This window comes from Taudactylus pleione, unplaced genomic scaffold, assembly GCF_031769625.1.
Source record: "Taudactylus pleione unplaced genomic scaffold, aTauple2 ptg000181l, whole genome shotgun sequence".
In the NCBI taxonomy this organism is placed as follows: domain Eukaryota; kingdom Metazoa; phylum Chordata; class Amphibia; order Anura; family Myobatrachidae; genus Taudactylus; species Taudactylus pleione.
In genome coordinates this window covers 2,612,853-2,757,031 of record NW_028284583.1, presented here as the reverse complement: position 1 = coordinate 2,757,031, position 144,179 = coordinate 2,612,853, and the positions used below count along the sequence as shown (strand labels likewise).

At 44.3% G+C, this 144,179-nt stretch overlaps 1 protein-coding gene across 2 annotated transcripts; it reads right to left on the bottom strand.

The window, feature by feature from the left end:
• Window positions 1-30,637: 30,637 nt before the first annotated feature.
• On the bottom strand, window positions 30,638-91,511 carry HERPUD2 (HERPUD family member 2). Of its 2 annotated transcripts, none has more exons than XM_088476036.1 (9): window positions 91,241-91,511; window positions 80,623-80,998; window positions 78,139-78,216; window positions 51,559-51,672; window positions 47,060-47,217; window positions 46,716-46,838; window positions 43,992-44,303; window positions 36,770-36,881; window positions 30,638-34,474 (listed from the first exon to the last, which is right to left on the bottom strand). In XM_088476036.1, the coding sequence occupies exons 2-9, from the start codon at window positions 80,767-80,769 to the stop codon at window positions 34,313-34,315; spliced, it is 1,206 nt and encodes a 401-aa protein (XP_088332162.1). In that variant the 5' UTR covers window positions 80,770-80,998; window positions 91,241-91,511; the 3' UTR covers window positions 30,638-34,312. The 2 variants fall into 2 exon arrangements, with proteins under 2 accessions (XP_088332162.1, XP_088332163.1); XM_088476037.1 differs by having other exon boundaries at window positions 91,279-91,511.
• Between the last annotated feature and the right edge of the window lie 52,668 nt (window positions 91,512-144,179).

Below are 144,179 nucleotides of genomic sequence, written 5' to 3'. Positions count from 1 at the left end.
GAGATACCCCACTGTCAACCATTACATTGCACAAATATTACAATAGCTAGTCATTATCTGCAGAGATATCCTCACTGCCAGTCTCATATCATAGAGATAATACCCATTTACAACCATACCACGCATACAGATATATATTGACACTCATTAATTGCACATATATAATCCCCATTGCCAGCAACATATAGCAAAGATAGCCCACTGTCAGACCCATATTGAACAGGTAGCTGTGGTGGGATAGATCAAATAGGCCTTGAGAGCAGAATATATATGTAAACATTATTTCTGCTTTTACTATTTTCATTGGCTTATTCCAGCTTCTCCATTAATGGGACAATCAATTAACCCCCAAGCTTAAAGTGCACTTGTCCGAACTGTACCCTTCCTGCTACTATTTCAAATAGGTGCTGTATGGCTAAGGAAAAACAGCACTAAACATACCATGTGACTAGGGACGTGCAGTCAGGGTAGGTAGTCATACTCCCTGTCAGACTGTAGAGTTTTGACTATAAAAGTGATTAAAATAATAAAAAGATATGTATAACTTATAAATATCTTTTTTGTATTATTCTGATCGTTTTTATTAGCAAAACTCACCAAAATTGCAGCACTCCCTTCAAATACAGGAAGAGATGAGGCAGTTTGAGCTCAGCCTCACCTCTAATAGCTCAGACACTGTCTGGAGCTAGGGGCTGGGCCACAAAGCAGCCAATAAGACACAGAGAAAAAGAGATAATTGAGGCATGCCTCACTGCAAGAGGACATGCCTTGAGCTCTGATGTATACCTCTGATGATCAGGTGACCAGTCCAGGAAGTACTCAGACATCGGAGCTCAGCAGCAGCACTGAGGAGGGAAGGAAATTGGCATATGCAGACAGAGGAAACACAAAGGAGAAAAAGGTGAGGAGGGTCCACTGCTAGGGTGAGATCTGTGTGAAGGGGATCTGTGCTACAGGGTATCTGTATGTGTGGGAGATCTGTGAGAGGGGGGAAATCTGTGTAAGTGGGGCAGGTTATTATACGAGGTATGTCTAACAAGTTCGGTGAATGGTCTGATATATCTGTATGCAACGCTTGCAACAAGGTCACTCATGCACGCTAACACGCATGGACATGTCTGTACCTGCCCCCAGTCGGGTTTGCCCGAGGCCGCCACCGCACTGCCATTGCATTCATTTCAACAGAGTATCCCGAGCAGTAATGTGCTATCTACAGATCGTAAGAAGCATATATCCCCCTTTAACAATTAAGTATAAAGCCTACTACATGAGTTGGGTGTCTAAATTATGCAAGATTCAGATGTTTGGCAACCAGACAGTGGGCGATTCCCTACCTGCTTGAATATTAGTGTGATAGAAAGATGACAGCATATGCAGGCCAACAACTATCATTTGCTGACTGCTTTTACTAACATTCTCAATAACCACTTAAATAATCATTATCTATTATTATAAAGCTTGTTTTGGGGTTTTGATATTGGTCAAATAGCAAAATATTACTGCAGATTATGCAGTGTGTTCAGTCAGTGTAACTTCCATCTGCTGTAAATTAGTCCATTCAACTTGTTAAATACTGGTGTTAAGAAATGCATGTGATACCATATATTAAAGAAATCTCTTGGGGAGCGATTCAATTTAATTTGTTGTTGAATAGCCCGGGAGGGAGCTCCCAAAGCTATTCAATTGTTGTTTGGGCGGGCTAAAGGATTTCTTCTTGCACCCTCCTGGGATGCGCTGAGAAATCCAACAAAGTGCCGGCTGTGTGGCTATTTTCCGGCTTAGCGCGGCGCTAACAGCCGCACGGCCAGCACTTTAGTTGGAGAATGCTGGTTCTTGCAACTAAGCACCCAGATTAAGTTGCGAGAACCAACAATCTCCGATGCGCTGAATTGAATAGCTCCGGGAGCTCCCTCCCGCGGCTATTCAACATCTCATTTCATTGAATTGCGCTCTTGGAGACAAAAAAAAACAACTGTCTGTCCATTTGTCTTTTATGCACGGCCAGAGTTTTGGACCTAGCTCCACCAAATTTGGCATGGTGTAGTTTGATGAGGATTAGGTTTTTGCCTAGGTTTGAACTTCTTCAGGGACACACACTGTCACACAATCGCTAAAAATTGGGACACTGAAATTACACAGGTACCAGGGCTGGAATCTGTGTAATTTGGCAGTCTGTCAATAAACTGTGTGAAAGCTACAAAAGTATCCTTTAACCTCACAGACTGAGCAAACTTTATGACTCATGCAAGTTCATTTTAAATCCAGAGTAAGTCCTTTTTAAAGTGACTATATAGCCCTCTGTGTTTGCATGCAGGGGCATAAATAGCACTTTGTGGGCCACATAGCAAGATCTTAAAAGGCCCACCCAGAGGTAAAAAAAACCCATGTACTTTTGCCCCCACACAGAGCACGTTCATGTTATGCCACATGGAGCCCATTCAACTTATGCCACACAGTAGTACCCTTTATACACATTATGCCACGCAGTAGTAGTGCCCCTTGTACATTATGCCACACATTAATGTCATTTACACATTATACCACACAGTAATTCCCTTTACAGATTATGCCACATAGTAGTAGTGCTCCATATAACACCTTATTCCACACAATAGTAGTGCCCCTTACAAATTATGCCACATAGTAATGCCTCTTATAACATTATGCCCCCCCAGCAACTCACTTCCTCGTGTACCTCCAGGAGCCTCTCGCCTTTGGGTGTGCTATCAGCAGCCAGCAGGTGTGGATTTGGTGCCAGGCCACCAGCTAATTATAGCTTGCGCACCAGCAGCATATATAAACAGACAGCACTGGTGCAACTGAATTGCAATCAGAGCTCGCGGGACCAGCAGCCAATGAGGAGCCGCCACTGCTGTTTGGCTGCCGGTCCGCAAGCTCTGATTGCCTCGCGACCAGTGGCACGTCTCTCTCCATGTCTGCCTTCCGGTGCATCAACTGTAATCATCTTGTGGGCCGGCACCAAACCAACACTGCTGACATCCGGGCCCCCCTCAGGGGCCCTAACTGGACCGGCCCACTTTGTGTGCATGACTGGGTGCAGGGGGGTGCAGTGGGTCACAGAGGGAGATTGGGCACCATAGCACCCCTTGCACCTGTGGTAGGTACTCCACTGTTTGCATGTTAGCAAACAGTGGGGTCCTTTTCAGGATCAATATAATGGGGTTATAGGTGAGGACAATGTAAACAAATAAAGGCTGAAGGTGTACTTCAGGGTCCAGTGTTCAACCCAGGCAATGCCAGGTATCCCAGCTAGTATTAAATAGGGATGTGCGCCGGACCATTTTTGCTGGATTTGGTTCTGATTCGTCGTCCGGCTTTGGATTTGCCAAACCTGCCGTGACTGGTTTTGGATTTGGATTTTTTTACAAAAATGTAAAAAAAAAAAGCTAAAATCACATAATTTGGGAATTTTTTTTGTTCCTAGAGTATTAGTGACCCCAATAACATTAATTTCCAGTAATTTACAGTCAATTTAGACCACCTCACAGCCCACAATATTGTTTTTACCATTATTGACCAAAGGCTGCAGTGAGCTGGCTGGTTACTAAGTGACAGACACTGCAGTTTAAAGCACATCTATGAAACTTTGCCACTCACTGCTGAGTCACAGTACTTGTGTGTTATGGACACACAGAGGGCTAAGGCCAAAGGAGTCACAGTGCTTGTATACATAGAGGGCTACGGCCCAAGGAGTCACAGTGCTTGTATACACAGAGGGCTATTGCCCAAGGAGTCATGGTGCTTATACACACAGAGGGCTATTGCCCAAGGAGTTACAGCCCTTGTATACACAGAGGGCTACTGCACTAGGAGTGACGGTGCTTTTATACACAGAGGGCTACTGCCCACGGAGCCTGTATACAGAGGGGTACAGCACCAAAAAAAATTTTTCTTTCTTCTTTTTAAACTTTTAACTTTCTTGAAAGTTTTGTTTACTTTTTAAAACATTTTTTTTGTACACACAGCCACTTGTGTCTCGACACTTTAATCAGCAGAGTATAGCGCAGCATACATTAGCGTGCAGTGTGCCCCCTATACAGTCACAGCGTGGGAGTGAAACGGCGCTGAGTCCCAGCGCCTTATGTAGAGGTGAACCCTCGCGAGAATCTGATGTCAGGAGGATGGCGTTCGGCCTTGCAGTGGGATCCGAGTCAGACTCGGATCCCCGTTGTTCGGATTCCACAGAATCCGAACTGCTCATCCCTAGTATTAAGTTTAAAAAAAGTTCCCACTTGGCTCCTTTAATCAAGGATCCTTCTACAAGTCTTTTTATTAAATGACAAAGTCATATGAACCAGTGTCCTAAAGTCCAATCCAAGATAATATAGCCACAAACTTACAGGACCTCTTAGGAAACATTGCTCCACTTTGAAAAGATGTGACAATCCCGCCGGAAGGTCCTGTTGCTTGCCGATGTTATATCTGCAATCTATTAGCACTGCTGACCTTCTGCTACCGTTCCCGTGAAATGCTGGAGGGACTGCTATGTCTGTGGAGCATTGGTTCCAAAGATGTCCTCGTAGGTCTGTGGCTATATTATCTTGGATTGAGACTTTAGTAACTGGTTATAATGAACCATAATGGCTGGTTTCAGACTTACCTTTTGTAGGAGAGGGCTGGTGCAAATGTGTGATGATAATGATGCCAGCTGCTTCCACAAGCAGATGTATAGTGACGGTGCAGCCACATGGAGGCAGCAGACTCTGACTATAGGCAGAAATCCACATCTGTTTTTCAAGCAGATACAGCTGCTTTATTATTATTATTATTATTATTATCCTTTATTTATATGGCGCCACAAGTGTTCCGCAGCGCCTTACATAGTACATAGAACATAGAACTAATAGGTGAACAAGAAACAAGTAACATACAGTACATTACAGGACAAGGACACAACTTATATACATTGCTGAAATAGTGATTCAAGCACTCACAATAAGCTGCCGGGAATTGGCGGTCCCGTGTTAGGTGCCCTAATGGGGAGTAGAGAGTAGAAGAAAATGTAAAGAGAAGCACATGAAGGAAGAGGTCCCTGCTCGTGAGAGCTTACATTCTAAGGGTTGTGTGCAACTCCGAGTCAGCCACAATATGTAAAGATTGCTTAGATACAAAGTGGTTTATTATTATTATTAATAATAATAATTAAAAATGTATACATCCAGACATTCATCACATTGGCACGCCTGTCCTGAAAACATATTTCCGAGGGTATGCAACCCCTGCTGCCTAGTTGAAATGTCATGAACGGCTTCCAGCATTGTAATTACAATGTCTAGATATTTCAAATATTTAGGAAAACTGAAATTCTTCATCATCACGCGCTGCTGGGCTATGTGAGGTCATCCATAAATAGGAAACAAAGGCCATTGTCCCATGCACTTTAGCTATTGATTCAGCAACATGAACTATTTATACTAAGTGCAAAGTGTTGTCTAGAACTTTTAGTAGAAACTCTCTCAACTTTAGGCTGATTTGTTCTTATAATATTCATATTTATCTAGAAATTATTATACAAAACCAATACAATAAAAAGCTTTTCCTCACCACAATGGTTCCTTTTCAACTTAACCCAATTTCCTTACTCACTTAGAGACCTTTAAACAAAATGAAATCCTAATGATGTGGATGCCATGCATAATTAATTGCACTTGTACAATATTCCACCTAAAATCCATACTCATTAGATTAGAGGGTTTTTCCCCATGAGGAGGACCAGTTCATTAAAATATTTTGCTTTCTTACTTGTTCAGTACTTTCCTGTTGTCATTTTTATTCTCATTTAATATCAGAGGTATGGGACAAGTATGCAGGAAATAAAATGAGATGAACTATATATGAAAACAAATTAATATAGCAATTAACATAGGGGGTCTGTTCACAATATCCATTACAATGGCACCCTTCGCATTGGAGTGCCAAATATGTTTCTGAGGACTTTCCTCAAGTTTTCTATCAACTGGTTATTTTGAGTATGTTCGTTTCATTAGCTTCAACCAAAATTCGACATTCAGGGGGATTTCAGTACAGCACATTGGCTGATATGTACCTCCAGAAACATTTGGGCAAGGGCACTTTGCAACATTGCTAGTTTTCCAATAGAGGTGCATAGATAAATTAGCCATATAGGCTACCACACTCTGGGCCTGATTCAGAGCCGGACGCTATTTGCGCTCGCTCGTTCAGAAAAAGGGGCCGGATATTTAAATTGAGCGCTCGCTCTTTGCGGTCTGTTGACGCCTCTATGTCTGAGCGAGCGAACGAAACATGCGCTCGCTATTTTGTAAAGACGCCCCTTGGCCGCTCGCATCATACATCATCTCCGCTATTTATTAGATTAATCGAGTACATCGAAAGGCATCTGAACTGCTCGCAGTGCTTGTGGTTGGATTTTCCTACCGCAATCATGCGAACAGTTCAGGCTAAGAAACAACCAAGTGACGTGGTCGATGACGCTGCTTTGTTAATTATGCACACCCTTAAAACGCCCGTTTTGACCGTTTGGCACGCCTGCGTTCGGATCTCCACTCCCCGTTTTTAAGCACCTTCCCCTGTTACCACCCACAAACGCCTCATCCTGTCACTCAAATTAGCAGGCACTCGCTATTTTGCGAGCGGTCGATTTCCGACCGCACTGACTGGTTGGTGCATGCGCATTACGACCCATACGCATGCGCAGTTGTGCGAACATCGCTCGGAGCGAACGAGCGGCCGCTTACGAGCGGCTCTGAATCAGACCCTCTGTTCTCAAAATGAAAGAATTAACATCTTTTTCATAAATCTTCAGAGCTTAGGAGAGTTTGATTTGGATGATAGTGTTCTATATTTTTTCTTATCTTTATAGTTAACCAACATCTGTAATCAATCAGTACAGTAGCATGTACGCAGGTCTAAACCAACAGAACAAAATATAAACATCATAATCCTGTGCAATACATACAGAAGCAAAATTTATGAATGTGTACAAAAAAAAACTTTTACAGTCTGAGAAATTCTTTTAACTGCCAACTTTACTCTTATTACATCAGGTTTAAACAGAACTATTCCAAATATGCATCCCATATATACTCTACTAAAGGCGGTAATTTTCTATTCTTCTCGTCTATTAATCTAACAGTTTAGTTGTCCTTAATGAGACTACAGAGCTGCCAATTTAACAGAGACTTAAAGGTCGATACACACTAGACGGCGGGGGCCATGCTGCATTGGCAGCATGGCCCTCGCTAACCATATCCCCCGTCGGACCTGCATGCAGGGCCGGTGGAGGATGTCGCTGACATCACGCATAGTCAGCGACATTCAGGGTACACACTAGACAATGTGCCTGATATGTTGCTCCGATCCGCCGGATCGGACGACATATCATCTAGTGACAGTGTGCACCCAGCTTTACGCTGGTGATCTGTGGGTCTTAAACTAAATCTGTGGGATTTAAAAATTAACACACGAACCATGCAGTAGCTTTCACGAGATCTCTCTCTCATTCGCATGAATGGGAAGCTCATGGTGAGGAGCATAAATCTGCTTAGTTTCAAACAGAAGTCACAGTAAAAAGAGGAGTGCAGCATGGCACCATTAAAACCCTTGCAGACTAAGGGGTAAATTTACTAAAGTGAGAGTTTTTAGAAGTGAGTTTTAAAAGTGATGTTGCCCATAGCAACCAATCAGATTCTACTTAACATTTAACTAGCACCTTCTAGAAGATAATAGCTAGAATCTGATTGGTTGCTATGGGTAACATCTCTTTTAAAACTCACTTCTTAAAAACTCTCACTTTAGTAAATTAACCCCTATGGGCTGTATTCAATTAGGCTGCGAAAACTCGTTATCGGCGATACTTTATCACCGATGATGTCATTTTCGCCGTTTTCACTTTTCCCCATATTCAATTTCAAAGACTTTTCGCAGGTGCGAAAAGTCTGTTAAGAACCAGGGATAACTTTTTATCATAGAATAGGCGGCGAAAAAAAGTGCAGCATTGAGGTTTTGGGGTACAAACTAAATAAAAAGTACCCTGCACCCCTTGGAATGCCCCCCAAAGGAATTCTGTGTCAAAACATTTTTTTAAAAGTTCCACAGGACACCCCAAAAAAAGTGTTCTCGTTTTGGGGGCAAAAAAAAAAAAAAAAAAGTTGAGGGACAAACTTATAAACTAGCAAAATAGACTCAGGGGGGGGGGGGGGAGGGGGGGTCCCCAAGTATGTGGCAGGGGTTTTTGTGGTTGTGGCAGGTGGATTTTTAAAAGTTCACTTTAGGAACTTTAAAATACGCTTGCACCAATATTCATGTACCCCAAATTTGATGGGACTACTTATTTTTCAAAATAAATTTTGCTAAATGCTATTCTTTACCACTTTGTTAAAGACACATTAAAGCGCCTGTTGAGACCGTTTAAAAACACTGAATACCTTTAGCAGGGCTTTTCTGGGGTACCCATAGTGATCCCCCATGTTTGTGCATCTTTTGGGGGGTGACAGGCTAATTTCTCCAGAAGTTACAGGACTTTTCTATATTAACCTTTCTGCCGGGTCCCGTTTTCGCCGATTCCAAATTGAATACGGGGATACACTGGCAACCGCCCGATACTTTATCCCCAAGAAAAGCTCAGATGGCGGCGAAAAGTCCGGCAACGGACTTTTCGCTTCTAATTGAATATGGCCCTAAGTCTTTAGCTTTTGGTGAAGTTAATTTTTGAATGGCATCTTAAGTAATATTCGTTTCACCGCTAAAAGCTCCCCAAAATAATAAGAGATATGGTAAGAACTTACCTATGTTATCTCTAGAAGTCCATAGGGTTCCACAGGAAACCTTGGGGTATAGGCGATGGCTCTGCCGTCGGGCACCACACAGTTAATCTTTTAGTCCCAGGATGCACTGGGGCCTCCTCTCCTATACCCCGCCCCCAGGCCAAGGCACCCTCAGTTATGTACCAAGCCATAGGCCAGAGGAGGAGAAAACAGAGAGACGGAAGACTGGAAAACACAAGAGTCACACTCTCACAGAGAAGGAGACGGAAAACCGGTGACCAGAACTAAACCCGCATGTGAAGCACAGGTGCGACAGGGTGGGAGTCCTGTGGATCCCTATGGACTTCTTAGGAATAGAGATGACAAAAGGTAAGTTCTTACTATATCTCTTATTTTCTACTGCAGGGTCAATAGGGTATCCACAGGATACCTTGGGGATGTCCCAAAGCAGTACCTTCAAGGGTGGGGACGCTCCTGTGCAGAAAGGAGAATCCGCTGCCCGAAGGAAACATCCTGAGAGGCAAAGGTATCAAATGTATAATACCTACAAAGGTATGGACAGAAGACCACGTGGCCGCCACACAAAGCTGAACAGCCAAGGCGCCACGGCGAACTGCCCACGAGTGATCCCCAGACTGAGAAAAATGAGCAGTAACAGAGGGCGGTACTGGAACGCCCTCATGAGTGCAAGCCTCAGATCGCCATGCGATCCACCTTGCCAAAGATTGTTTGTTGGCAGACCAACCCTTCTTATGGAAACCCTAGAGGACAAAAAGGGAGTCCGACTTCCGAAGGGAACTAGGACGGTCCACGTAAATACGGAGAACACGTACCACATCCAATGAGGCCTCACCTGCTGAAAGGTCTGGTGAGATAAAGGCCGGTAATATAACTTCCTCATTAATGTGGAAACAAGACACCAGCTTAGGAAGGAAACCAGGGTGAGTCCTAAGAACCGCCCTGTTCCTGTTGAAAATCAGAAAGAGAGGACGAAGAGAGAGCCCCCAAATCTGACGTCCTTCTCACTAAAACACTAGCTAGAAGAAATTAAATGGCTTGCAGCACAGATTTTAAGTCCACTGAACCCCAGAGTTCAAATGGAGGTCCTTAGAGAGCCCTAAGGACACAGCCAAATCCCAAGGAGCCACTAGGGTGACAAAGGGAAGCTGAGTGGGAAGAAAGGTGCAGATAACAGGAAGCGGAGCAATCCTACGCTGAAACCACACTCAGAGTGCGGGAAACATGCACCTTCAAGGAGGCAAGGCGGAGACTCTTTCTAAGCCCGCCTGTAGGAAAGCCAGAGCCCTGGTTATCCGAAATATCTGTAGATTGTACCCCCTGGGATAACACCATTCAAAGCAGGTATGCCACACCCTTTGGTAAATCCTGGCAGAAGCATGTTGCCTAGCCCCGAGCATGATGTTCACCACAAAGCTGGAGAACCCCCTTCCCTTAGGAGGGATGTCTCAAGTGCCACGCAGACAAAGACAGGCGACCCAGATCCAGGTAAAAAGGACCCTGAGACAACAGGTCCGGACCTTTGAGGCAACAGCAACAGAGTGTTGATAGAGAGACTCCACAGATCTGAGCACCAGTGACGTCTGGGCCATGCTGGAATCACCAGCAGGATCGTACCCCCTTCTAGCTTGAACTTTCGAAGCAGACGAGGAAGAAGGGAGAACGGAGGAAACAGGTACACAAACTGGAAGGTCCACCGTGCCGACAGAGCGCTACCAGGAGAGCCGCAGCATCTCTTGTTCTGGACCCGTACACAAGCAACTTGCGGTTGTGTCTGGAGGCCATGCGGTTTATATCTGGAAGGCCCTGTTTGCTTAAATACCTCCTGGTGAAGAGACCATTCCCCAGGATGAATATCGTGCCAGCAGAGGAAGTCCGCTTCCCAGTTGAGGACTCCTGGGATGAACACAGCCGAGATAGTTGGGAGATAACTCCCGGCCAGGTTGTGGGACACCTCCTTCAGGGCCACCTGACTTCGAGTTCCTCCTAGATGGTTTATGTAAGCCACCGTGGTGGCGTTGTCTGGCTGACTTTGCACAGGTCTTTAATGCAGAACGAGTCTTGCTTGTTGCAGCGCTCTGTGCAATGCCTAAAGTTCCAAAATACTGATCAGGAGGGCAGATTCTGCCAATGTCCACTGTCCCTGAAAGACATGTGGACCTGTCACAGTGCCCCAGCCCCGAAGCCAGGCATCCATCGTGAGAAGGACCCAGTCCAGGATCCAAAATGAGCGTCCCTTGTTGAGATGAGACGTCTATAACCACCAAGTTAGAGACAGGCGCACATTTAGAGAAAGCACCATCGTTTGTCTCTTTATCCAATGGGGTAATCCATCCCACCTGGAGAGAACTAAACCTCTGCAGAGGTCTGGAATTAAACTGGGCATACTCCACCATGCCGAACGTCGACACCATAGACCCCAGTAAGCGCATTGCTGAGTGAATGGACACTCGGCGACCCTGTAGACAAGTGCGTATCCTTGTCTACAACACAGATCTTTTCTTCTGTTAAGAAGATCCGCTGCTGATGAGAGTCCAACAGAGCACCTAGATGGATCATCCTCTGGGATGGAGTTAGGGAGGACTTCTTCCAATTTATCAGCCAGCCATGAGTCTGCAACACTGATATAGTCAGTTGCAGATGGCTGCAAAGTACTTCTGGAGATCCTGCTGACAGTAGAAGGTCGTCCAGATAGGATAGCAGGCGAACCCCCTGGAGCCGTAGGTGGGCCGCCATGACCGCCATTACCTTGGTAAATAGTAATACTCACCGTGTCGTGGAGAGACCAAAGGGTAGAGAGCTTGAAACTGGTAATGGTGATCCCATACAGCAAATCGGAGGAAACATTGATGAGCTGTGGTAATAGTGATATGCAGGTAGGCATCCTGGATATCCAGAGACACCCTAAAATCCCCAGGTTCCATATCTAAAATAATGGAACTCAGAGTTTCCATCCTGAACCACGGTACCTTGAGAAATTTGTTTAGGGACTAGATGTTGAGGATAGAATGGCTGAACCATTCGGTTTCTGTACCAGAAAGAGGTTGGGACAATAACACATTCCCCATTGGGGTAGCAGAACAGGCACTATGACACCTGCTTGGAGCATAGAGTGTACAACTTTCTGGATTTCCAGGGCCTATTTCAGAACTGAGTGAAGGCCAGTGTGAAGAATTGATAGGGAGGCCTTCTGCGGAAAGAGAGGGCATACCCGTGAGAAACCACTTCTCTCACCCAAGTGTTTGTGGTGGTGTGACGCCAGCACTGGGCGAATTGTAGAAGTCGGCTTCCCACCTTAGGGTCACCCAGGGAGAGGCCCGTCCCGTCACCCAGGGAGAGGCCCGTCCAGTCAGCAGCAGGGCGTCTGGTAAACCAGGGTTGCTTACCTGCTAGTTTAGAATCATACGCAGAGGATTAATAGGACCTAGAGAAGGCTTGGCGGCCTGGCATCTGGTGCTCCAAGTCTGTTTCCTGGTTTTAGCAACCTTTTTCGCTCCGAAGGGTCTCGGAAAAGACTGCACCTTAGGTGTACCCTGGGGACAATAGGAACAAAAGGATGAGGTCCCTAGATCCGGATGTAATCGGAGCTGAAGGCAGACATGCAGATTCAGCTGCTGCCAACGTATCCACAATTTTATCTAAATCAGACAGACCCTGACCATTATAAGGGAAACATTCCAAGCCCTTCTTGGATTTAGCATCTGCTCTCCAAAAATGTATCAGTCCATGGCCCATTAGACTGCCATAGTCGGTCTGAAGGACCCTCCAGGGAGGTAGTAAATGGACCTAAGACACACCTCCACCTTACGGTCTGTAGCACCAGTCAGAGATGACATGGACTGTGGTAAAGTTGCACATGTCCCATGAGAATCCACCTGAGGGGGAGACTCCCATTTAGTGAAATAACGGTCCACAAAAACGTATGCATAAGACAGGCACTTTTGTGGTTAAAATTGTTTCACTGGAAACCTCCACGCCTCCTCTAAATGATCAACCGACTGGTCAGATAGGGTAAAAAACAGTAGCTGCACCTTTAACATCCTTAAAGTAGGCATATGTGGGCGTAACCGTGGGGAGGCCATCATGAACATGGCCATACGGACGGCCCGAATGAGGCCTGGAATAAATATCTTAGACCTAGCCTCAACCTCTTTAGGAGTGGGCTTCCTCATGCAACGTCATGTCATCATCATCCTCATTATACTGAGTGATTGGGGGTGACCGCAACGGTCTACCGTAGTGGACAACGTGTTTGCCCAAACTGTTTCCTTAGGGGGAAGCGGCTGTGAAGGGGAACATTGTGCCACCATTTTGTCCCGGGACCCCTATTACCGGGGATAGGACTATTGCCTGCTACGGAAACCCCTTTGGGGAGACCACAGGAGGGGCAGACAACCTATTTACCAATGCATTCAAGGCTTGTGCAAGACAAGCCCCTGTGACATTATAGGCACAGCAGGGGTACAGGAAAGAGCATAACATGTTATACATAAGCCCTCCTGACATACATCCCCTTCTCCAATGCCTACTATACATCTGGAGCAGGCAGGCGAGGAGCATCCCAGACATGACAAGCAATGTGACCCACTGCACAGTGAGAACTTCTGACTGTGAGGCAAATTCCCACTCCCTTCAGCAAATTCCCACCCTGAATTTTCTGAAAGGAGGAAAGTTAGGGATAGTTAAAATGGCTGACAGTAGAAATCAGACACACAGCGCTAGCATAAGTCACAAACTATGCAGAGAAAACAACCTACACAATAGCACTTTAAATCAACTACAAGACTAATGTCCAGTAGGAAGCAGCGCTACATACACAGACCTTATACTGAAGGAGAGGTATGTAGGGGGGAACCAGGCACCACACTGTCTTGAGACCAGCATTGTAAGCCCAAAAAGATGGCCGACGGAAAACTCAGTGTGGGCGTGCCCGAAGAAGCGCTGGAACAGCCTGCTGAATCACTCAGGAAACGCGGCGCTGTGTGCAGCAGGGGAGACACCGCCTGTGCTGAACAGGGAACCGCGCTCCCCTGGCATGCATTTAACCCCCCGGATGCTGGAGAGCAACTCCGCGGCACTCCAGCCCCCTATTCTGGAGGTTCAGTGGTAGCGCAGGATAGTACCTGGCTCCACAAGCAGCCGTCCCCAGGGAGCCCCCAGCCCAGGGGACAAAAACGGACTGTGCATCAGCGGGCGCCTACCGCAGACACCCGTTGCTTACCTGAGCTGTCCCTCTGTGTTCCGGCCACAGTCCAGGGCACCCGGGGTTCCTGCTAGCTGGAACCCCCAAGCGCCCGCCGAGTTCCCCAGAAGAGTACCGGTGGTCGGTGCCGGCGAGGGTGTCGGAGCAGCAGCACGGAGTCCGCTGGCCTGTCTGTGCTGACCGCTTTTGAAGATCTTCGGGGGCTGTGTAAGACAGCCCCCCTGTGCAGTTACCTGACTCTGGCCGGGCACCTATGAAACTGAGGGTGGCTTGGCCTGGGGGTGGGGTATAGGAGAGGAGGCCCCAGTGCATCCTGGGACTAAAAGATTAACTGTGTGGTGCCCGACGGCAGAGCCATTGCCTATACCCCAAGGTATCCTGTGGATACCCTATGGACCCTGCAGTAGAAAATGTAGGCTGCTGAGACTTGACAAGGCAAGATGATCAAGGTCACCCCCATTGGGTTATATATTTTCTATACATGTAGATGGTGTCCTCTGTATACCATTTGGCAGGCAGAAGCAGACCAAATCTGGCCTCTTCAGACCGTGGAATCCAAGTTCACTCTAGCTGTAAAATATATTTTTTTTCACATTGTTAATCATAATAAAATAAACAGTAATTTATGAACCAGAGGTTCAACACAAAAGTCCTTCAAAAGCTTTTCTGACATAGTAAACTAAGTACATTTTTGTATAAATGAGGTCATGGCTTATCACAGCAAGATGGGTGCTGATTCTTAGGACTGATGTGCAAAACAGAAATTAATGATTTGGGACATTTTAAATGAAGAGAAAAAGTGAATATTTAACATGTGAATAATTTTTTTGTAACTAGCAATTGAACTTGAAACAGGGCCTGATTCAGAGCCGTTCGTTAACAGCAGTACGCTTGTTGCGTTCCGATGTTGAGAAAGCGCGCATGCGTCGGTGTAACACTGCGCATGTGCGTACGGCAGATTGCGAGCTTTTTTTGTCTCGTTCGTCAAATAGCGTACAGGAAGTGACATGTCAAATGTGATAGACAGAACAGGGCGTTTTTGGGCGTTGACGGGGGTGGAGATGGAAAAACGCAGGCGTGGCGAGGCATTTTTGGGGCGTACATACATTATCAGATGCGAACGTCAAATGTGTTTGTACCAACTCATACGTCACTGGATGATCCTCTTTCCGTTCAAAATGCTCGCACAGCTTAGGGTCTGGATTACTCGACCACATTGGCGATGGCCTTCTCCTCCGTCCCGGCACTCCACGATGTTGCATCGATTAATCACGGCTTGTCAGAAAATCAATTAGTGTTGTATTGAAAACCGGCTTGGAATGTGTTTTGAAATCAGTTTTTTGGGTTAGCACAAAACCGTACGCAGGTGGAAATCATAGCTGCTAATGTCAGGATTACACAATTAGCGTAAATTTGTGGGGGGGTTTTTTGGGTTGATATTTGGTTTTTGGCCTATTGTAACAATAATGTCATCATGTTTGTGTGTTTTTGGCCATTTTGCTTTTGGCTGGTGAATTTGCATCCTTATGTAAATTTAAAAACGTTCCTTAAAGAGCCCTTTTTTTTTCTCAGGTAAAATGTTGGTGGTGCGCGTTTTTGCCTTGTGGGCCAGGATTAAATGTAAACCATTTCTACAATAATGTCAGAATACAAAGTCGTACATTTTTTTCAAATTTATTGGAAAATTAAAAACAATTTCATGCACATTTTTTCCCCAAACATTTTTTGCAGTGTTCATTCCAAAAAATTTAATAATTGTGCAAACATAAAAGTAATGGAAATGTAAAGCTAAAAATTAAAAACAATTCACAAGAAAGGAGAGGGAAGTTTTGGCCAGAAAGGAATATGGGGCAAGCACAGAAGGAGTGTGGGAAAAGTAGCCAGTGCTGTCAACATTTTTTCCCCCGTTTGGCAGGGGGAGGGAGGGTGCCAGACCGGGTCCGGGATGTCATCGGGCTGGCCTGTCCAGAGGCAGATGTTGTGGCCTCTGGACTAGGCACAGGGCTAGGCACATTTGGAGGATTGGCTGATGTTGTGCCAGAGGTGGAGGATCCTGATGTTCCGGCAGGAAGGGAGGTCGGCTCCACCATGTGCTGGCGAACGAGCTGCTCCAGGGCATTGGCGATGCGGATGTTGGCCCTGGTATTTTCCGCCAGGGCCTGACCAATGGTCACGTTGGCCGCAGCATTTTGCTCCAGGGCCTCAGCCACCCGTACCAGACTGGCGTCCATCCTCTGCAGAATCTCCGTATGGAAATCCGATTTAAAATTGAGTTCTGTGAGGAGGGACATTGCCTGCGAGGGGGATTGCCCTGGACTGGCTTCTGCAGGGTCCTCAGCCGGATGTACTGGTTCCTCCCCTGCAGAGCCTGCAGAAATTCTGCGGCCAAGGCTCCCCTCTGGAGCAGACTCATCCGCCTGTGTCTCTGTTGGAAAAATGAGAAAAGAGTCACATTAGAATCTACATATTGGCACAATAACATTTCAGAGTTGGTGACATCACAATATTTACCTTGGTCAACATGAGGAGCCGCAAAGTCTGGCATGTCCGTATCCATGTTGGACATGCCAAACACCTCCACAGTCTGCACACACCCCTGTGCCAGCTCTTCTAAATCATTCAACTCCAATGACACAGGGGTGGTACCCCCAACCTGTCCCCCTTGCATGCCTAGCCCTGTCCGCCAGTTTTTGCACCCACAGATGGGCCGATGAAGTCGGCCCATCTGTGGGTGAAATTGGAACCATTATCCTTTTGTTTTAAATGGGTCTTGGTTTTATGGGGGTCAAGTTTTTACTTACCGCCGTTTGACATCCCGGGCTAGACGGACATAATCACCCACCCTATTGACAGCAACGGCTACCTCCTCCCACATTCTCCACTTCTGGCTTGCACTCATATTCCTGTCTGCCTGTGGCAGGATGTCCACACACTTCTGAACCAAAACCTCCATCTCCTTTCTTGTGAATTGTGGCTGCCTTTTCTTTTTGCCAGCTTTGCCCGGAATACTGGGCCCAGCAGCCTCTTCCATGTCATCCTCCTCACCTATTTGTTTAAATGTTGAGAATTGTAAGCTTCACAACTTGCACTATATTATGTTTCAAATTAATCATTGTTTACAAATGCCTGAAATACTTACCGCCAGACTGTTGCCCATTGTTTCCCTGGTCTGTAGCCATGTCTTATCTCCAAACAAGAAATACACCAGAACTTTTTTGTTGGCTCGTGACGTATTTATACATGCGTCCTTATTTTTCGGCCGCATCATTGATTGTGCGTTCCTATGATCCCTCCTTAATTTGTGCGGGAAACTAAACACTATGGCTTGGGGCGTCTCGAGTCGAGGTGGCGTTTGTTGATTATTGGAGGTTACGTTGGTCGGAGTTGATTGTTGGCGGGTTTTGGATTTGGCGTTGGTGGGAGTTGTTTTTGTTTGGTCTTTTTCTTTTTTCCGTTCGCTTTTTTTCTGGTGGTTTTTTTTTTGGCGTGTATTTATTTGGTAAGTTTTTGGCCGTCTAACTTTTGATCAATTTGTGTCTCCTTCTTTTCCTGAATTTTGGCTCGTTAATTTTTCCAAATTTCCCCTTTGTTAGGTTTTTTTTGGCTCTGCCCCAACGACCTTTTGATCCAGCGACTTATATATTATCTATTGGTAAGTTTATTTTTTCACTTGGTTATTAAATGTTCATGTTTGTATTTACGCAACTTTGTTTGACCTTACACTTTTAACCTTTGGTTTTACTAGTCAGAAATGTTTCAAATAATTTGTGTTTTTCTATCTGCGTATTTTTGTACTTGTATTTGCGAACTAATTAGCGCATTTTTAACTGTTTCTATTGTGACTGGTATTTGCAAACTAATTAGCGCATTTTTAAATGCTTATTTAGACCCGTTAAATTGGTTGTGTTTTCCCTTTAACATTTGTTGATTACATTTTGGCCCAATTTGAGGTAGTCTGCGCACTGTCGTTTTGCTATTTGGCCAAATGTGTGTTTCTCCCCTTTTATGTTTTGTCTTGCACCCAATTTAGATTCCTAAATGCCCACCCTAAATTGTTGCATTTTTATATTGTGATTATTTAGAGTTTGGCCCAATCATGACAATACCCCGGCATGTAAGCATCAATGGATTGTATCATCAAGCTAAGTAAAAATCTATTTTTTTGGGGGGGAAAAAAACCTTATATTCAAATCTTGCCATTTCAGGTTGATCTTGGTCGAATTGTTCTGGCCATGCTCCCGGAAGCCGACCAACCTCAATCTCGTCCCAGGCGTAGGCATCGTAGGCGGGCAAGGCCCCAGATATATCGAACACGTGTCACCCTTTTTGGAATGCCCGATGATGAGGTGTTAAGACGCTACAGTCTTCCTCCCAAAATCATCATAGACACTCTCTCATTAATAGAGAGTGATCTTGAGCGGCAAATTGACAGTCCTACAGCAATACCACCACTTACGCAATTTATGGCGGTGTTACATTTCTGTGCCTCAGGATCGTTTCAAACAATGGTGGGAATAGTGGCGGGCATCTCCCAATCCTCCTTTTCCCGGATCCTGAGGGCAGTGATGGAGGCACTTTTCAAGCACCTCCATCATTTTATTCAAATGCCTTTGGATATGGGTTCCCTTAGTGTGGCCAAGGCCAATTTTTACCAAATAGCTGGCTTCCCACACATCATAGGGGTTGTGGATGGTACTCACATACCACTTCAGCCTCCAGCACGTCTGGAGGCCATATTTCGCAACCGTAAACACTATCACTCCCTGAATGTAATGGTGGTATGTGATGCCTCCCTCCAGATCCTGTCCCTGAATGCAAAATTACCAGGAAGTGCACATGACTCATTCGTCATCCGGCAATCAGGGATATGGCAAAAATTAAACAACCTACAAGCTGGTGATGCGTGGCTTCTGGGTAAGTGGAGACCTTTAGTACATAACAATGTTAAGCTTGATACACAGTGAACCTGATGTTGTCACTTCTTTTTCACAGAAGACAGTGGCTACCCTTGCACGCCCTGGTTGCTCACTCCTTATTTGCTCCCACACCAGGGCCACAAAGTAATTTTAATGCCGCACTTACAGCCACCAGGCAAGTGGTGGAGCGCTGTATCGGCCTTTTAAAAGGCCGATTCAGATGCCTCCATCGCTCTGGTGGCGAGCTCATGTATTTGCCGGATATGGTTTCTAAAATTGTGGTCCTGTGTGGGATATTTCACAACATCGCCATAAGGAGTGGTGTCCCAATGCAGCCAGAGGATGCCTTACCTGAGGATGGCCCCCCCGAGGTTGGTCGGAGGTCAGTATGTGGGGGGGCCATACGCGATGATGTGGTGGCCAGATATTTTAGGTAATTATTGGCAACACAACAGTGTTTAGACACAATGTGGTATGGATTGTTTGAGAACATCTAATTATTTTGTGTTTTTTTCTCCATCTTCTGTTTGTTTTCATAATCTTTGGGACTCCAACGATGACTACTTCCTGCTACCCTAAAAAAAACCTTCATGGGGACACTTTGGGAATATATTATGGAACCCATATTGCAACGCCACATTTGTGGAATCATGTTGGCATGGTCCTTCGTCAACCAGTTCTTGATTTTTTATTTTATTTTAAAAGGTTGTTGTATGGGTTGTATTTATGATTATCACTGTGTGTATTGTTTGTGAGTGAACACTTTGTTATTTTAGTTATGTTGTGAATAAATGTTTTGAGAGTGTAATTTAGTACCTTTTTTTGCCCATTACAAGCAAGTGTAACCAGGTTCACCCACGTTAAATTTGCCTAAGGGGTAAGCCTGTAATGACGCAAGTTGAGCTAAATTGTAAGATGTTTTCTGGGTCCAAACCAACACCCAAAGGAATCCTGTACAATCAGTTGGCTTCGTAATATCGGCCTAAGCAGGTTGCCCCCCAAATAGGAACCTGTAAAATGTAGTAATATATAATTTGTACAACACCAAAAAAGGCCAATCAGATTGTTACTGTTAGGAGTTTCTTGTGCCTGTTTTCCTAAAAAATACAACACACAATCTTAGTGACAATAATTGCAAATCCTTGCTGGAAGAGTCTACTTATGTCAGTGTAAACAATCTCTGATTTGGAAACAAGGAATGAGACAGAACGTTAAGTTTCAATTTTTAATTTATAAAACTTTTTTACAAAAAAATCCTAAAACTAGTTCCGAAGGAGGACCGACATATGGTCAAGGACCAAAAGCAGCCCGATGACGTGGGCACGCATCCGTCCAACACATCCGGCTAATTCCGCCATACGCCTCTGTTCCTCTGTGGGTTAGAAAAGTGTGGGGATTAATACATCAATAATGAAACCACATTAAAAAACAAGCCAAACCAAGCTAACCAAAAGTGTCAATATTGTGACCCAAAGCAGATTTACACCGAAAATACCAAGCACCCAAAAATGGTCCTCCCAAAAATTAAAAGTCAAAAAATCAGATTCAGACAGGTGTGATATGTGTATGGTGAAATCAGCAGTAACAGGTAAAGACAAACCGAAAACGCCAACAAATTCTCCGAAACAACACAAAAAAAGGCACAGACACATGATTACATACAAACAGTTTTTGCAAAAAACTAAACTAAAAAAAACCCATACCGTTCAAACTAACGGCCGCTCCAGAAGCCACTCCCTCATCCTCCTCGGAGGTGCCTCCATTCCCCAACGAGGTTGGCGGGGTGATTTGGGATTCAGGGGAGGGAGTAGTTACAAGAGGGGTGGTTGGAGGAGAGGGGGAATTGGGATGGAGGTGAAGGAGCCCTGAAACATCCTCCACAGGGTCTGTGCAGGCTGGGGAGGAGGGGGAAATACGGGAATTTGGGGTTGTGGAGGTTTGGCTTGGGGTGAGTGGGCGAGAGCGCCGTCTTTGACGCCGATGACGCCATAGTCTTCGCTCTGCCCCTAAAAGATGTGAAACAAATTGTGATTAGTTTCAACCAAAACCTAGTTAAACACTAATTTATGACAACACAAATATGTAAACATGGCCATGCAGATATGAGTACAATGACTAAATAGGACATACATGAAAACATGGCCATGCAGATATGAGTACAATGACTAAATAGGACATACATGAAAACATAGCCATGCAGATATGAGTACAATGACTAAATAGGACATACATGAAAACATGGCCATGCAGATATGAGTACAATGAATAAATAGGACATACATGAAAACATGGCCATGCAGATATGAGTACAATGAATAAATAGGACATACATGAAAACATGCACACGCAGTTAGGGCCACAAAGATAAACATGAAAACCACAGTCCCAAAAACTTACTTTCCGCGATCTGCATGCGAAAGCATGCCAGCAAGCGGGGCGTCCGCCGTTGCAGGTCGGAACACCTGCGCTCCAGCTGGCCGATCTGGCGGCGTGAGCCGAAGGAATGCAGGCAGCCGCGTACCTCCGCATATGCGGAATGCTTTTCTCTATTTGTGATGGGTGGAGGCTGGCTGGTGATCCGCCTATCCATCACCTCGGTTAACACCAGCAGCTCGCGCCTGGTAAATGCCGAGGCTCTCATGATGGCAATGGTGTATTTGTTAAAAATCATTTTTAATAAAGACACGAAAATAAATTTGATTGGCTAATGTATTGGGTAATTAACAGGACCAATTCTATTGGTTAGTGTATGAGTCATGTGTTCGACAGGGCCACAAATCTCTTGAGAGTTATGATAGGCTTGATGCAGTGACATGCGTAAGCAAATTTAAATAAAGAAATGAACCCAGGAAAATATGCGTGGTTAAAAACAAATAAAACAAATGTTTAATTGGCTCTAACATGTATTTTGACAAAGAAAAGCGAATGTTTAAGCCGTACGTATTCTGCGGGTAAACACAAACACGGACAAGATTAAAGTTTATTGGATTGTCCAAAAAAAAAAAAAAACAATTAAGCTAATTGATATATTGATTGGCATGATACGATTGAGGGAGGTAGGCAGAATAAAGGAGCAGGTAATCGGAATCGGACAGTCCCACTTCCGGTTTGTACTTGTGCGTGCGTTCCCTTCAAGCCACTTTGGGGATGTACGCTCGCTATTTGGCACGCTCGTTAGTTAGAGGAGGGGTCGGTAGAGTTTGGGGAGGATGTTTAGCTGCGTTCGAAAATACGAGCGAGTGCTTGAATTTACATATGTTTGTACGTACGAACGGCCACTTGCGTCCAGGTCTGAATGAGGGCCTTAGATTTGGTGTAAGTCTCTTGCTCTGTGTAGGAGCAAATGAGTTGCAAATAAGACATGGGAGTATATTTACTATCAGTTTGTCATAGCCACCGATCATCGGCGGCTTTGACTAATAGTTTAGTTTGGCAGATGTGACAAACCGAAGGATAGTAAATGTATGCCATAGTTTGACATTTTGACATGTGCTTTTGAACCTGACCTTCAAAACGACCATGCCATCAGATGAATGTACAGCACAGCATCCCTCATAGTTGTACAAGCTGGACTCCAGCATGCACAGTGCAAAGACACGCAAAATACAACTGCCTTGTGTTCAAATCTACATCAGGTTCAATACTTTCTGTACAAACACTAATAAAACATAACATTTATGAATAAATTACAATTTAAAGCTGCACTGCTACCTAGTAAAAGGAGGTAGTGCAGGCTTTCCTAACCTCTGCCAGTTCTTTATTATAAATCATTTAATTTAACTACCTTTAATTGACTGTCTCTTGGTAGCAGCTTGCAATTGGCCCAATATATATGGGGTTTGCTGAATGCTTTTATAGAGTACCACACAACAGTCTAGGGGAAAAAGTATAAATAATGATGTTTAAAATATTGACATCCAAGGGTAGTTATAAAAGGAAAGTGGGATTATAAAAAAGAGCATTATCTGACTGGACTATAACTAAAGCTGGCCATACAAGCTACAATTATCGTGGCGATCCTGCCGATATCCGCGGATCGCCCCGATAATTGTAGCGTGTGTGTGGGCGACCTAGTGTTAAATATTGCTCGGTCGGGCATGCCGGATTGTCCAGCATGCCCGTCCGATGCAATATTTAACAGGTAAACTGTCGGCCGCATCAGGCTGTGCATGCCCAGCCACGGCCGACAGACATTTCCTGTGTTCCTTCCCATGGAAGAAACAGGGAAATGTCTCCTCCCCCAGGAGCGGAGCGCAGATGTCAGGCTAATACCCTGAGAAATCTCACAGTGTATGCCGCGGACATCTGCGGCTGGCATGCTGCCAGATAAAATGTCTGTCGGTCTGACAGGCATTTTATCTGCAGGTGTATGCCCAGCTTTACTGGTGTACCACAGGGATCATTACTGAACCCGGTTCTTTTTATTTATTTTAAATAATCGCCATGTAGATGACCTACAAAGTAATACATCCATATTTGCAGAGATCACTAATGCTGGGCATACACTCTACAGTTATCTATTAGACATCTGTCCAATCTGGCTGGTTGAAATGAAAATCCGGTAATGTATGGGAGCAAATGACAGTCGACGATTTGCTCACAAACACTGGAAAACAAACAAAAATGATCGTTCAAATTGGTTAAAAACATGAATTTAACAAATTTGAACAATTGTTTTTTTCACTGTTTTCCAGTGTTTAAAACCATATAATCAATTGTCATTTGCGCCCATACATTACCAGGTTTTCATTTCAACCAGCCAGACTGGACAGATATCTGACAGATAATTTTATAGTGTATGCCCAGCATAAGCTAGGTAGGGCTAACACCACAGAGCAGGAGAATAACCTGCTACTGAAAGTTTCAGATACAATAGCATTCTGGGTTGTTACAAGACAGGTGAAATTTAATGTAGCTAAATACAGGACTATACACCTACGTCATGGTAATAGCTATACTTACACATTAAATGGAATACACATTCGGGGGAAATCCATGATGGAAAATGATGTAGGACTAGAAGTTTACAAAAAGCTGAATAGCAGCACACAGGATACAAGCCGTATAACGTATATAAATGTACAGTATTCACATGTATATGTATGTATAGTATACAGGGCTGGATTAAGACCTTGAGAGGTCATAAGCACTTAAAAGATTTTGGTACCCGCATATATATCCCCCCCCCCCCCCAAAAAAAAAAAGTTATCTACAAAAGTCTCACCAAGGCCTTTAAAAACCTCAAAATTTGGGGAAACCCCCCCCCATCTGGCAACACTGTACTGAGCACCGCTGCACTCACTCTCATGGATGACTAAATAGGACAGCCGGCATGACCAAGACATGAACGATCACATGAGCCTCGGTGGACCGTGTGGCAATTTACCAGTTACCAGATTCTAATTTAGGTGTATTCCTATGATCAATGTATATCATTAACCTCTATTATCCCTATTGTATTATTATTATTGTATATAGCCCCTTTTTGTGGAACCTGGTTCAGCTGCACCATTTGCAGTTTTGCACCATATGGTCCATTGTAAATCCAGCAATGGAACATTTCTGTGATGGTGCTCTGATCCCTTGATGCCCTAAGCATGTGCTTATTTTGCTTAATGGTTAATTCTGCCCTCATAGTATAGTACATCATTGTACAAACTACTAGTTACACATTATGAATATGGCATAGCTTTGGACTCCACACTATAGGACACATGAGAATTAGAGAGGTTTTATAGGTAATCTCAATAATGGAAATGGAAGGGTTAACTTATAAAGCAGTTAGGAAAAGGTGACTGATTCAGGGAAATGATCTGCATGCAAGGCTAAATTACCAACTGCCTCACACTAGGGTTTTTGTTTGGTCTTCCTCTGGATCAACCTAATTAGTTTTTATGAAAGGTTGAACGTAGAATTTTTTTTTTTAATGGAAGCCTCATGCAATAACAGACATAAGCTAATTTGCAAGAGGAAAACGGAACTTGTGATCGTGTAAGACGTGTGTATGAGCATGTAAGGATTTCCTGCATTTGCAGAAGAAACTTCTATCTATAAATAAAAAAAGCATGTTTATGATGACTAGCCAGAAAGGGCAGTTTGTCTCACGCTTATGTGTGCTCTCCCAGGGAATCAAACTATCAATAGACTGATCAGTTAGGACTTAGGAGCCATTTACAAACATTTCTATAACACCCATATGTAACCTTATCTACCCTGCAATTATGAACTTAAGTGATACTTACTACTACTCAATAATACTACCTTCACTTCTAAAGCAGAAACATTTGACGCAGCACTGTATTATAGGGTTCACACCATACTTGCCAACTCTCCATCATTGTTAGACTCCCTTTCTCCCTGAAGAGTATAGCAATCTCCCAATTGCAGTTTACCCCCATTATGTAGCTGTTATATAAAAAAAACTGACATATACAGTATACATTCAAATGGTATTATTAGTATTTCCCTATATTGTATATAAGGCACAATGATCCCTATGGCTACATACATTTTCTGAGAAGTGTGAGTGCGTTTTCATCAACAAATAGATCTTACTAACGGCTTTGGGGCTCATTTACATTTGAATGTAGGTCAATATTATGACACACCTCTCAGAGGTAGCAGTACACGTCCACTTTAACAGGCACTCATGTATTGCTTTCACAATCTCCCTGAAATGCTTTTTCAAAAGTAGGCAAGTATGACTCACACTGTACACAAATTACTAACAAAACATCACAAGAAACAGAATGCAAGTTACCCGCTCAAAAGGGCTTACTGGGTACCTCTGCTGGCAACTTAAAACTATCCATGATTGGAACAGCAAACATTACCTATCAATCTTCACTACAGTTTCTACTCTGTACTGTCAATCAGAGCAGTGGTCAATCAATACAACTTTACATTAAATGTGATGAAAGGTACAAATATATCTATCCTGTGTATTATTTTTATTTGGGATTGGTCCTAATTTTGGTGAAGCACCCTACCAATCCATACATAGGTGGGTAGGAGAAAACCAATTTATATCTGAACCAAGCTGTTCTAATAATGGTAATCTCTATAATCACATAAGAATTAAACTGAAATGAGGTCATCATGGCAACAATCAAAATGTGTTCTTATTGATCTAAATTGTCATTTTCGGAATTAAAAAAAAAAATTACAACTAAAATATTCAAACATCGAGTGTGTAGACAGAAATAAAAGTGCCTTATTAGCACCACTCACTCATTTTCACAGAATATTTATGACTTTTTTAATTGCAAGAATGCCTTTACCACTGCAATACTGATCAGGCTCAGTGTGCAGTGAGTGACCCCTAGTGGTAGAAATAAAAGGGTGTTATTTTAGTCTTCACGTCTTTATGAAACAAATGAATAGACTGAGGAAGTAGCAAAGATCACCGGATAAAGTTCAATTAGATAGATCTATAGACAAATTGCACAACATAGGTAGATCTTCTATAAGCATGTACCACTTGATTTCTTCATCTTTTCATAGAAACATAGAATTTGAATTTAGAACCACTTGGCCCATTTAGTCTGCCCTTTTAAACTAGTTCTAACTCAGTATATTGGGCACACACATCAACAAAATAGATTCAGAATTCTAGTATTATGCTGGACAACGTATTCACTTCTAGAAAAGGCAACAATAGTCTTTGATAGCTTTATAAATGTTCAGGGACAAGCAATTTAAAAGGAGTCCCCAAACTTCAGTGTAGTGTAATGTGCACATTGTTCCTTATAAATAAACAATGAAAGTGTTTCTAATAAATGCTGAAGGGATGATATTAAATAATATGGTAACATTTTATTGATACCACGGCCCTATCTGTGTGCAGTTTGTATATTCTCCCTGTGCTTGCGTGGGTTTCCTCCAGGTCCAGTTTCCTCCCACACTCAAAATATACTGGTAGGTTAATTGGCTCCCAACACAAATTAACCCGTGTGTGTATGTGTGTGCACATGTGATAGGGAACATAGATTGTAAGCTCCACTGGGGCAGGGACTGATGTGAATGGGTAAATACTCTCTGTAAATCGCTGCGGAATATGTGTGCACTAAATAAATAACTGGTAATAAATAATTTGATAAGTTCAGGAAGTGCTGTCCACTTTTAAGCATATACAGAATAGAACAGTGCTGTCTAATTGCTTACAGGTGAATAGTAAAATAATAAATACAGTACATATCATGTTGCCTAGAATGAGATGCTAAGTTTGAGCTGTCACAATATAGTTTAAGTATACATATAGAGCTCAGTACATATACATAGACTTAAATAAATGGGGAAAAGCAAAGTAAAGCAATTTGGGATAAAAATTACTTTAATCTGCAATTTTATAGAGGCATAGGGAAACTCAGAAGCACAAATATATGGGGGCTGATGTAGAGCTGGACGCATTCTATGTATAAAACAGAGGTGTCAAATGTGTATGATATAAATACTCAGCTACCAGGTCTGGATTCTGCAAGGCAAGCATATCTGCCAGTATAATAGAGCAGTATATGAGGGAAAAGGGCCCTGCTCGTGAGAGATTACATTCTAAAGGGGTGGGGCAGACAAACAGGTGTGACGCAGATGGGGTAGACAGGGAGGAAGGCGCATGTAGTAGCGGGTTAGGATGAGAGCTGGAAGGCTATGATGAAGTAGTGGATCTTGAGAGCCTGTTTGAAGATTTGTAGAGAGATAGAGAGTATGATAAGGAGAGTGTTCAGGAGGTAGGGAGCAGCACAGGCAAAATCTTGGGAGGCGGGAGAGGGAGGAAGCAATCAGTTGGCAGCAGAGAAGGCATGTATTTGTTGAGTGAAGTGGATGGGCGGGAGTTGAAGGGAGAGGAGTGTGAGGGTAAGAACCTTGAATTGGGTTCTGAAGGGAAGCCCGTGTAGGGCTTGAAGGAGAGAGGAGGCAGATGTAGAATGTTTGGAGAGGAAGATGAGCCAAGCAGCAGCACAGAGGACAGATTGGAGTGGAGAGTTTTGAGTTAAGAGGAGGTTACAGTAGTCCAATCTGGACATGTCCAGTGAGCGGATTAGGGTTATAGGAGCATCCAGGGTGAGAAAGGGTCTGATCCTGGAAATATTTTTAAGATGGAAACGGCAGGACTGTGAGAGGTGCCGAATGTGTGGTTTGAAGGAGAGAGAGGAGTACAGGATAACTCCAAAACAGCACACTTTGGGGCTAGAGAAGATAGTTGTGCCATCAATTGATAATGAAATTGTGGGAAGTGAGGTTATGCGGGAGGGTGGGAAGATGATTAGCTCAGTCTTAGACATGTTAAGCTTAAGAAAGCACTGAGACATCCAGGAAGAGATAGCAGCGAGACAGCTGGAGGTACGAGTGAGGAGAAAGGGGTAGAGGTCAGGGGAGGAAAGGCAGATCTGAGTATCATCAGCACAGAGATGATATTGGAAGGCCAAAAGAGCGGATGAGTTCACCTAAAAATGATGTATAGAAGAATAGGAGAGTTCCAAGAACAGAACTTTGGGGAACACCTACTGTTAGTGGAAGTGGGGGGGGGGGTGTGAGGGAGTCATGAGAGGAGACAGAGAAGGAATGGTCAGATAGGAAGGAGGACAAACAGGAGGTAGAACAAGGGAGTGAAGGATTTGCAGGAGGAGAGTGGTCCACACTGTAAATAGCAGCAGGTCAAGGAGAATGAGCAGAGTAGTGGCCATTGGATTTGGCAGCAAGGAGGTCATTGCTGACTTTTGTGAGGACAGTTTCAGTGGAGTGGAGAGAACAAAAGCCAGACTGAAATGAGTCAAGGAGGGAGTGGGAGGAAAGAAAGGCGGTAAGGTGGTTGTAAACAATAAGCTCTAGTTTGAAGGCAAAAGATAGGAAAGAGATGGATCGGTAGTTGGCGAGTGTGTTAGGATTCAAGGGTAGATTTTTTTAAGAATTGGGGAGACAAAGGCATGTTTGAAAATAGAAGGGACCGTGCCAGATGAAAGGGAGAGATTGAGGTTGGCAAAATGGGAACAGGCAGAAGGAGAGAGGTAGCGGAGGAGACGGGAAGGGATAGTGTTAACGGTGGAGGTGGAAGGACCGGATGAGGCCCATGACCATCTCCAGATCCAGGGGAGAAGGATGTCAGAGTTAGTAAGATGAATGGGGAGGAGTGGTCTGAAAAAGGGGGATGGTGCTGAGGGTCTGGTGGGATAGGATGCCCTAATGTATGGAGTCAATTATAGATGTAAAGTCAGTGGCAAAGTCATTGGCAGAAAGCGAAGAGGGGAGGCAAGGAGGAGTAGGGCAGAGAAGGGAGTTGAAAGTGGTGAAGAGACGCCGGGGGTTTGAGGATCAGGAAGACATGAGGTTCATGAAATATGATTGTTTGGAGAGGGACAGGGCAGCACTGTAGGATAAGAGCTTAAATTTGAAATGGAGGAAGTCTGCCTTAGAGTGCGATTTCCTCTACTGTCTTTTGGCGGTTTGTACATAAGTAAATTACCCACTCAAGACCATCTTGATGTTCCTTGTAAGTCCACGGATGTATGGTGATTATCAGTATGTCTCTGATGCAAAACAGATTGTGACGTCCCACTGATCTGTACAAGGTCCATGCACTTATATGTTGCAGCTGTGGATACCGCTTACCCCTCAGGCATATTCTAGGATAAAACAGCAGTATATGCACTAGGCTTATGCTAGGATAAAACAGCATTATATGCGCCAGGCTAAATCTAGGATAAAGCAGCATTATATGCGCCAGGCTTATGCTAGGATAAAACAGCATTATATGTGCCAGGCTTATGCTAGGATAATACAGCAGTATATGTGTGGTCGCTTCTGTAGCATATACAGTATATGCTTAGTTTACGCCAACAGATTTGGCTTGACAGTGTTCATATACTGTAAATTATAAAGTTACAGTACAAAATATAATAGAAGGCATACATATATTATTAAATATTAAAGTTGCATTTACAGAATAAATATACACAGATGGCTATATAAAAAAAAATAAAAGTACTAATTAAATTCAAATAATATTATCATCATTGTCTTGACCTTTTAAAAATCAAGATGTAATGTAAGTATCAATTAAACAATGAAAATAGACTACAGCAGCCAATCTATTAATTTAAATAGTATCAGTGGTGGGATCTAGAAGTACTTAGCCAATCAGAAGCAGCTGCAGATCGCCTTCAGTGGCATTTTGCACTGGGGGTCAAGTACCCATAATATATATGCCTTCTGACAGCAGCAAATTAAGCCTGTGCTGTGGTCTGGCAAAGATGCTTGCACATGGACACACACTTACTGCACTCGGCCTAAACGTTCTAATTACAAAAAGACAATCAAATCTACATATACATGGAAGCGTAGGACGTTTGTGTGCGCAAGCCCAGTACAAAGAAGCATCTTTTACACAAAGATCTTATGAACAACTCTACTATAGCCCTATTATAGTTTGTCCTATCCTTGGTGTTCAATTACACAATCATTTGTTTTTTTTTACCACTGTAAAAGACGGCATACCCAACTCTCAGTTCTGCAGAATTAATAAAACATTCCAACATGAACAAGCGAGTAAAAGATTTTAGGGTTGTTTGCAATTGTATAGCTAATATATGGGAACTAGCCAAGGAACTCCTGATACGACAAAGGCAGTACAAATTCTATTCATCTACCAATAGCCTACCAATGCACAAACGTCTCAGATGTCACTTTGCAAGTTTTTGAGAACAGATTTATTTTCAATATAAAACAGAATAATTACAGATTTTCATTTCTTACATGTTTTCCATTTACATAAAACATACTGTGTGCATAACATACATATGTAATTGTATAAGTTTTACACATATTGAAGTTACAAAAAAATAATCAAAAACCACTTTTGAGAAGTTAATTTCTCCCTTTACATTTTAATATCTCACACTCTAGAAAAGTCACCTCAGCTGAATAAGTCCAGTGCTATACATATATTAATGTAGCATATTACAGAGATTCGCATGTGATATTCTCCAAAACTTTGGATTTTGAAGCAATGTGTTTTGTAGAAAATACACAGAATTGTAGTGTAATTTATGCCATGTTTTAGCCAGTTAGGTAACAAAAAAGTAAATTTCTTTTGAAATCTACTTTGTGTTTATATACAGTAGAAATGTTTTATTGTAAAGGTGTAATAATTTTGAATAATAAAATGAGAGAATCATATAATTGCAGATACTGATATTTAAGAGGCGTGGAATAAATGGATAAGAGAGGAAACCAGATCAAACAAATTAAAAATAATACTGGTTAAACTATACATACTGTTTATACTATTTTGGAGATTATTCATTTATTTCACAATGCAAACAAGGAATGTTTTTATACCTTTAGAAAAGACAGTGGGTTAATGTGAAAGTGTGTAATGAACTGCTGATTGTTATTGGAGGATTTATAGACACCACTGCATAAAGTCTCCAAAATGTACGTTGCTCCACTGTTTGCACCCTGTAATGATCTAAAAACAATAGAAGACTAATGTTACAATCCAAATTCCTGAAACAATTTTAATGCATGTAATATGAAAGCATGTATAAGAGCTAATGTGAAATAATATGCAATGGTAAAGTAAAAGTTTGTTATAAAGAGTATTGTCTCAGCCCTTTAAAATATTTAAACTTTGTTATGGCTGTGTAATCCGTAAATGTAACACAGCAAAATGACTTCATCTTCCTTTATGGTTATATTTACTTTTACAACTGTGTGCAATTTAAACAGATATGTATGTACTTTGTTTCTTATATAGGTGTGTTCCAGCTGGAGGAACTTGCTGGTCATATGCAGCCCTGAACAAATTAGCAGTACATCATTCACAACAGTGTAGAAGTATTACCTTCCACAAAATCAGCACACATTGATGACATACTCTGTTCTACTGTATTCTGATGATCCGATTAGCTACAGGTCATTCACTCTCTCCTCCCACTTAAAAAAAAAAAAAAAAAGTGCTCAGACCCTAATCAAATGCAACTTTGTGCTGTTGAACCGATCTGGTTTCTGGTTCTTCGATTGAATTTCTAGCATGTGGAGATATGCTAAATGCCACGGAAACACAAAAAAAAAAAATAGAATATTCCCAAAATAAAGTACATTTCAACTTATGCATATCCTTACAGCAGACTTTCTGGGAACAATTCAGTATAAATACTTAGTTGAAAAACAAAAACAATTGTTTGAGCAAAATGAAAGGATTGTACATTTGTACTGCATATATTTGCAAATAATGACAGATACAAAGCTGGCTAGTCTGATATCCTTTTAAAGGTTTCTAATATTACATGCACAAGTGCTCATCATACAGAGTTAGGTAGGTAATTTATTTATTTATTTTACTAATGGTAGACACCACCATATTTTTGATGGGTCATGCGGACACAGCCACACAACCTAGTTTTTCGGTTCTTAAGCTGAGTACACACTGGAGCAATATCGGGCTGATATGTACGGCCAATCTGCGCACTCCCGCGGTAGTTAACGATATCTTCTGGTCAGCTGTGCTGCACGGCTAACGATGATCTCACATGCGGCGGCGTTCATGGAAAGGAAGGACAGATTACAACGTTCTGATGTCTACCGCGGATACGATAGGTCAGCCTGTAGGCTGCCATATTGTCTGGGTAGACAGTCTACAGTGTACCCAGCATTAGGATTTAAAGTTCTCCAAGCTCTATGATGTGACATCACAGATATCAGAGAGGTGTACTACAGAATTTGGTAGGAACCCCAACATTCTGCTAGTTAGGGGGGACTGGATACATAAAAACAAAGTAATTTTCTTTTTAAGCACATGAGCTTGAGAAATTTAGTTTTAAACAAGGTATACCAAGAGATTAATTTATTTCCCACCATTACAGTTGCAATTTGATGAAGCTTGATTTAAGATCTTTAAGAACCACTGTTGAGTTAGCGTAAATTATCTGTCTTTCCAAGTGTACTCCATGAACAATCCTTTAAAAAGGTAACACACACACACAAACAAAAAACAAAGTGCTTTAAAATGTACTTATTGCCTATAGTGTCACCATAATTTCAGTAACTCCAAGGACATGGATAGGCCGCATAATGGATGCCTGTTAGTAAACAATAAGTAATCTTTAAAAAAATACATAAATTCAAGGCAAAATACACAAACAGTTGTAGTTTATGAAACTGGTTCTTGAAGAAAATAAAACACTGAGGTTTCAAAAACCGTTAAACACATTTCTGTTTTCATTTAGAATACCCACACATTGCATTATCCTTTGATACCAATATATGAATTCAGATACAGAATTTCTTTTGTGGTACTGTACTGTAGCTTTGCCATCTAACTAACAGCATGTTATATTATTAGGTTGGTGCATATACTATGAACTTGAAACGTTCTATATACTTCACTAAAACCCAAGACAAATACTTTCGAGCAGTGTTCTAGTGAAGACATTGTGGCCTACATGTTTAGAGGAACATTAAATTTAAGACCCTGTAGATTAATGTTGAGCAGACATATTCTAACTGGCGGCTGTTAGGAAAAGACTTTATGCAAATTGTTGTAGAATGGTACACAAAACAATATTGGTAAAGAAAAAGAAAGCCTTTACATTAAATTCAAATTACTGTAATGCTATAAGCCTATTGTGGGATACGGCAGACCATATCTGGGGATGGATGTAATAGACTGCGCATTGCAGACAGTCGCAAGATTTTGCCAACAGGGCTGCTAGATGTAATGCAGCGATAATGTGAAAACCAAAACCAACCTGGCAGGCTAGTACATTTACCCCATAGTTGGTGTTTATTAGCCTTTAAACTATGGTCTCTTTAATTACATAACAATGAACTAAATAACTATCCTTAACACTTTTAAGATAGCAAAGCATTGCTAATTCACCAGGCCTTGCTCCAAAGGTCGGTCCTCACAAAGTGACTGGTCTTACACTTTGTTGGAAATATAGCATAAGTAATAGAGGCAGAAAAAGCCAAGGAAAGTGGAGGGAAACAAAATAAAAAGTATTTGCAAGGCTTAGTAAAATCTTCAATGAGATAACTCTAACTACCTACACATTTCAATCGGTATAGTAGTTGTAGTAATAATTATACTAAAAATGTAATGCTTAGCAACTAAATTTGAAAAATAACAGTAGAAGTATAACTTTATAACAATTTTGATAAAGAAAATAATGATGGAAGACGTCTACCTTTTTATCTCTTTTAGAAAGAGAAAATAGATTATAAATAAAACAAAACAGAATAAAAGGTCTTGCTTGTGCTTAAATATTATTAATAATGTAGACATGTAAAGGAGTCAAACATTTTTTCAGCAAAAGAGAAACTAAAATTGATTGAGAATGCACAATATTGTTTTTATAACTCCTGATCCCTTTTCCTGCATTTACATTCAGATGGCAGTTACTGTAGTCTGAGATCTAGTTAACAGCTTGTGGAGGGCCCTCGGGTATCAGTGATGTGAACAGTGTGGTTATGAATGACCAAGCTGATGCCACAAGTCCAGGCCGTGGAACTGCTGGTGCCTCTTCCCCCCTCTCGCCAGCTCTATTTTCATTAATGCCTTCATCCATATGATGTTCCTTGAAAGAAATACAGCCTGTTACTACATTACATATCTTTAGTAAAAATAATATATATTATATTATATATACACATACTTACATACGGCGGGTAAAATAAGTGTTTACCACATCAACATTTTTCTCAGTAAATATATTTGTAATAGGGTTATTGTAATGAAATTGTCACCAAATGTCAGCAACAACCCAAGCAATCCACACATGCAAAAAATCAAACTATAGATATCCATAAATTAAGTTGTGTGTAATAATGTGAAATGACACAGGGAAAAAGTATTGAACACATGAAGAAAGGGAGGTGCCAAAAGGCATGGAAAGCCAAGACACCAGCTGAAATCTATCAGTAATTAGAAAGCAATCCTGCCCCTTGTCAGTGCAAATTAATATAAGCGGGTTCAGTCCCAACTGATAGCCTATAAAAAGGTGTCTCATTACCAAGGTGTCTCACAAGAAACAATCTCATGAATGGTAAAAGCAAAGAGCCCTCTCAAGACCTTCGCAACCTTAATGTTGCAAACCATACTGATGGCATTGGTTACAGAAGGATTTCTAAACTTCTGAATGTTCCAGTGAGCACTGTTGGAGCCATAATCCAGAAGTGGAAATAACATAATTTCACCATAAACCATTCACGACCAGATGCACCTCGCAAGATTTCTGACAAGAGGAGTGAAAAGAATCAGAAGAGTTGTCCAAGAGCCAAGGACCACTTGCAGAGAGCTTCAGAAAGACCTGGAATTAGCAGGTAAAATTGTTACAAAGAAAACAATAAAGTAATGCACTCAACCGGCATGGCCTGTATGCATGCTCACCAGTCAAAACTCCATTGTTGAAAAAAACCCATGTTGAAGGTTATTTAAAGTTTGCTGTACAACATTTGGACAAGCCTGTGAAATACTGGGAGAATAGAGTCTGGTCAGAGGAGACCAAAATGTAATTCTTTGGATGCCATAAAACACACCATTGTTGGAGGAGAAATGGCCCTGCACATCACCCCAAAAATACCATACCAACAGTGAAGTTTGGAGGTGGGAACATTATGGTGTGGGGCTGTTTTTCAGCATAAGGTACTGGCATACTTCATAAAGTTGAAGGAAGGATGAATGGAAAAATGTACCGAGACATTCTTGATAAAAATCTGCTGCCATGTACCAGGATGCTGAAGATGAAACGAGGGTGGACATTTCCACAAGACAATGATCCCAAACACACAGCCAAAGGACACTCTCAATTGGTTTCAGAGAAAGAAAATAAAGGTGCTAGAATGGCTCAGCCAATCACCTAACTTGAATCCAATTGAAAATATATGGAAAGAACTAAAGATCAGAGTCCATAGAAGAGGCCCACGGAACCTTCAAGATTTGAAGACTGTTTGTGTGAGAGAATGGGACAAAATCACACCTGAGCAATGCATGTGACTAGTTTCTCCATACAGCAGGAGTCTTGAAGCTGTCATTACCAACAAAGGCTTTTGTACGAAGTATTACATAAATTTCAGTAAGCGTGTTCAATATTTTTCCCTGTATCATTTCACATTATTACACAGAACTTAATCTATCTACATCTATGGTTTGATTTCTTTGCATGCGTGGATTGCATGGGTTGTTGCTGACATTTGGGGAAAATTTCATTAAAATAGTCCCATTACAAATATATTTACTGAGAAAAATGTCTGTGTGTTCAATACTTATTTTACCTGCTGTGTGTGTGTATATATGTATATACACACACATATATACATATATTGTACACACATATTATAATATATATATATATATATCATACATATACACACACACACACAGTTTATGTGCATGCAGGGTATGTGTCATCACTAAGTACCAAGTAATAATTTCAACAGATAAATTGATGGAACACCTAGTCCCCTAGCTGAGCGTATGTCACTGTCAAGCTTTCCGGTGACATTGTTATAAATCGGGTGCAATATCCATGCTATTCCTCTGGATAGAGGTTTTCTAGTGGGTGTTCGCTACCACTGACCGATGAGGAGGCGAACAGAATCCCCTTTGGATATGTAGAAGACGATGGCTTAATGGAGGGGCTTCTTTTAATCAAGTTAGCAGAGTTTCATCAGCAACTTGTGCTGCTCAACAGTAGCTTTCCTGTTTTGGTTTAAGAATGGTTTAGTTGCTTGATGGAAACCAATATATGCAACTCGTCCTGTAAACTATGACAAAGGTAAAAGGTGCTGGATGGCAAGGGTAAATGAATGCAAAGCTTCTAGGTTTAGCATGGAAATGTTATACAGGAGTAGAATGAAGCAGAATAATGTACCAGTTCAAGGAGATCATTGTTGTTTACTCTATCTCTGTTCACATCTGCTGCGTCCTCCTGTGCCCGTGCCTGGCCTTCCTCTTGTCTGAAAGGAAACCATCCAGCCTGGTGCCTGTGTATTAAAATCAACATGTAATTTTGAAACTTGAGATAGAAATTACTTTTCAAAACTTTTTTAATATTCAAAATATGTAAATTCATGACTTACTGAACATAACAATTTTTACATTTTCAATAAAGGGAATTAGTGGCAACAGGATTCGTAGGTAAAGATTTCAAATTGGCAGGTTGCCTCGCCTCCAGAGACGCAAAGAGGAAGCATGCACTCCTAGGGATCCCTATCATTAGTGTACGTGTAATGCTATAAACAGAGCCCTTATCTCAAAACCGCTGAAACAGCAAGAGATGTCATCTACTGACAAGGAAAGCAAAACATGAGATCTGAGGCATGAATGTTCAAAGCAATTCTGTTCACATTTGTATGAACAAACGTTTTAAGCCCGTTTTTCATACCACTAGCCACCTATCATAAATGGCTAAATTCGTCAATTACAGACCCTTTCTAAAATACTATTTGGGTGCTTTAATTCACCTTTGGCGCAATATTTGGGAAGATTTCTGAGAAGTTCAAAATTGCCGCCTAAATGGACTGTAAATGTGGAAGCCGTGTGCTGTTCACACTTATATGAAAAATGTGCAAAAATGTTCGATAGATGTTGGATAACATCTACTTTTTAGTGACCTGCTGTTTCTTCCAATAGGGATCTCTACAAACATGCAGTGCGCAATACGGACAGACAGGGAAGCTGGCAGTGAATGGGAGATACAGACTCCTGCTAAGTTTAGGTGTATGGGGTGGCACTTGGTACAAAGAACAGTAAAAAGGACTTCTCAGAATTTCCAATATTTCAGTTTATTACGAAACAGTCTTCAGGGATATATACAGTATGTAACAATGCAAGTGCTCACCTTATATCACCACCACCCTAAATACCACCAGGTGCTATCAATGAACACTGGCCATGTTTCCCATACTGTTCTCCACTGGCTCAGGTCGCGCAGGGCCCAGGGTTGGTGTGTACAACCACACATTGACACAACCAGTGGAGTATATAACACTATACATATACATGACATGAAAAGTGTACATATATTCTCAAAATATCACAAAAGCTAAGATGACAGGAGAGATCATACAAAGCAAACACTAGCAGGCAACTGGTGTATATAGGAAATATCAAGAGAGACAACTAAAGTTTAAAAGAACACTTTGGCTCATCACAGAATACTGACACCAGAGACTGCCCACCCTGTATGCGCTCTGCTTCCTCTTTTGACCCAGTCTCGAATAATGCCTCCATTAAATACTTTTCATTCATGCATAACACATACGTGGGGCATGACTGGAAAGCATCACTAAGGCATCACTCAAATTTATCCAAGGGTGAGTTTGTCACGCTCAAGAATTTGAGCAAGTATACCGACATCATTATTAGGCAGGAGGATAAGGAAGAGGGCATTGTGCTACAGGATCTTACAGACTACAAGATTGAAGCACATGCACAGTTATCGAATATGGCGGTATATAAATAACTCCTATCTGATCTTAACATATCATTCAAGAAAGAACATGACAGTGCTTAAAACGGTCCATTGAAGACCAATATATTACCCCGGGGACAGGTAAAGCGTTAAAAGAAGAATGGCCCATCACTCCCATTCTATATACAATACCAAAGATGAAAAAAAACCTGAATAAATCACTGGGCAGGCCAGTAATATCGACAAGATGGTCCCTTTACTACAAGGTATCTCAATCTCATATTATTTACTAATCCCATATAATGGAGAAAGACAAAATAGGACCCAATGCTCCAGAGAACACGCAAAAGAGAAAGGATTAATCCCAAAAGTTAAGTAGGCATGAGAGGTACACATCATACATTAAAAAGTGGTGTCATGCGCAAGAGCTTCCAAATTGTACCTGGAGGTCAAATGGAAACAAATAGTCAGGGAATCCTTAAGTTGAGGTAAAGGATACGGATATATGTAAGGTAGCCAAATGTTATCTGTTCTGTTAACCTACTTTTTTGCCGAGATCTTAGTCCAATCTATCATAAAGTGGAAAGAGGTCCTAGCAAATAGTAAGGTCATATCAGGGAATTGGGGGAAATCTATTATAATAGAATTGTTTTCTTGGCTACTGCCACCAATTTGGTGAGAAGTAGCGGTGTACCTAAGGAGAGAGGAGAGGAGGAAAAGAGAGGAGAGGAGGAAAAGCCCATTCTTTGGAGATTGTGAAGGATATATTCAAGGTGGTATTGATATAGTGTTGTAGCATAGTCCAAAAGGATTGTACTAGGGCATGGCCATAGACAATGGATTATATGTTGGCATCGAGGGTGGCGCATTTGTAACTGTTTGAAGCGGGAGATGCGCCCATGAGGTGTTTAAGTTTAGGGGTATAGGAGGCCCTGTCTAGATCTTAAGATTCATCTCAGTATAGGAAGTAAACACCAACTGTATATTAATTTTAAGCAAGAAGTAGACAACAGTCACTAGAGTGGTGTCAAGGGAGTCAGTGGTTCACTTGGCAATGACACTAATGAGAGAGTCTAAACATATTAGAGGGCGAGCAAAAGAATAAATATAAGCGGCAGAAAATGGGCCTGGCCGGTGGCAAAGCAGTGCACCATCCAGCCACAGGCCAAATCTTCAGTGTGGTAAAAGCTGGGTAAGGCGCGCTCTCTATATGGTGGGGCAGTGTGTAAAGTGCTTGGGTAAGAGTGATCTGTATGACAGAGAGACGTAGACGGTGGTGTTGGGTCAAGGTAATTTTATTGGTTTATGGTAGGTAGGCACAATGCTACTAGAGGGTAATTGACCCAGGAGCAGTGGGGGGAAGAGCAGGATGGGTGCACGGGGGGGAAGGTGGGTAGACCCTTTTAGGGGGCTCCTTTTCCATGCAGTTCTGGACCAGCACGTTGTCCCTGCTGGACCTTTGGTCGACAGTCTTAACGCCCGGCACAGTGTAGGTGGAAGTCTGGTAAGGATAGATGATGTGGCGGCGTCCCACAATTTGTACAACTTACCTACCGGTAGGTGCCTGTGTAGGCGTTGCGATTTGGGGGTGGTGGTCGGCAGTCTCTGATGGTATACAGTGGCAGGTTAGATGGCCGTTCTTGTTGTGCTGCAGCTACTGGTGCGGCTGTGCCCCGTGATGGTGGCACAGTTGGTCTTGTTTGCGCTGGCAGGGTGGGTCAGCGTGGTGGATGGAGCCTGGCTGGATGCGCAGGCTGCGGCAGGTCGGCGTCTCCGTGTTTAGGATGCGGGCCGGTACCTGCGTGTGTGCCACGTCGTGCAGCGGGACGGCCGGGTGAGGCTGTTCGGATGAGGGATGCCGTGTGTGTGCAGTGAACGCCGGCTCCTCGTGGTTCCTGCGGTGAGAGCTTTGGCAGAGCGGTTTGCACTAATCCTTCTCAGCCTCAATGTGCTTGGAGACTGAAAATGTCCTTGCTGCATGTAACATGAACCGTGGAGCATATAAGTTCGTAGGTAAGGTGTAACGCGTTTCTCCGCCTCTCTTGGAGTCTCAGCGGCTTCCCCAGACTTCCACCTACACTGTGCCGGGCGTTAAGACTGTCGACCAAAGGTCCAGCAGGGACAACGTGCTGGTCCAGAACTGCATGGAAAAGGAGCCCCCTAAAAGGGTCTACCCACCTTCCCCCCCGTGCACCCATCCTGCTCTTCCCCCCACTGCTCCTGGGTCAATTACCCTCTAGTAGCATTGTGCCTACCTACCTTAAACCAATAAAATTACCTTGACCCAACACCACCGTCTACGTCTCTCTGTCATACAGATCACTCTTACCCAAGCACTTTACACACTGCCCCACCATATAGAGAGCGCGCCTTACCCAGCTTTTACCAGTCTCTAAACTAGGTAGGAACAGGTACTCCTACCACAGGCGCAGCACTCTTACACCCCCTACCCCCATACCTCCAGATACACGCACATCCCCTCCCCCCACCTCTCTTCCCCCCCATTATTCTTTCCCTCTCCCTCCTGCCTCAAACCACCCCCACAGTCATATCAGTGAGCGCGGTTCACCACCCTTTATTCAAATCTTCAGTGTGTGCAACACCTGTTCTACATAACGCAGTGCCTGAAGAAATGGAAACAAAGGAATGGTTACTGTATATTGGGAAATTTCTCTTGACATTGGGAGCGTGTGAGGAGTTCAATGGTGCGGTCATGTAGAAACTGACAAATGGATCCAAACACCCCGGGAGTGCCAGGTATAAAATTTGGATGACGAATTACCTGGTGAAAAGGCAGGATTACCCATATATGGCAAAATATTGACCGAGTTATATTAAATTTAGAGGGCAAGCGAATCGCACACCATACTGAGCAGGTTGTGTATTAAAATATTGTCCTGGACTATAGAAGGTAGAGACATAGGATGTGTATGTAATAGGGAAATTAACCTAGCAAAGTGCCTGCTCCAGAGAAAGAGTTAAAATATATTAAATCCTCCTATCCAATCCACGGCAATTCTGTAATTAGCAGCCAGGACATACATTGTAATGCAAGGTAAGTTAATACCCCAAGCTGAGTAGGTTGCTGTAATTTGAACAAACTTCTGTAAGGCTTGGTTTAAGAGTCCCAATTATCTCCCGTTTATCAACAGTGACTGCATCTAAATAGTGCAAAGCAATCTAGGGAGGCAGTTCATCTTCAAAATAAATTACATTGACCAATATTTCGACAAGAGGAGACTTGGCGATTTGGAAAAATCAGTTAGTGTCTCCAAAATAATCAGGTTATAATTGAACTCATACAGTTTGGAGTGATCAAAATGCAGAGATATTTTATTCGGTGGGTCTCCCTCCAAAAGGAAAATGGAGCATCACAATCCTGTATCACCTCAGCGTAAAAGGCCAATGTTTGGGTTTTGGAAGAGTTTACCTTAAAACCCGCAATGGCTTCAAATTCATTAAGCTTGTTTAAGAAGAGAGGAATGGCTACTTTTGGATTGGCAAAGTACAGCAACAGGTCATCGGCAGATGCAGAGAATTTAACTTCAAAAATGACCTATAGAAATACTGTGCAATTCTCTCATCTTCACAAAGTGTCTCAACAAAGAATCTAAGGTTAAATTAAATAATAAGGGAGAGAAGGGGCAACCCTGCCTGGTACCTATAAATCTTAAAAGCGCACGTGTTCTGGGAATGAATGGTCAGAACATAATGCTTTAAACACTATAAAGTCTGGTCCAAACTTCTGGTGATGAAATATGGGGAAAAGATTAAACCAAAACACCCTGTCAAAGGCTTTATCCGCATCACAACTCACTATGAGATTTCCCTTCCTCCCAGTTTGAGGAGTTGCAATCTGCACAGCAAGGAGAGTATGCATGTTACGCATTGAGTGGCAACCACTAGCAAAGTCTGTATGGGCAGGGTAACCACTAACTAAGGCATTAAGAAACTAATGTTGGGTCTTTAACAGATTTGAGAAGGATCTCAAGGGATGTAGTTGGCATCCCGGTATTCAGAATCCTGACGAGTCAGAATGCCGACAACTTGTAAAGGTAAGTATGAAGGTTATGCTACGGGAGGGGGCGTTAAGGTTGGACTGCGGGGGGTAGGGTTGGGCTGCAGGAGGAAAGGGGGGTGTTAGGGTTGGGCTGCAGGAGGGGGGGGTTATAGTTAGGCTTTGGGATTGGTGGGTTAGGATTAGGGTAAGGGTTAGCCTAAAAATACTTACCGAATTTAGCCAGAATTCTCACCGTCGTGATCCCGCAGCCAACCCGATTACAATACAGGCAGGATTTAAGTCAGAGGGAGCAGAGTTGCCACTTAAAATGGAATTATATAGTAGAGGTGTGGGGGAAAAATATGGGGGGAAAGAAGGTTGTAGTATGCTGCAGTTAGCCCTTCTGGCACTGGCATTTTGTTGTTGATTTAATAATTGCATGGACACAGACACTGTGCTGGGAATGCCACTGGGGGCTGGGATTGGAAGTGTCAATGGAGGCTAGGGCTAGAAGTGTCACTGTGGGCTGGAATTAATGAAATTATGATTTACTAATAGAGACATAGGGAGGGGATTGGGGAGGTGATAATTTGTGGTATAATGTATAAAGGGCACACATGTGTAAGGGGCATTACTGTGTGGCATAATGTGTAAAATGCATTACTGTGTGGCATAATGTGTATACGGGCAGTACTAATGTATGGCATGATGTGCAAGGAAATAATGTGTAAGGACCATTACTGTGCGGCATAATGTGTAAAGGGCATTAATGTGTGGCATAATGTGTATAAGGGCACTACAAAGATGTGGACTAAATTGTAAGGACCATTACTGTGTGACATAATGTGTACAGGGCACTACTGTGTGACATAATGTAAATTGGATGTACTATAGTGTGGCCATGCTACCTACCTAAAAGACCACACCCCTTTTGGGGGCTCACGTCTGCAGCGCGCACTGTCCCGGTTTACAATAGGGGGGCGCCAATGCTCTTTCTGGCACAGGGCACCAAAATGTCTAGTTACGACTCTGTGTCAGGGGTTAGGTGAATAGAGGTGATGCGCTTCAGGAATGAGTGGGACCAAACTAGATTTGCTAAAAGTTTTCCGGAAATGTAAACCTCTGGTGGAAAGACTTCTTATGGTAAACATGAGCAATGATATGACCCTGTATAACAGGTTTAGAAGCGGACCAGAAAAGGTGGATATCTTGGGTGGCTATGCTCTATACATTATCATCCAAATAAATTCTGAAAACGCCATTCAAGTTGTTGTTTAAAGTACTCTGAAGAGGCTAAATAATCAGGGAAACACTAATTGAACAAAGAGTTGGGGATGTCAGATTGAGGGTGAGCCACACTGGAGCATGGTCGGAGGTCAAGATACTTTCAATACCAGAAACCTCTATCCTGTGGAGCAAGGCACCAGATACATACCAATGGCCTAACCGAGAAAATGTACAGTGTGGGTGAGAGTAGAAAAAATATTCTATGGAGACTGGGTGTAAATATCTCCAAAAATCTTTCAAATTTAAAGGAGTCAGTGGGGAGTGAACCCCTGATCTATCTAAGACAGCCGACACTGTCACAATAAAAATCACCCCTAACACAAGCTTAACTAGGGATCCTATTCTTAAGAAAATGTACACACACAGCTCTACAAAGATTGGGTCTATACTCACATGTACACAAGAATCATAGCTCCCATCACCATGACAAAGCGACTGAAGGACGAATAGAAGTACACTATGCTGAGGAGAATAGCTGCTCGGGACACTGTGTACATCCAGTCAAGCCAATCACGGTTAATGTCTTCTTCGTTCATTACAGGACCTCCTTGAGCATTCATTTGGACGTTCTGATTCACCTCTGGTACAATGTTTGGTGCTGCTCTTGGAGGATTTGGAGGGGGGTGGTCAGAGTTTATTATGGCAGTTGCAGCTGGCTGTGCTGCTGCATTACCAAGTGTTGCTTGGCTGGAGGTCACTGCTTGACTACATGATTAAAAAAAGGGGAATAAATGTTGTGTTTCCACAATAGGACAACATATATATTAATGCTTTTGATTTGTGATGCAAACCAAATACTGAAATACAAAGCAAACCCCCACTGATGCAAGAGACACACTGAATGGGAAAGTTACAATTTAATGTCAAATACTTTTTAAACAAATAATAAAATACAAATTTATATTATGTTATATATTCTATGTGGGCTTTGCAGTTTGACAATACATACAATGCATCTAGTGCTGTCATAAATTGCACTCCAGCAAGGATATGTGAATGAGCCCTCAAGCTTGTAACATCTATATTCTGATTTGCTCTAAAATGTACTTTCGAGCCACCATCAATAATAAAACAAGATGTTGTTCCATTTATTAACTATAACATGCTAGAGGGTAGTAAAGAGGTGACACACACAGAAATACTCTGTTGGAAAGGATGTAATGTCAAAAGTAACACTGACCAATTAAAAGTCACAGCAAATTCAGTGTATAATGAAAATTATATATATATTATATTATATTTTATATATATATATATATATATATATATATATATACATACACACACACTCTCCAGCTTTGCCAGCACTCCAATACTATATGTAATAATAACAACTTGCTCCTGTGCCCGAATCCAATCATGCATCCTCCAAGAAAAACGGCACTAGGAGACCACCAGCATGCAAAAAAATACTTGTATTGAAACTATCAACATTTCGGGGATGTAGACCCTCGTCAGGACCAAAGACATTTTTGTATTGCTTGTCTTTGGTCCTGACGATGGGGTGACAGCCCCGAAACGTTGATCGTCTCAATACAAGTGGTTTTTTGCATGTTGGTGAACTCCTAGTGCCGTTTTTCTTGGAGGATAGTATAATTATATATTGTATACATTTATACAGGAAAGTTTTACATAAAACCCAAATATCTTATACTAAAATACTGTGGTACTGTACAATTAATCTAATTAGAATACCTTGAGTACCCCCCACAGAAGACAGAATACATGCATACTACTAGTCAAAAGTTTTAGAATGCCACTTTCCCAGTTTTTATTGATATTTATGCAGTTTAACACCTCAATGACTTCTGAAATTACAGCATAAACAAAACAAAAACAATTGTAAATGAAAAATAAATCATAAAATCATTTTGTTTAACACATTGGTATCTATATTTTTGACTCAAAGTAGAAACCTTTTGCAGATAACACCACCGGACACATTCCTGGCATTCTTTCTACAATAAAAATCATACATTGTTCGGGAAGTTCTTCCTAACACTTTTGCAGATGTTCCCACAAATGTGTTGCGCTTGTTGGTTGCTTTGCTTTCACTCTTCTGTCCAGTTTATCCCAAACCATCACGATGAGGTTTAAGTCAGGAGACTATGCTAGTTATTCCATGGATTTGAGGCCTACAGCCTTGTTTTTTTCCCTTGAATGTTGTTTTGACTTAAAAGGTATATTTTGGGTCATTATCTTGCTGTAGGAAGAGTCCTTGACCAACCACTCGTAGACCAGAGGGTATTGCATGGCGCTGCACAATGCTCTGGTAGTCCTTTTGCTGCAGGGTGTCAATCACCAACCTCAGATCCAGCAAAAGAGCCACAATCATGCTTCCTCCTGCATGTTTGACATTTGGTGTCATAAGGGTTCATTTACTAAGCAGTGACTTGCTTCCCATTGTATTTAAGGTCAAAATGTAAAAGGACAATGCTTTTAATATCAAAACATGGGTCGTTCTGCTTTTAAAAGCATTGAATTGTGAATTGTGGGCCAGAAAGCAGTAGCTAAATAAATCCCACACTGAGGAACGATCATTTTGCCTATTCGACAGAGTGCAAAACTCTGCGCGATGAGCCAAACAATTAAAATTTTGATTCACTGGTCCATAAGACCTTCTTCCAGTCTTCAGTAGTCCACTGACGGGTCTTCATGGCCCAGGAAAGCCTCTTTGCTCAACGCTGCAGAACAGCTTTAAACTTCTTAACCCATTACTTGTTCCCTGAAATTATAACTTTGAAACTTACATTACTTTTATACCATTTCAGTGGATTTGAAATGCCACAGTTTCAATAAAAAGTAGAAAAATGTAAAGGGGGGGTTTCTACAACTTTTGACCAGTTGTGTAGGTATGTATGTATGTATGTATGATATACACACAGAAACACACACTCACACGTTACTTGGAATTACCAGCACAACTACCTGTAGAAATCAGATAAATGTAATACTGCAGCATGTGAAATAGCTATATAGGAGACTGTTTCCCAGCTTTCTATCAAACAATATTCATAAGTTAAAACAAATCAGAAATATGAAATGGTTGGTGATGGGTGCAATGAAATGACCTATAACCTAATATAATCATCCATGAGAGGAAAGGAAGCAGCTTACTATTGCATGTAGTACTGTCTCGCATACATCTGCTGCCACCACATCATTTGCAGAGGGCTGAAGGCCGAATAAGCTGGAAACACAGCCGGTGCTCCTTGCCCAGGAAGAGGATTTCCCACATGTCTACAAGTGAATCACAAGTTATGTTTCAGTAAATACACAACCAATTCTTACACAGAACAAATTAACTATTTGTTTGCCCATCAACAATAAAAGCACAATGTTAAAATAAAATGCCCCAAATTACATTTTCAACATGACAGTTCATGAAGTATTAGGAATTCTACAACAATAATCTTTACAAAAAAAAAAAAGCATTGAAAGTATTAGATTATCTGACTTACTGCTGTCTATTGTAGGACAAGGAGTGGCTGTACATGGCATCCATATATGTATGAGAGGTATGGCGAGGTCTCAGACTGTCTTCAGTTCTAGGGTTTGATGAAGTGGACGGCATATCCTGGCTGGTAGATGCAGGAGAAGATCCTGAGTGTTCTGAACTCTGGAATAAGTCACATCTAGTTATTATTTTGCAGAAGTAGCAGGTGTAAAATGTAAGTTATCGTAAGAAGAAACCAGCTTCCAATCACTTTGTAAAAATACTCACTTAAAAGGCGATTACTTCATATGTAGTTTTTTTTGTTAATTTTCTGGTCATGTTAAATCTTCCCGTGGTGGGAAAATGGTTTTCCACCTGTGCTTTGGGAGGATCACAGTACAATACTTTACTTGGCTTGCTGCTGTAGCATTATCTGATTAGTCATTATGGCTGTGTTACATCACTACAGTCTATGATGCCATCTGCCTATTCATGAAGGGCTGCAGTTGCATGTTTGAGAATGTCAGCAATATGCACACATATTGTTAGCTGACAAAGGAGCGCTAGTTTTTTATTTTTACCCAATAATTATTATGTCCTGTTTGACACCAGCAGCCTCCCATAAAGTCCTCACCTATGCTACAAGTCTCCTAAAGGGAAGAATTAAAAAGCACCCTAAAATAAAATGTATTCTATGATCGTCCAAATGTACGAGGCCCATCTTACATTTACACAATTCCACATATGATTGTTATTGACACTAAATAAGTGCACAAAAAAATATGGAAACACATCTGAGGTTTAAATAACATTATGTAAAAAGTAATTTTCACAATTTTCTAACACCCCTTTTCCAATGCCAGCAATGACCCGGGTGTTTGCACAGGAGCACGCAGCAACCCAGGTTAATTTACTGTGTGAAAGGGCAGGGTTGAAATAAGCCGGGTCGAGTCACCATGAATTTCAAACCTGGTCACGAGCAGGGATGAACGCGGGTTCAACTCGGCTCGTGAAGCAGTGTTAACAGGCAACCCGGGTCCCGTTCTCTGCATAGGAAGAGCCGGCACTTGAAGATGAGATCATCTCCAAGCGCCAACTCATCACGTGACGCTGATGGCGTCATCGACCTGGCATTAGTGCCGGGTCGGGCCGCCTGTCTGAGTGTGAACATCATCCCGGGTGCGACCCGGCAAACTAGTGGAAAAGGGGTATAAAGCAATTTTCGACTGAAGGAAACCTATTAGTCTGCAAAGACATTGTTTTTTATATTAAGAGAGATTTATTTTTTTATTCTGAAGTAAAGGTGTATTACAAAAGGGGAAAACAGGCAGAATAATACAAAACTTTTTCACGATTCCTACAATTCTTACTTATACATAAAATGTTTGAACAGTTCTGTATTGTCATCATTAATAATTTTTGACAGACCTCAAGCTGATCTTTAAAAGACAAGGCCAGGAGCAATAGGGGGCACACACTTCAATAAATTGCAACAAAATGAAAATTAAAGCTGCAGGTGCACATACTATTTCAGTGCATGCTTGCCTACTTTTGAAAAAGCATTTCAGGGCGATTGTGAAAGCAACACCTATGAGCATGCGGTAAAGTGGGCATATACTGCTACATCAAATGTAAATGAGCCTCAAAACTGAGTGCCTTATAACCATTTCAGGGAAATTATACTAAAGATCCAATTTGAATGTACTGTATGTATATATATATATATATATATATATATAATGTTTTTTGTATATATATAGAAAAAAAAATTATATATATATATATATATATATATATATATACATACATACATACATATATATATATATACATACACACATACATATATATATATACATACACACACACACACACACATATACACATACATGCACTCACACACACTACGGTTCTGTTTGCTAAGCGCGTTAGAAGACTAATGGATGATTAGAAAACCCTTGAAAACCCTTGTGCAATTATGTTAGCACAGCCGAGAATGGGTTTGCTCATTAGAGAAGCTATAAAACTGGCCTTCCTTTGAGCTAGTTGAGTATCTGGAGCATCACATTTGTGGGTTCGATTATACTCTCCAAATGGCCAGAAAAAGAGAACTTTCATGTGAAACTCGACAGTCTATTCTTGTTCTTAGAAATGAAGGCTATTCCATGCGAGAAATTGCCAAGATACCGAACATTTCCTATAACGGTGTGTACTATTCCCTTCAGAGAAGAGCACAAACAGGCTCTAACCAGAGTAGAAAGAGAAGTGGGAGGCCCCGGTGCACAACTGTGCAAGAAGACAAGCACATTAGAGTCTCTAGTTTGAGAAATAGACGCCTCACAAGTCCTCAACTGGTAGCTTCATTAAATGGTACCCGCAAAACGCCAGTGTCAACGTCTACAGTGAAGAGGCGACTCTGTGATGCTGGTCTTCTAGGCAGAGTGGCAAAGAAAAAGCCATATCTGAGACTGGCCAATAAAAGGAAAAGATTAATATGGGCAAAAGAACACAGACATTGGACAGGGGAAGATTGGAAAAAAGTGTTATGGACAGATGCCATCTGTCAAGCATGGTGGAGGTAATATGATGGTCTGGGGCTGCTTTGATACTGATAAAGTTGGGAAATTTGCACAAGGTTAATGGGATTTTGAATAAGGAAGGCTATAACTCCATTTTGCAACACCATGCCATACCCTGTGGACAGCGCTTGATTGGAGCCAATTTCCTCCTCCAACAGGACAATGACCCAAAGCACACCTCCAAATTATGTAAGAACTATTTTAGGGAAGAAGCAGGCAGCTGGTATTCTGTCTGTAACAGAGTAGCCAGTGCAGTCACCAAATCTCAACCCCATTGAGCTGTGGTGGGAGCAGCTTGACCGTATGGTACGCAAGAAGTGCCCATCAAGCCAATCCAACTTGTGGGAGGTACGTCAGGAATCGTGGGGTGAAATTTCTTCAGATTACCTCAACAAATTAACAGCTAGAATGCCAAAGGTCTGCCATACAGGAATTGCTGCAAAAGGAGCATTCTTTGACGAAAGCAAAGTTTCAAGGGCAAATCATTATTTCTAACCTTGCCAATGTCTTGACTATATGTTCTATTCATTTTGCAACTCATTTGATAGATAAAAGTCAGTTTTCATGTAAAACACAACATTTTCTGGGTGACCCCAAACTTTTGAAGGGTAGTGTATGTGTGTGTGTATAATATATATATATATATATACACACACTTCATAATGCTACTATTTCAGGGACAGTTGGCAAGCATGGTCCAGTGATAGGCAGTTCGGGGGCTGCACTGGGTAGTCCTTTAACCTTCAAAAGGTGCCTCATTACTCTTAAGCTGTGTAAACACCATACAATGGTGCAACTCAGCGATGCGGATACCAATGTAATGAAAAATCGCACGCGTCGTACACACACTGCACAATCCGCTGTATGACAGTGCAGTGTATCATTACACGCTGCATGTAAATACACTGCATCAGTCCGTGCATAGGCCCTCATTCAGAGCCGTACGCTCTGAGCAGAGCGCACGCTCTGAATGAGGGCCGCCCTCCATAATTATTGAGCGTCCTCCTGGACGCTCGTATAGCTGTGGGTCACCACCCACAGCATATACGAGCGTGCAGTTTGATGGCCGCGATGGTCTTGACCATCGCGACCATCGCCACTGCGAGCCGGAGCCTGCGGTTGAGTTTTTCAACCGCAAGGCCCGGAGTGATTTTGGCTCTATCAGAGCCAAATTCACTCCCACTGACATCACTAGTGATGTCAGTGGGCCGGCTTCTGACGGTAGGCGTTCCCTTGGGAACGCCCCCGTCAGGGAGGCACGCCCCCGGCACGCCCACCAAAGGGGGCGTGCTGTCAATCAACATCGACAGCACGCCCCCTTTGATCAGACACAATGAGCGAAGGAAAGTCCTTCGCTCGTCGCGTCTGGCGCATGCGCACGACGGAGCTCCCGCCGTCGTGCGCATGCACAGTGCACAACATCGACCCACTTGCGAGCGGACAGCCGCTTGCGAGTGGGTCTGAATCAGGCCCATAGTCCCATCTGCCATGCAGCATAGCAAATGGGACGATGTGATGAACAACGACGAATCAGGAGTACACACTATACGATGTGTACGATATACTACTCCAAACTGGAGGGCTGTCTGTTGCCCATCACTGTCCTAGTGACTTTGGTAATATTAGTAGCTAATGTGCCTAAAGTGACTTCCCCAAGAAGTGGCAACAATTCCACCTTTACAGTATCCCTGTTTCATGGACAGCAGGTTCAAATATCCCCATGCCCATTACATAACATTCCCCAGCTAGTCAACCTGTGTTATCTCCCATGATTTTGGTGTTTCCAACTAAATTGCATCCCAACAATCACAAATGTCTGCCTTACAAAAAATTGCATTTTTAAACGCCAATATAAAATATCAACAATAGGGATAGGAATGAGTAACAAATGTTTTTTTGTTTTTTCAGCTCCTGGTGATCAATCTCTCAACATCACAATACTTACTGCTCTACTGCTGGTGCTTGCAGTTCCAGTGCTCTCTCTTCTGCTGCTTGGTTTGGGAGAGTTTGGAGGTGTCCTGGAGGCACATACTAAATGAACCATGTGATATTCATCTTGCTGCAAAGAAAAATCAGAATAGTGTAGCTTGCATACAGAAAACATATCACTTTTGCCATGAGCTTTGAAAAAAGCATGATATTTACAGAAGCATGGCATAGATTATCACAATTCAAAATAACATTTTATTTACATTCTACTATAAATTATGTTTGTTCAAAAACAAATGCATAGACGTGTGGTTTTAATGCGAAACCAGTGACTTTATTACATTACAGCAGTTACATTTATGAAAACTTACACCGGTTTCACTGGACAGTAACCCCCACATACCATTAGATGAAATTACAGTCGTTACACTACATAGGGTCTCACCACTAGCAGTATGCTATCTGTGTTTTGGTGGGGAGACTCCTTACCACCATCACCACAAATAAAGGAAATAAGGTAGGAAGAAATGGAGCAACGGTGGACAAAAAGCATTTTTCTGGGTTTTATATGGCTGTCACAGAGCTATTGTACTGGCAGACCTGGCTGTATATGGTAGACATGGCACTGTGGCAGAAATAAAGCTGAAAGACGAGGTGGGCATGAAGCTCCTATGATGAATATGTATACAGTGAGTGTGGGTTGCCTAAAAAAAAAAAAATACATTTCCATGACCTTTACATTTCAGCATGCAGAACTCTGAGAACATGGGATTTGCCATGTAATGCATGTTCTATTTCCACCTTATGATCTCTTTATGGTATCGAACCACTACCTCATACCTAAATACATTCTTTTTCCTTCTAAATTCTGCATTTATCAGGTATGATTTGCATCTTCCAGCAATTTTGTTTATTGTTATTACCTCGGGAAATGAAAGAATAGCTCCTCTCTGGATACTTTTGTATCCAATAAAGAAAGCAGAGAACCAATTTAAACATTGTTCGCTATACTATATATCATGCTATGTAAGCAATGTGGTGTACAGTGCATGCAATTTACGATTCCTTACTCAAACCCATGTACCACATGCTATCCAACGCCCCTAACCATGTCAGTTTCAAATGTGGCCTTAAATGTCTTAGGACCGTATTGAATTTGAGGGGAAAAGCCGGAATCGGCTAAAAAGTTTCGCTGATGACATTTCGCCAGGCGGAAAAGTATCGCCGTATTCAATTTGAAAGACTTTCCGCCTAGGCTGAAAGTCAATGCAAAGTAATAGGCGGAAAAGTGTCACCTATGAATAGCAGGCGGAAAAAAGTGCAGAATTGGGGTTTTGGGGTGCAACATTGCGGGAACCCCGGTGCAGCCTTCAGACAGTCCCCCAAAGGTAAACTGCGTTAAAATAAAAAAAATAAAGAAACACAACACCTCAAAAAATCACTTACATTTTGGGGGTGAAAAAAAAATGTTAAAACTATCGAACTAGACTCCAGGGGGGTCCCCAAGTATGCACCAGGTGTTTTTTTTCATTGCAGGTGGATTTTTCACGTTTTTTTTTCAACTTTAATTTAGCAACTTTTAAATATGCTGTCCCCCATTTTCAAGTACCCCAAATTTGCTGGGATAAGTTATTTTCTGCAAAAAAACCTCCTAAATACAATTCTTCACCACTAATGCAAAACGCTATTTAGCAGCTACTGAGCCCGTTTAAAAACACCAAATACTTTCAGCAAGCCAAATCGGGGGTCACCATAGGGAACCCCCATGTCAGAGTATATTTTGGGGGGTGTCAGGCTGATTTCCCCAAATCTGACATGACTTTCCACTTGTTTCAGTTTCGCCGGGTCTCGTTTTCGCGTACTTTCAAATTGAATACGGGGATACGCGCACGATACTTTTCCGCCTGCAAAACATGCGATGTAGGCGAAAAGTCCAGGAGGCGGAAAAGTATCGCGGGTCTGCTCAAATTGAATATGGCTCTTAGTTGGAGATCATGACAAGCAAAGCTCAGACACGTCAGCATGACTGGTTTCTCTGCTTTATTTCCTCCTTCAAACTCGGATTTACAAGGCAAATTGCAACCATAGCAGCTCCTATAGAAGCTTGTCACAGATCGTTTGTTTATATTTACATAGTACTAGAATATTCCACAATGTTGTGCAAATCTGGATCATTCAGCATGAACTGCAGTCCCCCACAAAATACAAAGCAACAACATCATGTGGAATATGCAACATTCATCCAAATAGAAAAGTACACACAAGGTACATACTGAATGACAAGAATAAACAGCAATTATATGGTTAGCTCCAACATTATATATATATATATATATATATATATATATATATATATATATATAATGTGTATATCTCATAATGGCTTCAGCATAGATTTTACATCCTAACTCTTCGGATTGGGTTTTCTCTATTTTACTTTGTGTTCTATTCAAGCTCAGTTAGCACCTCTGATTGTATGCTGGTGATTAAATCAAGTGATCGCAAGATCTATTTATTTATCAGCAGACTGTTCATCACTGCAGTACATTGATCAAATACGGTCATAGCGTTTATTTTATGAACAGCACAGTATATGATTTTGAAATCTGTATAAAATTACAAGGTTCATCTCAATGTTTAATTGACTTGAATGCACTTACGAATCACACAAAATGAAATGTAGGCCTATATTTACTAAGAGGCGGGTTTTCAAAGACCGATTTTCAGCGGTTTAACCTGCGGGAGTTAAAGTGGCAATAATATTGAATATTAAACCACTGCATTCAATATTATTGGTGTTTTAAATTCTGCAGAATAAACTGCCAAAAATGTCTGGCTTTGAATATTTGCTGCTTAGTAAGTATAGGCCAAAGACTGAGCTGGCAAGCCTATATTTAGTTTTATGCTGGGTATACACTAGACGATATGTCGTCTGATCCGACAGATTGGAGCTACGTATCGGACACATTGTCTAGTGTGTACCCACTATGTCGTTGACTATGCGCGCTCCAGCGCATAGTCGGCGACATTCTCCGTCAGCCCTACATGCAGGACCGACGAGGGATGTCGTTTACGAGTGTCATGCTGCCGAATGCAGTATGGCCCAGACTGTCCCTGCACGCATCGGCAAGTGTGTATGCACTTGCCGATGCCAGCTCCCCCGCCAGGACCCATCGCTGCCAAGGTCAGGCTGGGTTACACAACGTCAAATGCAGTGGTTCTCAAACTCGGTCCTTAGGACCCCACACAGGTCACGTTTTCCATGTCAGCCAGCAGGTGCACAGGTGTATTCATTACTCACTGACACATTTTAAAAGATCCACAGGTGGAGCTAATTATTTCACTTGTGATTCTGTAAGGCGACCTGGAAAACATGCACTGTTTAGGTCCTGAGGACAGAGTTTGAGAACCTATGGTCTAGTGTGTACCCAGCCTTAAGCTGGCCACACACTAGACCAACTTACATCCATCCAACCAGCCAACTAGTTGATTGGTTGGAATGAAACTCTGGTAAGGGATGAAAGCAAATGACAATCAGCAATTTGCTCCCAAATGTCAGAAAATGGACTAAAAATTGTTGTTTGAACAAACTATTTTGATCAAACATTTAACAAACTTGTCTGACTACCATTTTCATCAGTTTTCTGGCATTTAGGAGCAAATTGCTGATCATTTACTCCCAGACATTACCAGATTTTCATTCCAACCAATCAACTAGTTGGCTGGTTGGATGAAAGTTGGTCTAGTGTGTGGCCAGCTTAAAAGTGCTACCTAATTAGCCCGGCAGCCTTAATCATGTGTATTATTCCCAACAACTAAACATACATATAAAAACAAAAAGGTACAATTAAATGATTCTTCGGTATATGTAAAATCACAGATTAATTTAGTGCATTATGCTGTAAACATTGAGGATAAAGTAATAACTCGTATAAACAGCATATCCATGTTTTTAAAATGCCAAGTTGAGCTACAATTCATGTGGGTATAATATAAGAGAGATCTGGAGAATCCTGTTTTTTGACTACACGGAAAATCAATATGGGCTTCCTAAATTAATCTGTGATTTTACATATACTTAAGGTTAACAATCACCCAGGATTCCTCCTGACAGTCCGAAAATTGCAAGAACTGTCCGGAAGTTTTGCAATCCCAGATATCTATGTGGTTCTCTCTGCTGCTCTGACCACAGTCCTCATCCACCATCCCAAAGTCCACCTCTGCCCCCCAATTCGCAAGCAGAGCATGAATAATAAGAAGGAGGGAGGGGTCCACAACCTCCTCTGATCCAGGGACTCATTTTCAGCGCATGCAGGCTGGGTCGGTGCTGGTTACTGCAGAAGTTCACGGCCCGGCCCTACCAAAATGTCCTCTGCTCCTAATCAAAGTAAACTATTACATTAAACAGAACAAAAAAAGTTGTAAAATAAAGTGCTTGCTATAGATTAAGTGTCCCAGTCATTAAATATGCCCTCAGCACACCAGTGTCACATTCCTTACAGTCCCTTTTCAGCACACAGCATCACAGTCATTAGCATCCCTTCAGCACACCAGTGTCAAGCATTAGCTTCCCCTCAACACAACAGTGGAGGAGTCATTAGCGTTCCCTCAGCACACCAGTGTCACGGTCATTAGTATCCCCTCAGCACACCAGTGTCACGGTCATTAGTATCCCCTCAGCACACCAGTGTCACGGTCATTAGTGTCCCATCAGCACAACAGTGTAGCAGTCATTAGCATTCTGTCAGCACACCAGTGTCATGGTCATTAGTATCCCCCCAGCACACCAGTGTCACGGTCATTAGTATCCCCTCAGCACACCAGTGTCACGGTCATTAGTGTCCCATCAGCACAACAGTGTAGCAGTCATTAGCATTCCGTCAGCACACCAGTTGCAGTCAGCATTTCCTCAGCACAACAGTGTAGCAGTCCTTAGCGTCCCCACAGCACAACAGTGTTGCATTCATTAGTGTCCCCAGCGCGGAAAAGTGTTGCAGGCATTAGCGTCTCCTCAACACACCAGTGTCACAGTAATTAGTGTCCCCTCAGTACACCAGTGTAACAGTCTGAGGCGTCCCTGCACCACACTAGTATCACAGTCATTAGCGTCCCCTCAAGAAAACAGAGTCACAATAATAAGCGTCCTCTCAGCACACCAGTGTCGCAGTCCTTAGTGTCCCCTCAGCATACTCAACACACCGGTGTCCCAGTCATTAGCGGACCCGCAGCACACTAGTATCAGTCATTAGCGTCCCCTCAACACAACATTGTCACAATAATTAGTGTCCACTCAGCACACCAGTGTCAGTGTCATTAGTATCCTTTATTATTATCATCATTTATTTATATTGTGCCACAAGTGTTTCGCAGCACCGTACAAAATATATAAACAAATACGTGACTAAAGACTACAATACAATAGAATGCAAAACAAGAACATTGATAATAGACATTGCTACATTAGCGACCACAAAAACCACATAAGCAGCAGAGATTAATCAACCAAGTGTTAGGTGCCCTAGTGGGGAGTAAGAAGTAGATGAAAGTAAAGTAAGGAGAAGCACAAGAGGGTAGAGGGTCCTGCTCATAGGAGCTTACATCCTTTCAGCACAACTGTCATTAGAGTCCCTTCAGTACACTAGTATCACAGTAATTAGCGTAACCTCAGCACACCAGTGTCACAGTCATTAACGTCCCTTCAGCACACCAGAGTCCCAGACATTAGCATCCCCACAGTACACTAGCATCAGTCATTAGCGTCCCCTCAGCACACCAGAGTCCCAGTCATTAGCGTCCCCAGAGTACACTAGCATCAGTCATTAGCGTCCCCTCAGCACACCAGAGTCCCAGTCATTAGCGTCCCCAGAGTACACTAGCATCAGTCATTAGCATCCCCTCAGCACACCAGAGTCCCAGTCATTAGCGTCCCCAGAGTACACTAGCATCAGTCATTAGCATCCCCTCAGCACACCAGAGTCCCAGTCATTAGCATCCCCACAGTACACTAGCATCAGTCATTAGCGTCCCCTCAGCACACCAGAGTCCCAGTCATTAGCGTCCCCACAGTACACTAGGATCAGTCATTAGCATCCCCTCAGCACACCAGAGTCCCAGTCATTAGCGTCCCCAGAGTACACTAGCATCAGTCATTAGCATCCCCTCAGCACACCAGAGTCCCAGTCATTAGCGTCCCCAGAGTACACTAGCATCAGTCATTAGCATCCCCTCAGCACACCAGAGTCCCAGTCATTAGCGTCCCCAGAGTACACTAGCATCAGTCATTAGCATCCCCTCAGCACACCAGAGTCCCAGTCATTAGCGTCCCCAGAGTACACTAGCATCAGTCATTAGCATCCCCTCAGCACACCAGAGTCCCAGTCATTAGCGTCCCCAGAGTACACTAGCATCACAGTCATTAGCGTCCCCTCAGTACACCAGAGTCCCAGTCATTAGTGTCCCCACAGTACAGTACACTAGTATCACAGTCATTAGTGTTCTCTCAGCACAACAGTGTCACAGTTATTAAGGTCTTCTCAGTTCCCCATTCATTAGTGTCCCCTTTGCTACATATGTGTAACAGTCATTATTGTTCACTCCATACCTGGGTCTGAAACAGATAAAACCTAAGCCCAATGTTTTACACGTGGTCGGTATAAAGGCTTACAACAGCTGTTAAGGAATCACCCCATCCCCGTTTGCCTGCTTTGCAGTGTCAGTGGGTAACCGACCTACTCTAGGGGGTAACTTTGTCATTTTGAGTGATTTGAGGTGCGATTTTCATTCGATTTAGCTTTTGGGTATTTACTATAGGCCAAATCGAATGAAAAATCGATTTTGTGACAAATCGACCTCAAATCGAACATCGGAAAAACATTGGTACTTTTACATAGCCCAACACACAAAACCCTTTTTTACTATGATTCGATTTGAAATCGACCTCAAAATCGGACTTCAAATCGGACTTCAAATCACCAAATGCATAGACCTGCTTCATGCTTTCGATTTCAGCATGGGCAGGTCGGATTGACACAGATACATGCAAACATCAGTGAGATGCCTGCATGTATCTGACTGTAAAAAGTAATTAAAGAGTTAAAAGTATCAAAAAAATGACGTGAGGCCCCCCCCCCTCCCCCTCCCTCCCCCAAAACAGAACCAGCCCCGGACTGTTCAAACCTAGGTCTGGTTGACGGAGTACAGGGAAAAAATTGCGTAGGGTCTCCCTGTACTTCGTACAACCAGCACTGGGATATGGGAATCAGTGCTGGTTATGGAATTACAGGGAAATATTTGCATAGGGTCTCCCTGTAATTCACAGAACCAGCCCTGGAGCCTTTCTAACAGGGGACTGATGCCAAAGCCAGGGGTTCCCTATCACCGGGCCCCCCAGCCGTAGCGTCAGCCTAGGCCAGGAATCCCTGGGGAGTTGGAGACCCTGCAATTCCAGAACCAGCACTGATTCCCATAGCCCAGTGCTGGTTGTACTAAGTACAGGGAGACCCTACGCAATTTTTTTCCCTGTACTTAGTCAACCAGACCTGGGTTTGAACAGTCCAGTGCAGGTTCTGTTTTGTGGGGGGACCTTACGTCATTTTTTTGAAACTTAACTCTTTATTTACTTTTTACAGTCAGATACATGCAGGCATCTCACTGATGTCTGCATGTATCTGTGTGAGAACGAACTGCTCATGCTGAAAGTGAAAGCATGAAGAAGATCTATGCGGTCGGGGATTTGCAGTTCGGTTTGAAGTGTGATTTGCCATTCGATTTGTACATGAACATGTCAAATCGAACAACAAATCACTTTCACAAATCGGCCTAAATCGAATTCGATTTGCAAATCGAACAATAGTAAATCTGGCGAAATCACTGGTTTTTCAACATTCGATTTGAGTCGGTTTGAGAAGAGCTAAATCACTTCAAATCGACCTTTGATAAATTTACCCCTAGGTCTCTTCATAACCTGTGTGTCACTTACTCTGTGTTACAATTACAGACAGCGGTTAAATCCCTAGTGTTGTCACCTGTCCATGATTCCTCAAGACAGTTCGGAAATCAAAAGTTCAGCCTTGATTCCAGAGGCTTGCAAGTTCCGAACTGGGTCTCTGAGGCATATAAAAAGGCATGTTGGTATTCTGAGGAATATAAAGAGGCATGAATTCGGTTTGAGACATAAAGGGGCTTTTTTTTTTTGTGGCTATTAAATAATATGTACATCCTATATTTTGCTTTCATGGCAATATAAATCCCATATTATGGAGTTTATGTAATAGGGTGCGGTGCAGGTTGACTGGGTCGGCAAGATCCATACGAATATAGCAACCCTACACTATGACATGCAACATCAGGGAATTATTGATCAGAAGCATCAGAATCCCAGAGCAGGAACTAAAATGATGAACAGAGTGGGAGGTTATAGACTTACGGTGTAAAAAAAAAAAAAAGTTATGGTAAAACTAACCTTTGTTAACTCTCTTTCTTCGAAGTCTATTGGGTCCACAGGGAGACATTTGGGTGTAGATGGGACCTGGAGGAACGGACACCAATAGCAAAGCTTTTCAATCCCAGGATGCTCCGGTACTTTCCCCTGACACCGCCCACAGCCTGAGGGCAACTCAGTCTTGTTAACAAGCCCAAGGCAGGAGAGGAGAGAAGGAAGACTGGTACACTGAAGAATCACACTCACACAGAGAAGGAAACAAGTGACCAAGGGAAGGAACCCACAGAAGCCAAGAGCGTCAGGGCGGGTGCCCTGTGGACCCTATGGACTTCGAAGAAAAAGTTAAAGGCAAGTTTTACCATAACACTCCTTTTCTTCTTCTTCAAGGTCCATACGGCTACACAGGGAGACATTGCAGTTGTTCAAGGGTGGGAACGCTCCTGAGCTGATAGGAGAACCCTACACCCGAAGTAAGCATCCTGAGAGGCAAATGTACCAAAGGCATAAAACCTAAAGAAAAGTGTGGATAGAAAACCAGGTGGCCGCCTTGCATAGCTGCTCAGCTGAGGCATCACGTCGGGCTGCCCACGAGGGACCCACAGAGCGAGTAGAATGAGCAGATACTGTAGCCGGTACAAGAAGGCCAGTCTGCATGTAATCCTGTGAGATAGACTCTGGCCAGATGAATTCGCATGACTGTTTGCTAGCTGGCCATCCCTTCTTGTGGAATCCAAAGAGGGAGTCCGATTTCTTAATGGAAGTAATACGGTCCACGCAGATATTCAGAGCACGGACCACATCCAAAGAGGCCTCAGATGCCGAGAGGTCTGGTGATTTAAGATGTAACCACAATTTCCTCATTCATGGGGAAGCGAGAAACCACCTTGGGAAGGAAGCCTGGGCGTGGTCGAAGAACAGCCCTATCCTGATAAAATATTATAAAGGGGGAGCGACATGAAAGCGCCCCTAAATCCTATACCCCACGGGCAAATGCTATAGCCAGAAAAGAGTGATCGCAGTGAGCCATTTGACATCCACTGATTCCAGGGGTTCGAATGGAGGTTCCTGAAGTGCTTGGAGCACCAGTGACAAATCCCATGGAGCCACAGAAGGGACAAAGGGAGGATGTATACGTAGAATACCTTGCATGAAGTTGTGAACATCTGGTATAGAAGCAATTCTGTGCTGAAACCAGATAGACAAAGCAAAGACCTGCACTTTCAGAGATGCTAGGCGGAGGCCTAGATCCAGTCCAGACTGAAGAAAGGCAAGAATTCTAGAAACTTTAAAGACTTGAGGGTCATAGTTTCTTGGAGCACACCATTGGAAATATGAATGCCATATTCTGTGATAAATTCTGGCTGAGGCCGGTTTACGTGCTATGAGTATGGCCTGGATCACAGAGCTGGAAAATCCCTTAGCCATTAGAAGGGATGTCTCAAAAGCCAAGCCGTTCTAGACAGACGGGTTAGATCCGGATATAGACATGGCCCCTTAGAGAACAGGTCTAATCGTAGAGGAAGTTGAAGAGGGACGTCTGTGGAGAGACTGTGAAGATCGGAGTACCAAAGGCGTCTGGACCAAGCCGGAGCTATTAACAGTATTGTGCCCCCCTCCGGTCTGAACTTTCGAAGCATTCGAGGAAGCAGGGATAGAGATATGCCAAATGGAAGTTCCATTTCACCAACAATGCATCTATGAAGGCAGTGTCGGGGTCCCTTGTTCTGGCTCCATAAACTGGAAGTTTGTTGTTGTGCCTTGAGGCCATGAGATCCACTTCCGGAAGACCCCATTTGTCCACTAGAAGCTGAAAGACTCTGGATGTAGAGACCATTCTCCTGCATGCACGTCGTGATGGCTGAGGAAGTCCGCTTCTCAATTGAGAATCCCCGGGATGAACACTGCGGAGATGGCTGGGAGATTGCGTTCGGCCCATGTGAGAATGGGGGACATTTCTGTCATTGGGAAGACATGTTCCAGTTGATCAGCCAACCGTACATTTTTTAGAAAGGCAATGGTTACCTGCAGATGGTGATGAAGAATCTCTGGGGAGCTGACCAACAGCAAGAGATCCTCCATGTATGGGAGCAGTCTGATCCCTTGACGACGAAGAGAAGCCGCCATAACTGCCATGATCTTGGTAAAGACCCGAGGGGCCGTTGAAAAGCCGAACGGCAGAGCCTGAAACTGGTAATGTTGCTGTAGTATAGCAAACCGGAGATATAGTTGATGAGAAGGCGACATAGGTACTGTACATGTAGGTAAGCAACCTTGAATGTCTAGAGATACCATAAAATCCCCAGGCTCCATAGCTAGGATAATAAAGCGGAGGCTTTCCATACGAAACCTGGGCACCCTGATAAACTTGTTCAGAGATTTGAGGTTGATTATAGGCCGATGAGACCCATTGAGTTTCGAACAAAGAAAAGGGTAGAATAATAGCCCTTGTCCCATTGAGAGGAGGGGACCCAAATTATTACTCTTGAATTCAGTAAGGACTGAATGGCTTTTTGGAGCAGCAGGGCCTTGGTTGGGCCATATGGATGTCCTGTGCAAAAGAACTGCTGGGGGGGGGGGGTCGCCTCAGGAATGAGAGGGCATATCCGTGGGAGAACACTTTCCTTACGCAGGCATCTGTTGTGGTTTGATGCCACACCTGGGCGAATTGAAGAAGTCGGCCTCCCACCCCTGGGAGCCCCCAGGGAGAGGTCCGTCCCGTCAGGCTTGTCCTCAGACTTGGCAGGTGGACAGCTAGTAGCCCAGGCTTGTTGGGCCCTAGGCTTGGAGGCCTTGGCTGATGCCTGCTGCCATGGAAAGAACTGACCCTTAGCTTTTAATTGAGGGTGAAAGGACAGAAAGGATGACGTCCGAGGCTTTGTATTATATGCAGAGGGCAGGAACGGTGTCTTGGAAGCTGCCAAAGTAGTCACAATTTTATCTAATTCTGGACCAAATAGGATATCTCCAGAATAAGGCAGAGACTCCAGAGCTATTTTTGAGTCTGATTCTGCTATCCAGGACTGGAGCCAAACAATACGGCGGGCCATTACCGAAGTGGCAGATATCCTGGAAGCCAGGAGAGCCGTATCTATAGCTGCTTCACCCAAGTAGGAGGCTGCATCTCTAATGTGAGATATGTAGGACACTTGTTCCCTTGAAGCATCAGGGGGAAATGTTTTTTCTTAGGAGCAGGTTCTTCCTCCTCTATTTATAAAATAGATTTTACAGCTCTCACAAGAGCAGGAATATTTCATATAGGGGGTGGCTCCTCGTCTCCTGAGACGAAGTCAGAGTGAGAGAGGTCTGCATCTTCTGCCTCCCCAGATGATATATCAGAATCAGATAACTGGGTGGACTGGGAAGATAACAGCACGTTTAGTAGGTTTAGAAGGCTTTTCCTTTTGCAGCATTTGCTGAAAAACTGCAAAGATATTAGCCAAACTCTGTACTAAGGAAGACAGTACATCTACCCATGGGAGAGGCAAAGGATTTGTAGGGAGTATCTGCTGTAGCTATTCCACAGGGGGAGCTACCACGGGGACTGCTAAGTGGTCCGCAATCTATGCCAGCACCTTTGAAAAGGCAGCCCAGGGTGGGTCCTGAGGGAGAGATACAGGGGCTGAGGGGCCTGGGGCTGTGTAACAATTAGTACAAAGAACATCCTGAATGAGGTCTTCTGGGGCTAAGCCCGCTGAGCAGGACTTACAAGATACCACAGTAGGAGCAGCAGCAACAGCCTTCTTGCTATTCTTTCCTCTGCCAGACATAGCCACAAGAATAATAAAATACACAGTATGATACAGTGCAGTGCGCACCTTGCAGTATGTGTAATATGGCACAGTGTAGTGTGCAAACGCACTATTTATTATGTGATAGCCCAATTATATAGCAGATGTGAGGTACAATAATCCCCCTATACATTAGTATGTCAGGGTATAGTAGAATAAAGTTAAAGGTATATGCTGAACAGTATAGAAAGTAGAGATCAGCACTAGCACAAGTCACATACAAACGCAGAAAAAACACACTATATATCTGCAATTGGCACAACAATGAACTACACAGACAGCAGTGGCTGGTAGGATATAGCGCTGTATAACCTGGCCCGTGGTATACAGGGAGATTGGACCAAGCGTTTCCCGGACACTTGTGAAGCAGAAAATGGCTGCCGTGCGTCTCTTAGGGGGCGGAGGGTGAGAGAGAAGCAGCTCAGGGAACGGATAGACCGCAGTGGAATGGCGCCCCGAGCTGGGGGAAGGGCAGCAGAGCGTCTTCTCCGCATGCCGACTGTAACCACCGCCGGGATCCCTGGCCTCTAAAAATGCCCTGCACCAGTATATTAACGCCCCGGTGGTCTAGTGGAGTCGTGGGCGCATCAGTGCCCACATCAGTGCCTCCGGTCCGTCTCCTGAGACCATAGGCTAGACTGCGTAAAGATGCGGGCCCCAGCGGGGGTCCACCTTACCTGTCCCCTGGATTCCGGGCTGCAGTCTGGGGTCCAGGGAGCCTGCTAGCTAGTCCTCCTCAGAACCCCGCCAGGAGTACCTAGCCCTACTGTTAAAAATGGTGATACAGCTCCTGCCGAACAGCAACGAAACAGAGTTGCCCTCAGGCTGTGGGCGGGGTATAGGGGGAAGGACCGGAGCATCCTGGGATTGAAAAGCTTTGCTGTTTGTGTCCGGTCCTCCCTGTGGAGCCCTATGGACCCTGAAGAAGAAACATAGTTTTGTCCCATGGATGTCCTTAATTTGGAATGCGTTTTATTCCCTCAATCTGGTATCCGGTGTACCCAAATTTATAGGATTAATGGGAAAACAAATATGATTTACTGCATTTTGCAGCCAGTAGATAAAAGGATAGCAGTGGTAAAATTACTGTGCCACGCTTGAGGTCACTGTTGTACTTTTTTTTTTTTTTTTAACATATAGGAGTGCTAACTGCAGAACAAAGGGACTGTTAGGAGGTATATATTACTATCACTATCACTACACTAAACTTCTTATACACATAACTAGCTGTTGCCAGCAGCTACACCCACAAAGAAATCGCTTCTGCCAACATTTTGTTTATTTGAGGTGTTCTAGTTGCATTGCTCTGCTTAAGGGCCCTGTCGCCGGGGTGGCCCACGTGACCAGCATCACTACACGGACTGGTGGTAGCAGTGCCTTCACCCACCACTCACACCAATGTCATACCCACACATGAATTGGGTTTGAGACATAAAGGGGTATGGGGAAGCTCTTTATTATAGTGGCAAGAAAATGGCCTGAGATTTTGTTCACAATTCCGGAATCATTCGTACTTGCATGCAATCAGAGTCAGGTCCTATTATCACACAAATTACCAAGCAGTAAATGTAGAAAACAGTGTGTCCCACTACTAGCACTGGGCTGTAAAGCACTGCAAAACATTTTTCATGACATTACAGATATTCTCACCAGAAAAAAATAAAGAAGAATGTAATTCTGAGTTAGCATTTCACGAATAGGCAAAACTTGTTTACACACTGAGGAATGTCAGAAATTCCTGTGGCTTAGAAATGATCAAATTATGTTAAAAAATGAGATTGCATCTGAAGCATCAGACACCTTTAACTGGGTCAACAATGAAAGCTTTAGAATCTCCATATTAAGTGGGCATAAGGGGGTGCATTTAAAATGCAGACTGAGGGATTCTGGCGCTCAGAATGCCGGTGCAGGAATCCCAACACTTGTGAGAATCCCGGCGCTGGCATCCCAAAAGTAGGTAGCGGGGTTAAGGGGAGGGTTAAGAGTTATGGTTAGGCACTAGGGGAAGGGTTAGGTTTAGGCTGCGGGGAGGGGGGAGGTTAGGTTTTGGCACTAGGGAGAGAGGTTAGGGCTAGGCACCGGGGTGGGACGGTTAAGGTACCGACAGACAATGTGTCGGTATTCTAACCTTGTGAGGATGTCGGCGTTGGGATTCTGACCGCCGGGATCACGAACGCCAGCATCCGGTACCCATACCGTTGTAAGCTCAGGCACAGTGGGTGGGAACAGAGGTAATTTAAAGCAAAACAGCTTGTGTAAACTTATAGACAAGTCTAGAACAGGGATCACCAATATTTTTGATTATGAGGCTTCATAAACATGCTGCACACAATTTAAGGCCCATATGTTGCACAACAACTTCTCTCTCACGTGCATAATACTAGAATATGCACACTAACACACACATATATATGAAACCACTAAACAGAATTGTTTTCAAATTCTATTTTCTTGCTAGATATTCTATTACAAGTTGATTTGAATAAGTATGGCTAGTATTTTCATATCTGCAATCTTGGAGAGAAGGTCATAGTAATAGGTGCAAGTATTACAGAACTGTAACTACTTACAAAAGAAAAGTGGGTAGGAGAAGGGAATGGGCGAGAAGGAAGAAGTTAGCTGGTCCAGGTCACCTGAGTTCCTGCATTTAGCAGCCACCAATTATGAGGATCTCATGGTTAGGAGGAGAATAATCGTTATTAGAGCATTTATACTTTAATTTAGATTTGAAGAAAATTATTTAAAGAGGCCTTATTTATAATTATTTATTTGGAGAGGTAGAAGTTGGAGACTGATGTAATGTAAGAGTACCAGGGTTTCCAAATTTGACTAAACTTGCGGAGATGGCTATTCTTTCCAGTTGTGACCTTTCTATAGACTCCACATACCACACTGTTGCGAGGATTTAATGAATGTGTGTTTGAGTCGGGGGCAAGATTGAGCCACAAGAGGGGCGAAAAGAGTTGCTGTTGACGATGCATCCATGCCATTATAACGGCAACTCGCCCCTGTTGTTATTGAATCGACCCCTAAGGCAGCCAGACAGACAATTTTCCTTTTATACCCCTACATCAGTCCTAAACAACAAACACTTGAACAGCCATGCAATGTATTTAAATGGGTGCGGTATATTTTGTCGACACTAATCATATCTAGTCTTCACTCTAGCACCCTGCATTTGTCACAGCCTGTGCAGTTCCTCTATCCTGACTGGGGTGCCAATCTCTGCTCTGGTGCTTCTAGCACACTCAGCTGATGCAGCAAACCACTGAGATACAGACCAGAGTTTTCTAGAAGCACCAGAGTAGAGAGCGGCACCCCAGGCAGGATAGAGGAACTGCACGGGTTTTAACAGGTGCAGGGTGCTAGACTGAACACTACATATAGACATTCATAATGTCGGCAATAACCACATCGATATTCATCATGTCAACATTGATGAAACGCTGACATGATTAGAAGGACAACAAAACATCCCTGGTGTTCTAGAGATGACTTGCCAGCTTTAGCTGTGTCTTACGTGGCTGGATGACTTCTGTCCGATCCTCCATCGCTTCCGGTGGTAAGTATGCCTAGTCCCTAATGCCTACCCCTAGTGCATAACCCTGACCCTCACCCCCCCCCTAGCCGAACTCTAACCCTCCACTTCCGGTCCATGCAGAATGTCTGCATTTCAAAAGGTCAACATTCTGGAGATGCCCACATGTTCAATGTTGACATTTCAACGTCGACATCACAACTGTGAATGTCAACATTAGGACTACATCCGCATTAAAATACTGTTAGGTCCATATACATTTGGACACCGAAACAATTTTGGTTCTGTACGCCAACACAACGGATTTGAAATTAAACAATTGAGGTTCAAATGAAGTGCAGATATTCAGCTTTAATTCAAGGGGTTGAACAAAAAATATTGTATGAAACAAATCATTTTTACACACAGTCCCCTATTTTCAGGGGCTCTAATGTATTTGCATAAATTAACATAAATCAATCATAAATAAAGTGTAATTTTTAATACTTTGTCGAGAATTCTTTGCAAGCAATGACTGTCTGAAGTCTGGAACCCATGGACATCACCAAATGCTAGGTTTCCTCCTTTGTTATGTGTGCCAGTCCTTTACTGCAGCTGTCTTCAGTTGTTGCTTGTTCGTGAGTCTTTCTGCCTTTAGTTTTGCCGTCAACAAGTGAAATGCAAACTCGATTTGGTTGAGATTAGTTGAGACTGACTCAGCCATTGTAGAATATTCCACCCTAAAAAACTCCTGGGTTGCTTGTGCAGTATGTTTTGGGTCACTGTATTGTGAAGAATGTCCATCTGTATTGTGAAGCACTGACTAATCAACTTTGCTTAATTTGGCTGAATAAGAGCAGTATATATCTATATATTTCGGAATTCATACGCTGCTTCTGTCACATCAATACACACTAGTGACCCAGTGCCTTTGGAAGCCATGCATGTCCATGCCATCACACTGCCTCCTCCATCTTTTACAGATGATGTGGTATGCTTTGGATCAGGAGCCATTCCAAGCCATCTCTATACTTTTATTTTTCCATCGTTCTGGTACAGGTTAATCTTAAACTGGGTACACTTTAGACAGTGTACCCAACGCGACATTGCTGGCGACGGGACCTGGCATGCGGCAAGTGCATACACACTTGCTGATGCCGAGTCAGACAGGGAGGAGGGACGTGTCATGCTGCATTACTCAGCATTGCATCGCTAGCGACATCACCTGTCGGCCCTGCAGTAGGGTCGACTGGCGATGTCGCTAGCAACCCATAGGAGCGCAAATATCATGGGTACACACTAGATGGTACGCAGTCTGTAAGCCGGCGGACCTAATCTCGACAGCCGGCTTCCCGACTGTCATATCCCGTCAAGAGTTTAAAGACAGGCGGGTTAGGTTTAGGGTTCCCGGGGGGGACTTAGGGTTAGGTACCCCCCCCCCGGGAGGTTAGGTTTAGGCTAAGCGAACGGTGTGTTAGCGTTAGGCACCCCCGGGGGGGACTTAGGGTTAGGCAGCCCCCCGGGGGACTTAGGTTTAGGCGGCCGGGAAGGGGTTAGGTTTAGGCACTGGGGGGAAGGTTAGGGTTAGGCACCTCTGAGCGAGGTTAGGGTTAGGGGGTAGAAATAGGTTAGTATATACTTATCTGGGGACAATCAGGATTTCCTCCTCTGCCGGGATGTCGCTGTCGGGATTCCAACCGCCTGGCATGGGTCCGACGGTAAATCATATCGATTCCCACTAGATGATGTACCAGATATGTTGCTCCGATCCGCGGGACTGGACGACATATCGTTTAGTCTGTGTACCCAGCATCAGTTTCATCTGTCCACAAAAAGCTATTTTGTTGAACTGGGCTGGTTTTTTTTAGAAGTTTTTTTGGCAAAATCTATTCTGCCTTTCTATTTTTGAGGTTTATGAATGGTATGCACCTTTTGCTGATTCCTCTGTATTTGCTCTTGTGACGTAATCTCTGTATGGTAGAATAATAATATGTATACCTCCTGGATTGTGTTCCTCACTTGGCTGGATGTGTAAATGTTTTTTATTTTTTACCATGAAAAGAATCCTGTATCCTCATCCATTATGGTCTTCCATGGAAGTTCAGGTCTTTGTGTATGGCGAGCTCACCAGCGTGTTCTTTATTTTCTCAGAATGTACCAAACGCTTGATTTGGCCACTCCTAAGGGGTTCTCACTCTCTCTCAAATGGATTTTTTATTTTGTTTTTGCAGCCTACGGATGGCCTGTGTCACTTGCATTGAGAGCTCCTTTGACCGCATGTTGTGGGCTCACGGCAACAGCTTCCAAATACAAATGCCACACTAGGAAACAACTTCAGACCTTTTGCCTGCTTAATTGATAGAGAAATAACAAAGGGGTAGCCCACACCAGTTTATGAAACCGCTTTTGAGACAACTGTCCAATTACTTGAAAGAGAGGGGGCTACATATTAAACAGTTGTAATTCTTAAACCTGTCTTCCAATTTAGATGTGAATACCCTCAAATTAAAGCTGCACTTTAAGATTATATTCATTATATAACTAACTTTTGGTAAACAACTAACAAATATTGTGTCAGTGTCCAAATATATAGGGACCTAACTGTATGTAGCTCATACTTTATTTGCACACATGGTCCAGTGTTTACTTACATCAATAGTGCCCAATTACTATGTAAGAAAATTAATGTTCTGGTAAGAAGTACACCACCAGAAAATCAGAGTTATGGTACATTTACCTAGATAACTCCTTTTCTATGAGGTCCATAGGGTCCACAGGGACACCATGGGGATATTATGGTTGGAGAGACCAGGCACCAAACAGTTAAAGCTTCAGCTCCGCCTCCATATATACCCCGCCCCTAGCTATAGGACTTCAGTTTAGTAAACAAGCCTCAAGGCAGGAAAAGGAAAGAGGAGACGGAAGAGCAATCGTACACCAGAAACACTCTTACACATGATGAGGGAATCTGTGATCGAAATAAAAAATTACCCATGCAGCCAGTTACGTCAGGGTGGGTGCCCTGTGGACCTTGAAGAAAAGGAGTTGTCTAGGTAAGCCTACCATTACTCTGATTTTCTTCTTCGGGGTCCATAGGGATCCACAGGGATACCATGGGGATGTCCTAAAGCAGTTCCCCTAGGGTAGGGGACACTCATGAGCAGAAAGGAGAACACGTCACCCAAAGGAAGCATCCTCAGGAGGCAAAAGAATCAGTGTGGACAGAAGACCACGTGGCTGCCTTGCACAACTGTTCAGCAGAGGCCCACGATGGCCCTACAGACCGAGTAGAATGTGCTGTCACTGTGCTTGAAACAGGGAGATCAGCCTGGATGTGTAGAGATAGAGAGATAGTCATGTGTAGCCATCTCACCAGAGTCTGCTTATTAGCTGGCCATCCTCATTTGTGAAAACCATATAATACAAAAAGAGCATATGATTTTCTAACAGAGTTTGTACGCTGCACATAAAAACGGGGAGCACCTACTACATCCAGGGAGGCTTCACCTACACACAGATCTGGAGCCCGAAAATCTGGAACAACAATTTCTTCATTCACATGAAAACGGGACACTACCTTAGGAAGGTAACCCTCCCTTGTACAAAGAACAACCATTTTCCTGGTGAAAAATCAAAAATGGGGAGCGCCGAGACAGCGCTGCAAAATCAGAAACTCTGCGAGCAGAAGAGATAGCGAGAAGAAAAAGTATCTTCGCTGTCAACCACTTCAAATCTACAGAGTCTAGAGGTTCAAATGGGGGAGCATGTAGCCCCTCAAGAACCAAAGACAAATCTCACGGTGCTACCGGTGGAACAAAAGGAGGCTAAACTCGCAAAACTTCTTGGAAAAAAATTCGAACATCTGATAATGAAGCAATTTTCTTCTGGAACCAGACTGACAGTGCAGAAACCTGCACTCTCAAAGTGGCCAGATGGAGACCAGTATCTAAGCCCACCTGAAGAAAAGCCAGTACACTGGAAATCCTGAACACCCTTAGGATCATACTTTCTGTAGGAACACCATTGACCAAAAGAATGCCAAATTATGAAATAGATGCGAGCAGAGGCAGCTACTGTGCCCTAAGCATCGTTAAATTACAGAACTGGAAACAACAGCCAAGCCGTCGGAGTCAGACGAGGTAGGTCCGGATGTCACCAGGGACCCTGCGTTAACAGATCCTGCCATAGAGGAAGCAGATACGGACTGTCTATGGACAGATTCTGTATATCTGTGAACCAATGACATCTGGGCCAAGCCGGAGCCAACAATATTACTGTTCCGTCTTACTGCTTGAATTTTCTGAGAACTCTTTGGAGGAGAAGAATTGGAGGAAAGAGATAAGCCAGGTTTAAGTTCTATCTTACTGCCAGTGCGTCTACAAAGGCTGCTGAAGAGTCTCTGGACTTGGACCCGTACCTGGGGACCTTGTGGTTGTGGTGTGACGCCATGAGATCTCTCTTTGGTAGAGATTTGTTTACCAGGAGCACTCCCGGATGAGGAGACCACTTTCTGGTGTGTATGCCCTGGCGACTTAGGAAGTCTGCTTCCCAATTGACTACTCCCGGTATGAATATTGCCGAGATGGCCGGAGATGATGTTCTGCCCAAATCAGAATCTTTGTCACTTCTTTCATGGCTGCATAACTTTTCGTGCCTCCCTGATGATTGAGGTAGGCCATTGTAGTCGCATTTTCGGACTGGATCTGGACCAGCCTGCCCTGGAGTAGGTCCTGTGCCATAACAAGTGCTTTGTATACTGCTCGCAGTTCCAGAATGTTTATTGGCAGATGACTTTACTGATTTGTCCATCTTCCTTGAAAGGTGTGATGACCTGTCACTGCCCCCAACCGCGAAGACTGGTGTCCATGTTGAGAAGCACCCAATTTGGAATCCAGAAGGGGCGCCCTTTGTTTAGATGATCCTTTCTCAGCCACCACAGGAGGGAGTGTCGAACCTCTGGAGTGAGAAGGATCCTTTGGCACCTTATTAGATGATGTCTGTTCTACCTGGAGAGAATCAATTTTTGCAGAGGCCTGGAATGGAACGGAGCATATCCCACCATGTCGAATGTGGATACCATTGATCCCAGGAACTGCATTGCTAACAGAATGGATACTCGTTTGTGTAGCTGCTTGCATATTCACAATGATAGGGCCGCAGTCTTGAACTCTGGCAGAAACACCCTTTGTGCCCGAGAATCCAGAAATGCTCCCAGATGTACAGTACCATCTGCTGTGTTGGAGAAAGTGATGATTTCTTCCAATTGATTATCCAGCAGTGTCTTTGTAGGAAGGTTATGTTCAGTTGAAGATGGTTTTGTAAAACAACCGGAATCTATGCCAATGTCAGAAGGTCGTCCAAATATGGCAGAATTCTGACTCCCTGACGCCTGAGATAGGCTGTCATGACTGCCATTATTTTGGTAAATACCCAGGGAGTCGTAGATAGGCCAAAGGGTAGAGCCTGAAATTGGTAATGTTGCTGAAGGACAGCAAACCGTTAATATTGCTGGTGGGATGGTATAATAGGAACATGCAGATATGCATCCTGAATGTCCAGGGAAACCATGTAATCCCCCGGCACCATTGCCAAAATAATTAACCGGAGAGTTTCCACACGAAACTTGGGTACATAAATAAACCTGTTGAGGGTTTTTAGATTTAGTATAGGGCGATGGGCCCCATTCAGTTTCTGAACCAGAAATAGATTGGAATAATAACCCCTTCCGTGTTGTGATACAGGAGCTTATTACCCCCGTCTGCAACAGGGAGTGAATGGCTTCCTGAAGGGCCAAGGCCTTGACTACATCTGATGGAGGATCTGAGCAAAAAAACTTCAGGCGAGGATGCCTCCTGACAGTGAGGACATACCCCTGAGAGACCACTTGTCGGACCCAGACATCTGTTGTTGTTTGATGCCAGTAATCCGCAAACTGAAGAAGCTGGCCTCCCAATCTGGGATCCCCCAGGAGGAGGCCCTGCTCCATCAGGCAGAGTGTTTGTCATCCGGTTTAGTAGCTGGATGTCTTTCCGGACCAGACCTCTTAGTTTGTTGCCTTGTTGTTTTGCAAAAAGTAGTCTGTTTAGAGGAAGACTGTTCCCTTTGCTCGTCCCTGAGGACGGAAGGACTGAAAAGAAACCTGCTTAGACTTTATAGCCGTGGATAGCAGACCTGCTGATTTTGAAGCCTCCATAATACCTATTATTTTATCCAAAAAGTACCTTTCCATAGAAAGGTAAGACTTCCAGTGCCCTATTTGATCCTGTATCAGCTTTCCAGGATCTTAACCAGAGGGTCCTGCGTGCCACTATTGAAGCTGCTGATGCTTTAGAAGCTAAAATTCCAGCATCTACTGCAGCTCCTCCAAGATAAGAAGCTGCTTCCCATATGTGGAAGCTATACATCATCTGTTCTCTGGTAGCATTTAGTAGCTCCCAATGCTCCCATCCATTCTTTAACAGCTTTGGTTACCCAGGCTCTAGCCATAGCTGGACGAGTAACCGCTCCAGATAATGAAAATATTGTTTTAAGACATGCTTCAAGTTTTCTATCCATGGAATCCTTCAGGGAAGATGCTGATGGAATAGGCAATGTAGCATCTCTGATTAAATGAGTTACATGAGCATCCACAGTAGGAGGTACCTCCGCCTTAGTACATAAAGAAGCTGGGAAAGGATACAACGATGTTATTCTCTTCACATAAAAATGTTTGTCAGGGTTACCCCATGACTCATCCATAAGCTCAGTGAGCTGTTCAGATACAGGAAACTAAGTTTTGGCCACCTTTCGGTGGTGATTAAACACTGGAAACTTCTACTATGAGCTGAATATTGAATATCTTGAATATCTAGGACTGATTTAACCGCCCTCAACAAAGAAGGAACATTCATTGTGGACGGATGATCCTCCTCCCCCGAGATAGACCCTGGAGAGGAACCCTGCGCTTCATCTGATTCCTGTGATGATGTGTTTGAGTCCATATGCTGGGAAGACTGATAAAAAGATAACTTGCGCTTAGGTGCCTTAGTCACTACAGGTCTGTTATCAACATTAGATGTTGCCATACTCTCACTAGAATGGCCATAAACATCCTTCCAGGAAGGATGCATAGGTGGTACAAACATAGCATACTGTGGACACCTCATCCAAGGAGTCATCGTAGGAGCAGCCATATGATCCACAACCTGCTTCACTACCTGTGACAAAGAGGAGACTCAAAATGGCTGGTCCATAGACAGGTAAACCGGACTGGTAAGGTGGCTCTTTAAAACAGACAACACACAAACCATCCTTTGCATCCTGAGGGGACACACAGGCCATACATGATTTACATGGAACCAGCACAGGCTGCTCCCCATACTGTTTCCCTTTATCTTTTGACATGTTCAATAAAGGCAATGATTGCAATGTTATGTGACAGCCTTCACAAACTCTTAATGAATGTGAAGTACTCAGAGAAAAAACCTCCACCCCAGAGGATGGAGAGAAAAAACAGCGATAGTTATAATTGATAAATAAACAGAATAACAGCGCTATATACACATTTAAATACTGATTAATCTGAGTATGATAGATTGTGTGTAAAAATAAAATTTTATAGTAATTAAAAATTGAGCAATCAAAACTGAGCTATAAAACACATCAATTGGCATATATAAAATATAGCATAGCAGCATATACATATATATGCAGTGTGCACTATAAAATACACATACAAATCACTTGATATTAAGCATCTGGGATATTATAATATGCAATGTACACCTGTTCCTATTCTAGCATCATATATTAAAGGAATGCATTGGCTGATGTCAGATGATTACTATAAAACAGTCTCATATGATTACCACTGTGAACCAAAGTTATAGGGCTCTTTAGCAGATGTATCCTGCAAGTTGGTAGTCCCTTTAGAGAAAATGGACCAATGTGGTTAGAGTGACTGTAATGGTAGTAAGTGACAGATAAGCCTCTATAAGTCCAGATGGCAAAGAAATAGTTCCAAGGCTTGGTCCAGGTGTTCAGTAGTAGTGATGCAAGTCCCAGTGCAAATATAAAAGTCCAGTACAGAATCTACTGACGCGTTTCCCTGTGTGCCCCACAGCTTTATCAAAGGATAATGATCTGTACTTCAAGAAGGTATAAACACCCTAGTTAATATGGCTTCCAATTAGCACACCTGTGTCACACAATCTATTTAATTTAACAACACACACACAATCCAGTTAATCCATCCGCCTTGGGTGCTAACCCAATGCCGGTAAGATTAGTATAGACAAAAAGTGTTCAACAGAGTGCACTCACCAGGGCTTCATAAAGCTGTTTAAGTTGCTTTTTTTACTCACAAAAAAGAAGTATCGCATATCAACGTTTCAGCTACGTTCAGCAGCCTTCATCAGGATGATACCCACAAACCACAGGAGACAGCAATATATATAATATATATATATATATATATATATATATATATATATATAAACAATACTGGTAAGGCGGCACTCGTGGGTTTTGGAAAGTAAGAGTCAAAGACACTGGGTCTGGTCCAACGTTTCAGTCCTTCCGGAAGGACTGAAACGTTGGACCAGACCCAGTGTCTTTGACTCTTACTTTCCAAAACCCACGAGTGCCACCTTACCAGTATTGTTTGCATTAAGGACACGTGAGTGGCCCCAGGAGGGCACCTATTGTTTGTTATCACGTTGTGGAGTGCCGGCATCAGATAGATAGATCGATAGATATATATATATATAAAATGTGTATATATATATATATATATATATATATATATATATATATATTATTTAGGTTTTTTTTATTTTATTTTTTTTTCCCGTTAAAAATAAACTAGCGTTCCCGCTAGGCTGTTTTAGCGGGGCGCGGCGCCCTGCCCTCCTTCTGGAGGGCAAAAAGCACCCTGCCCTCACAGCCTGCGGGTGCCATTCTCACCCGCAGGACGCAGTGTCCCGCGGGTGGAGAATCATGCGGTGAGCCGGTCACCGCCGGAGAATAGACGCCGGGCGCATGCGCCCGGCATCTATTCTCCCTTTCTGCAGCGCTTGGGGGCTGCCCGGCATGTCCGTAAGCGCCGGGCACGCCCCCAAGTATGACGAAAAGGGGACGTGTCTTATAGACACGCCCCCTTTTCATGACCACGCCCCCTTTTTGGGCGTGCGCGCGCACAAGGTTGCCCTCTCTAGCTCCGACGCCCTCCCTGCCGCCGGAGCTAGAGTGAACACTATAAACACTCTTTGTTAATAGAAGGCAAACATTAATTTCTATCTTATAAGTGTATAACGTCCCTAAATTTTCTGGAGGGTTGTTTCATCTCATGTTGTTTAATTAAACATTTCATTTCTTACTTGATTAGGTGTAAACAATCACGTGATCGGGAGGATGTAGCGTCAATCTCTGACAGATGTGGGGAGGAGTGTTCCTCTTAATTGCATTAGCAGTCCCATTTCTGGTATCATGGTGGGCTGTGTGTCCGGCGGCCTGCATCACCGGCCATGTGATCGCGCCCACTCCACCCAGCATATAATGTCCACCAGCCTACAATCCACGTCACAGACATGGGGAGATTGTGGCTCTCGCGTCCCGGCGTGAGTGCGTCATCAATCACATGACAGATGTGAATGGCCAAAATATTCTCTCTGTAAAGCGCTGCGGAATATGTGTGCGCTATATAAATAACTGGTAATAATAATAATAATAATGACCGCACCAGCCTGGACAGGCTAAAAGGGCATACCCTCATCCATAATTCCTAGCATTTTGCGTCATCAATCACATGATCGTGCCCGCTAGGAGAATCTAAGATATCTGTTGCATAGGAGATGTAATTGTAAATTCTCCAAGTAATAGAGGGATGATTAAGTGTTTACTCAGACACACAAATAGACCGCATATATACGGTCATAATTGATATATTCCACAGAACTATATACAATGCATATGTAATAAAATTACAATCGACTCTAGACCAACTACACAAACACAAATGTAATGGAAGAATATATAGCACTATAAACCTTAACCAAGGGAGAGGTATACAGGGAGACAGACCCAAACCCTCCTGAGACCAACAGCTACAGAGTGCACTAAGCGTGGACCGTGAGCGTCTCATATACACGTGGAGGATAGGCGGAGAAACTCAGACGCGCAAAATCATTGGTAGGTACTGCGTCAGGGTCAGGGGAAAAGCTACCGGGAGAGTGCCTATCTGCCCTAAGCTGCGTTAACCAGCCGGGTACACTGGCCTCGCGGCAGCAGAAGCATCTACTGCCGATCCACGGTGCCAGACGATAAGGCACCTGACTGCAGCAGCTTCTGGTGCATCTCTGACACCAGAAAATAGTACTGCAGTGAGGAGTCACCTTACCCGACATCTCCGTGCGTCCGGTTGCAGTCCGGGTTGCGGCATCGCTGCTAGCAAGCTCAGCCGCGACCCGCCAGAATCACCAGCCCAATTACTGGTGTTGCGGCCCAGCGGAGGTAGATGGAGTCGCAGTACATGCGTCTTCATTCAGACGCTTAGTACTGCCAACCTAAAAATAAAATAAAAAAACATTAAATAAAAGCTTAGCACTGCCTGAGCAGTCCCCTGTTAAAAAGGTGCGTTTTGATCCTGCAACACCAAACGAACAACTGAAATCCTATGGCTAGGGGCGGGGTATATATGGTGGAGGACCCAGGGCATCCTGGGAACTGAAGCTTTAACTGTTTGGTGCCTTGTCTCTCCAACCATAATATCCCCATGGTATCCCTGTGGATTCCTATGGTATCCCTGTGGATCCCTATGGAACCCAAAGAATAAATAGTATACTGGGACAACAAAAGTTGTGTTCAAATACTTACTTTCCTGAGAATATCTTTTAACCGCAAGTGATCAAGAAGGAGTTTGCCAGAATATACAAGCCTCTGATCCTTGGTTAACTAAAGAGAGAAAAAAAAAAAAAAAACAGAATTGTCATAGCAAGTGGTCATTAAATTATAACCAATGTTCTAAAAAGATATAATTACATAGAGAGCCAGATTCTGAGGTGGGCGCAGACATCTTTATACTAATGCCATGGCAGATTCTGAGTCCACTGAGACGCCCACTGGCAGCAGCGCTATTCTGTCTCGTTGTGAATTTAAATGCACCATCGGTCGCAACATCAAAGTTTACACCATTACACCAGCCCTATGGAAGGTGCAATTTCTCCATCTGAACGCCTTGTGTATGCACTACTGGCAGTGTGGGTCCGACATTGCCACTACGAGAACCTCTGAATCAGGCCCAGAATGCTTATTAAATTACACATTTAACATATCATATTTGACTGATGTATTTAAAAGAACACTAATAAGAAGTGTAAATGTATTGAGCCATGGAAGGCAAAAATAACCTAAAGCTGTACAGAAAGAGGTGCCAATAATACATTTACCCCAAAAACTTATTTGACACTAGTTGGGATACCAGTTGCTGCCTGGGTTGAAGAATTGACCGTGAAGTACATCTGCAGCCTCCATTTTTTTTATTTTTACATTGCAAACATACACTGGAGCATATGGCATATGAAAATATGCTTGGAGGAAATAAGTAACTATCAGTGCAGGTGCAGTGTGACAGTTGATCTTCCGACTCACTGCTTTTCTGTTGGAGCTCTGCCTGCACCCCACTGGTACATACAGCCTGTGCAGTTTTAGGCACTGGAAGAAATCCTGCGTAAACTTGCTTAAACCAAAATTTCAAATCAGAGACTCCATGACCTACTTGTTAGGCACCATGTAGACCTCCACGCCCCTGACAAACTTTAAGTATAGCCAACAACATAATCCTGATCAAACTACACCAGCATGCCAAATGTGTAGGAGCTAGGTACAAAACTCTGGCCGTGCATAAGGGACAGACAGACACACACACTTTCTCGCTTATTATATAGATGTAGTGGAAGAGGGTGACTAGTACAGTTTAGCCCTTGTAATTTAACAATTAAAAATGGTTTCCTATATACGACTATAACACTGTATAAATCAATCTCTCTAACTTTACTGTTGAACTCCAATAATGGTAAATGTTACAATCAAAACCTAATTACTAGTGCGTGGTTTTCTTCTTATTTCTTACTTAGGCTCTCACAAAATAGTTTTTACATAAGGTCTGTATGTCTTGTATAGTAGCACAGATGCAACTTTTTTTCTTTTTTTAAATCTGATGCTGGGTACACAATTAACGATGTGTCGTGCGGCAGGTCCTCGTGTCTCGGCAAGTGTGTACACACTTGCCAATGCCGGGAGCGACGATGGCGACAGCAGGGGCCTTGCTGCATTCGGCAACATGGCCCCCGCTGACTATATCGCCCTTCGAGCCTGCATGCAGATCCGACGGGCAATGCCCGGTGTAATGGTTAGCGTTATTGCCTCACAGCAATGAGGTCATGGGTTCAATTCCCACCTTGGCCGTAACTGTGTGGAGTTTGTATATTCTCCCTGTGCTTGCGTGGGTTTCCTCCGGGTACTCCGGTTTCCTCCCACACTTCAAAAATATACTGGTAGGTTAATTGGCTCCCAACAAAAAAAAAAAAATTATCCTGGTGTGTATGTGTGTGAGCATAGTCGGTAAGGAACATAGAGTGTAAGCTCCACTGGGGCAGGGACTGATGTGAATAGTAAGATATTCTCTGTAAAGGACTGTGGAATATGTGTGTGCTATATAAATAACTGGTAATAATAATAATAATAATAATAATGTCGCTGATGATGCGCAGGAGAGCGCACAGTCAGTAACAAAGTGGGTACACACTGACCGATGTGGACGATATGATCGGACGACATATTGTTTAGTGCAGTAATCTCCAACCTGTAGCTCGCGAGCTACTGGTAGCTTGCGGCCTTAATTTTGGTAGCTCACCTAGCTGCAGTACTGCTGAGTCTACTAGGAGGAAGTGACCTCTGACGTGTGCTCCCCTGTGGCATTAACGCCATGGGTGGAGCCACAGGGAAGCACAGCAGGTGATTGCTGTAGAGGCTGCAGCAATCACCAGACGTGCTTCCCCATGGCTCCACTCACATAGTCTACATTACGGCAGAGTGAGTGACTCCCGTCCAGCCCTGCCGGAAAATCACACAGCAGCCCTGCCTATATCTTTTGCTCCTCAACTGCACGTACCTGCTTGGAGCCGGTAATTGACAGTGAAATGTGCCTGTGCTTAAATTTTATTTACAAAACTACAACAGTATCACTGCAATAATTAAATGCATTGTTATTTACTATAAAAAAAATTCTTTTTTTTTTAACTTTTCATTAAATTGCCTTGAATTGCATGCATGCATGCAAGACCTGTGCACACTACTCACCGGTTTGCTGGGATAAACTTTTGAGAGATGACTCTTTAATTTCTCCACTGTCCAATCTAGAAAGCAGTTAATGGTTTGGTCATCATATTTCTGGTTGGGAGCTTTAATCACCAGCGTCACAGGGTTGTCCACCATGGCTTGATCCATGGCAAGCTGAAAAAGATTTCCTGGACAGGCCTTCGGGCAAAACCCCAGCACTTCAACAAAGTGGAAAGATCACATCACACCTGTGTTTTGGTCACATCACTCAGGGTTTCCATGAACTTGACAAGTTACAGAAATAAAAGTAGACTGTAGCACACACTGTGCAATAACGAGGCGCCAGCGCAATGTAATGCTGCCCATTCAGAGAGCTTCCAAGGACTTATCAATAGACCTATACGAAAAGAATAAAAACAATTTTACTTTCAGCACTGCAACTTTAGGGCATCAAATCTTCACAAACACACAACTAAACAATGTCATTTTGAGTAGATATCAATTAGATAATATAAAACACAAAGTAATCTATTATGTATGCTGTGCTGTAATGCTTACCCTGATGGCTGTTATGGGTCCAGCACCATACTCATTTCTGTACCGAGTGAATAAAAGTGGCCAATGCCCCACGCCCAGGTACATATCAATAATGAGAAATTAAGATTCAAGGGGAAGAGTTACAGATGTCCTTTTGGACTATATGAAACAAACTTGACAAGTGGCAAATGGAGAAAGAGCTGCTCTTGGGAACATTTAAACCATTGCAAACAAAGCATCCATTTACCTCCGCTGTAAGCATTTTACTTAATGCTTTATTAACATATAAATCATACATCAACACACAAGGATCATCAAGAGAATGTTACGTTCAAGGAAATCAGGGGAAAAGAGATTTTATAACCATTTAAAATCACAAAAAACATTCATTAAATAAATTCATATTGTTGAATATAGTGTGTATTTGTTTAATTCTACAGCAGAAGTTGGCAAATGGTTATTTAGATTTGTATTTCAACAGGAAACATCTGTTGCACAGCAACAAATAACATCGGAGGAACTTCCTATGACGTGGAATACTGGCAAGTATATAACACCATTCAGCCATACCAGAGACAGCAGGATAAGGGAGAGCTCCAGCAAGCCCTAACCTTTCACTGGATTCCCTGGCCAAAGTATTACCCCTGACCGCTAGTCAGACCAGGCCGGGGATCCATGGGGAGGTGGGGACCCCCCCAATAAAGGGGTCCCCCCAGGCCTAGACTGATAGCCCGGGGCTATCCCCGGCACTCGTGGGGGGTGGGTGCCGGGTTGATAGTGTCAAACAGAGGTGTAACTATTGTCTTTAGCTGTGGTACTACATGTCCCAGCAAGCCTCCCCCTAATGCTGGTACCTGGAGGACCACAAGTATCAGCATGCAGGGCATTATGGGCCCACTGGTACCTGTAATTCCACAGCCAAAACAATACTTAAAAAAAAAAAAAAAAACATACACACACACTATGTCAGTAAAAGTTTATTATAACATACATACACACTGACACTCACAATCACTATCACACATACTCACCTAGTATCCCTAATGACATCATGTCCCCTTGTCCAGTAGGATTCCATAGGTGTACCTATAATAAAAAATCCATACTCACCTCTCCTATGCATAGTTCAGGTCCTCTTCGTTCCATGTAGGCATCCAATGGGTAAAAAAAAAAAAATGCAAATTCCCGAAACCATGCCGGACACTACGTGTGCCCAGTCATTGCAGGATCCGCAAGCCAATCAGCGGGCGTCTCAGTCTGAGCTGCTCGATGATTGGCTGTGTGCGGTCAGCCTGTCTCCTCCATAGATTTCAATGGTGAGAAATCTCCATTGAAGTCTACGGTGGGAACCGCGACAGTGTATCCAATGATGTAACCACAAGGTTCACCTCAAGTAACCTACATACTGCTACCATACCTGGACGACCTCTTGCTCTTAGCACGCTCTCCAGAGGTTCGTCAATGCCATCTTTAGATAACCATTTCCATCCTACAGAGACACGGCTGGTTAAATCAACTGGAAAATGTCCTCCCTGAACCCTTCACAAAGAATCTTCCTGACAATGGACAGGATATCGACACTTCAACAACAAGTGCACAGATATCCGCAGTCGCCGAGTCTCGGTTCACTCAGTAATGCAGATTCTGGGATCCATGGTATCCACCTTCGACATGGAGAAGTACGCTCAGATCCATTCAAGGCCTCTGCAACACCTAATCCTCTCCAGATGGAATGGGTTGCCCCATCGGATCAGGTCCCAGACAATAATTCTCTCTCCAGAAGTTCGTCTGTCCCTCTCCCGGTGGTTACAGACGTCCAACCTAACCAAGGGTCGCCCCTTTTTGGATCCCGGAGTGGGTACTCCTTACAGTGCATCCGGAAAGTATTCACAGCGCTTGACTTTTTCCACATTTTGATATTTTACAGCCTTATTCCAAACTGGAATAAATTCATTTTTGTCCTCAAAATTCTACACACAGCATCCCAAATGACAATGTGCAAAAAAAAATTTTGAGATTTTTGCAAATTTAATTAAAAAAAAAAAAAACTACTAAGAAATCACATGTACAGAAGTATTCACCACATTTGCTCAATACTTTGTTGATGCACCTTTGGCAGCAATTACAGCATCAAATCTTTTTGAATATGATGCCACAAGCTTGCCACACCAATCTTTGAGCAGTTTCACCCATTCCTCTTTAGAGCACCTCTCAAGCTCCATCAGGTTGGATGGGAAGCGTCGGTGCACAGCCATTTTCAGATCTCTCCAGAGATGTTCAATCAGATTCAAGTCTGGGCTCTGGCTGGGCCACTCAAGGACATTCACAGAGTTGTCCTGAAACCACTCCTTTAATATCTTGGCTGTGTGCTTAGGGTCGTTGTCCTGCTGAAAGATGAACTGTTGCCCCAGTCTGAGGTCAAGAGTGCTCTGGAGCAGGTTTTCATCCAGGATGTCTCTGTACATTGCTGCATTCATCATTCCCTCTATCCTGACTAGTCTCCCAGTTCTTGTTCACCTCCCTGAGTAGGGCCCTTCTCCCATGATAGCTTAGTTTAGACGGCCGGCCAACTCTAGGAAGAATCCTGGTGGTTCCGAACTTCTTCCATTTACGGATGATGGAGGCCACTGTGCTCATTGGGACCTTCAAGCAGCAAATATTTTTCTGTACCCTTCCCCAGATTTGAGCCTCAAGACAATGCCATCTCGGAGGTCTACAGACAATTCCTTGGACTTCATGCTAGGTTTGCGCTGTGACATGCACTGTCAAGTGTGGGAACTTATATAGACAGGTGTATGCCTTTCAGAATCATATCCAAACAACTGAATTTACCACAGGCAGACTCCAATTAAGCTGTAGGAACATCTCAAGGATGATCAGTGGAAACAGGATGCACCTGAGCTCAAATTTGAGATTCATGGCAAAAGCTGTAAATACTTATGTACATGTGATTTTAGTTTTGTTTTTTTTGTTTTTTTATTAAATTTGCTAACTTTTTACATGTCGTCATTATGGGGTAGTGTGTAGAATTTTGAAGAAAAATATGAATTTATTCCATTTTGGACTAAGGCTGTTACATAACAAAATGTGGAAAAAAGTGAAGCGCTGTGAAAACTTTCCGGATGCACTGTACAATGGGCGCAAGCCTCCGAGGCTGGGGCGCAGTGACCGGTCAACACTCTTTCCAGGGCAGTTGGACATCGGCCGAGTTGACCCTGCCAATCAATGTATTGGTACTCCAAGCCATCTACACAGCCCTCACTCTGGCTTAGGACATTCTTCAGGGCAGGCCTGTACAAGGGCAGTCCGACAACGCCACAGCAGTGGCCTACATCAATCACCAAGGAGGCACTCGAAGTCGGTCAGCAATGGCAGAAGTGTCACGCATTCTCGCATGGGCCGAAGGTCACCTCCCGGTCATCTCCATGGTGTTCATTCCGGGAGTTCTCAACTGGGAAGCGGACTTCCTCAGCCGACACGATGTGCATGCCGGGGAATGGTCTCTCCACCCAGAGGTCTTTCAACTCCTAGTGGACAAGTGGGGCCTGCCAGAGGTGGACCTCATGGCCTCCCAACACAATCTTAAGGTGCCAGTGTATGGGTCCAGAACAAGGGATGCCAAAGCAGCCTTGTGGGTGAAGTGGACCTTCCAGTTTGCATACCTACTCCCACTAGTCTCCCTTCTTCCAAGAGTTCTTCGGAAGTTCAAACAAGACGGAGGCACTGTCCTGCTAGTGGCTCCGGCCTGGCCCAGACGACATTGGTACGCCAATCTTCATAGCCTCTCCATAGATGCTCCTCTCCTACTTCCTCAACGTCCAGACCTGTTGTCTCAAGGTCCATGTCTACATCCAGACCTGGCTCATCTGTCTTTCACAGCGTGGCTCTTGAGACATCCCTCCTAAAGGTCCAAAGGATTTTCTAGCTCTGTTGTCCAGACTATGCACAGAGCGCATAAGCCAACCTCTGCCCGGATCTATCACAGAGTGTGGCACACTACCATACCAGTGGTGTGCTACCAGAAGTTTTGATTCTAGAGTTTTTAGGATCTTGAGTGTCCCTGCTTTCCTTCAAGCAGGAATGGACTTTGGACTCCACCTGGCCTCGCTGAAAGTGCATGTCTCTGCTCTGTCCATCTGGTTCCAGCACAGAATTGCTCCATTGCCGGATGTTCACACCTTCCTTCAGGGTGTCCTCTGTATTCAACCTCCCTTGGTCCCTCCAGTGGCGCCGTGAGATTTGTCAGTACTTCTCCAGCCCCTTCGTTTGAACCCCTGGAACCTGTGGAACTCAAGTGGCTCACAGCAAAGACTCTCTTCTGGCTCTCGCGTCCGCCCATAGGGTGTCAGATTTAGGGGCGCTTTCCTGTCGCTCCCCATTTCTGATCTTTCATCAGGACAGGGCTGTTCTTCAAACTCATCCTGACTTCCTTCCTAAGGTTGTTTCTCATTTCCATATTAATGAGGAAATCGTAGTCCCAGCCTTCCAATCACCAGACCTCTCGGCAGGTGAGGCCTCCGTGGATGTGGTCCGTGCTATCAGGATCTACGTGGACCATACAAGTTCTCTTCGGAAAACAGATTCCCCATTTGTCCTTTATGGATTCCACAGGAAGGGCTGGCCAGCTAACAAACAGACTCTGGCCAGATGGCTTGGCAGGACTATCTTACAGGCTTACACACAGGCGGGCCTTCCTGTGCCGGCTACCATCTCTGCTATTTCCACTCACTCTGTGGGACCCTCGTGAGCAGCTCGCCGTGGTCTTTGTAAGGTGGCCACGTGGTCTTCTGTCCACACCATTCTTACGCTTTATGCCTTCGATACCTTTGCCTCTCAGATGCTTCATTTGGACGCAGGATACTGCTCTCATCTCAGGTGCATCACCACCCTTGAATACTGTTAAGGGATATCCCCATGGTATTCCTGTGGATCCCTATGGACCCTGAAGATAATGAGAGTTATGGTAAAACTTACCTTTGTTAACACTCTTTCTTCGAAGTCCATAGGGTCCACAGTGCGCCCCCACCCTGATGCCCCTGGCTTCTCTGGGTTGGGTTTCCTGTCTCTTTGATGTGAGAGTATGATTCTTCTGTGTACCAGTCTTCCTTCTCTCCTTCTCCTGCCTTGGGCTTGTGAAACTGATTTGTCTCAGGCTCAGGGGCGGGGTTTAGGGGGGAGGGACCGTTGCATCCTGCAGTTGAAAGCTTAGCTGTTTGGTGCCCGGTCCTTATCCACCACCTACACCCCATGGTATCCCTGTGGACCCCATGCACTTCAAAGAAAGAGTTAACAAAGGTAAGTTTTACCAAAACTCAAATTCTCCCAACACATTAATAAAGAAATGTAAAAGTCCCTGTCACTAACGCTTTGAGGAATGAAAGTCACTTTTTATCTTTTTTTTTTTTACACAAACACCTACCTAGAGAAAAATGTAACATGCAATGCGATTTCATATTTGAGTGACAGTACACTGTACAGTAAAACGTACCACCATGAAAACTTTTGAATTTATTGTAGAGAAGAGTTAATTGCACGGCCTTGCCTTATCATAGGATGCTGGTGTCATAGGTCTGCTGTCCTCTAGCCCTAATCACTGAACCCATGTTCTACAGCAGGTGTGAAATATATCCATTATGATAACATTCTTTTTTCCATCACACATACACAACTAAAACTACCTCAAAAGCCCAATACGGCAGTGAAAGGATGAGCAGCTTTCTGGTTAATACTGATTCAGTCGGAACAATGGCTACCTCTGGTAGTTATAAGTGATGGGAATACCTTAATGGGAGTTCCAGAAAGCAAAAGCTAAGGCTGTAGAATGGATGCAAGTCTCTATTAAATACTTACGAGTCACCTTTATTAAACATATGTTTACATACAGAAAAGATAGAAAAGGTGGCTATAAAGATAAAGACATTTAATGATAATTTTTAAATCTGTCAGCTGCCAATTCAAAAACAAAAAAATTGGAAAATGTTCTGGTCCCCTTTACTCACTTCTACAAACAATTTAACCACTTCCCTGGCGTGGTCACATTATTTGCAACCACGCCAGGCTGTGTGTTAACTGACAGTCGCAAATGATGCGACCAGTCAGGAATGCACAGTGGGCGGCTACTGGAAGATAATCTTCCAGTAGCCGCCACTAGCAGAGGGACCTCCCAGCCCATCTGCATCCCCCCACTCTCCCCCAGTGATTGCTGTGCTGCCAATCACTGCTGGTCAACATGGCAGGACCCCCCCCCCCCCACCCACCCAGCAGCTCCACAGAGAAACGGTTGCTGGGGAATGTAAATTAACCACCACTGTATACCTGGCGGCTGCTCAGAGGAGGGTAAAAATCAAAGTTGCAACAGTCATGATGCTCCAAACATCGATGGTCGATGTAATAAAAAAATCAATGGTATGCGTTTCAAACCAGGACGTTTTCGCCTACGTGAAAACTTTACATGGAAAAATAGGCGAAAAAGTTTCTCCACATATAGGCAGGTGAATTGGAAATGCAAAATCTCTATTTTGGGGTGCAAATGTGGGGATTTGATCCAGAACCCCTTTGGAAACCCCACCCTAATGACTAATCAATCCAAAATAATTATATTTTATTTTATTTTTTTAAATAAAAAACGTCGAAAATGTAAAAAGTGTAGGAAAATGGGTAAAAAAGTGGGGGGCCTGGTATTTTGGGGGCTATATGGATGAGACAGGTTTTTTTTGAGATTGCAGGAGGCTTCAGCAGGTGTATTTTTAAGTTGTTGTTTATTAATCTTCATTTTAGAGACATTAAAATATACTAGTACCCATTTTCATGTACTCCAAATTTAACATCGATGCTTATTTTTCTGAAAAAAACATTGCTTTCTATCATTTTTCCACACATATGCAAATATGCATATAACAGCCCTTTGCCTCAAAATAAGCTCACTAAATACTTTTATTACGGCTACTACTACTATTCTATATTGATTCCCAGGGTCACTGAAGCTTTTTATGGGGTACAGACTGATTTCCCCCGCAAAAGATGTCCTTTTCACTAATTCTGCTTTGCAAAACATTTGCCTATCCGTGTTTTTGCCTGTTTTACAATTGAATAGGGCAAAAAGCGGGGACGCGCATGGAGAATACATTGCGTCAAAACAGGCGAATGAGGCAAATTCATTCAGCTTTTCGCCAGACAGCACTTTTCGTGGCTAATTGAATTCTGAGCGCTTAATATGAATAGCGACTTCAGTTAGATTGAGTATCAGCTGTAATCTTTAGCTTGAAATGAATTGTCAAAGAATATGTATTAATGAACTGAACAAGTCCTTCAGCTAGGGGGTGGGGTATATTTGTAAAATCTTATGTAGGTGATACTACAGCTTTAAGAACGATCATACTGTTTGGAAAAATAAAAACATGACATTCAGAGCCCTAATTAAAGCACTGCAGCACAGAAATGAAAATAGAAACTAAAAATACATAATTTTTAAGTCTAGTCCAACAGCCAAGCAGCAACAAACCAATTTACTTTGTAGACAGTCATAGCGTCAACATTCACCACGTTGACAGTGGTAAAATGTCGACATATCGTCCCTGCTAACCCAGCGGTGACTAACCTGCTCTGAGCGGCTGCAGTGCAGCTTCTGGGTCTCGGAGGTCATGTGACTATTACTTCCAGGTCAGACCTCCGGCATTCGGATAAGTATTTTTCTGCTATCCACAACCCTGAACCCTAACCACACCCCCATTCCGCAGACTAAGCATACAGTAATCCTCCAGCAGTCTAAACCTCATGTTGACATTCTGACGATGTCGACATTTCACAGGTCAACATTGTGAGTATGTTCACACGTTGCCGGTCAAGATTTTGACATCATAACTGTCAACATTGGCAGTGTCTACCTTTTGACTACATTCCCTTTTAAAAAAAAATTAGATTTCTATGTTTGCTTGAGAGTGGAAAAAGGTCTTGAATTGGAAATGAAGGAATAATCTCACATTTACATTAAAACATTTGAAAAGTAAAGGTGCGTATCCACTAGCACAGGGGTGGCCAAACTCGGTCCTCGAGAGCTACCAACAGTTCACATTTTCCAGGTCTCCTCACAGAATCACAAGTGAAATAATTAGCTCCTCCTGTGGATCTTTCAAAATGTGTCAGTGAGTAACGACTACACCTGTGCACCTGCTGGGAGACCTGGAAAACATGAACTGTTGGTAGCTCTCGAGGACCGAGTTTGGCCACCCCTGCACTAGCAGATAGTGGAACGACAGTACAATTACAACATTGTAATCGTACAGTCATTCCTCTTCCCCTGCAGTGCCTACACTGAACGATATGTCATTCATTGCAGGCACCCTCCCTCATTCCTGAACATGGTCAAACTGTCGTTATCGGCAGATTATCCGGCATGTTCAGGTGATGATTGATGTCGAAAACGACCAGCGGGAGTGTGCATCGCTGGTCATTTTCAACATTTTCATGCCCGATTCATGCACGATTAATGAGCGATTGGATGATAACACTATCGTTATTGTTCAATCGCTCATTTTAATTGGCAAGTGGATACGCGGCTTAACACCCTTGCACGTGTTGCCTGGGTCCTGTTTATATCTTCCCATCACAACAGAGGGCAGATACATGAGTATACCACAAGCTAGGTCCTAAGTTAGCCCTGTCACCTACTGTTCTAATCACACCACTTCCCAGCTTTACAGTTATTGGAGCTGGGACATCACGATAGCTAGGGTAATGAGGAGCAAGAGGATGGGGCTCACTTTCATAATAAACATGGAATACATCTGTTCTTATTGGAAGGGCAGGTTGCAGTTATAAGGGTTCAGACAGGTTTGCGTTTACACCCATAGAGGCCTATTTATTAACAATATTTTCCAGATAATGTATGAAAAGGTGAGCACTAAGATATCGGAGATATCTGCTGCGATCCCTCCATTTTCGATCGGAAAAATTATAATATGTACCAAGCTCTGAAAAGCTTTTCTTTACATTAGCTATGAGCTACATTTCCACAGATTTTGGGAGAGGGATTTGATGACATTCATGTGCAGTAATGCTGGGTACATACTAGATGTTGTGTGTACCCAGCCGACGCTCGACGCGATGAACGACATAACACGCGGACATTTCACACTGCACGATCTGTCGTTCACCAGCTGCCTCCACAAGCATGGGGTCATTCATCACATTGACAGATTGAGCAGCATGTAGGCTCGATCTGTCGATGCGATGAACGACCCGGCAGGAGCACGCATGGTCGATCACAGTGGGTACACACTTGCTGACATGGACGATATGTCAGCCTGATCCTCCAGATCGGGCGACATATCGTCTAGTCTAGTGTGTACCGAGCTTTAGAATGCTGGGTCCGAACGCAGTAGTAAAGTGATATAAAAAGCTATAATATTGAAGGCATTGTTTCTGCAGGACATTTTATATACATACCACAGAAAAATTATTTCTTGCTGCCAAGATATGCTGCAATAATAAACTACACTTTTGGGGGTAAAATGCGGAACATAATAAATATGTCGCACAGATACATGTAATCTCAGTTTTTAATATTCAATAATATATATTATTGGAATTGCAGTGCAAATGTTTTTCAAATTGATTTCTGTACACACGTAGACATTATTTTAGTCATGTATTACAATTTGCCTTCAGTTATAGATATTACTGTAGTCATTACACCACTTTTATGCAGCCAATAGAGATTATAATAAATGTCCACACAATTTAGCTCATGCTGGCAGATTAAAGGTGGTGTGAGAAACATGTATTTAAATGTTCTGGTATCTTCATGTTACAGAGAAGGTAATTAGTGGTATAGCCTAAGCCTAAGGTATGTTCTTGCTATTGGAAGTACTGTGGTATGCAGAGTTATTTCTATTAATTCTGCAGTCTATTAGGGCTGTATTTTATTAATACTGATATCAACCTTGCTATGGTTAGTAATAGTCCTGCAATGTCTTCTATTGTACTCCGCTGTTGTAATCATTATTCATGTATTATGTGGTATAGTGTTTTGTTATTGTTAGTGGTGCTATTATAACATGCTGCCAGTGCTGATGTGTGGGTGTGTGTGTGCTGTTATTGTTACCTTGTGGTGGTGTCCTGACACACAGAGCGCCCCCTCACCTACTATCTCCTCCTCCGGCTGTCGCCGCTGTCAGCAGCTGAGGGACTCTGCCCCGGACACAGCTGCACAAACGGGGAGGACCTGTGGACGGGCTCCGGATAACGGAATGACGTCACACCTCCCCGCCCCCGGTACGGCTGTCAGTGCCGGACATGGAGCACACAGCGTACGCAAGACGCAGCCTCCTCCCGGCTCACTGTCGGTCACACACATACAGACAGGCGGCGCCCAGGCATGGTCTCGCAACGTGGATGTGCATGGCCTCAGCGGTCATTATACAGGAGAACACAAGGGGGCAGCGGAGCCTCGCTGTATGACTGTGGGGCGATTCGGGGCTAAATGGCGTCAACGGGGCAAATGCAGAAAAATATATGACTTATCACAGGGATTGCACATGCACGAGTTTCAAGAGTTAATACATTCATCTGAAAAGGTAAAGTTTTGTGTTGTTTTAAAGTTTCACATTATACATCATGCCTATTTACCGGTGTGTCCACTGATACAGGAATAAAATGTAGGAGTAAAGCTGGCTACTTACAGTTGTATGTATCCAGCGATGCAACACCAGATGGGCCAACATCGAGCGGCCAGTACACATTACACAATCTAGTCCCCTACCACTATGTTGGACACCGCCTTCATTCACCTGCCTGGTTTCGCCACCTTTTGGGGTCATTTTATGTAGAACATGAAGTGGCTCACAATAAATATCACCATATATCGCATCACATTGATGCGATATATAGTGTTTAGTAGCCTTGCCTATACACTTACCTCTCTGACGTCTTCCTGTGCTATCCGGGCCCTCCGCGATCCCTGGATGCAGTGAGAATACAGACATATGGCTGTATTCTCATTGCACCGGCGTCCGAGAGCAGCAGGTCTCAGATTATGCCATCATCAGATGGCAAATCTGTACTCAGGAGAGGAACGGAAAGCAGAAAACGCACTCACCATACACAAGTATGGTGATGTGATGCAGGCATGGAGGGAATGGGTATGAAATACCCCCCAGGAGCCCTAAACCTAACCCTCCCCCCCCCCCCCCCCCGCGGCTGTCCACTCGCGGCGCCGGGCATCACTACGATCGGGATGCCGGGCGCCGGTCTCCTGGCGTCGAGGAAATGCGGGCGTCTACATCTAGACGCCCGGCATTTCACCCTTGCCGGGATATGACAGTCGGGAAGCCGGCTGCCGGTATTTAGGCAGTCGGCTTCCCGATTGCTTCCCGCATGGAGTGGGTACAGAGCTGGAGAAGTAATACACTTCTCCACGATAACTTGCTCCATGAATTGCACAAATTCATGAATAGACCCCAGTGTGATACGATCTTAACAGAAAGTTTTTATTGGCTAATAGATTGTTGTGATGTTGCCTCAGGAAACCTCTCTCCATGTTCCAAAATGAATGACTGAACTAGATTTGGTTCATCAAAGCTGCAGATCATCAGCGGCATTGACTGATGGATTTAAAGCCTCAATAACAAAAATAATCAGGCTAGTTTGGCATTTATTTCTGTTGCCATTTAAATCCATTGTTCAAATCCACTGATCATTGTCAGCTTTGACAAACCGTGTGCTATTAAAAGGGAATCGGTATAAATCACCGCCGCACCTAAGCCCGGCAGATGAAATACTGACGCCGGACGGCCGGCAGCTGAAGATCCCGACTAAGGTAAGTAACACCTCTAACCCTCCCCTTCCCCCCACCTAATCCTCCCTTAAGGGTGCCTACCCTAACCTCCCCCCCTAGTGCCTAACCCTAACCTCCCCCAGGGGTGCCTAAACCTTAACCCCCCTCCCTGCACCCTAAACCTAACCCTCCCGGTGGGGTGCCTAAACCTAACCTCCCTCTGGTGGTGCCTGACCATAACTCCCCCTTCCTCTAGCCTAACCCTCCCGGGGGGTGCCTAACCCTAAATCCCCCCGGGAGTCCCTAATCTTAGCCCTCCCCCCTTCGCGGCTAAGCACTCCCGTTGCCCAGTTTACCTATGATCGGGGTGTCGGGATTTCGGCGTGGGGCTGATGATAGGCGTCAGTATTTAGACGCCTATCTTTAGTCCTATGCCGAGATTTCACAGTCGGGAAGCACGCGGTTGGCATTTCGAACACCGGCTTCCTGACTACATCCCAGTAAATCTACCACTAGCCTTCAGCTATTATTGGTTTTGCCATTGACAGCTGAGGTCAGTTGTTTCTCAGCCATCAATGACAGAGTTTCAACAGTGATGAAGTAATATTTCTTCTTTTTACCCAATGCATGGCACTTAACTCCGTCCCCGTCATAAGTCACTTAGCCCCACTCTCCTATGTTTGGACCACAGCATTCACATGTATCCAGCTAGTGATGCTTATTGATGGTTAAAACTGTGATACTTTCCATTAATGGTTTATTGCCATCAATACCGATGGCACAATCAATGGTGAACCATTCAAAGGCCATCCCTATAAAAGATTGCGGATTATATTTACTAAACAACGGGTTGTCAAAGCCTCTGATCATTGGCTTTGACTAATAGATTAAAAATGGCAATAGGAACAAATACTAAGCAAGCCTAATTTAGCATTAATTTCTGCTTTTGTGGGTCTTCCAAGATGGGCTTACAACTACAGCTCTTTTCCATTAGCTTGTCCTCCTCCTGCCAGATCTGCATGCATAGCACCTAAATGCTCTCAACCCAATCCACTTTTCATATATGTTAAAACTACTCCTTTCTCTTATAACTACTGTAGCCTTCCCTGCAAACTCAGAGAAACAAAATGTTGACTGTCATAATGTCAAAATGACGACAGACAAAATGTTGGCAGGGTCAATACGTTGACATTGACCAAATAAATGTCGAGAGTCAAAATTTAGTAAGGGTCAAAATGTTGACAGTAAAAATAATGAGTTATGGTAAAACTTATCTTTGTTAATTCTCTTTCTTCAAAGTCCATAGGGTCCACAGGGATACCTTGGGGTGTAGGTGGTAGTTAGGACCAGACATCATACAGTTAAAGCTTTCAGCTCCCAGGATGTTTTGGTCCTCTCCCTTATAACCCACCCCCGAGCCTGAGGCAAATCAGTTTATTAGCAAGCCCGAGTCTGAAGGAGGATAGGAGAGAAGGAAGACTGGCACACAGAAGAATCATGCTCACAGATAGGACATTGGAAACTGGTGATCAGAAGCACAACCCATAGCAGCCAGGTGCGTCAAGGCGGGCGCCCTGTGGACCCGATGGATTTCAAAGAAAGAGAGTTAACAAAGGTAAGTTTTACCATAACTCTCATTTTCTTCAGGGTCCATAGGGATCCACAGGGATACCTTGGGGATGTCCCAAAGCAGTATTCAAGGGCGGGGACGCTCCTGAGCTGAGAGAAGAATCCTTCACCCAAAGTAAGCATCCTGAGAGGCAAAGGTATCAAAGGGATAGAACCTTAGAAAGGTGTAGACAGAAGACCACGTGGCCGCCTTACAAAGCTATTCAGCTGGGGCGCAACGTCGTGCTGCCCACGATGGACCCCCAGGGTGAGTGGAATGAGCAGTGACAGAGGCCGGTACAGGAAAGCCTGCCTGGCTATAGGCTGTGAGATAGTCATGCGAATCCACCTGGCCAGAGTCTGTTTGTTGGCAAGCCAGCCCTTCTTGTGAGTCCGTTTTCCTGACAGAAGCAATACAGGCTACGTAGATCTTCAGAGCATGGACCATATCCAAGGAGGCCTCACCTGCCGAAAGGTCAGGAAATTATTAGGCCGGAACCACAATTTCCTCATTAAGATGGAAACTGGATACCACCTTGGGAAGAAATCCAGGGCGAGTCCAAAGAACAGATGTTTCCTGATGGAAAATCAAAAATGGGGAGCGACAGGAAAACGCCCCTAAATCTGACACCCTTCTGGCCGATGCTATAGCCAGAAGAAACAGAGTCTTAGCCATGAGCTACTTGAAGTCCACAGAATCCAATTGCTCAATCAGAGGACCCTGAAGGGCCTAGAGAACCACTGACAAATTCCATGGAGCCACTGGAGGAACAAAGGAGGGTTGTATGCGGAGGACACCCTGAAAGAAGGTGTGAACATCCCTCATGGCAGCAATTTTTTGCTGAAACCATATGGACAAGGCAAAGACCTTATTATGATTCCTGGAGAGAATCGTTGGTATTAATGTAGAGCCAACTGATGACAGCCTTGGGGGCTGGAATGTATTGTACTAGTCGTCGCCAAGGGTTAAGGATTTGGTTGCAGCCGTTGGGCTGTCGATGCTGCCTTGGGGCTGGTTTGTTTTGACTAGTTGTGCCGAGGGCAAGAGGTGTGATGCAGCCTGTGGGCTGTAGGAGCAGCTTTGAGGGCTGGTTATAGCCTTTATACTCGTGGCCAAGGGACTGATGGTGTGAAGCAGCCTTGGGGTCTGATTGTGGCCTTTATAGTCTTGGCCAAGGGACTGATGGTGTGAAGCAGCCTTTGGGCTGTTGGAGCAGCCATGGGGGCTGATTGGGGCCTTTATAGTTATGGCCAAGGGACTAATGGCGTGAAGCAGCCTTTGGGCTGTTGTAGCAGCCTTGAGGGCTGATAGTGACCTAGGGCCCCAGGACCATTGCAGCCTTTGGGCTGATGAGACTCAGGTGAGGTATGCAACATTAATGTGGGGCTGCTACCAGTACTGCTGAGATGACACTGGCGATGGTGTGCTTAATAGCACACCTGGAACACAGAGTTGCTACCAGTGCCGCCGGGATGACACTGGTGACGGTGTGCTAATTTACGCACCTGGAACGTGCAGTGGCTAACAGTGTCGCTGGGATGACACCGGTGACGGTGTGCTAATTTGCGCACCTGGAATGCAGAGTTGCTACCAATGGCGCCGGGATGACACTGGCGATGGTGTGCTAAGTTGCGCACCTGGAATGCAGAGCTGCTACCAGTGCTGCCGGGATGACACTGGCAGTAGTGTGCTAAGTTGTGCACCTGGAATGCAGAGTAGCTACCAGTGCCGCCGGGATGACACTGGCGACGTTGTGCTAGATTGCAACTGGTGCCACTGGGTTGACATAAGCCACTTGATGGTGACAGATGCTTCTGGGATAGGAAGCGCTCCGTGCTGCCCAGATGGTACAAGCAGCACGTGTGGACGAGATGCAGGTGGAGCCGCCTGGATGGAATAACCGGCACACACGAAACACAGCTAGACTGATCCAGGAACTCGACTGACAAGCAGAAGACTGGGATCGGAAGTACGACAAACTCTATCACCGGCATGGAGTGCAGGGCTGGCTGGAATTTAACAGGAACAAGGCCCAACCAGAGCAAATTTCCTTTAATGATAGACCAGTTTGCAGCTGTGCTGTGAACAGTCAGGAGAATCAATCAGCATGCACCTGACACTGCACACAGACAGGCAGTAATTAATGCAGTGCCTCAGGCTGGAATCTGCAGATCTTGACAGTATCCCCCCCCCCTTGACAAAGGGTTAAGGAACCCCTAGCTCCAGATTTTTCCAGAAAATCTTGAAAAAATTTGCTTACTAAGGCAGGATCATTCAATGATCTCATAGGCACCCAGGGGCGTTCTTCTGGCCCATATCCCTTCCAATGGACCAGGAACTGAAGGGCTCTTTGTGAGAGTCTGGAGTCCAGAATTTTCTCCACCACAAACTCTCGATGTCCTTGGACAAGGACGAGTGGAGGTCTTGCTGGCTGTCTAGAGCTGTACCTGAATGAAGAGGACACCGGCTTGAGTAAGGAGCAGTGAAACGTATTGTTAGTCCTCAGGTTAGCAGGCAGCTTCAGATGGAAGGCCACAGGATTGATACGAGAGATAATCCTAAATGGTCCAATGAATCTGGGACCTAACTTCTGTGATCTTGGACGGATATTAATATTCTTGGAAGACAGCCACATCAAATTGCCCACTTTGAAATTGCATTGTCGTCAATGTTTATCTGCCCAGATTTTGGCCAGACTGGATGCTTTCATCAGACATTGGTGAACTTTCTTCCAAACAGATCGTAGCCTCGCCACCGATGTGGAGGATGGAATACCAGCTGAAACTGCCTCAAAGGAGTTTGCTCTAGGGTGCAGCCCAGAGTTGCAGAAAAAAGGTGAAACTGATGAATAGGAGTGACAAGAATTATTAAATGCAAATTCCGCTGGGAAGAAGAGACACGCAGTTCTTGTACTTGGAAACAAAGAATCGTAGATACTGCTCCAATGACTGGTTCATCCATTCTGTCTGCCCGTTTGACTGTGGATGGTACCCGGAAGATAGGCTGATGTTGATACCCAGGGCCGAGCAGAAATTCTTCCAAACCGCACCAAAAACTGTGTCCCTTGGTTGGAAAACGATATCCATTGGTAAGCCATGAAGTCTGAATATGTGGAGTACAAATAGTGAAGACAACTCTTTAGCAGAAGGCAGTTTGGTGAGTGGAACAAAGTGAACCATTTTACTAAAACGGTCAACAACTGTCCATTTGACAGAGCAGTGGGAAGAAGATGGTAAGTCCACGATGAAGTCCATGGCAATGTGGGTCCATGGTCTAGAGGGCATAGGAAGAGGAAGCAGGAGTCCGGACAGAGCTGTGCGAGGAGACTTGTTACAGACATCACAAGCCAATACAAATTCCCGAGTATCTTGACCCATAGATTGCCACCAAACAGAACGTGACAGTAATTCGATGGTTTTAGCAATGCCTGGGTGCCCAGATGGCTTGGAAGAATGAAAGTCCAATAGCACCAATTTCCGAAATCTATCTGGCACGAACAAGACCCCTGGTGGTATTTTTGCAGGAGCTTCCGATTGGCAGGAACAAATAAGATCCACAAGATCTCTGTTCACAGAGAAATGGATATTAGAGGTAGGGATGATGGTCTCCTCCAGCATGGTGATTGGTTGAACTGGTTGAAAACTGCAGGACAACGCATCTGCCTTTAAGTTCTTGGAGCCAGACCAGAACGAGATGACATAATTAAAACGGGTAAAAAATAATGCCCACCGAGCCTGTCTGGCGTTCAACCTCTTGGCGGTCTCAATGTAAGAAAGATTTTTATGATCGGTGATCACCGTGATGACATGATTGGCTCCTTCCAGCCAGTGTCTCCAATCCTCAAATGCCCACTTGATGGCCAACAGCTCACGCTACCCTACGTTGTAATTCCTTTCTGCTGAGGTGAACTTCCAGGAGAAATAAGCGCAGGGATGGAGTTTTCCATTCAAAGTTTCCTTATGAGACAATACAGCCCCCACGCCAACCTCTGAGGCGTCTACTTCGACAATAAATGGAAGGTCATTAATGGGATGCCGAAGAACCAGAGCAGAGGTAAAGACAATCTTTAAGGAGTCAAAGGTTTGAAGAGCTTTGGTCAGCCAGTTGGTCACATCAGCTCCTTTCTTGGTAAGCTCCACAATAGGTGTGGCTATGGATGAGAAGGAATCGATAAATCGCCTGCAATAATTGTCCAAGGAAGCGCTGGATTGCTTTTAGATTGGTAGGCTGAACCCAATCTAAGATGGCCTTAACCTTGCTCGGATCCAATCGAGAATCCTTGAGAGGAGATGATGTACCCTAGGAATGACACCTGTTGAATTTCAAAATCGCATTTTTCTGGTTTGGCATATAAATAGTTCTCCAGGAGTTTTAGCAGTACCAGTCTCACGTACTTGCGGTGTTCCTCCAGGGACCTGAAATTAGAATATCATCGAGGTAGATAACCGCAAACACCCCGAGATATTCCCTCAACACATCATTAATGAAGGTCTGGAAGACATCTGGGGCATTAGACAGGCCGAATGGCATAAACAGGTATTCACAATGAAAATCAATGCACGGTCAAAGAGAGCCATCCTTTTTCTGCACATAAAAGAAGCCTGCTCCGACCGGCGATTTGGAAGGTCATATAAATCCTTTCTCCAAAGTGTCCTGAATATATTCTTCCATAGATTTGCATTCAGGAAGGGATAGAGTCTGCCTTTGGGAAGCTTAGCACCAGGAAGGAGATCAATCGCACAGTCATAGGAGCGGTTAGGTGGAAGAGTATCTGCCTTTTTTTTTTAGAAAAGACCTCAGACAGGTCCTGGTAAGGAGCCAGAATTCTGGAAGCCTATTCGGACTGGACGGCAGCAGCCAGGCGGACAGGAAGTGTGATGCAGGTAGAGTAACAGAAATCACTCCACTCAAGAATTTCTCCAGTTTGCCAATCAATGACGGGGTTATGTATTCTGAGCCAAGGAAGACCCAATGGAGCCAGCGGACAGTGAAGCAACAAGAAAGTGATCTCCTTGAAATGCAGAGCCCCGATGGATAACTGGACAGGAGATGTCTGAGAGACAACGACAACTCTGGAACGCTCCTTTCCATTAAGTCCAACTACAGAGAGGTTGTAATAGAGATTCAGACGCCAGTCCCAATGATTTGAAGAAGGAGATGGCCATAAAATTTCCTGCTGCTCCGCTATCCAAGAATGCTGGAACAGAAACTGGACCGCACCTTCCTTGAATAACGGTGGAGATTAGGACTGAATTTACAGGAGAGACAGATGCTAGGCCTAGGTGTAGCTCTCCTAAGACACCTAGACCTAGCCTTTTCCCAATATGACAGGACAATTCAAGACTGAATGCACTTTCCCTCCACAATATAAGCAGAGGCCCTGGGAGCATCTTCTTCATTTCTCCTCGGCCGAGAGCCGATAGGCGCCCAATTGCATAGGTTATCCAGGATCCAGAGGAGTTACCCAAACTGGAGACCGAGTAACAGATGTAGGAAGCTCCTTCTCCCTTCTACGTTCCTGGATGCTGCGATGAATGCGAATGACCAGATGCATGAGGTCATCCAATGTCTCCGGAACCGTATGTTGGACAAGGATATCCTTTACCTGATCAGAGAGACCAAGGTGGAATTGACTTCTTAGTGCAGGATCATTCCAACCAGAGTCATTGCCACACCTACGGAACTCCGTGCAGTAATCCTCAGCAGCTCCTTGATCTTGTGATAGAGATCGGAGTTTGGATTCGGCTAATGCTGCCTTGTCTGGGTCATCATAGAGAAGGCCTAGAGCAGCAAAGAAAGCATCCGCCATCTGGAGAGCACTATGAGCTGGAGGTAGACCAAAGGCCCAGGTCTGAGGGTCACCTTGAAGCAACGAGATAATAATATAGACTCATTGAGACTCTGATCCAAAAGAAGCAGGTTGAAGGCTGAAGTACAATTTGCAGCTTTCTCGGAAATCTTTACGATTGCCAGAAAAACGATCCGGCAATTGAGTTTAGGCTCAGGGAGCTGAGCTGAGGCTGAAACTGAGGGGGGAGCTGCCTGTGTCTCTTCTACCCGGAGAGAAAGTTCCTTGACCTTCTGTGTTAGGACCTGTATTTGGGCAGCAAGAATATGAGCTGGGTTCTGACCTGGCTCCATGATCACAATCCATGGCTCTACGAATTTTTATGGCCGGTGATAATGTTATGATTCCTGGAGAGAATCGTTGGTATTAATGTAGAGCCTACTGATGACAGCCTTGAGGGCTGGAATGTATTGTACTAGTCGTGGCCAAGGAATTAAGGAATTGGTTGCAGCCATTAGGCTGTCGATGCTGCCTTGGGGATGGTTTGTTTTGACTAGTTGTGCCGAGGACAAGAGGTGTGATGCAGCCTGTGGGCTGTAGGAGCAGCCTTGAGGGCTGGTTGTGGCCTTTATAGTTGTGGCCAAGGGATTGATGATGTGAAGCAGCCTTTGGGCTGTTGGGGCAGCCTTGGGGTCTGATTGTGGCCTTTATAGTCGTGGCCAAGAGACTAATGGTGTGAAGCAACCTTTGGGCTGTTGGGGCAGCCTTGGGGGCTGATTGTGGCCTTTATAGTCGTGGCCAAGGGACTAATGGTGTGAAGCAGCCTTTGGGCTGTTGTAGCAGCCTTGAGGGCTGATATTGACCTGTGGCCCCAGGACCGTTGCAGCCTTTGGACTGATGAGACTCAGGTGAGGTATGCAACAATAACGTGGGGCTGCTACCAGTGCCACCGAGATGACCTGGAACGCAGAGTTGCTACTAGTGCCGCTGGGCTGACACTGGCGACGGTGTGCTAATTTGCGCATCTGGAATGCAGAGTGGCTACCAGTGTCGCCGGGATGACACTGGCGACGGTGTGCTAGATTATGCACCTGGAATGCAGAGTTTCTACCAATGCCGCCGGGATGACACTGGCGACGGTGTGCTCAGTTGCGCACCTGGAATGCAGAGTAGCTACCAGATCCACCAGGATGACACTGGTGACGGTGTGCTAGATTGTGCACCTGGAATGCTAAACTGCAACTGGTGTCACCGGGTTGACACAAGCCCCTGGATGGTGACAGATGCTTCTGGGGTAGGAAGCACTCTGTGCTGCCCAGATGGTACAAGCAGCACTTGTGTGGACGAGATGCAGGTGGAGCCGCCTGGATGGAATAAACGGCACATACGAAACACAGCTAGACTGACTCAGGAACTCGGCTGACAAGCAGGAGACGGACCGGAAGTACGAAAAACTCTATCACCGGCATGGAGTGCAGGGCTGGCTGGAATTTAACAGGAACAAGGCCCAACCAGAGCAAGTCTCCCTTAATGTTAGACCAGTGTGCAGCTGTGTTGTGAACAGTCAGGAGAACCAATCAGCAAGCACCTCACTGCACGCAGACAGGCAGTAATTAATGCAGTGCCTCAGGTTGGAAACTGCAGATCCTGACAGACCTGCACTTTCAATGAACTAAGACTGAGTCCTTGGTCCAATCCGGCTTGAAGGAAGGCCAGGACTCTAGAGACCCTAAACACCTGAGGGTCATAACTCTTAGTGGCGGACCACTGAAAGTATGTATGCCACACTCTGTGATAAATACGTGCAGAGACTGGCTTATGGGCCCTGAGCATAGTCTGAACCACAGAGCGAGAGAAACCCTTGGACCTTAGGAGGGATGTCTCGAGAGCCACGCCATCAAAGACAGCCGACCCAGGTCTGGGTGGAGGCAGGGACCCTGAGATAACAGGTCCGGCTGTTTGTCAGACTTGTGTTTGTTTGTGAACCCGGTGTCTGATATTCGTCTGTATGGGTGTCTGGAGATGTGTAATGAAAGCTGGCAGGCCTAAGGAGACCTCCTGGCATGAAATATAGAACACTTCCTTGACCGGAAATCGATCACGGGTCTTGGCGGCGAGATGCCGTATCATACCCACTAGACCACCAGGGACGTCGGTGTTGGAGACAAGTTGGTATGTGCAATCAGTGGAGAGTGTGGCAGTAGATTGACCAGGCTGATACTGGGTTAATACTGTAGAAAGATAAAATAAAACTCTTCTTACTGTAAACCAGAATGCTTGGAGTGGTAGATCTTGGCAATGTATTAACACTCACCATGCAGGGAGAATATACACAGGCGAGTTGTAGGTTCAGATAACAGGAACAGATGAAGGTATTCTCCATGCAACTAATGGGATAGCTGCTTCAGGCATAGACAAAACCAGATGCTGACTGGACACGGGAATGGATAGTGGATGCTGATACCAGCAGCGGCATCAATTGTGCTGGAACCAGGAACAATCACTATGCAATGAGAATGGTATACACAGGTGAGTTGCAAGTTTGGATAGCTGGAACAGGTTGAGATTTTCTATACAGCCAGTGGAATAGCTTTCCCAGGTGTAGATCACGTGCAGGAATCTGTATAGCAGAAGGAAGCAATACTGCACAAACTGGATACAAGTAAGCAACAGGAGCTCAGTATAGCTCACTCAGTTATAACTGAGGTTAGACATTGTACTGGCAATTAGGTAGAGTCAGCAGCTGGGATATATACCCCCGGGTCACCTGGGATAGGCTGAGCAGAGACAGGTGGTACACTGAGGCTCAGGCTATCACTTGATTGGCTGTTGCAAACAGGTGATCGGGACTCACTGCAGTACTCTGTAGCAAGCTTAGATCTTGCTTGAGGCTTAGCAGGTTGAGAAACACTGAAGCCTGTGCATCTGGGATGTGATAGAGAACGGTAAGTGACCCGGCGGCAGGTGAAACAGAGCCGTGTTGTGACACCGTTGAGAAAGCAGATACGGCATTTCTATGGAGAGTGTCCGAAGATCTGAGTACCAATGCCGTCTGAGCCAAGCTGGTGCCACCAGTAGGAGCATGCCTCCATCTTGCTTGAACTTCCGAAGAACTCGAGGAAGCAGGGAGACCGGAGGAAAGAGATAAGCCAGATACTGTACATCTACGAAGGCTGCTTTGGGCTGTTCTGGACCCATACACCAGTAGCTTGCGATTGTGTCAGGAGGCCACGAGGTCCACCTCTGGTAGGCCCCAATTGTCTACTAGGAGTTGAAAGACTTCTGGGTGGAGAGACCATTCCCCTGCATGCACGTCGTGATGGCTGAGGAAGTCAGCTTCCCAATTTAGTACTCCCAGAATGAACACCGCGGAGATGGCCGGGATGTGTCCCTCAGCCCATGCGAGAATGCGTGTCACTTCTGCCATAGCCGCCCAACTGCGAATGCCTCCCTGATGATTGTACAGGTTCGCCCTGGAGAATATCCTGAGCCTGAATAATGGCTCTATAGATGGCTCTGAGTTCCAATAAATTGATTGGCAGAGATGACTACACAAATGTCCAACGACCCTGAAAGGGGGGTTGACCGGTCACTGCACCCCATCCTAGGAGACAGGCATCTGTTGTGAGAAGAATCCAATCTGGAATCCAAAAAGGGCACCCTTTGGTCAGGTGGGATGTCTGTAACCACCAAGAAAGGAACAGCCGAATCTCTGGTGAGAGAAGCATTGCCTGGGATCTGATCCTCTGAGGCAACTCATGTCATCTGTTTAGAATCAGGCATTGTAGTGGCCTGGAGTGGAACTGGGCGTATTCCACCATGTCGAAGGTGGATACCATGGATCCCAGAATCTGCTTAGCTGCATGTATAGACACTCGGCAGATGCGGAGGAACCTGCAAAGGCGTGGTTGAAGTGTAGCAATCTTGTCCTCCGTCAGGAAGATTCTCTGTGTTTGAGAATCCAGCATAGCTCCCAGATGAACCATCCGCTGAGATGGATTTAGGGAGGACTTTGTCATGACCCTGGCTAGTGTTTCACCCTTTGCCTTATGACTTACCCCTGCCAACTGTAATGTGGATCTGTATATGTAATTTGTCTGGGAGATCTGTCCTGATCATACTGGCTGCAACACTTCTGTGTATGCATTTGGACTGTGCTCTCCTTCCACAGTGATTATTCACCTGGGTCCTTTCCTGTCTGTGAACACTGCTAGTCTTGATTGGATCGCAGGTGTAGTTCTGACTCTCAGTTCTGCACATATGTTTGCTCCCTCTGCATGTTGTGCCCTCCACCACTCAGAATGCTACTGCCAGACCACCTGACTGTATCCACCAATTCCTGCGAGACTAAGGGTATAAACATCCTCTTATAGCATTCAGGGACTGAGCATCTCGTTTCTTCCCGTGGTGTATAGTTTGTGCTACTTCTGTGTACAAGTGTATCCCAGGCTCCTGATTCATTGCCAGACAAGTTCATCCAGTAATCCTGCTGTCAGCTGTACCTGGCATATCCAGAAATCGTGCTGGTTTCCAGACCAGTTCATCCAGTAATCCTGCTGTCAGCTATACCTGATATATCCAGAAATCCTGCTGTTTCCAGACCAGTTCATTCAGCAATCCTGCTAATAGCAATACCTGGCATATCCAGAAATCCTGCTGGTTCCCAGACCAGTTCATCTAGTAATCCTGCTTACAGCTATACCTGGCTTATCCAGAAATCCTGCTGGTTCCCAGACCAGTTCATTCAGCAATCCTGCTAATAGCTATACCTGGTGCATCTGAAAATCTTACTGATTCACAGTCCAATTCAGCAAGTCTATCTACTGGTTCTCAGTTCAATTTTGCAAGCGCACCTACTGGTACCTCGTCCAGCTCAGCAAGCCTTCCTGCTGGTCCCAGTCCGGTTCCTCCAAGTTATCTACTGGTTCTCAGTCCAATTCTTAAAGCCCACCTACTGGTACCCCGTCCAGCTCAGCAAGCCTTCCTGACAGTTCCTGTCCGGTTCCTCCAAGTTATCTTCTGGTTCTCAGTCCAATTCTGCAAGCCCACCTACTGGTACCCCATCCAGCTCAGCAAGCCTTCCTGCCGGTCCCAGTCTGGTTTCTCCAAGTTCTCTACTGGTTCCACTCCAACATTACATTACAAGTTTCCTGTTCCTGTCATTTATCATCAAAGGCAGTTCTCACTGCCATACAATTCATATGCAAATAGAGCTATTTACATCATCCATGGTTCCAGTCAAGTCGGTCTCCGCTGAATCCAGTTCAACACCTGAGTCAGGTAACTCTCAAGCACCAACCATGACAGACTTCTTCCAATTGATCAACCAACCGTGCTTTTGTAGACAGGTAATGGTTATCTGCAGATCTCATTGGAGAATCTCTGGAGACCTTGCCAGGAGCAGCAGGTCACCCAGATATGGTAGTAATCTGACTCTCTGACCCCACAGGTGGGCAGCCATATTAGCAATAACTTTGGTAAATACCCATGGAGCAGTAGCCAGTCCAAAGGGAAGAGCTTGGAATTGAAAATGTTGCTGTAGAACAGCAAAATGCAGGGATTTTTGATGAGATGGTGCTATAGGCACATGTAGGTATGCATCCTGAATGTCCAGGGAAACCATAAAATACCCAGGCTCCATAGCCAGAACAATTGACCATAGAGTTTCCATTCGAAACCTTGGCACCTTGACAAACTTGTTCATAGACATTCAGAATAGGTTGATAAGACATGTTTGGTTTCTTCACCAGGAACAGAGTAGAATAGTAACCATTCCCCCAATGAGAGGGTAGAACTGGCACTATTATCCCCGCTAGCAGCAAGGACTGAATGGCATTTTGTAGAAGCCTGGCCTTGTCTGGGTCCGTTGGGGGCCCTGTGTAAAAAAAATTGGAGGGGAAGCCTTCTTAGGAATGAGAGGACGTACCAGTGAGAGACCACTTCTTGGACCCATGCGTCTGTGGTGGTCTGACGCCAGATTTAGGTGAATTGAAGAAGCTGGCCACCCTCTCTGGGGTCTCCCAGGGGGAGGCCAAACCAGTCAGGAAGAGGGCTTGTCATCAGACTTGGCTGCTGGGCGTCTGGCGGCCCAGGCCTGCTTTCTACTCAGCTTTGTGGCCTTAGTGGAAGCAAAGTGTCTAGGAAATGACTGAACCTTAGATCTTCCTTGGGGACAACATAACCGAAAGGACGTAGTCCTGGGTTTTGGAGTAGTTTCTGAAGGCCGAAAGGCAGTTTTAGATGCTGCTAATGTAGTCACAATTTTATCTAATTCATGGCCCGAAGAGAATGTCACCCATATATGGCAACAATTATAAGGCCTTTTTGGAGTCTGCATCCGCCTTCCAAGACCATAACCAGAGGGCGCGGTGAGCAGACACTGATGCAGCTGATGCTCTGGATGCTAGCAGACTAGCATCCAAGGTTGCTTCTCCAATATATGCGGCTGCATCCCTAATGTGAGCAATTCATGCCATCTGATCTCGGGAGGTATCCAGAGAGAGAGAGAGTCCTCTAAAGTGTCTACCCAGGTCTCAATTGTCTTAGCCACCTAGGCAATAGCCATGGTAGGGTGAGCAATTGCACCTGAAAGAGGGTATACAGATTTCAGAGCTGTAGCCATCTTCCTACCTGTAGGCTCCTTCAGAGAGGAAGCCGTATGAATAGGCAATGCAGAGGGTTTAACCAATCTGGTAATATGGGAGTCCACTGCTGTAGGGGTTTCCCACTTAGTACAATGGGCTCGATTCAGACCCACTCGCTAGATGCATTTGCACGCAGCGAAAATATGCAAATCTGTGATGGCACAGCCAAACATTAGCACGTCCACTATGTCTTGGCATGCGATCTCGGTGTGTATGCCAGCGCCCACCAGCCTGTCTTAAGACGCCCACTTATGCACGTCATCTCCAGGATGTGTATGCAACCATTGGAAGCGATTGAAGCACTTGTGGTTGTCCATACCCTACTGCAAGCACTGCTTCAGTGTGTGAAACGACCATGTGACATGTACTATGACGCTGCATCTTAATTATGCACGCCTCTGAAATGGCATTAAGATGCTCAGGCACGCCTGAGTTCACACCACCACTCCACCATTTCCATTGACCATCCCCTGTCACCACCCACAAATGGCTTCTCCTGTCACTCATTCTAGCGAGCTGTCTATGCTTAGCGAGCGAACGCTTCCAGATCACATGGACTATTTTGCGCACGTGCACTGCAATGCATATGCTTGCGCAGATTGCAAACATCGGCTGGCTGTGTCCGAACGCAGCCAAGCGAGCTCGTCTGAATCAGGCCCCATGAGCGGTAGGAAAAGGGTAATACTTATACAACCGCTTTTGTGGCTGAAACTTCTTACCCAATGTTTGCCAAGCTGCCGCCATGTGTTCAGCTAAATGATCCGAGAGAGGGAACTCAGCCACAACCACCATTTTGTCGTTTAAACACGGGGTGTTTGGATTTAGGGGCAGGTTCGTCATCTCAATTTGAAGAACAGACCTGACCGCCCGCATGAAGGCTGGTATATCCCTATTGGATTGAAGCACTTCCTCTGTAGTGAGGGATTCAGCAGAAGAGCCATCATCCTCATCCGTTAGGTGCATAGACTGTGAGGATAACACAGGACACTTGGCAGATCTACCATGTATGGGGTTATCCCCCTGTAGCATAGTCTGAAAGCTCATAGCTGTAGCTGCCAGACAGCACAGGGGAGGATAGGGTATCAACCCACGGAGGTGGAATAGGAGGTACCAGCAACGTCTGTACCTGCTGTGGCAATCCCATAGGGGGAATTACTGCAGGGACTGCCAGGCGGTCTGCAATGGAGGCCAGTGCCTGAGAAAAGGAAGCCCAGGGAGGCTCCTGTGCAGAGGTTAATGGAGCTGATTGACCTGGTGCCGAATAATAGTTAGCACAAAGGCCAACCTGAACCAAATCCTCCTGAGTTAAGCCAGCAGCACAAGATTTGCATGTGAGCGCAACAGGTGCAGCAGATTGTTTTGTACAGTATTAAACATAACTGTAGAGTACAGAAACATACAATATGGTACTGAGCAAATTACAGTTCAAGTATGCAACAGTATACACCAATTATATGTAACACACACTAAGGCCCTGGGCAATAGTCAACTGAATGCATGCACAGTGAACAAAATATATGAGTGTGTGAGCAGTATAGAGATCCTGCCATTGTTTATAGAAAAACTGCAGGATATGACAGCCCAGGTTAATGGCACAGCTAAGTGCACCTAAGCAGTATGTGACTGTCTTCACCGCTGAATACCTCATAGTGAAGTACATAAACCCCCAATACACCGGTATGCCAGGGTTTCAGAAAGAGAACATGAAAGGGACAGGCATTGTCACAGCGCCACCAAATCCAGGTTGCCCTTACCTGGTCTGGCGACGCTGGAGTCTGGGCTGGTGTGTGACAGCGGGCGGGAGATCCCCGGCACCCGCTGTCAGCTGCTCCTCTTCTCCCCCGGCGGCTGTGTGCAGGCAGCTGCGACTTCCTTAGAAGCGCGCGTGCCACTCTGTCTAACATTTAAAGGGACAGGCACCTGTAAATGGAAGTGCTGATTGGGGCTAGTTTGAACCTACGCTCAAAGTTTCCTGTATACCAACCAAGTGCCAGCACCTGTATAGGGAAACCTAACTTGAGGGCCGCGACCTGTGTCGGATGCAGCCAAGTCCATACCTTCTTGCGTGGGTCCCTGGTGAAAACCGCCGGCACATTAGACTCCGCGCCTCAGGAATAGGTCTAGCCAATTCCCTGAATATGGGTAGCATCCACTATCCGCTCGTGAGTTTGTGACAGAATACTCTGGCCCAAAAAACATGGATGCTGCTGGGAACCCATCGCCCCAAGACTTACTCGAGTACCTACTTGCTAGAGTCGAGAAGCAAGAACAAGATCAAGCCCAGATTATGCAGTGTCTCCAGACTTTAATGCAAAAAGTCAGTACCACTCAGCCGGCACCGTCACTATCAGTCCCACCTCCTACGGTGACTGTACAGGCCGCAAGTGCTTCCGCACCATTACGCATTCCGAACCCCACGAAGTATAGTGGTGACCCAAAGGTCTGTCGAGGGTTCCTGAACCAGTGCTCAATCCAATTTGAGGTTCAAGCAGCAAATTTCCCGTCAGAAAGGACGAAAATGGCTTATGTGAGCTTGCTGCTGTCCGGTCAAGCCTTGGCTTAGGCCTCTCCTTTATGGGAAAGAAATGATCTTCTGGTTAACAATAGCACCGAGTTTCTGAAAGTTTTCCGGAGGGTCTTCGATGAGCCCGGTCGAGTAACCTCTGCGGGATCGGCTATCCTACAGCTGAAACAAGGCAATCAATCTGCAGCACAATATGCGGTGCAGTTCCATACCCTTGCTTCAGAATTGGGTTGGAACAACGAAGCTTTAGTAGCCTCCTTAATGCAAGGTTTGTCCGATCAGATCAAAGATGTACTCGCATCCAGGGAACTGCCAACATCTTTGGATGACTTGATCTCCCTGTGTGTCCGGGTGGATCTTCGCCACAGGGACAGAACAAGAGAAAAGGAACAGTCTCGTCGGTTTACCTTTAAGCTCGCTCCACGTTTCATGACACCAGTGGAACCTCCAAAAGAATCCATGCAAGTTGTGAAATCTCGCCTTCCTGTCACAGCCTCCTGGCTGCTTGCATAGCTGTGGGTGACCACCCACAGCTATAGCGAGCGGCCAAAATGATGGTCGCGATGGTCAAGACCATCGCGACCATCGGGCTTGCGACGAGACCCTGAGGTAGGGTCTCGCTGCCGCAAGCCCTGGAGTGCTTTTGGCTCTATCAGAGTCAAAAGCACTCCCACTGACATCACTAGTGATGTCAGTGGGGCCGGCCCCAGATGGTAGGTGTTCCCATAGGAACGCCTCCGTCTGGGCAGCCACACCCCCGGTACGCCCACCAAAGGGGGCGTGCTGTCAATCACCATTGACAGCACGCCCCCTTTGGTGTGAGACCCATAACGACAGCTTGGCCGTCGTTATTCGGGTCTCGTGCATGCGCACGACGGAGCAGCCTCCGTCGTGCGCATGCGCACTAGGGCAACATTGACCCGCTTGCGAGCGCTCGCGAGCGGGTCTGAATCAGGCCCTGTGTTTTGTATTGTGGTGAACCAGGTCACCTCTCTGGCTGTCCTAAACGTCCGGGAAACGAAAAGGCCTAACTGATCAAGGGGTGGTCAGATTGGGCACATTTCAACACACCCCAAAGAATCGTGTAGTTCCTCAATTCTCCATTGATGTGACCCTGGTCCTGGGAAAGTCCTCTGAAGTCATTAGGGCTTTCCTGGACTCAGGTGCCGATGGCAACTTCATTACGGCTAAGAAAGTTCAAGAGCTGGGAATTCCTATTATGCCACTTCAAACACCTCTCAGCATCATCAGAGTGGATGGGAATAAACTTCCTACAGCGACCATCCACTCTCGGACGACAGAAGTTATCATGCAAGTAGGGGCCCTCCATCGAGAATCAATAGTATTCTACATACTTCCATCAGCTGAGAGTCCTGTCATCCTGGGTCTTCCTTGGCTACGCAAACATTCTCCTGTGCTAGATTGGGAGGAACCTCAAATCCTGGTGTGGGGTCCTCGATGCCACGGCTCCTGTTTGTCATCTGTCAAACCTCCCCAGCGAGCCATTCGGAGTTCAGTCATCTCTCCAGAAGTTCAGCTTCCAGCTCCATACCAGTCCTTCAGAGATGTGTTTAGTAAGAAAGCCGCTGAGACACTTCCTGCTCATAGAGACTGGGATTGTGCTATTGACCTATTACCTGGGAAAGAGCCACCTCGGGGAACTTTTCCTCTCTTACTTCCCGAATCCCAATCAGTGACTGAGTATATCCAGTAGAATCTGGAACGTGGTTTCATCAGAGAGTCCAAATCACCCACGGGTGCTGGTCTATTCTTCGTAAAAAAAAAAGGATGGAGGTCTGAGACCATGTATTGATTTCCGGGGCCTGAATGCTATTACCATCAAAGACCGGTTTCCATTACCTCTGATATCCGAACTCTTTGATCGAATTAAAGGAGCAAAGATTTTTACCAAGCTAGATCTTCGCATGGCCTACAATTTGATCAGGATCCGAGCTGGAGATGAGTGGAAGACAGCCTTCAATACTCTTGATGGTCACTTTGAGTACCTAGTCATGCCATTTGGATTCAGCAACGCTCCAGCTGTCTTCCAAAAATATATGAATCACATCTTCAGGGATTTGCTCTATAAATACGTTGTGGTATATGTAGATATATTCTCAGAGGATGTAACAAGCCATCGCCTGCATGTATGTGAAATGCTACACGACTTCGGGCCAACCAGCTGTTTAAAACTTGGAAAATGTTCCTTCGAGCAAAAGGAGCTAACGTTTCTGGGATACATTATTTCTGGTTCCTGCCTTCAGATGGATCCTGCAAAGCTAGCTGCCATTACTAACTGGTCTTGCCCTGTCGGGTTGAAAGCAATACAACGGGATTCTGCAATTTCTATCGCCAGTTCATCAAGAATTACTCAATCATAGCAGCTCCAATTACTGCACTCACCAAAAATGACAAGATACTCGGAGATGGTCTTCTGCAGCTGAAGAGGCCTTTGTTCTTTTAAAACAGTGCTTCATGTCAGCCCCTATTCTAAGACAACCTGACTGCGATCTGCCTTTCTTCTTGGAGGTGGACGCCTCCACGGTGGGAGTTGGGGGCAGTACTGTCACAGAAGGATGAGTGGGGCAAGTGGTACTCCTGTGGGTTCTTTTCCCATAAGTTTTCTGCTCCAGAGAAAAACTATGCAGTTGGGGATAAGGAATTACTTGCCATTAAGCTAGCGTTGCAAGAGTGGAGATATTTGCTGGAGGGGGCAAAATTTCCGGTGACAGTCTACACAGATCACAAAAACCTCACTTATCTCAAAACCTCGCATTGCCTGAATTATCGCCAGTCCAGGTGGTCCCTGCTTTTCGACCGTTTTAACCTGGTTATTACCTATAGTCCAGGTTACAAGAATGTAAAAGCTGATGCCCTGTCTCGAGCATTCAAAATGGTCCAGGAGGATGAAGTAAAGGAAGACAAACCAATTTTAAATCCTGGGTGCTTTGTTGCAGTCACTAAGGTCAATATCCCGCCAGGGAAAACATTTGTAGAACCCGAACTCCGGTCTAAGTTACTCCAGTGGGACCATTCTTCTCGTTTTTCAGGTCATGCAGGAATGGGGAGAACTTTGGAACTGATCCTTAGGAGTTTTTGGTGGCCGACTGTACATCGCAACGTCAAGGACTTTGTGGCAGCCTGTACTATCTGTGCTCAGCATAAGGTGCCTCCTCAACTTCCTTCGGGGTCTTTATGTCCACTTCCAATACCTGATTGTCATTGGTCCCATATATCCATGGACTTTATAACAGACCTGCCCTCCTGCTAGAGGTTCAATACAATCTGGGTAGTGGTGGACAGGTTCTCCTAGGTTGCTCACTTTGTCCCATTAAAAGGGTTACCGTCAGCTCCAAAGTTGGCTGAGGCATTTATTAAGGAAATCTTCAAGCTACATGGGTTCCCCAAGGACATTGTTTCAGATCATGGGGTACAATTCACTTCCAGGTTTTGGAGGGCGTTATGTAAGTGCTTTAATATCAACTTGAGTTTTTCATCTGCGTACCATCCTCAGAGCAATGGTCAAACGGAGTGTGTAAATCAGGATTTGGAGAAATTCATTCGGATATATGTCTCAGCTAATCAACATGATTGGGTTTCCTTGTTGCCATGGGCTGAATTCACTCACAATAATTTGTACCATGAGTCATCGGGGTACTCTCCATTCTTCATTCAGTATGGGCTACATCCCATGATACCAGAAGTTCCTGCTGTTCAGTCAGTGTCTCTTCCGGCTGTTGGTGGCTCAGCGAGTCGGTTCTTCAGGATTTGGAGGGAGGTGAAAAAAAATTTGTGTAAAACTTTTCTATGTATAAGCGGGTGGCAGATAAGAAAAGGAAAAAGAGTCCTGTACTGAATCCTGGTGATAAAGTCTGGTTATCCACTAAACACTTACGATTAAAAGTTCCCACCATGAAGTTTGCTCCTAGATTCATTGGTCCCTTCCAGATCCTGCATGTCATCAATCCGGTGGCTGTTCATTTAAAACTTCCTGGTACTCATAGGGTTCCCAACGTGTTCCATACCTCTCTCTTGAAACCATTGGTGTTTAATCGATATTCGAAACAGTGCAACCCTCCTACTGCTATTCCAGTGGATCACCAAGAGGAGTTTGAGGTCAAACAGATTCTAGATTCCAGAATGTTCCGAGGTGCAGTTCAATTCCTGGTGGATTGGAAGGGATACGGTCCTGAAGAGCGTTGTTGGGTTAGGGCTACAGATATTCATGTACCCCAACTCCTTCGGAAGTTTCATCAAAAGTTCCCTGGCAAGCCATTTGTGGGGTGTTCGGTGCCCACCCCTAGAAGGGGGGGTAATGTCACAGCGCTGCTGAATGCCCTTACCTGGTCCGGCGACGCTGGAGTCCGGGCTGGTGTGTGATAGTGGGCGGGAGATCCCCGGCACCCGCTGTCAGCTGCTCCTCTTCTCCCCCGGCGGCTGTGTGCAAGCGGCCGCGGCTTCCTTAGAAGCGCGCACTGCTCTGTTTAACATTTAAAGGGATAGGCACCTGTAAATGGAAGCACTTATTGGGGCTAGTTAGAACCCTGACCTATAAAAGGAAGTTCCTGGGAGCACTCCAGTGCCAGAGTATAGGCTCCATTACCATACTCCAGCGTTCCTGTGCATATCCTGATTATTGGTTCTGACCCTTGGCGTGTTTTGTGACTCTGATTCTGCCTGACCCCTGGTCCTACATTGGTATCTGGTTCTGACCTCGGCTACTCCCTGTGACCCATTTACGTCTGCTCCCTGGTACTGCTTCGTCCGTTTGGTTCTTACCCGGCAAAGTCGACTACGCTCAAAGTCTCCTGTATACCGACCAAGTGCCAGCACCTGTATAGGGAAAAGTAACTTGAGGGCCGCGACCTGTGTGTCGGACGCAGCCAAGTCCATACCTTCTTGCGAGGGTCCCTGGTGAAAACCGCTGGCACATTAGACTCCGCACCTCAGGAATAGGTCTAGCCAATTCCCTGAATATGGGTAGCATTCACTATCCGTGAGTTTGTGACAGGCATAAACTGACAGAGTATAAGTAAATACAACAGTGCTAGCAGTAAGTCTCATACAATGCATAAACCTCTATACTGTATTGTGTGCACCACTTTCAACTACACAGAATCTATGGGCAGGGACTTAACTTCTGGTAGGCTGTAGCACTACATAACCTGACTCCAGGGAGAGGTATGTAGAGGGACCGGACCCAGCATTTCCCCAAGAAGAGCTGTGGCTGTCACTATATAGAAAATGGCAGCCAGAGCTCTAAGAGGGGGCGTGGCCACTGAGAAATGCAATTCTGGATGACCAGACCTCGTAGGAATGGCGCCGTGAGCAGAGGGGAGGGGCCACTTTAAAGGGGAAAGCTGACCTCCCCATGCTGATTTTTGACCACCGAGACCCGACTTTCCCACACCTCTGTACCCTGGTGGTCTAGTGGATCACGCGGAAGGGGCCAATGTCCACACTCAGCGCCTCCAGTCTGTCCCCAGAGACCGGAAGTAAGACTGCCACTCCGCAGATCATCGCAAGTGATGACCCGCCTTACCTGTCCCCTGACGTCCGGTCTGTAGTCTGGGACATCGCATGGGACCAGCTAGCCAGGTCCAAGAGGTGCCGCCGAAATCACCATGACTTGCACGCAGGCGGCAATGGTGTCACGGCACCCGGAGGGGTAATGGAGCGGCAGCACAGACGTCCAAAGGACAGTCTGAGGCTGCATGCTCAGTTGTAAAAAAGAAATAAAGAATAAATCATAAAATAAAGCTTTGGGCTGCATAAGGCAGCAGCTTGTATAAAAAGGTGAAACGAGTCCAGCCGGACACCACACAAGACTGATTTGGTTCGGGTGCGGGGTATAGGGGAGAGGACCGGAGCATCCTGGGACCTGAAAGCTTTATCTGTATGGTGTCCGGTCCTAACTACCACCTACACCACAAGGTATCCCTTTGGATCCCTATGGACCCTGAAGAAGAAACAGACAGTTTAAACATCATAAGGTCAACAACCAAAATGTAGACAGTTAAAATGTTGACAGTCATAATGTCGACATACTTAAAATAAAAACTAGTGGTGACCAGTAAACCGTGAGTCTGTCATATCAGACTGATTGCAGTTAGCAACTCAGATGATACTACTGTCCATTCAGGGGCGTATTTATAATGGGTGCAGGGTGTGCGGGGCACACCCTATACCCATATTATACTTACCTCTCTGGAGTCCCACGTCGGCGCCGGTGTCTGCGCTGTAATAAATAGCTGGAAAATGGCCGCCGCCGCCATTTTCCTGTCGTTTGCGCATTATGTGGCCATTGTCCCGGTGGCCTGCGCATGCACTATAAACTCTTGGCACACTCTAGTGCCCAGAGTCTATAAGCGCGGCAAGGGCCACGCACCGCTCAGAGAGCTGCCGGACGGAGAGGAGTGGGCCCGTGACGGAGACTGCACACGGCCCCCTCCTCTCTGGAAACGCCCCTGCGTCCTAATCCTACTGCAATTTTAACCACACCTTGGCCACACTCTTTGGTCATGCCCCATTTATAATATGAAAAAGGGGGTAACCATAACTAAGCTATATCTATCATGTGAATTTTGTCCCCACACAAGGGTATTTCCTGATCTTTAGCATCTTCACAGCATTCTGGAGCACTGTGTAGAAACTGTAGGTTTAGTTACATGGGAAAAACTATTACCTGGCAACTGCAGTTTTTGGGGATAACTCAAACAAGTGACTTGGATTTTTCCAGCACCTTGCAATGGAAAAATGGGCAGAACAAGAAAAATGTGTAGGACAGAGGTTCCCAAACTTGGTCCTCAAGGCAACCTAATGGTCCTGGTTAAGGATATCCATGGTAATCAAAAGACTGAAATACTAATTAAGTCACCTGTGTCGAAGCTTTGTTATTCTTAAAACCTGGACCGTTAGGATGCCTTGAGATCTGAGTTTGGGAATCTCTGGTGTAGTGTGTGGTTTGTCTAATATGGGCGTGGTTGTAGCTTAAATATACAATTAAATATATAGAAAATTGTTATGACAAAGAGACTATTCTAGTGATCCATATTCAAAACAGAGCATTCTATTTACCTCCCAGACTCCCGAACTTGCTCCAATGCTCTGGAAGGTGCCCACATCTGAAATAAAAACATTCAGCTCAGGCAGGATGACCCTACTGCAGCACCTATTGGCTTACTGTGATCACTGGTCCTGTATACAGGGACGGTTCTAGGGGCGGGCTAACAGGGCCGTCGCCTGGAGCGCCGCTCCCTAGAGGGCGCCGCCGAGTCCCAATAAAATACATCTTCATTACAGTATTGGCGGCGGCCAGGGACGGATTGGGACTCTGGGCCGGTCCTGTCATTCCTTTTAATGGCCAGCAGCAGCCCTTTAAAAACCCCTCCGTTCTTCTGGCTGCCATGATCGGAGCTGAGCTCTGATGGGGCAGCGTTATAGCCTCTGCACATGAGCGGCCAGGAGCTCAGTGAGGCTATAGAAAAAAATGACCAACGGGGGAGCTGCGGAGCCCGTCAGTCGCCTCCAGACCATCCTCCCCTGCCTCCAGCACCTCCAACCATCTGCATCTGCTTTGCACTGCAGTGCACTGCACTCTGCACCAACAAGCAGCCTGCACAGCAGTCTAGACAGGAGGTCTGAAGGAAGGAAACTATAATATACTGGGATGGATATATGCAAATAACGCCAGTGTGGTAGATTGTCTGTGTCTGAGCCACAACACCCTTATGAAAACAAACCATTTCCTCCAGCACTGAAGGGGTGAACATCTTTCCTGCTCTCTACCCCTACCCCTCACTGCTCCAAACACTTCCCACACCCTATCCACACACCCCCTCACCAACACAAGTCCCTTATCCTGCACTCTTCTCACAGCTACAATCATTTGTCCCACCAGTCACACACACCCATGCCCTCTTTCCTGCTCTAGCCTTACAGCTCCAAACACCCCGCCCCCATCTACAGCACCCCTTACCCCACAAAGATCCCCTTTCCTGCTTTCACCTCACAGCTCTAAGCACTCCTATATATATATATATATATATAATTAAATAAATGATATACAGACCCTCCAACATGACCCTGTACAATCATAAATTAGGTGGAAAGTCCAGGAGCAGAGCAATTTGTACCGGGTGGAACAGGTCATGTTGGAGGGTAGGGAATCTATGGATGTATAATATACTATTGTATACCGCCCCCCTCTCCACAGACCCTGAATAATGCACGACAGTAATTCATACCCCGTAATCTACTAAGACAAAATATTTAAAAAACAATATTTGACTCTGAAGATACTTTATTGACAGCCAACAACTGACACCACTTAAAACGCCCCAATTTTTTTTTGCCAAAACGAGAACAAACGGAAGAGATCACGCCAAAAACCACCTGACCCCTAAAAAATAAACCTCTTATAACCACTGCATGTCATTGGAACACCAGGGGACGGCACCAACGGGGAAACTCAAAACCAATCTGTATAACATAGCGACAATAAATTGACTGGGTTGGGTATGACTACCTTCAAACTTACAATAGATGAGATCCACGCCGGCGGCGCCATCAGGCGGTCCCTGGACCGACCCTGTCCTTATGGTTCCAAACAAAGGAGCAAAGCAAATATCCTAAGACATAACCTCTGAAGATGGCTGAGCCAATAAGCTCATAAATCCCGCCAGCCTAGCTATTACATACGTAGTGACATTGTGATGAGAAGCCGCAGCGCCAACTGTAAATTAAAACATGAAATTCGACAACGAAATTAACAAAATTTACCGACCCAGGAACGCAAAATGAAAATTGAAGATGCCTTTGTTTGTTGATGGTATGAACCAACCAAATCTGTCGCACCATGAATCAACGAGACGAAAAATTCCGTCACCAGACCATAGAACCAAGGCACGACAATTGGGAACAGCTCAAAACAGCAACAAAATAACTAGTCAGACCTACTTACACCAAAACCGAAACCCAGTAGCCCGTTTACATGTGCAACTGGAAAACTACAAAAAACGTAAAAGATGCCGGCGCAGAAAAAAGGAGGTCCGAACATACGACAATCCTGACTGCCCCTGCGTAGTGCCAACATGAACACACTCATGCAAAAGAAAAATTGGATTACCCGAAATAAGTGCAGGAAACCTCCCACCCGCAGGCAAACATTTAATTGCTAATTAACCTGAAACCCACTGACGCCCCATGCATTACACCGTCTCCGAGTGCAAAACAACAAACGAAAAGCCGCTCCGAATGACGTAACCTGAAACTCATCAAAAACTAATACAGTGGATGAAAACAAAAACTAGTCAAATGTATAAACTGCTATGAAGGACCTACGGGGATGGTATAATTAACGGATAACACAATGCATAGGATATCGCCCTGTATAGGAATGAATGCTTTACTAACTGTGACTGACCCGCAACCTGTGTGGGGACCCCCCACCAGAGAGATAGAGATCCTGCAAGGGAGGAACGAGGAAAAGTACCTCCATCCTCCCCCGCAACCTCTCTGCCCCAACCTAGGGCGCAAACCTCAGTAATAAATCCTGACATAATGCAAACTACAGGGTGTCCTGTCAAGGAGGGGCTATACAAACGTACCCGAAAAATGAATGAGACCTACAACCACAACGAAATTAAACCGACCAAGTAGCTGTAACCACCAAGAAAAAAGCTGCAAAACAAATTGACGGCTGAGCCTAACTAGCTCCAATGGAGCTAAAACCTTAAGACGGGGGCTGAAAAACCCCCCTCTACACGTCGACAGTACTTGACTAGGAACTAACCTGCACAAAGACGTAAGGAGGAGAAAAAACAACTGTCCGACAATGAAAAAATTGTACGTTCAAGCACCCTGGTGTCTCTCAGCTACCTGCTCCACTCGGTGACCCCATCAGGGCCTATCCAGGTATTTAACCAGGATCTCAGGGGGTCATTCAGACCCGCTCGCGAGCGCAGGACGCTCGCAAGCGGGTTGATGTTCCCCCACTGCGCATGCGCACGATGGAAGGAGCTCCGTCGTGAGCATGCACGAGATCCGGCGAGCGACGTGCTCTCCATCGCTCCGGGTCTCGCACCAAAGGGGGCGTGCTGTCGATGTTGATTGACAGCATGCCCCCTTTGGTGGGCGTGCCTGCCAGACGGAGGCGCTCCCATGGGAACGCCTACCGTCTGAAGCCGGCCCCACTGACATCACTAGTGATGTCAGTGGGAGTGATTTTGGCTCTGATAGAGCCAAAATCACTCCAGGGCTTGCGGCAGCGAGACCCTACCGCAGGGTCTCCGTCGCAAGCCCGATGGTCGCGATGGTCAAGACCATCACAACCATCATCATGGACGCTCGCATATGCTGTGAGTGGTCACCCACAGCTATGCGAGCGGCCAGGAGGCCGCTCCATTTTCATGGAGGAGGGCACTGATTCAGAGCGAGCGCTCTCGTCAGAGCGTTCGGCTCTGAATCAGGCCCTCAGTCCCCATTGGGCTGTGAGCTCATACCTATAAGAAACCATTTTTTTGCATATTGGTGTTTTGTTGTTGACGGACTACAGTGACCCTATCAGCTACATTCATGATCTCTGGTCTTACCGATAGTGTGACATTTGCATAAAGCCATTTTATACAATCGTATTTATATCACTCTTGATTATCATAGATTGACAGAATTACTCTGGAACTATCTTGGATACTAATTGAACCTATAAATACAAAGATCTTTTTAAACAGCATCTATCCCTCAGTGGTATAATTTGTTTACAACAGCTGTGATTTTTTTTTTTTTTTTATTATTTTTATTGTTGGGGAATTTTCTCTATACATACTGTATGTGTTTTAGGATTTATCTGTATGACATTTTATATTTATAAATAAATGTATATCCTTTCCTGTTGATTGAATATCCCAAGCGCTGCTTTATTTTCTGTGTCTTATAGTCTGTACCCACCAGGACACTACCTGGTTTCCTGCAGCAGCTGAGACATTCAATAGATAGGGATTTTGAGAACACTCATATAGCGCCACCTTTTTCTTTGTAATTTCTTGTCCTGTTTCAAAGATCCATCACCAAAGAGGCTGTCATCAAGCAAATGAGCCAATATATACTGATAAACTGACCACTCCTTCAAGCAATGTCATTGGCTCTATCAAACATATGACCAGCCAGCACTATAATCTGCCCAGCAACAAGGCTGTCATAGCCAGCAATACATCAAAACATCTGAACAGCCAGCACTATAAACTGCCCAGCAACAAGGCTGTTATAAACAGCCAAACAGCAAAACACCAGTAATCTTACATATCCTCACGCTTAATCAGCCTTCGCATACTAGAGTCTTTGGCTGCAGCAGCGATGCAAATATATGGTAATGCTGAAGGAGGCATCTGAAACAAAAGATGCCTCCTTCCGGCATCGCAGATCCGAGTGCTGCCACCAAAGACACAGAAGTGGATCACTGGTCGCGATGGTCGCAGCCATTGACCATCTGAGTAAGCCTTAAGGCACACATCCACTAGACGACAGGCAAAAGACTGCACGATTACGACATTGTAATCGTGCAGTCGTTTGTCAGTCTGTGATGTGCCTACACTGAACATAGCATTATGTGAATTAAATAATGAATATAACAAGGGCCAGTGGCAAACGCAGGATTTCTAGAGGGGGGTTTCCAACTGCTTGATTTTAGAGTGAGTGTGGCCAGTCCATGAAGAGGGTATAATTAGCACTTAACCAGCTTTAATATGCATCATACAAAGTATATTGTGTGTCATAATTTCAGCATGTACAAGACCAGCGATCATTATAAGCCATTAAATGCGGCAATAGGGCCATCTTGTCTAAGCTGAATGTTTTTATTTTAGATGTGGGCACCATTTCAGACTATTAGAGTAAGTCCGGGAGTCTGAGGGAGCAGCAGAAGAAGCTAGCACTGCCCTGGACATCTATGGGCCTGATTCAGAGCCATTCGCTATTTGTGGTCGTTCGTTCAAAAACAAGGGGTGGCTATTCAAATGATCCGTTCGCAAATTGCAGTCTGTTCCCACCTCTATGTCTGAACGAGCGAGCAAAACATACGCTCGTTTATTTGATAAAAACGCCCCCTGGCCGCACGCACCATACGTCATGTCCGCTATTTATTAGATTAATCGAGTACATCGTACAGCGTATGAACTGCTCGCTATTCTTGTGGTTGGTGTTTTCAACCGCTATTTTGCGAGCAGTTCTGAGTTAAAAAAAACCAAGTGACGTGGTCAATGACGCTGCTGTATTAATTATGCACTCCCTTAAAACGCCCGTTTTGACCTTTAAGCACGCCTGCGTTCGGATCTCCACTCCCCGTTTTCAAGCACCTTCCCCTGTTACCACCCACATACGCCTCATTCTGTCACTCAAAATAGCAGGCCCTCGCTATATTGCGTACCAACGATTTTCGGCCGCACTGACTGGTTCGCGCATGCGTACTAAAAACCGTACGCATGCGCAGATGTGCGAACATCGCTCGGAACGAGCGTACTGCCGCTAGCGAGTGGCTCTGAATGAGGGCCTATGTACATATTGGGCTCTATAGCAGCACATCCCTAACAGTGAATGTTTTCTAGATCTCCTAGTTGATGCACAGGTTATTTATTACTAGCTGATACATGTTAAAAGATGCACAGTTAGTGCTAATTATTTCATTTGTGATAGTGAGAATAACATGCAGCACTTGTAAAATTCTATTATATTACTATTTCTATTGTAGTCATGGTGTGGGCTGGGGAGGGGGGTTTCCAGGCAGACGGAAACCCCCCTGCATTTGCCTATGAGGGCAATTGTTTTCCTTCTCATATATCAAGTAATAAAAATCTATTTGGTTTCATTGCTCAGAGTCTAAAGCAATTATATTTTCTGTCTCCTCCCTGTAGCTATAGTAAACAATGTGGTATTTGTATGCCTTGATTAAAAGCAGGTATGTTCAGCTGTTGTGAAATGCTAGTCCTGCAAAACATCATAGAGAAGGTATAGTAGAAGCTGGTGATAAGAGGAACAGATGTTTTGGCTACAACTGGAAAGAATGTATTTTATCTTCTGACTCTGTCTGTAATAAGTTTTTTCAGAAGGAAAATGCACCAGTTAAGATTTGTACTCATAGTTACACAATACTCTAAATTAGGAGAATTATACTATATTTTTGATAGGACAGTCAAGATGTTGACTCCAGAATGTTGACAGGTTCCGAATATCAACATGGAAATTAGATCGACAACCAATATGTCGAATGACATGGTTAAAATGTCAGCATGTTCATAATGTTGACATTAAACATGTCGACACCATAATGTCGACATACAGTTTTTAATGTATTTGTAGGGTTAGGCTAAAATAAGCAAACAACTTTATGTCAACATTCTGGTGTCAACATGTAAAATGACAACATTATGAACATGTCCACACATTTGTTGTCAACCTAAAGTCCATGTTGACATTCTGACTGTTGACATTAAGAACAAGTTGACATTCCACACCCAATTATTGTACATATATTTAATTGAACACAAACATACAACCTAATAAAATGAAAAACACAAACAAATACAAATAGAAACTTTGGAGGTCATCTATGAAGAGCAAATCATTCTCTCCAAAGTGCGAAGGCAGCTTTGGACCCAGGAGCTCATTCATACCTGCTCGCTAGATGCATTCACTCACTCCCAGCATATGTAAATCTAATGCACACCCAGCAAGGCAGAGGATCGTACGGCAAGTCATTAGCACGCCCACTATGTCTTGGCGTGTGATCACTTTGTGTATGCAGACGCCCACTAGCCATTCATAAGACACCCACTTGTGCACGTCATCTCCTGGAAGTGCATGAAAACATTGGTACATCGAGCACCATCGGATGTGCTTGCAGCGCTTGAGGTTGACTATACCTTGCCGCAAGCACTGCGATCACTTCAGTGTGAAATACAACCAGGTGACGTGTACTATGACGCTGCCTGTTAATTATGTATGCCTCTGAAACAGCGTTGAAACACTCAGGCACGCCTGCGTTCGTACCTCCACTCCCCCCGTTTCTAGTGGCCTGCCCTTGTTACCACCCACATACAGCCTCTTCTGTCACTCATTCATCTGGGCTGTCTATGCTGGGCGAGCGAGCACTTCCCGATCTTTCGCAGAGGTTCGCGCACGCGCATTGCGATGCATACGCATGCGCAAATTGCAAATATCGGCCAGCTACGAGCGATCGCATCCTAGCGAGCAGGTGTAAATCAGCTCCCCAGCGCCAAGGAACATGGGTTATGAAGAAAAAGGATGGCATGTGTAGAGGACCATAATGTACAAACTGAAGACAGATGTTGGGCCCTATGGGAACATTCCTCATAAGTACAGAGTAGTCATACCTTGTGACATAAAGCAGTGCAAAACAAGCTTTCCTTTAGCAGCATGAGATTAATAGGAGAAGAATGGTGGAGATGGTAAATTTCAGAGATGTTGCCTGCAGTGGTGGTGGTGGTGGGAGGACATGGCCATTTCCCTCCACACAAGGATTTTTGTACTCTGCACAAAGATGTTGGTCTCCAGGTCTCTTCCCATACTTTTAATGGGACCTTTTTGCGCAACCATGCTCAACTTCAGGGCCGCCAATATGTCGAACGAGATCTACCGGTAGCTTGCGGAGCTCTCGCCGGTAGATTGCGACCAACTTGCTGCAGCAAATGGGAATGCTGGTCTCTGAAGCGATCAGAGTCTAAAGAAGGCTCTGATTGCTTCAGAGGCCAGCGCTCCCAGTGATGTCACCTGCGATGTGAATAGTCTGCAAACCTGCTGGATCTAGTAAGATCCAGTCAGCAGCAGGCAGCATCAACGCAGGAGTGCGGACCAGCATGAAGAGAGGTAAGTACTGCACAGGGGAGGGGGCACAAGTACTGGGGGCACAGCATAAGGGGCACTACTAGGGGCATTACTGGGGGCACAGCATAAGGGGCACTACTGGGTGTACTGTATAAGGGGCACTACTGGGGGCACTGTATAAGGGGCACTATTGGGGGCACTGTATAAGGGGCACTACTGGGGGCACTGCATAAGGGGCTCTAATACATGGGGCATTGCATAATAGGCACAACTACAGGGGCATTGCATAATTGCACTAATACAGGGGCCATTGCATAATGGGCTCTAATACAAGGGCATTGCATAATGGGCACAACTACAGAGGGAACTGCATAATGGGCACAACTACAGGGGCACTGCATAATGGGCTCTAATACAGGGAGCATTGCATAACGAGCTCTAATACAGGGGAAACTGCTTAATGGGCACAACTATAGGGGGCATTGCATAAGGGACACTACTACTGGGGGCATTGCATAAGGGGCACTACTAGTGAGGGGCATTGAATAAGGTGCACTACTACAGTGGGCATTGCATAGGGCAGGGGTCTTCAACCCTTGGCCCGCGGAGCTGTTCCCCATGGCCTGCCACCCACCAACTGGGGAACCGTGGAGTGGTCCAAGAGGTCTGCTGGCAGGCTCTATTTTATTACCAGCGGGCACCCGGCTCTCTCCACGAGTCAGCGGCAACCGGAGATTGGAGCTCACTCCTGAGCTCCGGCTTCCAGCTCCAGCAGACATCATGACGTCTCTCCCATAATTCAGAGGAGCAGCCAGGTGGACCGGATGGCAGGGGATGCAGGAGCGGGGCTTAAGGTAAGTATTAGTTTTTTTGAGTGTGTGAAAGCGGCTTCACTACAGGGGGCACTACTACTAGGGGTCATTACTACTGGGGGCACTACTAGTAGGGGAAATTACTACTGGGTACACTACTACTGGGGGCACTACTACTACAGGGGTATTACTACTGGGAGCACTACTAATGGAGACATTGCATTGGGTGCACTGCATATGGGGCACTGCATAAGAGGTACTACTACTGGCAGCACTGAATAAGGGGCACCACTACTGGAAGCACTGCATAAGGGGCATTACCACTATGGGCTCTGCATAAGGGGCACCACTACTGGGGGCACTGAATAAGGGGCACCTCTACTGGGGGCACTGCATAAGGGGCATTACCACTGGGGGCACTGCATAAGGGGCATTACCACTACTGGGGGCACTGCATAAGGGGCACTACCACTACTGGGGGTCCTGCAAAGGGGCACCACTACTGGGGACATTGCATAAGGGGCACCACTACTGGGGGTATTGCATAAGGGGCAACATTACAGCACGCATTGCATAAGGGGCACTACTGCTGTGGGCATTATGTGTAAGGAGTACTACTGCTGTGGGCATTGCATAAGGGGCACTACTGCTGTGGGCATTATGTGTAAGATGCACTACTTCTGTGGACATTGTATAAGGGGCACTATTACTTGGGCATTATGTGTATTAGGGGCACTACTACTGTGGGCATTGTGTATAAGGGGCACAAATGTGGGCATTGTGTAAAAGGAGCATGGCTGCGTGTCATACTGTCATACATTAATAAGTTACACTACTATGTGGTGTAATGTTAATAAGGGGTGCGTCAAGATTGTGCTACTGTGTGGCATATAGCTTAGTGGCCCTCGGGCTTCGTTGAATTTTTTAATGTGGCCCACAGTGTCTTAAAGGTTGAAGACCCCTGGCATAAAGGGCACTATTACAGTAGTCATTGTATAAGGGGCACTGCTGTGTGCATTGTGTATAAGGGGCATTACTGTGTGTCGTAACACTACTATGTGATGTAATGTGAATAAGATTATGCTGCTGTGTGGCGTAATTTGAATTGGGGATACTATGTGTGATTTCGGCAGGACAGATCCCACGCTCCTTGCTGAAAGGTAACGTTCCCTTTTTTTCATACCACGCCCCCTTTGTCGGGCTCGGTAGATCACAAAAGGTTTTTAGTTTTAAAAGTAGATCACCAAGTCCAAAAGTCTGGCCACCTTCTACTTACTATAGGCGGAGAAGCACATCTTCAAGTACACTCTGTGCACTTTATTTTGATGAAAAGAATGGTACTAAAGTGTACTTTGATTGGCTGTGTAACCTCGTACACAGTGCATTTCTGGAGATATTCGCACCGCAGCACACACTCTGCAGTGCTGAGGTGTCGTCATAGAGCAGAGTGCAGTCCTGCGTTTTGTTGTGCGCTGAGCAGACCGTTGAGTGTCACCAATGCAAAAGCATGTTGTTTACGTTGCTGTGTCAATGAGCCTTTATGACATACAAATTTACAAAAACACGGTCATACCAACCATTTAGTGCCATATTTTGACATACAGCCCTTTGCTTAATATACACATCAGTTCACAGAATAATTGTATAAATATGTGGCTCGTTTTTACACATTTCAACTTAATTCAGTATCACACATGACAATGCCTACTTTAGCACAAAGAGCATAGGCATGATCTAGCCATGAAAACCAAATCACAGCAAGTGTTTTCCCATTTGCTCTATATCCTCTTCAGCATTCAAAACAGTGGTATGTAATATGGTCATAAATGAACCAAAAAGGTACGTGGCATGAAAGCCAGTGGTTGATCTACATCAGATTTGTCCATATACATGCTCTATTAGCATGGCCAGATAATGACTGCATACGCAGATATGGTCCAACTTAATTTACTGTCTGTTGCAAACAACATCTGATAGCTTCTGAACAGATGTTGATTGGGATCAGCTGCCTTTTTGGCCCATAATGGCTGTGGTTTGCTGTGAATGAGGTTACAAATGGTAAAGTATGCAGGGACTCATATGTACACAAATGATTGTGATTGTCCGCTTTGTGCATAGCAGCACACCCAGAGTATACTTGCTTTCTGGTTTTGGGATCTACCCCATGAAAACTCTGCATAACTGGAAATGCAGATAATGGAAACAGTAAAAAGTCACTTCAAAGTCTATCCTCCAACCACTTTAGAACCTCACAGTTCATCTATTTCAGGTTTTCTATAAAATACTGCTTGATTAAACTTGTTTCTGATTAAACTTATCATGAGTGTGAGGGTATGTCAGGATGTCTTTATTACATCTTTCACTTTGGGCCTGTTGAGTTGGAGCAGCCACTGTGTGTACGCCTGGTTTTCTACTAGTTATCATCATCTTCATATACTTCTAGGTGCAAAATAAATGTCTCCAAATAGTTACGTTGCACACTTTCAAATGTAAAATCCATGCATGTTGCTTAATATTAGGTGCATTTCTGAATAATCAAGAGCAATTTACGTTTGCACTGCAGGAAGGTAAATTTTTTGCTTTTTTGTTAATAACTATTATGCCTGATAAAAAAAGCTCCAATCAATATTTAAGGAAAAGATTGTGCGTTTCTTCCTTGCTATCGCCTATGGCCCCACTCTTTCATGACCCTGATTTCCCCCCAGGAGTGACCTCCTCATCTTTTCGTCTTTGGATACAGGTCCGGGGTGACGCGCATTGGTCAGGAGGTGCCCTTGTATTGTGTACACTCCTTCAACCAGGTCCAACCACCTTGGGATCTACCAACCTTCGAGATTTGAAGATATCTTGATATTCAACATTTTCTATTTAGCAAACTGATTCATGAAGCTGTCAGTAGACTCCCAACTTCTTTTGAATCGCTTTGTCAATCCCAGTCTTGTCCTCAACATTTTCTTTCCTGTGCATGATTCTCTATGACAAAGAGATTTTCCACACTCCATTAAATTGTGGGAAACCTGAATAGTATAGAAGTAAATATCTCAGAGCCCTTTGATTATGTTGCTGGTACAGTGGCAATGGGAGCATCCTTTAAATCTTCTGAAGTGTTCCCCTCTTCATGCGTGGCCGGGGAGTCAGAGAATGATGAGGGCAGTAGTAGACCTCAGAGCGATTTACCTCTGAATGAAGTAGGGAATGTAGTTGAACCAGTTGAGAGTACGCCTGATTTTGAACTGAGAAAGGTTATTTTTATATACTGTATGTATATACTGCATGAGTGTGTATTAAATAGTTTTATGTTTTAAAGTGTTTTCGTATTATAATTTTCAAATTAAAATGTATAATAATAATATAAGTGTAGATGCAGCCACCAGAGGGCACACGTCTGCATTCAATATCCAGCATCCTTGAAGATCATCTGCAGTACAAAATATGTGCTATATGCTGGTTACAAGTCCAATCATAACATAAAACACATCAGCCATATATTTAAATAAAAATATGTTAATTAACACATGGCCTTCTAGTGTTTCTTTTTCTCTAATTAGTGTTTATATTATTTATCATGGCTCAGATCTTGTTTGGATCCAAAGCATCAGAATTAAGCAGCACTTGAACACCATGAAAAATAAATCCTGGGATGCTTTTCTTCATCTCTCATAACAGCAGACACCGATGGAATGGAAGTTAAAGTTCTATCGATGTATAGGGCTCGATTTTGGTGCGATTTCTGATCAGACAATGCAATATATCAGCTGGAATAATCATTTGCCAGCAATACGAAGAGAAATACAGAAATACCGAAAATTGAGAAAGAATACGTGCAGTATGTGGACATGTTGTGACTTTTTCACTGTATTTGAGAGACAGGGGGCCACATGTTATAGATTGTCAGTTTGGAAAAGTGTCGCAATTCTGGCATATTTCCAGCAACTTCCAAGTTGCTGTACCTAATAGAATGCAACTACAACCAAACTCGACAGAATCGCGCATCAATTAATCTTGCTGTGACACAACTCGTCCTCCAGATGTTTCTAGTATTAAACATACAATTTGCTATAAGTAATAGTTAGCAAGTACAGTTGGGTATTGCAGGACTTGCTGGAACTTGTAGTGCACCTGTATAAAGGCAATATTATTAATAATAATAAATAAATATTATCTCTGTAGCATGCTTGCCGACATTCTGGCTGCCCTCTCTGGGAGGGAGCAGCCAGGTAGGCATAACAGGGGGGCCTGGCCGGCATAGGGGGGCACAGCCGAACATATTACCCGGCATTTGTGGCCATGCGAATGCATCATTTTGGTTGCGCACTCGCTACACAATGCCGAGGGATGGGGTCCCGAATCGCGCCATCGGCCACCCCCGGGGGTTTCTGTTGTATCTTCGGGGGGTCCGGAGGGGTCTGCGGCAGCCGGGAGGCATGCCTGTCTTTCCCGGGGGGCCACGAGCGGCACCCAATTTTCGTGAGGCTCTCGGCCGAATCAGGAGGGTAGACAAGAATGCTATGTAGTACGGAGAAGAGCTATTTGCACTAGGCTTGATCAACCCATGAGGGGGGACTGCACACAATTTTTTGCAGGCCCCATTCCCATTTACATATATATAATGGGTGCACACTGCATGTCCTGCATCCATATTTATACCTACCTGCTGGAAAAATGGTGCAGCAGAAATTTTTCTGGTGTTTTGCGCATGCATAATTGAGAAGTTTCCAGGAACATGGCATGGGTGCCATGCTCTGTATACTCTGGCACAAAGCCAGAGTGTACTACGCTGCCAGAGAGGAGGGGGCCTGCTCGGAGCCTGCACATGGCCCTCTCCTCTCTTAAACTGCCTCTGCCCACTCCCCTTAGGAAATCAGCCATGCTGCCAATTGGCCTAGGGAAGGTGGAATCATGGTGAGGGGATGCCCACACCATAGATCTCCCCTTTATGGTTTAACAAGGCCTATCTGATCAAGCCTAGTGCTGGTTATAGAAAAATTGGGGGGAACCATGCTCTTTGGCCCCTGATTTTTCCAGTACCAGGCTAGACAGAAAAGCTAGTACTGGTTCTATTTACATTCTTTAAATGATTTCATTATTTCCTGCCAACATGTTGGAATGTGGCAATGAGTGGCTTCCCAACCCACCACACATCACCATCAAGTTGCCTCTAAATCGCCACCTATAACAAAGTCACTAGAAACTCAACGCGACTTGACACAAATTATAATTTGCCAGAAGCTATTGGATTTCCCCCAGAATGTCTTTCTTTCGAAAGACTGGCAAACTGCAAACAGGTAAAACATTATGTAAAGTGATGGTGCATCCCTGTTAGAGAAGTGGGCCTTATAATATTAAACATATTATTTCAACCAGACTACTCTGTGTTATTGCTGAATCTTTCTGCCAGCTACAAATGGTGCAGCACTACATCTGCCTCCCCTCTCCTACAAACCCTTCACTGGCTCCCTTTTCCCTATTTACATTACTGACCTCATTTTCCTTCACAACTCCAGCCCACCAGCTGATTACTTCCTCCCGCTCTCGCCACCAAGATTTTGCCCGTGCTGCTCCCCACCTCTGGAACTCTCTCCCGATCAGACTCTCTACCACTCTACAAAATATCAAACAGGCTCTCAAGACCCACTTCTTCATCAAAGCTTATCAGTTCTCATCCTAACTCACTGACCTATGCTCCTTGCTGACTGTCTCTCCACTCTGTGTCACTCCTGTCTGTCTGCTTCCCCCCCCTTTAAACTGTAAGCTCTCACAAGCAGGGCGCTCTTCCCTCATATGCTTTTCCTTCCCTTCCTACACCGACACCCAATCTTTGGGTTCTGCTGCTTATTTGAATATTATGACTGCTGAAGCAGCAATGTTTATAAACAATGTCTATGTTCTGTATTATATGTCACTTTGGTTCCTTTTTTTGTTCACACTATTTCTGTTTTTAGCTGTACGGTATTGCACAGCCACTTCCCTGTGGTTGTACAATACCGTCGACATCAGAATCAGGCCCACAGTCTGCTGCACATAGTGAGCTTGGTTTAGATTTGTAAGCAAACTTGATGAATTACGTACAAGTCCGATGTTTGGGTGACTGCGCATGCGCAGGACCTAGCCTTTGCAAAATGGGTCCTGCGTAATCGCTCCCAGTCCCCCCTTAGCCGCAGCATGATTGACATGTTGCCGCGCTTGAGGGGTGGAGACCATGACCATTCTACAAAACGGGGGGGGGGTGTTGCCCCAATTTTGTAGGCATACTGAGCCCAGAGTATGCGTCATCAAACACAGAGTTACTGGACTCAGCTGCTCAGTTCCGAGTTCGCAGACTCGCAGTTCGCAGACTGGTCTGGGGCTATCACCATCATGGTACAGCATAAGCAAAAGCAACAGAAGGAGCAGCCAGATTGGGTGGCCATGTTTTCATTAGGCTGAGAGGCATACAGCAAACAAGACCTGATAAATTATCTGAGACAAAGAGGGGTATTCAATATGAAACGTTAACTTCACTGTCGAAGTTAACGTTTCATATCGGAGTTTTTACCTGCGTTAAAGTATCGGGCGCGCTCCCGCTTATACCCGTATTCAATATAAAATTAACGAAAACGGGAAACTCCGAAGTTGGATTTGCATAAAGTTACGAATTTTTCCTTAAAAAAATTGTAAGACCCCCCTAAAGTAGTAAAAACATGGGGGAACACTATGGGTACCCCCGTTTTAGCCTTTAATTGAAAGTCGGGGACTTAAATAGCCGCAGCAGGTGTTTTTTCCGACATTGAAGAAGTGATGCAGAAGAGCACTTAGGTTATTTTTTATGTTTTTATTAAGTGGTGCCATCAAGTTTGGGGTACATGAAAATGGGTACTAGCATATTTTGATGTCCCTAAAGTAAGTTTTTAAAAATTCTGCATTTGTGCATTAGCCATTACAATTGCATTTGCAGCATGAGAGTTGTCTGCGTGTGAGGAGAGCTGCAGTGTTTGCTGCTGGTCATACTTGCCCTAAATGCTGCATGACCAGCCAATGTGCGTCGATGTTAACGATGATTATGCAGAAGAGCAACATTGGATGGATATGAGAAGGCAACAGTGGGCATCCTTATGCACGGGTAAGCTTTGGAAACATTAGCATATTTTGCAACTGAGGCCCTCATTCAGAGCCGCTCGTAAGCTGCCGCTCGTAGTCATCCGATGTTGTACAACCACGCATGCGTCGTTGTAACAGTGCGCATGTGCGTACGGCTGATTGCGATCGTTTTTTCAGTCGGTCGTCGAACAGCGAACAGGAGGTGACATGTCAAATGTGATTGACAGAACAGTCCGTTTTGGGGCGGTGACGGGGGTGGAGATGGGAAAACGCAGGCGTGTCGAGGCGTTTTTTGACCGTACATACATTATCTGATGCGAGCGGCCAATGTAAACGGAACAAGTGATACGTCACTGTCTGATCCACTTTCCATTAAAACTGCTCGCTCAGCTTGTGGTCTGGTATTCTCTACCGCAATGACGATGGTCTCTTCGTCCTTCCCGCGGCACATCGATGTTATTCCGATTTATCAATTGAGGCCACAAAAACAATCATCTTTGAATTGCAAAAATGCTTGTAAGGTGTTTAGCAAATAGACATTTTTTAGTAGCTAAAAACCGTACGCATGTGAACTACTCAGCTGCTAATTTCTGGGTAATACAATCAATTAGCTAACAAATTTAATTTCATTTTGCGTGTTTTTGCAATATTTTTTATGGGGTTTTTTTAGGGAAACAATATTGTACGCATTTTTGTTATTTTTCTTCATTTTTTGTGGCCAAGAAAACAATCGTCCTTTTGTTTTTTGCTAAGTGTTAATTAAAACTCATAAATTGTTTTTAATCCTTGGTTTTTTGAATCAAAATTAATGTTTATATTTCCATTGGATTGTTGGTAATTTTGTTTGCGGGATTACCTTTTAACCAGTTTTGGAATAAATTAACAAAAGAATTTTGCAGATTTTCCACTGAATTTTATTTTTTTAAACATTTATTTATTTTTATTTTTTTCCATAAAAAAAAACTTTATAATGTAAAAACAAATAACAAATGATTTTAGCAACACACAAACAAAATAAGTGGCATTTGAAATCCACAAACAAACAACATTAAAAAACAATTCACAAGAAAGGAGAGGGAGGTTTTGGGCATTAAGGAATATGGGGCAAACACAGAGATGGATTGTGGGAAAATTAGCCAGTGCTGTCATCGCCTTTTGGCCTGTTTGGCCGGGGTAGGGAGGGAGCCTGAACGGGTCCGGGATGTCCTTCGGCTGGCCTGGCCAGAGGCAGATGTTGTGGCCTCTGGACTAGGCATAGGGCTAGGCACATTTGGAGGGATGGCTGTTGTTGTGCCAGAGGTGGAGGGTCCTGATGTTCCGGCAGGAAGGGAGGCCGGCTCCAACATGTGCTGGCGAACGAGCTCCTCCAGGGCATTTGCTATTCTCACGTTGGCCCCAGTATTTTCCGCCAGGGCCTTAGCAATGGTCACGTTGGCCGCAGCACTTTGCTCCAGGGCGTCCACCACCCGTAGCAGACTGGCGTCCAGCCTCAGCAGAATCTCGGTCTGCTGATCCGTTTTACCATTGAGATCAGTGAGGAGGGCCACTGCCTGCGAGGGGGAATGCCCTGGACTGTCTGCCACAGGGTCCCCAGCCGGATCTACTGCTTCCTCCCCTGCAGAGCCAGAAGAAATTCTGCGGCCAAAGCTCCCCTCTGGAGCAGACTCATCCGCCTGTGTCTCTGTGAGAAAAAAGAGAAAAGAGTAACATTATAATCTCGATATTGTCCAAAACACATTTCTGAGTTGTTAACATTACAACATTTACCTGGGGCAACATGAGGAGCCGCAAAGTCTGGCATGTCGGTATCCATGTTCGACACGCCAAACACCTCCTCATCCTGCACACAACCCTGGCCAGCTCCTCCAAATCTGTGAGCTCCAGTGACACAGGGGTGGGACCCCCACCTGTCCCCCCTGCATGCCTAGCCCTATCAGCCAGTTTTTGCTTTAGCCGATATTTGAAGTGGAGCATCTGTGGTTTAAAAAGTTGGCATTATTCCTGCAGTATTTGGACCTGTAAACACTTTTTACTTAAATGTAGTTTTTACGTACCGGCGTTTGACCTCCCGGGTTGAACGTTCAAACTCACCCACCCTATTGACACCACTGGCTATGTCATCCCACAGTTTCCATCTCTGGGTTGCACCCATATTCCTTGGTGCCTGTGCCAGGTTGTCATTGCACATTTGCACCAAAACCTCCATCTCCTTCCTTGTGAATTGTGGCTGCCTTTTTTTTTTGGCCCTAGTTTGCCTACTAGGGCCAGCAGCCTCTTCCATGGCATCCTCCACACCTTTTTTTTTAAAATGTTTAATATTTTTTTAAGTAAAATGTTTGAAAATGTAATGATAAACATACGCATGTTCCCATCAAAAATATAAACACTTACATGATGCCTGTTGGCTAGTACTTTGCTGCTCTGTACTCATTGTTTTTTCTCAATGTAGCAGACCGATTTTGGCCTTCAGTGACGTTTTTATACATGCGTCAGCATTATTCGGCCGCATCATTCCTTGTGTGCTCCTATTGTCCGTGCTTAATTTGAGTGGGAAAATAAAGCCTATTTATGGCTTGGTGTGACTCGAGTCGAGGTGGCATGTTATGATTGTTGGAGGTTTTGCGTTGGAGTGGATTGTTGGCTGATTGTTGAGTAGAAGGAGGACTTTTTGTTTTGGATCTTTTATTTTTTTTTCTTACTTCTTTGTTTTCCGTTCGCATTTTTTTTATTGTTTGGCTATTTTTATTTGAATTTTTCAGTAAGTATTTTAAAAAACCACCGTAAAAAAGAATAGTAAATAGTTTATAAATGTTTTTAATATTTTTTTTTTTTACAGTTATTTTGGCAGTTTTTGAACTTTGGGATATTTGTCTGTTTTTGGTAAGTGTTTTTGGTTTCATGAATTTACAAATTCGATGTGCTTGTCTTAGTAATGTTGTTTATTTTCTGTGAACAATCATGTCTTACCACTAAATGTAGCGTACTATTTAGCGAACTAATGTGTCCTTATTTAAATGTAAAAGTAGCGTACTATTTAGCGAACTAATGTGTCCTTATTTAATTGTAAAAGTAGCGTACTATTTAGCGAACTAATGTTTTAGTGGTTTTAACTGTAAAAGTAGCGTACTATTTAGCGAACTAATGTGTCCTTATTTAATTGTAAAAGTAGCGTACTATTTTGCGTACTAATGTGTTTTCCTTTTTTCAGTGTAAAATCATGTCTTAACACTAAATGTAGCGTACTATTTTGAGAACTAATGTGTGCTCCCTTCTCTATTTTTTAGAATTCGTAATTTGTTTACAATCATAGTTTTTTACATTAATATCTTTAAAAAATTCTAAATTTGAAATGTAGGTTGATTTGCACATGACACGTCCCAGGCCTGTAAGCATCTTTGGTTTTCTTGGAAAAGATAAGTATATTTTTCTTAACACATTTGTCTAAATCAATAAGTACCTTGCTTAACATTTCAGGTTGATATTGGTTGTATTATCTTGGCCATGGTTCCAGAATCCGACCAACCTCAACTTCGTCCCAGGCGTAGGCCTCGTAGGCATGCAAGACCCCAGATATATAGAACACGTGTCACCCTTTTTGGAATGCCAGATGATGAGGTGCTAAGGCGATACCGTCTTCCGCCACAAATCATCATAGACACTCTCTCATTAATAGAGAGTGATCTTGAACGGCAAATTGACAGTCCTACAGCAATACCACCACTTACACAATTAATGTCGGTGTTACATTTTTGTGCCTCAGGATCCTTTCAAACCACTGTGGGAATAGTCGCAGGAATATCCCAGTCCTCCTTTTCAAGGATCCTGAGGGCAGTGATGGAGGCCCTTTTTAAACACCTCCATCATTTTATTAAAATGCCATTGGATATGGGTTCCCTTAATGTGGCGAAGACTAACTTTTACCAAATAGCTGGCTTCCCACACATCATAGGGGTTGTGGATGGCACTCACATACCACTTCAGCCTCCAGCAAGGCTGGAGTCTATATTTAGGAACTGAAAGCACTTTCACTCGATGAATGTAATGGTGGTATGTGATGCCTCCCTCCAGATCCTGTCCCTGAATGCCAAATTCCCCGGCAGTGCACATGATTCCTTCGTCATCCCGCAATCAGGGATTTGGCACAAATTAAACAACCTACAAGCTGGTGATGCATGGCTTCTGGGTAAGTTGACACCTTCTGTTGAAACCAATGCAAAGCTTGTTACACAATGGTCCTGATGTTTTTTTTTTTTCACAGGAGACAGTGGTTACCCTTGCACGCCCTGGCTGCTCACTCCTTATTTGGCTCCAACACCAGGGCCACAAAGTGAGTATAATTCTGCATTTACAGCCACCAGGCAGGTGGTGGAGCGTTGTATCGGCCTTTTAAAAGGCCGATTCAGATGCCTCCACCGCTCTGTTGGCAAGCTCATGTATTTGCCAGCTATGGTTTCGAAAATTGTGGTCCTGTGTGGGATATTTCACAACATCGCCATAAGGAGTGGTGTCCCAATGCAGCCAGAGGATGCCTTGCCTGAGGACGGCCCCCCCGAGGTTGGTCGGAGGTCAGTAAGTGGGGGGGCCATACGCGATGAAGTTGTGGCCAGATTTTTTAGGTAATTATTTCCTCATAATGTTTAAAAAAAACACAATGTAGACATGTAATATTTTAAAGTACACTTTTAACTGTTTTTTTTTTTATTTCTTTTTAATCCCTAAAATTACCATAAAAAACCATGCCTACTACCTGATCAACACAAATGACTTTATGTGGACACATTGGATATAACTTCGGGAACAATGATTTCTTCTCCTCATTTATGGATTCATGTTGGCATGCTACTTCTTCAAACAGTTCCTGATTGTGTTTTTTGGGGGGTTTTGGTGTGTTTTTGACTTGTGTGTGTGTGTTTTGAATTTTTTAATTTATTGTGTGTATTCACTTGGTGTTATTTGTGTGCATTAAAATTTTATTTTACGTTCACCAACCATATCCATCGTAAATTACAACCAAATGTAACCTGTTTCTAAAAATGCAAAGTTGCTTAATGCCTAATACTGTAATTTCTTATTTGGAAAAGTTTAGTACCCTGCTTTGTTGCTAAAAACAAACACCAAAGGTATTATGGTGAATCAGTATGTTCGCAATTGTAGGCCTAAGCAGGTAGCTTTACATTTAACATTACCCACACCAAAAAATATTCACATTTTGAGGTTACTTCTCCAAACCTATTGGTATTGTTATGTGTTTAATGTGCAAGCTTACATACTTACTTGAGCTTTCGACAAACACATTTACATTTCTTTAAAAATCAGGGACAAATAGTAGACTTATGTAAGGTTCAACAATCTAAGATTTACACACAAGGAATGAGACTTAAATAAATCAAAATAAATTTTATTTTTTAAAACATTTTTGGAGGGAAACATAAAATAATTAGTGGCGCAGGCACGCCAAAATGTGATCCAAGGCCACAAGCATGGCAGCTACATGGCCCCTCAAATTCTGCAAGCCTGCATAAATTTCTTCGTTACGCCTCTGGTCCTCTGTGGGTAAAAAAAATGTGCGGATTACTAAAATGACACCTTAATTTATATGTGAAAAAACAACTAAAAAATCAGACTATACAAAAAAAGGTGACAAAAAAAATACAAAACAAAAGGAATGCCAAACGAAAAGATTGTCGAAAAACAAAGACAAAAAATATTTGGCAAAAATAACATAAAAAAACTACGCAAAAATACAACATTTGTTGGTACCGTAAACAAGAAAGACACAAGTATGAGTGTTTGGACATGTGTCATATGTGTAAGGGGAAAACATCCTAGACATTGTTTCACAAAGATATATATCAAAAACATTAGAAATACTTTACAATTTTGAACTGCACAGGCAAAAGGACAACATCAACCAAAATCAAAATAATGAAAAAACAGCCATAGTTTTAAAGGGAAACATACCGGTCATAATGGTGCCTGGTCCTGGAGCCCCAAAATCGTCCTCATCAGAGGTGGGCCAGTGCAGCAGGGATGGAGGAGGGGTGATTTGGGAGGAAGTTGAGGGTGAGGAAAAGAGAGGGGTGGGTTGAGGGGAGTGTGAATTTGGAGGGATGGGAATGTGAGGAGAGGGAGGGGCCTCATGGTCGGCCAGGTCTGGGTTGGAGGGGGAATTTGGGGAAGATTGGGCAGAGGAGGTTTGGGTGGGAGTGGGGGATAGGGGACGAGCCTGACGTCGATGACGTTGGAGACGTTGTAGTCTGCGCTCAGCCCCTAAATGATGTAGAAAAATTTATATTATTACATATTTCATTTTTTGTTTCAACAATTTACACAATTTACACAAAATCAGGGCTATACGGTAAACATGCACATGCAGGTATGTCCAAAATAAAGAAACAGGGCTATACAGTAAACATGCACACGCAGGTATGTCCAAAATAAAGAAACAGGGCTATACAGTAAACATGCACACGCAGGTATGTCCAAAATAAAGAAACAGGGCTATACGGTAAACATGCACACGCAGGTATGTCCAAAAAAAAGAAGCAGGGCTATACAGTAAACATGCACACGCAGGTATGCTTACATTTTAAATAAAAATTAAAAAAACTCTTTCATGTATTTGCTGACGCAAATTGGCCAACAGGCGTGGGGATCTACGCCCCAGATCGGACCACCTTCTTTCCAGTTGGCCGATATTCCTGCCGTAGCCGATCGTACGCAGGCAGCGCCGCACCTCCGTGTAGGCCAGCCGCTTGCGGAGGTTAGTGATGGGGGGCGGCTGGTCTGTGATTCTCCGGTCCATCACATTAGTGAGGACCAGGAGCTCACGCCTACAAAAAGCTGAGGCTCTCATGATGGCAATGATTTTTTTTACACAAAACAGTTTTAATAAATGTCCTAGAAAAATTTTGATTGGCTAATGTACTTTGTAAATTAACAGAAAGCATTCTATTGGTTATTGTATGAGTCATGTGACCTACACCCTCACAAATATAATGTGAGTTATGATAGGCTTGATGCAGTGACATGCGTAAGCTAATTTAAATATTAATAAAAAATATGAAAAATCGGGCAAGAAAAAAAAAGCAAAACAAAAGTAGCATTCAAACAAACTTTTAATTTTGAACAATCATCCCCTTGTCCAACCATACGTATTCTGCGGAAGCAATGACACACACTAACAATAATAAAGTTTATTGACATTGAAAAAAAAAAAAGGATTGCAAACATGTGAATAACAATTAAGCTAATTAATATAGTGATTGCTATTAATCGATTCAAGTATGTTTGCTGAATGAAATATCAGGCAATCGAAAACTGACAGGGTCACTTCCGGATTTGACTTGTGCGAGCGTTCCCTGCAACCAAAGAGGAGACGGACGGTCGCTATTTCGAATGTTCGCTAGCTAGAGGAGGGGTTGGGAGAATATGGGGCGGAAGATTAGCTGCGAGCGAACATACGAGCGTGCACTTGAATTTACATTTTTCCGCTTGTACGGCGGACGAGCGAACGCCCACTTGCGTCCGGGTCTGAACCAGGCCCTGAGTTCTGTGCAAAATCACAGCTGTGATTGCATTAGCATGCTGAATCAGGCCCTGAGGTTGCAACCAGTTATGCAACACTTCCATGACATAGGCTTAATATCCACCTCCCACTCACTTGCCAGGAACGCACAATACATTTCCAATACATTTCTGAGACCGTGTGTCTCAGTCTGTACTGCAACTTTTTAGCAACTTAGACACATGCTCAGTTAAAAAACATCAACCATTTGCACGAATATCACCATTGCGTGTGACTCAGGTCTAAAGTCTAATGCCCTTGGCACATGAATATGGGGTGAAGCCCTGATGGATGTGGCAGAAGTGTTTGCAGAATCTCATAGTTTAAAATGTTACTGTAAGTTTGAACTTCTGTCTTTGAGCTGTGTAGTCTGAAATTCTGATTCCACAGAGAGATAGAGATGTCTGACAGAAATCGAGGCAGAGTTCCAGTGGGGATATGATGAAGTGTGAGAAAGGAGCAGGATACTAATACCCAGATCATACTTGCCTACTCTCCTATAATGTGCGGGAGTCTCACGATTTTTGGGTAGACCCCTGCACCCACGGAAGAGTGTCTGGCTCTCCTAGTATTCCTAGTAAGTGGGCGGGATGAAGAGATAATTGCCAGAATCGCAGTTCAGTATGGCGGAGTGGGGCTAAAAACAACGAACCACATCATTTTAAGTCTGCCCCCTTCCCACAGACCCGCGATTTAAAAGAGACCGGCCATGCCCCCTAAAGTGGTCAGCTGCATCTCTCCAGACTTTTTCTGGAGAGAAAAAAGCAAACGTAGGTAAGTATGACCCAGACATGAATGTGAGCACAGTGTTTGGAGCGTAGGTGCTCACTCTGATAGGTGCTGATTCTAGACGGGATGCATCATGCTAAAAATGGGGTTAAACCCCCGAAAATGCTGTTTTGGGGGTTTTGACTGCATTTTCCATATGCAGAACTTGGACCCAATAGACAACATCATCTATAGATGGCGCTGCCTAATAGAAGCCTATGGCCTTTTTATTGGGAGACTTCCCAGAGAGGGATCCAATAGGTGCCAAGAAGTCCCAACAACGCAAAGCACAGCTCTTATTGGAAGAGCTGTCCTTTGCTTAAATGATCATGCATATGGCATTACTAAAAGCCAGTGTGTATGCGATCATTGGTGGTCTACCTTTATAATGAATAGCTCAGATTAGGGAGGCCAATCCACCTGCGAAGGAGACTCATCATTGAGAACGAGTGCATCGGCTGCGTGTGTGCCTGGTGACACTGGAGAGTGACACTGTCACTGTGTCACACATAGTCACTAAGAGGGCTGCTGAGCGGCGCCTGCGGCCGGAGACTCCGGACTGTCAGTGCTCTGAGTGGAAGCTCCGAGGTCTGAGGAGGACTGGCTGGACTGACGGTCACAGACAGTTAGTAGCTGCCGTCGCCAGCTAGAAGATAATAGCTAGAATATGATTGGTTGCTATGGGCAATATCTCTTCTAAACCTCACTTCTAAAAACTCTCACTTTAGTAAATTTACCCCTTAGTGTGATGCTGGGCTGGCCATGAAAATTATTTTATTTCTGTTGGAGGTTGGGGGGGGGGGGGCATAAGACTAACAATCTTTTCATTTTCAAATCAATCCCGGGGATCCCGGGAACCCTGGGACTGAGAAATTTAAAAAAAATTAAAATTGAAAATATTAGGCGGGATTGGCCTCCGTAGCCCCAATACTTAACTTCTACAAAAGTAAGTGAAAATGCTAATTTCCACCTGCTTTTGTAGAAAATAAGTGCTGATGAATGGACCCCTAAGTATATAAATAAAGCCACCTTGTTTATTTATTTCGATTATAAGATGACCATACTTTCCATCAGGCTTACTGTACACATTTACATTTGCTGCATCTGCACTACATTTGTTTAGCTGCGTTTATTCGCCTGTATGCAGAGTTGTATGCGTGTTTGTGGTGCACCCTTATTTTTTGCTTGATATTCATCATTATTATCAGTGAGTACATCCATCAGCCTATACTTGGTGCAAATAATACACCTAGAAACGCTAACATCCAACTCTACATAGCCTGTTACTCTGTCTACATGCCGTTATTAAGCCTTGTAAGGGTACCCAGTTACCCCACTTCACTCACAAATAGAGATACAACAGAAATGCGTTTGACTTTGCATCACCAGCACTTGCGTAAACCTGGTTCCATAGAAGCAGCAGCAATGGGAAAACATGCATCCGCAAACTGGCAAACGTAAACTCTGCTTCAGCTCCATAATCTCCCGCATTGAATACTGCAATTTCCTCCTTACTGATCTTCTCTGAACCAAACTTACAATGCTACAATCTATTTTCTATTCAGCTGACTAATTATCCTTGCAAACCATTCTTCTATGTACTGCTGCTCCACTGCCAGTCCCTACATTGGTTGTCTGCACTTTATGCACTTTACTGAATCAAATATAAAACACTTCTACTAATGTACTAAAGCCATTAACAACGGTATTAGAAATATCTTGCAAAAGTTATTCGTGTTCCTGGGTGGTGCATAAAAGGAGATGATCCATGTTATGTGTGTTGTGTGGGGGTATCAGTGAAAGTGTTTGCATACACAGATGCTGAACTCTCACTTAGGAGGTTATACATGGATAAAGAAACTGCACCTGCCATAGGGCTGGTGCACGTTTCAATGGTGCGAACAATGTTAGGAGGGCAGTGTCGAAGCTGGATAATTGGCTGAGACAACATCAACTTAGAATTAGATCGTAACAACGCCATCTTGCGACTGGCCGCAAGACGCCATCTTAAATATAAGATTGCAAGACGCCACTTTGCGAATGGCCGCCCAGTGCCATTTTAGCTAAACTCACACTTAAGTACATATGGCGATGTTACTATTAGCATCATGCGATTGCATCTTTCACCATTTCTCATACACACATAAATACGCACAATTGCGCTGTTAACTAGTCGCACATTAGCGAATGCATAAGATCCTGTATGAAAATGCTGTTTATTAACCTCATGCGCACGCCTCTGCCCCAAGTTAACTAGCGTCTTTCCATCAAACCCCGCATACTTACACATTACATATTTACATAAAAGGTTCCATAAGCTTTAAAGTATAAGATTCAAGTTTGTTCATTTATTATTATTGGGAAGAGTAGTCCCAGAAGTTATGACCCTCACACATGTTGAAATGCTTGGTATCCATAAAAACACACCGTCACCATATCTTCACATGCAGTATGAACACAGAGGCAAATGAAATATGATACCTGGTGACGTGCATAAAGCCACTCAGTTAATTATTGAGACAACTGGCTTCCAAGTTTTAGTCGCATTGGATCCCACCAGGATCGCTCGGGGTACATTAAATTTTAGATATATTCAGGAACTTGCTAAATTGATAGATAATATCACCGAGATGTATGATGACACATTCAGGTATACAGGGAGAGAATTGCAAGCCTACAAGGAAGAACTGGTGCAACACAGGCTAGTGTTAAATTATTTAACTGCTGTTACTGGAGGGTATTGCGTAACTTTGGCCACCCAATTTGGAGTAAAGTGTTATACCTATGTCCCCAATGATACCAGCGACCCCAAAGAGGTGATAGACCAGAAGATGGATGAAATTCTGCAGCTAAAATGGGAGTTTCGTAAGAACCATAACGCTTCAGTGGCTGAAGTAGGAGAGAAGATAGAAGGATGGGTCTCATGGTTGAACCCAGTGAAATGGTTCTCAGGCCTAGGGGAATGGGTTCAGGAAGTGATCGCCAGCATAGGCAAATTCTTGATCCTTATACTGATTGTCATCATAATAATTGGCAAATGTGTCCGGTGTGATCCTATTGTGTTGAAGTGTGGAAAATGTAAAAATAGAGTAAAACAAAAGAACGAAATTATGATGGTGGTCAGTAATGACAATATGAATACTGAGGTAAATATAGAACTGCATTACAACCCTGAAATAGGAAATACCATCATCTAATGTATTATATTTAGACATGCATAGAATGTATTATTGAAATGTTACTTTTGAAACACCTCAGATAATGTAAAGTCTCAAATCCCCTTCAAGACTGCCTTTATAGGATTGATGCATCCCCACATCATCCCCATGATCTTCCAAGATCTGCGGTGTGCGTATAATAGTAGTTTTATGTCCCCAATCAGAGACACATTATTGATGGATTAAGAACCACCTTGTGTCATCCCATAATAACACTAAATAATATATAAATGTAAGCCTAAATTATTTTTTTTAAATCGGATTCTGATAGCATGTTGTTCGCAATCAAAGGGTGGACTGTCGAAGCTGGATAATTGGCTGAGACAAGATCAGCTTAGAATTAGATCGTAATGACGCCATCTTGCGACTGGCCGCAAGAAAATGAGATTGCAAGACGCCATTTTGCGAATGGCCGCCCAGCGCCAT

Coding starts and splice junctions, on each gene's coding strand:
- HERPUD2 (XM_088476036.1), bottom strand. CDS start 80,769: ATGGATCAAGCCATGGTGGACAACCCTGTGACGCTGGTGATTAAAGCT. Junction 46,839..47,059: donor TTGTCCTACAATAGACAGCA/GTAAGTCAGATA, acceptor ATTCACTTGTAG/ACATGTGGGAAATCCTCTTC. Junction 34,475..36,769: donor ACAATGATCTCCTTGAACTG/GTACATTATTCT, acceptor ATTTCTTTCAAG/GAACATCATATGGATGAAGG.